Source organism: Coloeus monedula (assembly GCF_965178545.1).
Source record: "Coloeus monedula genome assembly, chromosome: 12".
NCBI classification, from domain to species: Eukaryota; Metazoa; Chordata; class Aves; order Passeriformes; family Corvidae; genus Coloeus; species Coloeus monedula.
In genome coordinates this window covers 2,531,612-2,674,439 of record NC_138792.1, presented here as the reverse complement: position 1 = coordinate 2,674,439, position 142,828 = coordinate 2,531,612, and the positions used below count along the sequence as shown (strand labels likewise).

General features: G+C 44.2%; 3 protein-coding genes across 3 annotated transcripts; 2 read left to right on the top strand and 1 right to left on the bottom strand.

Annotated features, from left to right (window-relative positions):
* Window positions 1-25,306: 25,306 nt before the first annotated feature.
* Window positions 25,307-39,876, top strand: ZDHHC15 (zDHHC palmitoyltransferase 15; the record flags this gene model as incomplete). The annotated part of the gene is made up of 12 exons (XM_082289345.1): window positions 25,307-25,448; window positions 28,383-28,409; window positions 30,561-30,655; window positions 31,330-31,450; window positions 32,462-32,531; window positions 32,882-32,914; window positions 33,985-34,105; window positions 35,281-35,413; window positions 36,588-36,714; window positions 37,284-37,393; window positions 38,507-38,589; window positions 39,572-39,876. 11 exons carry the CDS (start codon window positions 25,307-25,309, stop codon window positions 38,548-38,550), a joined length of 1,023 nt encoding a protein of 340 aa, XP_082145471.1. The 3' UTR covers window positions 38,551-38,589; window positions 39,572-39,876.
* A 7,032-nt stretch (window positions 39,877-46,908) lies between these two features.
* UPRT (uracil phosphoribosyltransferase homolog) lies at window positions 46,909-60,374 on the bottom strand. The gene is made up of 7 exons (XM_082289342.1): window positions 60,070-60,374; window positions 54,379-54,421; window positions 50,616-50,685; window positions 49,516-49,578; window positions 48,667-48,828; window positions 48,021-48,119; window positions 46,909-47,296 (listed from the first exon to the last, which is right to left on the bottom strand). The coding sequence occupies exons 1-7, from the start codon at window positions 60,366-60,368 to the stop codon at window positions 47,190-47,192; spliced, it is 843 nt and encodes a 280-aa protein (XP_082145468.1). The 5' UTR covers window positions 60,369-60,374; the 3' UTR covers window positions 46,909-47,189.
* A 6,427-nt stretch (window positions 60,375-66,801) lies between these two features.
* On the top strand, window positions 66,802-106,427 carry ABCB7 (ATP binding cassette subfamily B member 7). Its single transcript, XM_082289497.1, is given in 17 exon segments — window positions 66,802-66,985; window positions 73,491-73,568; window positions 75,084-75,170; window positions 79,939-80,058; window positions 87,496-87,628; window positions 88,493-88,638; window positions 88,642-88,761; window positions 89,920-90,008; window positions 90,095-90,182; window positions 90,822-90,996; window positions 92,409-92,566; window positions 93,101-93,264; window positions 93,430-93,559; window positions 94,044-94,215; window positions 97,834-97,937; window positions 99,474-99,581; window positions 102,102-106,427. Coding segments are annotated over 17 exon segments (2,265 nt in total). The 5' UTR covers window positions 66,802-66,811; the 3' UTR covers window positions 102,321-106,427.
* The last annotated feature ends 36,401 nt before the right edge of the window (window positions 106,428-142,828 follow it).

Here is a 142,828-nt window from a genome sequence, read left to right as displayed (position 1 = left end):
TCACTGCCACCATTCCCCAGCCCTCCACACCCCACACCATTAAACCTTGGGAGAATTTGGTACTTACGGGTCTAGCACAGGAGTTGAGGATTTTGGCTATGCTTCTGTATGTTTGGGTCTTCAGTTTTGGTTGGAAATCTTTATTCTGCCAATATGCTGCTCACACAGTGTGATACCAAGTGTTCTCACTTTTTGAAGTCTTTGTAGCTGCAGTATGAATTTATTGTCTTGGAAAACAGAGTTGATCTTAAATTAGGATGTTTTCAGCTTTGCCAACCTGCAAAAGCTTATAAAGTAATTAATGCTCTGAGTTAGGGAATCTTTGTTGTCATTATCTGTAGATGGTTCCCAAAATGACTTTACTCCCTACTAGAGCAATAAGTCTTCCCTTGTACTTCTGTGAACATCTGCAGTCCCACAGGAAAATATTCTGCACAATTACAGCGATGCCTTTTTCCAGGAAATATCTGCAAATTGTGTCAGTCAATCAATAAACAAAACTCCCTCTTGTTTTTATCTTTGGTTCTTGTAAATGCTACGGTCAAAGCACTGCCTCTATTGGAAACTTCTTTTACAAGTGCTGTAAGAGTTTGGGAAATCTGTCAAACATCCCGAGCAGCTGCTGAGCAGAGCCCAGCCATCCCTGTGTGCTTTGGCACCGGAGGGATGCACAGGAGCAGCGAGTGAGTGGAGGAGCAGGGCTTTGAAGTCTGCGTGGTGATGTTATATTATTCTTGGCTCTTTGCACTTTGGAAAATACACTGCACCGAGTTCTCAGCGTTGCTGCAGCGCACGGCTTTTCTTGAGGCTGGGGAAGGGTGGTTTTAGCATTACATTTGCCTATGAAACACCTCAGTCATTTTGCTGCAGAGATTATGTTATTTTGTTAAATTCCCATTAGGTTTTTCCTTTTTATGATTGGAGCAGTTGCCCGGTTTGTTTCTTGGGGTGTTTCGTGCTTTCACCACAACGCTGATGAGCCTCCTCTGCATTTGCAATAGGGTTTTGTAATGACTAAATCACAGCTGAATTTTCTGCTTTGTGATTGGATTCACCTGCACCCCACTTTTGAGAAATAGAATTACTCCACCTTCTCTTGCATCTTCCACGTACAGCTGAAAAAGCTCTTTACAACCTGTAATGTGCCCAAGCTCAAAAGACAGAACCACAGTTCTGGGGCACTTAATAATTGGAATATGGGATATTTTCGTGGTTATCTGATTGGTGCCCTCAAAGAGGTGGATGGGAGTCGATGAACTCTGGGTAAGGAAGGTGCTGTGCTGCAGTAGCTCTTTGTGAGGCAGCAGCAACCTGTGTTTTTGGAACAGGAGTGTCTGGAAGGCACTGCTGCTCTGAGTGGCCAAATGGCAACAACTGGGCTAAGCTGTTATCTCGAACTCACCCCAGTGTTCTCCCCTTAGCCAAGAGAAAAATTAGAGTAGGGAAGATTCAGGGACGGGGCAGTGGCAGCAGAGAGGGGACACAAGATGATTTAAGCTACAGGAAAATGCTTTTCTCAAGGCAGACTTGAAAACCCATAGGGCTGCTCAGGAGAGTCTTAGTCTCCCTCCAGCTGCATCCCGAAGAGTCATCCTCCTCTGGTACAAATAGTGTAGTTTGCACTCTTAACTAGAAAAGCATGTTGAGTCCAAAGTGCCAAATTCTGCTTGCCAAATATTGCTACAGATCTAGAGCTTTTTTCTTCTTCTGTTTCAAATTTTGGGTTGCTACTCCATGGCTTGGTAATGTTTTCCTACATGCACATTGGCACTCACTTTTGTGTCCTTGTTGTTATTATTTTTTGTTATTATTAGTGTTCCTGTTGTTATTTCAGTGAATGCCTCACAGCTGCATTTTTCTAAGCTCTAAATTGCAGCACATTTTTAAGCCCATTACATTATCTCCCCTCATGACTTGAATGAAGTATTTTCTTCAGAGCTTTCTTTATACCTCCATGTCTGAAAACAAAATCTCACATGGCTCAAACCCCAAACCAAGCTGCAGATCAACATTTCATCTCAAACTGAGCTTTGATTGTACTTCAAGACAAGTAGAAACAATAAGGGACAAAGGAATTCTCATGGACTTGTAAATCCATGGTGAGCCTTTGGTGTGGGCACGGTGCATGGCTTCGTTCAAAATTTGCAGCAAAACCCCCAAAAATGTTTTGGTTTTGCAGAGATTCAGACTTTTTAAAAGTCTTCACAGCCTGACTGCTTAACCATGTCAAGTATTCTTGCAAATGAGTTTCGTGTCGTGAGCAAAGGGTGTTGAAGCAGGCTCTGAAATACTACTGATCCAAATTGCTGCTTTTGTTTCTCTTATTTTGGATGTTTTTGTCTTGTTGTGAACATCAAAGAGATGAGAGGGTTTTTTTCTGGACTACTGTAAATTAAAAATAAATATTTTATTGATAATATGTACTAAGATTGTAGAAGAGCTCAGTTGTTCTCAGTGTGAGCATTAATCATGGTCAGAGAGGGTTCAGCACCTGCTGCTTTGACTTGTGATCTTCCAGTTGGAGCAGTTGCTGTACTTCTGCCTTTGTATAGCTCAGGGAAGCTTGCTTAGATGAGCTTAAAGAACTGGTACTGGCAGGGTTGTGTGTAGCTCATAGGTGAGGAGTAAGGGAAGGAAAATAGGAACAATAGCATGAATGGATACGTAGGAGAAATTAAAAGCTTCTCCTTGAGTTTCTGAGTAAAGTATTTCTGTAGTTCACCAAAGTCCAGTTTATTATTTTCTTTTCCAGAAGCAGCAGGGGCAGAGCATCACTTAAGAGGGGTTCCTAGGCCTTTAGGGAAAAGGGAATTTAAAAAAAAAAAAAGGAATAGACAGAGGCCAGGGAGGTGCCAATGGCTGCAGATGGGTCTGAGCATCCCAGTGCTGCCATTAGGGACAGTGGGAAGCTGTTTGGGCACTAATTTCATGTACTTGTATACTGTCTCCAGTCACATGTGGCTGGGTTTATTCCCTCTTTTTTCATTCATCACAGTTTTGGGGTCTCAGATACTGAAATTCTACAGAAACAAAAAAAAAAAAGCTCAGTATAGAGACTCACAGAAAATTATTTATTGCCACAGTCCTAGAATGGCTTTATGAGCCTCTGGTTTATTACTTGAAAGACAAAGAGGAGTTTATGAGGAGTTTAAATATACAGCAGATATAAAGTCACGAAGCAGAAAAGAATATATGTTGTTTCACCTTCTTCTACTCATTAATTTGAGAGTTCTCTTCTGTCACCACCTGTTTTCCTTCCTGACACAGAAGTCACCCTGCTGGCCTGCAGGAGATGCTGAGCCATGAGCAGAGGGCACATTTTACTGTCTGAGAGAACAGAAAATCTATGAGCCATCACTTCCACTAAGGAAACAGGACTGTGAGTGTGTCACAAGCATTGACAGGACTGCTCTGGCACTGCAGCATCTGCTCTTGTCCCCTCCTGCACTGATGTTCTGCTGGTTTCACAGCAGGAGGTGATGGCCTGGTGTCCCCAGCACACTCCTGGTGCCAGTCAGCTGCCACCCAGCTCCTCTGGGCTTCACAGCAGCTCCTCATCACATTCTCCCCACTCTCCCTGGAGCTGTGGCTCATGCAGCCAGCTCACGTGTCTGAGTCCTGCTTGGTGTGTGTTAGAGACACCCTCAGTGCATCCTGCCTCTCATCTGGCAGCACTCCCAGGTCCTCTTTCAGAGCAGAGCAGAATGCTCCTGGGAAATGCAGCATCTCCTAAGAGTCTGGGGTTATTTCTGAAGGATCTTTGCAGCTGCTGAATGCACCAAACAGCCCAGAAACTCGGCAGAGGGGTTTAATCGCCCGTGCAGCAGCACCTCTCCAAGCACGTGTTCCAGGCAGCCAAAGCCCCAGAAACTTGATGCTCCATGTGAAGAACACAATGTTCACCTGGTGCTTGCTGCCAAGACTTGAAGGATGATTTTTGAGACCAGGGCAGCCTATAAACTCACACATTAGGCTGAGTCACTGTTCTGGCAGGCTAGGTCTAATTTCTCTTTATATAAACTTATCTCCAAAGTACTTTATCATCCTGCAACTGCTCCAACACAACAGCCTCTGAATGGCTGAGCATTGCAGAAGCAATTATTTACATCATGTAGGGGAAACAACTCTGTGGTAGGTCTTCCAAAGAAATGAAGCAAACCCAGATATTTTATTTTTGTGCTTTGTCTTAATACTCAACTCCCCTTTGGATGTTTCAGATCTCTCAGTTTTCCACACCAATTTGTCTTATCCTTCCCAAGAGCATTGGGGCAGTTCATGCAGCTTTTCATAAAGACTCCATCTCTTCCACAAACACACACACACTGACACCACTCAGAAATGGCCCCTGGTAAACAAGAATGGTAATTGCTGGTAATTGTAGGCTAGGAAGAGTGAGGCATTTAAAAGAAGCTGCAGGCTTTGCAAGACAACAATTTGTAGCTGGATTAAGCTGGAATAAACCCAGGTCCCAGGAGTGAAAAGACAGTGTTTCTAAGCCTAAAGCAACACTTGTCTGCCAGTTAGCTTGGAGTGTGCAGTGCCCAGTTGTAGTTCCAGGCTCTCTGGAAGCATTTAACAACCAAACATTAAGGGGACAGGAGCTTAACCCTTACACGCTGGAGGCCTGAGTTGTTTGGGGTTTTTGACATGTGTCTAGGAGGATATTTAATAATTTTTTAACCTCAGCATAACAAAAATTATTTTTCTGTAGTTTCTCATAAGCATCACTTGTTAAAAAAGCCACTTCAACAGTTAAAACAATTAAGCTGAAATTCTTGGATTTCACTGGAAGGGCATCCTGTCCCTATCCATCAAGGTGTTGTTGCCAACAGTTTTGCCAGAGATTTTGTTCTGAAGAGTGATGGATGGGCAAATGTTTGTAAAACTGTTTATTGTAGACTTTTCTAACTCCAAGAGCACATTGGCCACAGTGCTTATCTTGACAGACGTCGGAGAGCAGCCATACAGGACAGATACATTGTCATTTTGGGGTGTGAATGCTTTGCAGAACTTTTCTCTCCTGGAGTGTTTGTATTTCCAGACCTGAGGGGATTGTCAGAGGTCAGAGTTTTGAAGAAATTAATCCCTGGTTTGGCCTATCCAAGAGTCTTTATGACAAGCAGTTTGTAGCACATGGTTTGTGCTCTTGGGTAGTTTTTCTTTTTCCCCCTTTTCTGGCCACGAATGCAAAGAGCAGATGCAAATCTGAGGTCTTACAGAAAAGTGCTCACAGGAAAAAAATTGTCCTCACAAAACCTGGGCAAACTTTAGAGGGGACTGGAAAATTTTTGGCTTCATCAGTATAACTCGCAACTGTTAGATGAATATACACTGCAGAAGTGTACTTAGAAATTCTTTTTCTCTGTAGATCCTTGTGTAGGACTCCCTTGCAGGAGCTGATGCCATCAGGGATTCTGGAAGGAAAATATTCTGTTCAAGGCTAGGTTTTAGCATAGGTTCAGGGACCTCAGTGCTTCCGAGGTGAACTGCAGGACAAGGGCATGTAGGGTGTGAAGGGGAAGATGGTGTGGAGTCCATCAGGATCTTTTTTAGGTGGCTTTGATGCTACAGAAAATATTCATTGAACTGCATCCTCAGTTTCTAGTTGTAACCTACTTGTGCACTGTTTAGGGCATGCAAACAGATTAAAGACTTGGCAGAGTCTTTATATAATAATCGTTTATCTATAAGGAGTATTCAGGGTCTTTTTTTAAGTATTTGCTTTACGAGAAAATATATGCAACAGAAGAAACAATTTCAGGCTTAACGTAGTTTGGGTGGTTGTTCAGTTGTTGCAATTACATTTTCTGAAGTTTTCCTTTCAAAATGCCGAGCTGATTAGTCTAGCTAGCTGCTTTCCCAGCCTAGCAGCCTCTTGCAGGGTTAAAGTAAAAAAGCAACAATTGCTAGATCTTTTAATTTCTGGGCCTCGCTGAACGTGCTGCCTGTTAACCCCTGAGGACTGCTGAAACATTTGTGCTCTGCAGGCCCGTGGCCAAGCTTAGCATGCCACAGATGAAGTAATGCCATACCTGTCCATCTGTTTGGCCTATTGCTTTACAGTATTTGGAATAAAAATTGAATTTCGTCTCATTTTCTCTGACATTGTTTAGAAATAGACCATTCTGACGTGTCAGAATGAAATGCAAATCACCCCTTTAGCAAACCAAAGTGTGATTTCTGACTGATATTTTGCAAGCCCTGACTGTTATGATTGCTACCCAGTTGTATATCCTCCCCTTCCTCCAGCAGAAAATGTAATGGAAAACGTAACCCTGACAATTACATACAGATGGCACCATCCCATGATTTCAGCTCTGTGTGGTGGCTTATATTTCTGTGCTACAACTGGTGTAAATTAAATTGTAGTCATCCCCAGCACATGGATTATATTGTATCTCCAGCAGCAGTGAGAGCAGGGGCTGCACATCTGCTGGGTGAGAGGCTGTGCTGGCAATATTCACTTTACTTGGCCGGGACACGGTGCCAGTGCCAGTGAGGACCCAGGGATCCAGCTGAATTTGCTGGAGACTGTATGAAATGTCTCGGATCACCCCAGCCAGGATTTATCATCTCTGTGTGGTGACAGAGCAGGCTGGGGTGTAATTTTTTCTTCATCTTCTCACATGCTGGGAACAGCAGCCTTTTCCAATTGGAGTTACGGGATCTGCTGTGGGATCGTTGTGTTCAGGGGGAGAGGGATTGGGTCTGTCAAAGCAGAGCAGGGAGGGGAGGGAAACAAGAGGCTGCACTTTGCCTACCCTTGAAAATCAGTTTTCTCTCTTTTTCTGTCTCACAAATGCTTAATTTCTCTTCTAAAAAGAATCAGAATAAGAAAGGCCCCCAGTGTCCCTGAGCCACCCACGGGACCCGGCTCAGCTCCAGTAACAGCCACCGTGGCCAGCACGGCACTGCCGTCACTTGTCCCTCTTCAAACTGGCACAGTTCTACAGCCTCAGGAGACTTGGTTTTAAGCTGAGCTAGGTGAGAACATCTTTCAGAGGCAAGATGAAATGATTTTGGGGCTTGTCAGAAGAGTCAAAACACCAGCAGCAGAGCTTACCTGCTTTATCCATTGGCGTTCCCAGGGCTCTTGCTGGAGGGATTCAGCTAATTAAAATTCCTTTTACCTACATTTTCCTTTACAGCTTCAGGTGGTTATAAGAACCTTCATTTCATGTCCCCAACTATTCTAATGTGTAAACCAGATGCTCTGTTCCACTCCAAAGTGGCAGCATTTCAACAGTGGATCAAATGATCCTCCTGCATAAGATCTGTTACTGGCTTGTGCCTTCTAAGATTGTGGCAAGAATTTTAATGAAAAGTCTAAGAATAACATGAAATTTTAAGATTATAAGTCTTTGTGCAGTATGAAGTGCTGGTTTTATTTGATTTTACCTTCTTTCCATTCCATGGGTATGTGTGTGTTTATGTGTGTATATATATATATCTCAATAAATTAAATTAGGAGCTCTTTTCAAAGACCTGGCTGTGTGATTCATGCATGGAAAAGGGACAATACCAAACATGTGAGTTGTTACTGTAAGATTATGAGCCCAGTCTTATTCCCAGGGAAGTTGGTTTAAAGCAAGGCCTACATCCTTAATGTTTTCTACAGAAAAGCCTGAGACAGTAACCTTAGGAGAATGAAACGTGAAACCCCCGGGGCAATTTAAGTAGGGCTACAGTTGAAAAGCAGCAAGAACAGGTTCCCTTTGTACTTGTCTGAGCTACACTTGGCATCCCTTGGGGCAAATTGGGAGAATTTCAGCCTTCAGTGTCTACACAATCCCTCATTTTTCAGGAGGGAGGCTCGTTACAGAGGAATGCTCTCTGTTCCTTGTGGGCCTGGAGTGGAAGGTGATCACTGATTAAAGCAGAGGCTTTTGATTAAATGAGGCTACTTTAGTGATTAAACACACAAAAACCCCCTATTTTGGAGGCTGCTTTCTGCAGGAGCTTGGGCTAAAGCAGACAGCCATTGAAAAAAAGCAGGCAGGTCAATGGTGGTTTTGGTGGTTGGGAAGGTGCACAGCTTGGAAGGGGAAATTACAATTTCAGGATTATGCCAGTATTCATCTGTAACTGGATCTCTGTTTATTTTTGTTTCTTGAGATGCTGTCACAGGCATGTATTGTATTTACCTTTCTGACTCCAGACACACAACGCTGTGTCACTCATCACAGATAAAAGGCTTCAGTGTCCTCGGATAATTACGGAAATTTTATTAGCTATGATGAAACAATGATAAAAGGTATCAGGGCTTTGATTCCATCTTTTGGAAGGGAGCCTATTTTTTCGTCCACATTTTCCTTTTATTGAAGCAATTTTTAAAGCACTGGTAATTTTTTAGGAGTCAAACTACCCATTTCCATGAAGCTTTTACCCACATTCTCAAGGCATTAACTTCTCTAATCATCATAATTAGCATTGCACACAGACCCTCTGTTGCAGAATGATTCATCAGTGGGACAGCACTGAAATCTCCTACCCAGTAATCTCAGTCCCCAGAATCCCAGTGGTTTTGTTCACCAGGACAGGAACTCTCTGGTTTATGTGTAACTCTGCTCTGGTTTGCATGTGCAATCCCGGGTCTGTGGGACTCCTATAAAGTCGTGGAAAAAGGCTGTTCTGTTAACATTTGTTTCTATGTATTTTGCTGAGTCGCTGTGCTTGCATTTTTTAGTGTTTACATGCTGCAGGGATGTAAAAAGCATAATGTTATGGGGGAAAGGGCAGGGCTTGCTTCAAATTATCATTGAAAGAAAGAAAAAAAAACGCAGAGAAATGTCAGGAGATCTTGATGAACATGTTTCTGCGGGAACTGGAAAAAGAGACCAAGCCACAAAACTGAGAACTAGATCCAGATTCCATATCCTTCAGCCTCACCCCTAAGGGGATGAGAAATTCAGAGCTGAAATACCACAAGTTTGGATGAAGTTTCTTTACTTCAACCCCTCACTCCACAGCCTGGTTACACTGATAACCTCCTTATAAATGTTAGTAGAGCAACACCTCTATCTGATTGTTATATCTGAGCATAACAAGAGCATCTGCAATCAGATTAGGCATAAATGTAATTTCTTCCTATTTTTTTTTTCCATTACATGAATGCATTGTTTGAAACAAGCAGTTATGCTAAATATTACCGAGTTGCCTACAAAAACATTGTGAGAGGTTTCCTGCTTTTAAATTCAAACTAAAAAAAAAAAATCATTGAACTTGTTTACACTCTGGCCCTTAAACTGATGAAATATAAATTACTGGTTGTAAGAGATGGGCAAAAGTATCAGCTTTTGGACTGAAAGTGAGAGGGTTTTTAAATCTGAAAAACTAATTTGATTCCAAGCCAAACCAATCCACAAGACAATACCAGAAGCTGCATTTAACTAAATAATCCAGCCTTTTCTCCCAGCTATTTAGATAAATGAATATTTATGTCAGAAATTTGTGATACTGTGTTTTATTTCTGCATAGCAACATTTAAGATAAAGCAAAAAGAAAACCTTCCTGTGAATTTTAAGATTCACATGAGTGTTGTTATGATAATTAAATGAAAGTGGGGTTTGGTGGCAGCGTGTCCTGCCTGTATGGGGTTGGCAAAAAGTGCATGCATGAGATAAGAGGATGTGTTGATGGCAGAGGTGCTGGTTCATGATCCAGCTCCAGGTACTTGTTGGGGTCCCCATGCTGTGATTAAAGTACAGAGAGATTGATGCATTTTGTCCTTCAGTGTTGTGGGGAAAATGGTCTGTGCTGAGCCCTTGGTGTTCTGCTGGCTCAGCCCAGCTGAGACTTTTAGGAGCTTTAGTAATTTAATTTATTATGTAAAACTCTGCTAATTATCCTCACAATCAGAATGTTCTCCTTCCTATTTTCTCTCTTCTGGCTGAATTCCTCTGATAAAATAGAAATGAAACTATACAATGGTGGGAAGGAGGAACCACATTTGTTACTAAGAGTAGCCAAGACATAAAAGATAAGATAAAGAGATTCAAGCAGAAGAATACATCACATCAACCTGATCCTGGCTGCCTGCCTTGTGTGTTTTATCCTCTGTCACCGTGGTACCTGCTTGTCTCTCTAAGTCAGAAGCACTGTATCATTGGTCTGCTGCCAGGTCAGCTATGGCAAAAGAGAGTTTACTTTCTGTAAAGAGAAAATAACTGTTGAGCAGGCAAAATTACATATTTAAGAAAAGAAAAGTATTCTATAGGATATTTTGATCAGAATTATATGGTGGTTGCAGCACTGGTTCAGTAGGTTCACCCATACCTGGTCATTAGAACTGGGCCATACTTGGGCAACATAATTGGCTTTCAATAATAATCACCTGTTTACAATTAATCCTAGTTCAATACCTTAACTTAGTTCAACTAGTTTATTGATTAGGACTCAGAATATTATAACCTTTGAGTAAAAGTCTCATTTCTTACAATGTTTTACTCTGTTTCAGTGCTGCAATGCCATTTAAAAACACATCTAGTAGATAAGGGTGATATTTAGGTAAATTTAATCTGATTTGAGTTCTGCAGAACTACCTGGTCTTCACCTGTTGATCTCAAAAGCAGGAACACAAAGCTGTCATTGCACCAGAGCAGCAGCAACTGAGCTCTGAAACATGGGAGGATGGTAATTACCTTCAGCCTCTCTCCATGGATTCTGTCTTTTGACAGGACTCCCAGCAAAGTATAGAAAACATTGTCCTAGTAATAAAAATTACCTGGATTTGTAAAGGGTTTTTTGGTTTTTAGGGCTGTCTCTCCTGGGCTTCTGTTCTGTTCTAGCAGCAGCCCGGGAAGGGGCTGTGGGAGGCCCCAGAGGACCAGGCTGGGTGTAGGCAGGAGGTGGCTGCAGGAGGAAGGAGGTGCTGGAGAAGGTCAGGAGGAGCCAGGTTTGCCTTTCCCAGCTCAGGCAAGAACCAGGGCTGGTTGGTGGGGTACAGGAAAGGAACGGGCTAAAGGTGTTCAAAGACTTAAATCATCACAGCTGCTTTTTTCCACCCGGTTTTCTTCTGCCTCCTCTGAATTCCGACACCTACACAGTGCTCTGTCTTTTCAAAACAATGTTGGAGTTCCTGACATTGAACTCTGCAAACAAGTGTGTTCTCAATTAAGGGAAGAACTTCTCCTGCCCCCCTGCTCCATCCCAGCCTTGGCTCAGATGTGCTGGCCTCCAGAGGAATCACACCAGCACATTTTTCAGAAGGTTTCCCCCTCCCAAAATCCCATTGAATGGCTGTTTCTTATAAACCAATGGAGATAATTTCATGGCTTTTCCCTTTCATGGCCACCCACCTCCTCTTCCCAGCTAGCTTTGATATAAAAAGACAAATCCTTTCCCATTGACATCAAAAGCAGGAGGGTCGCCCTGTGTCACCTACCCTGGGATTTTGACTCAAGTTTTGGAAAAAAAATTAATGGAAAGAGCAACTTGGTTTTAACTCAGCACAGTGTGTGTCACTGAGAGTTTTCAGGGTCATTGACAGATCAGTTTCGTAGACCAAACAGATAAACAGGCACAAGTTATTCCTTATTATTATTGTTCATAATTTGTTCATGCCATAAGTGTGCTGAGTGCACGGCAGGGATAGCAGCCCTTCCTCGGGGAACACAGGGTCTAAGTTGGACATATGTTTTGTATATTTTCAGTGTGTATTCAGGCACCTCCAGCACTGGATAGGCACTTTTAAAAACAAATTTGAAGTAATAACAATAACATGCTGAGTGATAACAACAGGCATGAGGGTGAGAGGAGGACGAGGGTTACAAAAATAAAGATCATGTGAATTGTTTGCTTTATGTCACACATGAGGCTTGGGATCTCTCTGTTTTTCTTTTTCTTTGAATGCTTTTGTCATTCCTTTCTCTTTGGCAAGAAAAGCTGACAGACTTCAGAGGCAGAGGAATTGCTGCTGGAGTGAAGGAGCAATGAGGCAGAGGAAAGGGGCTGCTCCTGCTGATACCTGAGAAACCTCTGGCCTTGCTGCAGGCCGAGGGCTGACTTAAAGAAGGGGAAAGAAAATCTGAACACAATTTCCACCATCTCTGGTGTATGAGGCTGTCCCCAGTACGAGGCTTAACGCTGATTTTCTGAGGGTTGAACTTTGAAACACCTTTCTTTGTTCTTATTTCAGCTGCCTCTAGCAATAGCGAAAGTTTGTGAAAGGAAGAGAAAAACTGAGTGAAGTTCCCAGGACTCAGCACTGATAGTTTAATGCTCATTCTCATGTCAGTACACTTACCTGGTTCTTCACGTACCCGGTGCCTTTCCCTGAATCTGCTCAGTGCCTGGAGCAATCCCTGCATGTGGTGGATGTTTTTAAGACACCTTTAGCTCCAAACAGCTGCTGGAGACCCTGCTCTTCTGAATGGTTTGACCTTTCTCAGATCTATCCTTGAGCATCCTTCCTGGTACACTGAACCTCTGTGTAAGCTCCTGGTTGTTGCTGTTTCCTCCTGTGGGGTCAAGAGGCTCTGGAGAGCTGTTTACACGCTGGAGGATCTCCTGAGGAGCACAGGCAAGTCCCAGCTCCACACCACCCTCCCTGCCCAGGGCAGAGGGGACAGCCCACCCCAGCACAGATTTGTGCCTGTGTTTACACTGCCCTGGTTTCTGGGCCAGCCCTTGGACAGTACCAGGAGTCACCTGGACTCATGGTGGGAGTCACTGGCTCTTACTTTATCTCAAGAAGTGGGGTGTAAATTTACTACTTTCTTTGACAGGGTTGTCATTACACAAATGCCTTCTTGCCTGTGCCTTACATCCTGCAAATCCCTTCTGTTTCAGCATATTCCCACCATTGCATTCCCAGTGCCAAGGTATGTGCCTGCCAGGAGATGTGGTCTGTATGTGCTTTTGTTTCCAGTTAAGTCTATTTTTTTCCCTCATAAGCACTTGAGAAATGCTGTGGCCTGTAGAGATAGAACACATTTTTGCATTTTCTCCATTGTGTGAATGAGTTAGTTGCTAATAAAGCCAATTCCTTTATCAGATGCTGTTTGCAAAAATATTTGTAACACATGCTGGAACTAATTTTTTTATCAGTTATTTGCTTCATGTGGGGATTGCAATGGGCTGTGCTTCATCTGATAACTTTTGCAGCTTATTAGATGTGAATTTACTAGCTGTGAACAGTTGAATAATATAAAACTCACAGAAGAAACAAGCTGCACCATCCGTAGTGTAACGATCTCTCTTAAATTAGCTCTGGCCAAAGTTCATATTTCACAATCCACTAAATAGCTTTCTTATGGATCATAAGATGAACATACACTGAGTGAGGCAACCGAGTTTATAATATCTTTGGTATAAGGTGAACACTTTCTAACAGATCATGACATTATCAAAGTGCTATTTGAAATTGGCTCCATATGCTGCAGCAATGCTGTAAGATTTCACCCAGAATTTCATTTTCAAATGTTTTCCATTCAAGTTCACTGAGGGTAAATTGGAAACACTTGGGTATATCCCACTTACGGACCTGTTAAGACCCACTTAATTTTAACATGTGGATGTGCAGAGAGAGAGGAAGGAGAAGGGGAGCTGCAGGATGGGGTGAGCAGGAATGACTCAATCTACTGATGGCTTTGGAAAATCCGAACAGCGTGTGTTGGGTAGGGCTTGCACAAGCACTGCTGTAAACCCCCACTCCCCAGTGCATGACTTGTGTGAAAGATGGGATTTTGCTGTGGAGGGGGTGAGAGTCAGCCTTTGGCTCTGCCCGTTGCACAGAGGGCTGAGCAAAGGCTCAGCTCTGCGTGGTGATGGGGCCAGCTGGCAGCAGGCACCGAGGAAGAGCCAAGGTAGAGCTGCACTGGAGCTGTGCTGTGGCTGGCAGGCTCTGGGCTGGCTGCAAACCTGCCCTGCCAGAGCAGGATTCTGCTCAGGATGCCTCGGGAGCGGGGCTGGGAGTTGCTCTCTTTGTTTTGTCAGGCTCTGCAAGGCAAACATGGTGATCTCAGTATCATCTTTTTTTGTGATTGTTGGGTAACAGATGCGTCAGAAGTTCCAATTGGGTTTAAATTATTTCCTTTCTTTAAAAGAAACTATACGGGGGGTTGTATTTTGCAAAGAAGAACTCAGGTTTCTTATTTCACTAACATGAGGAGCTGAGGAAGGGACCAAACTGCTTCAGTGGCCACCGGCCTCAGAGATGAGAAGTCCCCAAGAGCTTTGTTACACTTGTAGGCTAATGGCATTCTAATGTGACCATTCTGCATCTGCTGCTAGGAATGGGTATAAAAAACGGGATTTGGTAGCAGTACTAAAGAGTCTTTTTAGCTATTTGTACAAGATATTGTAAAGTACTTAAATTTGGATCCTGGAGGCTGGACTCGATGATCCTTGTGGGCCCCTTCCAACTCAGGATTCTATGGATCAAGATAATTAATTCAATTTAACAGGTTATTTGGAATAATGCCTGAAGGAGAAAAGTGCAATTTCCTTAGTGCTGGTTCAGTTCTGCATTTACATTTATCTGTAATATTTAATTATGGGCAGAAACACTGACTATTATTTGCATTAAGTGTCTCAGACCCGTCTGGTCCTATTAAATATATTCAATTTTTCTAGTGCTGATAGTTGTTTTTATAGGTTAACCACGTTCTCAAAACGTGTGGGTTTTTATCACACTATTTCTAGCAGGTTTTCAGTGCCAGACAGGACATCTTTTCCCTCAGGGGAAAATGCAGAAGAGAGCTAACGGGGAGGTGGGATGCAACAGCTATCGCAGCTCCAGCACATCACCCAGCAGAAACCACGTCAGGGGAGGTGATTGCACAGCTTATCCGTGGCTGGAAGGGTATGGTTCTCATTTTGAAACTGCTATTCATCTAAAATCTCAAATTCTTCTGCCCTCAGCATGAGTGTTTCTGAGTTTTGCATCAGAGCCTGGAGTCGAGCCGCACACGTGCGCACCTTTACATCTGGTGTTTTATGGATCGTTTGGAGGAGCTGTTACTAAGCAGCAGCTATATCAGGGCTCCATTTTATAAAGAGGAAGGGCTGTGTTACTCATTTTGTTTCCAAAAAATTCATTTGTTTTGCGCTCCCAGAAGGTACTTTTATTCTCCCAGAAAGGTCAAGCAGAAACATTGATGTAAGTCCTGTTTATGGCAATTTTGTTAGATTTCCAGCAACTGCAATGGAACATATTTATAACAAGTGTGTTTCTCTCTGGGGTGATACCATTAGTCAAAATATGCTTTCTCATATTTCCTCTACATAAACACAAATATGTTTTAAGATTCAAACTCACTGGTCTTGAGGATTCCCACAGCCACATCTCATTAGAGGTTCAGAAGGCTGCACTAGCCATGGTTTCAATTTGGGATGAAAAGGTTTTGTTAGGAGAAAGAACTTCAACCAAACTAGAAGAGTGAGAAACAGGATAATATTCCATGTGTGTGCTGTGGTCCTGAACAAAACAGCAACCCTGAGAAGTCCAAAGCTTTAAACATACAAGTTGTGATTTGATGTGCTGAGGATCCAGGCAGGTCCCAGGGCTGGGATTTGTTCTGTTTCCATAGCAGTCAGCATCTCACAAGCTTACACTCAGTGTGCTCAGAATCCAGCTGTCATCTGCGGTGCAGCGCAGCCACTGACTCTGGTCTCTCCAGGTATCCCAAAATATCTGGTTTCCTAGCAGAAACTGTAAGGAAGCAAATTGTGCCCTGCTACAAATGCCAGGAACAGACTTGACAAGTAAAACTGATGGCTGGGAAGGAGATCAGAGGTTGAGAAGATCAGAAGTTGTGACTAATATAATCATGGGGATAAAATAAGTTATATATCCCCACTTCCATCGCATTTCTTCACTCACAGGACTTCTCTTTAAATAACCTGAGTGTTAATCTGGAAAGTGTCCAGACAAAGAGGTAAAAATCAGGTGAGCTGAAATGACATTTTAGATTTGAGTGTACTAATGAACTGGTCATGAATTAATTATTGAAAGCAAAGCCCCCTGTGATGCCTTAGGAGGATATGTCTACAGTGTGTGTCAGCTGCTTTCTTCCATGTACATCTCAGTCTGAACAGAGCTTGGTACAGACACAAAAACTGGTCTTATAGGAATTTTAGAACTCTGGTGCCTTGAACTCGACATTTAAATGCAAATCTCACTGATGTACAAGGAACAAAAGTGAATAGAACTGGAAAGTGCAAAACCTCTTTTTTTTTCTCCTCCTGCTCCAGTTGAAGAGCAGCTGTTTGAAATGCAGAGCCCCCCCTTCCTGGGGTCTACCAGCACAAGCATTAACTATTTTTTGGCAGCAATATCTCCAGCTGATCTCCACGTCCTAGGACCTCAGTGAGTTGAAACAGAATTTCAGGCCCAAGTTCCAAGGAACAGCATTAAGGGCGTTGTTATGTATCACTATGTTAAAAACACTAACTACAATTGAGCAGGAAAAAAGCTGGCAAAACCCTGCCTCCTTTGGCCTGCCAATATTTATGAGCACTCTGGGGGCTCATCGGCACTGCGAGGGAAGAGCGAATCGAGTGGTTATATTATGTTCCAAACGTTTGGGGCCAAAACTTGTTTTTTCACACAGCATTTCAAGAAAAGTATTTTGTTTTTCCCACAGATTAGAATGGACAATTGACAATAAATGGCATTTTTCTCAGGGTCATCAGCTATAATTCCCAACACCCATCATATCCCTTGCAGTCACAGTTAGAGGAGTTGGAGCTCGTGTAAGGCAAGAGAAAAGGGACGTGGGCTGTCAAAGGTGGGTTTGACCAGCAGCAGTCACTGGACTATTATTATATCTTTTTGTACATTGAAGGCTAAAAGTGACAATGTCAGGTACGTGAAAGTGTCCTAGTTTTATGTAAAATGGATTTACTGGAGATTCATAACAATGAGAACAAAGCATTCATTGCTGATGGACTCAGTTATATCCCAGTGAGTAGAATTTGCTCTTACTCAGGGCTGAAGCTAAGACAGATCCCATGCCAACTCAGAAGAGAGAAATCGTGTGCTAGGAATAGAGAACAATTTAAATTACACAATGCTCACCAAATCTTCTTTAGTATCTCATTAATGGAATAAGAACAGGGAAAAAAATGATGGAGAAACAGAGGTGAAGAATTAAATAATGGTTTTGGGAATCATCTTCTGTGCAACCAACTTTCACCAACTTTGTGACAGCTAAAAATAAGTTTAGAAATAAAGCCATGTGGATAATGTGGGCTTTTCTTCTGATGGCTTTAGTTGCACCTCATCAGTTGGGGATTCTCTATACCCCCAGTTTCTCTACCCCAAAGTCTCTGTCAGACAATGGATGCAAAGGAAATGTATTGGAACTGAAGGCAAAATAATAATGAAGAAAATGGATGTTATCTCTAAAACATAGTAAAATGAACAATTCATCCATGGGAATACCATGGACAGAGTGATGCAGAGTCTGCTAAAGACAGTTGAGAAGACACATCCTGAGATGATTCCCACCAGAAAATATTTCCCTGTGTGCACCACAATCATGCTGGCGTCTGTCTGTCACTGCTGGGGTGGTTGAACATCGTGAAAAGAAAAACAGAGGGGAAGATTGTCATGATTGACAAGAGATTAAAGGATTAAATAATTATAACTTGGATAAATGACAATTAAGGATGAGAAGACTTTGTGAAAGTAATTGAAGTTGAGTTCTGGAGAGGGAGTAGAACTGTTCAGGGATTTCCATGGGGCCACAGGTAGGAAACTGAGAAAAAGAACCTGGTAAAACTGAGGGTAAACACTGGGCTTTGGCTCAGTTGTTCTGGTTGAGGTGGTACAAGCTCCATCACCAAGTCCTTTATATTTCAGTGTTCATAGGTGTTTTCATGCTGTGGGGGATGATGTGTTACTGTCAGATGTGCAAACTAAACCTAACATTCTTAATAGATGTTAATTGTCTTCTGTGTGTCCTTGCAGCTCTGATAGGGCAGCAGAGGTAAAAGGTCATAGAATCGACAATTCATCAGCTATAATGTGTTTCTCTTCAGGAATTTATCTTATACATGTAGTAGTTTCCATATGCTTTCTGAGTAAGGAGTTATTATATTATAAATGTAAGCACTAAAAATTTGTTCACAGGACCAGCTAAACTCTTGTATGTCTTGGATTCATAGCTTTAGACAGGCAAATATTTGAATAGATCTTTTTTCCAAAAAAATCAACAATTCCAGTGTCCTAGCAACAGTTCCGTAGTTGATTACAAATATCAGACTTCCCAGGGTATTGTGGAATTCATTCTAGCAATCCAATTTAATTAATTCTCTCTTCAAACTAATTACCAGACTGACACAGGTTCTGAAGCTTGGAGGAAACCTCAGATGTAAACGGGAGTGGAGCATCCTCCAGGACATGGGCATGCATGAGTGAAAAAAGGAGTAAGGAAATCCATTGTCAGTAACCATGGCATTGATTTTAAAAAATGCCTAAAGACAAAGCTCATTTTTCTGCTAGTGGAAGAGCAGCAGCATATTTGAGAGATTTCTGCAGCACTTATCATTGTACTAAAGGAATGGACACTGCTGCTCCAGGGGAGACTCTGCCTTGGGAAGTGCAAAACCTGACAAACCAGCTCAGAAGGTTCAGTCTGTGTTTTACTTTCAGAGGCTGAAGACCAGTGAACTGCTGGAGTCACACCAGCTCTGTCCTGTGGGGCATGTAGGGCTTTATCAGTGTGAAACCCTTTAAAGAAAAAAGAAAACTCCAGTAAGATAAGGCAAAACTACATAAATAGAAAAAGACAGTTGCTTTTTCCATATGAGTGGTTCTGTAGGCAAGAGAGCTTGAGTCAAATGCTGAAAATGCCTCCCTTGGTTCATTAAGGACGGCTCCTCCTCGCCCTGATTAGTCCAAATGAGGGTGTTCTGTGCCAGGGATCGTTAGCAGGGGCTCAGCAGCAGGACCATCAGGTTGGATTGCTGGTGTCCTGATCCTGTGCAGGCTCTCCTTCAGTTTCTGCCTGGTAAACACAGCTCGGTAGTGCTCTGCCTCGGGCCTGAGCTTTCAGCCACAGGGCGCAGGTTCTCCTCACTGAAATACATTCGTGTTTCATTATTGTGCAAAGGACAATCCTGCAAGGACCCTGAGCAGCGTGTTCAAGTCTATACTTTGAGTAGGAACTCAGAGCCACGTTGTTCTCCCGATTTCCTTGAGACTTTTCCTCCTCCAGTGCCTGGGGGATACAACCAGTAGTTTGAAATTTGCATCCATATTATCTGCTGCCTTCCCCGTCCATATGCACCGTCTCCAAGAGCCCAGGGCAAAGATGCCATTATGCTCAGTCACTGCCCAACCAGGTGCACTCAGGAGATCTAACAATGTTAATAAAAGGGCTGATGAAGAACAAAAAATAAACAAACCTGCTATTGTGCCTGTAAGAATTGCTGCTACCAGGAAATTAAAAAATTACACGTGGCAGATGCTGCCTGGCTGCACTCAGCACTGCTGTTCAACTCTGAAATCATGGCCACCAGGTACAAAGAAAACCAAGATTTGCAAAATAAAAAAAATCATTTTACAAAACCTGGTGAGGTTACAAAAATGTCATTTTTCTCTCTGCATCTCTGAGACTGCATATATATTTTTATGGCTTAAAACACTGCTCTAAGAAGTCGTAACTGTGTACATCTCATTCTTGAAAGATGGCATAGACTTAAATTGAAAAATCAGTTTTGCTGAAGCTTCACCACAGTCAGAGACTGCAAACTCCACAGTGTGTTGTTTTAAAAGATAAGGAAATAACAAATTGGCTGGAAGTGTGTTTATCTGCTTTCAAAACGCAGTAATGTGAGGGAAAAAGGACACCAGAGAGTGTTTGAAAAAGACACAGATTTAAAAAAACTAATTATAGAAGGCAGCTATTTCAGAAACCAGACACTGGGTATCCAGCTGCAGTGCTCCCAGAAGCGAAAGGACTGGATCCATGGAAGAACTGGGGCAAAAAGATGGTATTTCTGTCATATTTATTCCATCAGACACTGCTCCCACTTCTGTCGTGTGTCAGAGGACAGAATTGGGCTGAGGTGCCAGCCAGGATCCTGTGGGATCTGTTAGTCATGGGATGCTCCTGCAAAACCTCCTGAGCTGATTCAGGGCTTGCAGCAGGGCTCTGGGCTTTCCATTGGGAAATGCTTGTGCTTTGTTTCAGAGAACTGCACTGATTTAACCACAGGAAAGCAGCATTTTCTTATTTGCGTTCCCTTCGTGGGATTTTCTGTGCACAAACATTTCAGGGACAGAGGGAGGTGTAGCTCCAGGGGAGTAGCAGCACACACTCACCTGGGACTGGTGGGACTCAACAACCTTAAAGGTCTTTTCCAACCTAAAATCTGTGATTCCAAGATTGTTTTAACCGCTGTAGCAACCCGGGGTTTGTCCCAGCATCCACCCCAATCCTTCCCATGAGGGAGCCAAGTGGGACAAGGACTCCTTTGGCTGAAAAGACAGAGAATTAAGACATCACAGAGGAATCTCCCTGGATGTAGCATTTCTCTCCACATCTCTCCTTCTCTAAGGGCACTGTGTGAGGAAGGCCTCCTTTTTTCTTCACAAAGTCAAGGGAAAAAGACCCCTCCATCAGGTCAGTAGAGTCAGTTAGTGCCAACTACTGTGGTTAATTCAATGTCAAATAGCAAATGTCAGTGAGAAAAATTCAGGATTCACTTGGTGATCCCAGGAGAAGAGGAGGGATGGGTAAGACAGGTTGGCTGTAGGTCTGTAGAATGGTATTTGTGTTAATGTTTTGCCTTTAAAATATTTGAAAAGATAAATACCAGCTGTGTTATTAGAAGGATGCTATTTAGGGTGCAAAATGAAGAATACAGAAAATAGGAAATATCATATTTATGGTATTTCATGGCACTTTTAACCTAAATCTACCTTTGAAGTGCATTTGATCAGATGCGAATCTTTATGGAATCTGTGAAGATAATACTCGTGGGGAAATATTTCAATCGATATTTGGGCAAGACTTATACACGTGACAAAACAAGGTTATGGTTTTTCATCCCCAGATTTGTCTTTCTGTCGTTACCAGCACTGAAATTCTCCTGGCCCTGTGGGGAACGAGCAGCTCCGGAGCTGGAGGGAGCTGGATGTGGATGGGGATTGTGCGGACTCCAGCACCCTCTAATGGTGCCAGCACTCACTCCTTGTACATCCCTAAATCCTTACAAATCCCTGCAAACAATGTAATAATGAGACCAATTCTGCTGCAAATGGCCAATTTTTCACTCGGTGGCAATTAACAGTTTCGTGCTATTTTAAACAGCTTAATTGCAATCTGTGCTGTCAGACCCTGTTGCACACTCCATACATCCTGCCCGTATTTCCACGTTAAATTAGGATTAAATGTTCCAGTGGGGGATGGGAGAAATAAGAAATCTGAGTGAGCAGATGCAGGTGATGACTAAGAGCAACAACACCCCGTGTGCAGGGCTGCTACTGCCGGGTAGGACAAAAAGAGCTGGGAAACCTGTTGGGAAGAAGTAAATCCACTTTGGGTTTAATATTAGTGGGAGGATAATTGTCTAAATCTAACTTTTGTCTGAGAGCTGAATGTTCAAACTGAATGTTCAAACACAGCTCCACTTGCCTCATTAGAGCTCTGCTGATTTACATCAGTATGTTCTAGCAGTTTCCTTAATTTACTTTCTCCACTGCAAGGCAGTGCATCCACAGGTTGTGTGGATAAAGGAACGGTGGGACCATTGTAGGTGTGCACAAACTCCTGTGAAATGCAGGGGTCCCAGTACAGAGCTGCAAAGTCCTGCAGAAATAACAAAAAATAGCTTTTCCTGGGGTTTCTGGGAAGGTGTTAATGCGTAAATGTGGCAGCTTATCCCACATAGAGGAGAGTTCTTAATGCTTATAACAAAAATACAACTTGCTCGTAGGTTGGTACCAATCCTCACTGCATGTTCTAGGAAAGCTTTGCCTGGCTCCTCTGCACGAGCTGGGGTGCAGCACTTTTGGTAGAAAGCCCAAATCTGATACGATTACATTTAGCAGTTTAGATTAGATTTATCTTCTTACCTACAAGTACAGTATGTGATAGGCCAAGATAGGATTGAGATAGGGAGGGTTGCTGTGTTTTCCTACAATAAAGGATGAAAATGGGCCAGCCTTGAGGCTCACGAGCTTTTTTAGCTCAGCAGGAGCTCAGGAGCCAGTCAGGGTTGGTTTTAGTTCCCATTTTAGCTCATGGATTATCAAATCTTCTTGGATCTCTGTCACTGATAAGCAAAACCACGTGTAACCTACCCAGATATAAATGTGTCTGACAATTAGGTCACACCTTTATTTTACATCCCCTGGCTTCAGAGTAGTTTGAAAAGTTGGCTCTGCCCAAAGTTTGGCTCCCTGCAGTTTGCAGTCAGTTGTTGTAGCTGACTTTCCCCACAGCTCCAAGGCTCACATGTGTTACAAGCTCAAGCAAGATTTGGAAATGAACAGCAGGGAAGTGCAAACTTCCAAACCAAAGTGCAACTTTGGTTTTCTGGGTTAGAATATAATTTCAAAATTCAGACAGTAACCCAGGCTCAGTTTCACATTCAAGACTGGAAAGACAAACTGCATTTTCCAGTTTGGTGTTTTTTTTTTTTTTTACAGGCTGAGACAATTGAGCATTTTCTGCCATGAGTGATTTTTTAGATCATTTTCTCACAGGAAAGAGCATCTCAGTGAAAGTGGTATATGTGGGGTTTTTTCTACAATTGTTGTAAAAACTGTCGTTTCTTTCCTGATTTATACTATTTCTTGCTTTCTTTTAGCTGGTTTTGGACCAATGCCAGAGCCATCTTAGCTGCTGTCACCCCTGCTCTGGTCTGCAGACTGCCCAGGGTGTCTCTGCCACTGGTGAGTCATCACCATCTTCCTTTCTTTAAGCATCCAACAATTTGTTTTTTGAGAAGAACCAGTGATGATGAGCCTTATTTAAATTACCCTAAAGCTGCTGGTACTTGGGTGTTTTTCTGCAGTCTGTGCCAGTAGTTTTGAACAGTGGAGTTACACTATGGATGCAATCACAGCTTCCTGAACTCTGCACAAGTTTAAAGTTGTGTGAGCTGTGTCTTAGCAGGAAACTGCTCACGGTCAGGGTTAAATTTAAAGATTTGGATGTTATTTAGGATAATTCCATACCTTCCTTGCAGCTGTTGCAGTTTCTCTGAAGCCCAGTGAGGCTGCACACCCAGAGAGGACTTCCTTTACTTTGTGCAATTGGCTGAAGGTAAGCTTTAGATTTCATTTTTATTTTGAATAACACCTGCAGTGTTGGTTTCTGGAAAGGGCACGAGGTGCCTTATCCCACTTCTATCTTGCTCCAGCTATTTCAAATGGGGAGCTACCAGCTGAACCACAAGTGCAAGAATACATTCTAAGAATCACAAGATTTAAGGTCACCTGATTGTTTTTGTTTTAAAGAGCTGTATTTGGGAATCTCTTACCTCAGATGAGCTCATGTTTCTATAACTAAGTCTCCCCTGGAAGCCCATGAAACCAAAGAATTTTGAAGATAATCCTTAGAGCACTTAGAAAAACTGGCTGTTGAACAAAAGAAAAAGTCTTAACTTTATTTGCAGAGGCTTTATCTGATGAGGTCTGCTCACTTTTAGCGTGTTCCTTTGCTGTCTGTTGGGAAGGTGCCTTCCTGCCTTACGTGAACACGCAGGAAAAATGTCCCATGGATGTGCTCTTCATCCCACCTATCCCAGGAGAGGAGATTCTGTGAGTTGCTTCAGGGAGTGACTTAACTCACAAGAGTTATTTTTAAATCTTACTGATTGTAAAATGTATTGCTGGCAAAAATATTGGTTCTCAGCACTTATGCAGTGGGGAAAGGAGAGAAAGCAAAGGGGCACTCACATCTTGCTCTCCTAAATCCTCAAAACTTTGAGTGTATGTGTTCTAAATCACTTTCCTGAACGTCCTGGGATCATTTCCATCTTAAAATATTGAGAGAACTAAATATGGAGTTACAGGTGTGGTCTGAGGATTTGTGGGTGATGTCTTAATTCAGGGAGCTGGGCAGAAGAATGGCAAATATGGTGCCTGTACCCAAAAGGAGAGGGTAGAGGGAGCACAGCTCCAAATGTGATCCCAACAAGGGAAGTTTTAGAACAAATTCTGAGGAGAAAAAAACCTTGCTGAACAAAGAGGTGACCAGAAAGTATTATAAATTACACCAGGGGTTTGTCAGAAGAACATTCTGTCAGATAAGTCATTCTCTTGAGGAGAAAACTAATTTCCTTACCAGACGTGATAGAGTGGAGTTAATTACCTGGAGCTGTAACTCAAATCACTGAGAGTGGGAATGAGGAGGTTCCTACAGGAATTCAGAGGGGCTTGTGGAGCAGTCTGGGGCAGTGTTGGGGGGTCTTTTTGTTTTCTTTCTTGTACATTAAATGCCATGTTCCCAGGCTGCTGGAGGGAACACTCATTTTGTTCCATGAATTGTCTGGAATCTGATCCTCCCATGGATATTCCGTAGTAATAAGTGATTACGTACATATTCACTTGTGTGTGTATATATTTACATAATCCTAGGTGTGCACTTAGGGATTTGGAGAGCAATGCAAAGCTGTTGTTGGTGCAGAGGACAGGACAGTGCTACCAGATCACAGAATCCCAGGATAGATCAGGATGGGAGGGACCACAGTGGGTCCATCTGGGGCCACCTCCCTGCTCCAGCAGGGCATCCCCGAGCACAGGCCACAGGATTGTGTCCAAACAGCTCTGGAATATCCCCAGGGAGGAGACTCCACAGCCTCTCTGGTTTCTGTTCAGGGCTGGGCACTGCTCAGGGCAGAAGTTCTGCCCCGTGTGCAGGGGGAGCTCCCTGGGATCGGTTCTGCCCGTTCCTCTGGTCCATTGCTGGGCTCCACGGAGCAGAGCCTGGTCCATCCTCTGACACCTCCTTTTAGACTTTAATTAACGAGCCGTCTCCTCCCAAGGCTGCTCAGCCCCAGCTCCCTCAGCCTTCCCCCTCAGAGACGCTGCGGCCCCTCCATCATCGCGGCAGCCGCGGCTGGACCCGCGCGGGTGCTGCACTGTGGGGAGCCCGGAACTACACACAGCGCCGCAGGTGTGCCCCACAGGGCTGAGCAGAGCGGGCAGCATCACCTCCCTCCTCTGGCCGACAGCACAAAGCCCAGAACCGGGCGGGTTTTGAGGGAAAAGCGTGTTTGGAGAAAAGCTCCCTCCGGAGCGGCACCGCCCGCCCGCCCGCCTCGCCAGGGGGCGCCGCTGCACGCAGGCCGCTCAGCCGAGCGCCGAGCGCGCCGGCTCCGGCCCAGCCCGCGCAGCCGCGCGCCGATGCGCGGCGCTGAGGGCGGCGGGATGGCGCTGTGGCGGGGGCTGCGCTGCTGCCGCCGCGCCTTCGCCTGGCTGCCCGTGCTGCTCATCGCGCTGCTCCTGCTCTGGTCCTACTACGGATACGTCTGCGAGCTCTGCCTCGGTGAGCGCCCGCCCGCGCCCAGCGGGACCCGCCCGCCCCGGGCCGCGCCTCGGCACCGCCGGGGCCCCCGCGGGGTTGCGGGCGGGGGGCGAGGCGGGCCGGGGGCTTCGGGCCATTCCCCGTCTCCTTCTCCTCTTCCCCTCCTCCTCCTCCTCTTTCTCTCCTTTTCCTCTCCTTCTCCCCTTCCTTTCCGTTCTCCTTATCCTCTCCTCCTCCTCCTCCCGTCTCGCCGGTGTGAGCGGGGCCCCGCGCTCGCCCGGGTGCAGCGCGGTGTCCCGGGGCTCCCATCCCGGCAGTGATGCGTGCAGAGGGACAAACACTTTATTTCGAGTCGAGCCATTACGGGATTAATGAGGGGGTTTAGGGCGTGCTGCCCTGCTTTCCACAGGGTTTGTAACCCGGCCGGGCTGGGTGCGGGTTGTGGGTGCTGTTTGTTAGTCATGAGCCCTTGTTTTGTGTGTTCCTGTCAGCAGGGAGGTGACGCTTGGGAGGGCTGGGAGAGTGATCCCGCAGTGAAAGCCAGTGTTGTTGTGATTTGATAACGTCCAGATGTGATTTATGAGCTAAGCGGTAACAAACGTCAGTCTGTGCCCTGCATTACAATGGTTTTATATTTATATTCTGTAAAGGAAAGAAATAGGTTACGTGAAATCCCATTCAGGAGTGGAATTATTACAGTAGCACTGAAAACACTACCTTTTAGAAAAGGAAGTTTTATGCTGCCTAGTAATTGTACATTTAATGTAGCAATTTAACTCTATAGTAAGTTATAAACTTTCTTCTGTTTGTTATTTCTGGTTGAGTGTGCTACTAGAAAAAAAGGGTTGGCAGGTCTGGTGGAGAGAAGAGCTGGAAGCTTGGATTTGTGAAATTGTGAGGAGATGTGGCTCCTCAGGACAGAGTAAGGCAGATAAAGGAAACCAGAGGTCCCAGAAAGGACAGTCTGAGATGTTCCTGGGGCAGGAGCTGCCTTCTGGTGCTGCACAAACATAAATCAGGTGTGTGTTAGGATTGGCAATGCAGTGAGACCTGTTGTTTTCTCTTGATGGGAACTAGAATGAAATGCAGCTTCTGTGGTCTGTTTTAATCAGCAGCTTGGCAAAGCCCCCAAACACTCCATCACATTTATCCCATCTCTGAGACTTGTGGGCTGTTTCTTTCAAGAATTCACATAGAATGATATCTCTGAGGTGCATGTAACTGTCATTAGAACATCCAAGTTTAAGAACAATGGCATTGGAACATCCAAGACAAAAAATGTAGAGTGTTTTCCTGAATGCTGTCAGTCTTCTGAAATGTGCTGTGTAAATTCAGTGATACTGAACACGGGCTGATCCCAGGTCTCAGTGCAGCTGTTAGAGGAGACTCAGGTGATTTGAGTGAGGTTTGGATTGGGGCTGTGCTGCTCTGCAAATGCTGGGTCAGCTGGCAGGAGCTCAGCTTGCTGCCTGGAATCACTGCTTAAAATCATTCACTTGCCCACACCTGCCTATCTTTTTTTTTGCCCCGTTTCTCTCTCATCTCTTTTATTTGTGTGTGGAGGAGTTTACCGCTGCAGAAGCTGAAATGACTGAATTATTTCAGGATTTAAGCATGAACTGTTGGCCTGTGCTGTTTCTTGCCAACCATCTCCCAGGACATTGTGTCTCTCCACATTTCTAACACAGCAAGGCTTGCTGAGCTGGCTGCCTCTTCTCAGCTGCTGGGAGCATGTAAATAGTGAATGCTTTGTCTGGAACCTTGGTTTGCATCTTCAGTTGTGCCGAGCACTGAAAGTGCTGTGGGGGTGATGTCTGGGAGGCACCTCCTGATGCTGGGTTTGAGCTCTCAGTGGCTGGGGTGGCCAGTGAGTCATAGGAGGAGGCCTCAGTTTTCATTTGGCTGGTGGTTGCTGCCACAGTGACAACAGTGATCCTGCCATAGAACCTTTTATATCATCTGTCTTTATGGTCTTTTCTCAAGTAAAACCCTTTGCGAGGCCCTGCTGCAGGTGTGGTCAGGAGGGAGCTGGGCAGTGTTTGTGAAAAGCTCGTCATTGCTTGACTGGCAGCAAAGCAAAGGAAAAACTAAAGATTTCCTAACAGTCTTGTTTACCTGAAATTGAGTGGGCAGAGACACAGCAAAGATGCAGTTTATTTTTTCATCTACGCTTCTGTGTGTCACAGAGCTTTGTCTTCCAAGCAGTGCTGTGTCAAAATATCACAGAACTCTCTGTTTTCAGTTCAAGAAAGCTGTCCTTGTCTCTTCTGTTAAACTTGGATGCTGGCTTTTAAAATAATGGATGGATTTTCAAATAGTCATTACAAGCAGACATTGAACAATGTACCTTTTGCTGGTTGCTCAAAGGGCTTCTGTTAGTAGGGGCTTTTCTCTCATTTTGGTGAAGCAAGAAGGGGTTGTAAAATTTCTGCTGGTAGGAAGTGTAAAAACAATGGAGTCATTGCAGTTGCTGACTTGGCCAAAGCTGAGAAATTTATGACTTCTTAATTATTCTGATGCAGAAATGCTTTGGGACAGTGCTTACAGTGGAGGGTCAAGACAACCTGGAGTAGAAAGCAGCTATGAGTATGTGGTAAATGCAGAGAGATAAATCTTGGACAGGTGCTAGAGGATCCCTGGTGATCTTATCACTGTCACCAGAGGATTGGCTGTGTCGTATTTCTAATGCAAAATATACAGAATATATAGAAATACAGCAGAAAATACAGCACAAGCAACAGTTACTGAACATCTTGCTGTGGGGGTGTGCGTGAGTGAAGAAGAGTTGTTACGGATGCTTTTGGTTTGATGCTGAACTGTGGGTTCTCTCTTTGCCTCTTGAATTTGAAGGTTTTTTCCTAAAATGGCTGTATTTCACATAGAAATGTTATTTGTCACAAACTTCTCTGGGTTTCCTATTTGCTTTCTGGACACATGTTTTTTTTTCTTTTCCAGTGACTGTGAGCAACCCTGTGGAAAAAGGTACGTGTGATAATTTATTATTTGACATTCAATCCTTGTGTAAAAGGATTCAAAAATGTTCTGGGTGAAATACCAGAAATATTTGCTGTTAATTTTTTAAAGGTGCATCCTCTTTCATTGTTTTTTTCCTGTAATTGCACCCTCCTGAGGATACACAGCATGCTGCACCTTCTGGGTGCATCGAGAAATGCCCTGTTTAGTCACAGTATGGGCAGAACATGGAAAAGCTTTGATCCTCTGAGTCTTCAGGAAAAGCTCTGGGTGTCTGTGCACACCCACACGCCTCTTCTCCCTTTCCCTTACACAGTTCCAGAGCTGATTTTACAAGCCAAACAGAAAATACTAGTTCCCATCTGCAGCCCACTTGGTTTTTTTCGCTGTTCCATTTGATCTTTCAGTGAAAGCTATTTTTGATAAAGTTTTTTTCTCAGTTCTGGTGCCCACTAACAGAAGTTGAGTCATAACACAGTAGGATTGCTCAATGACCGGTGTGTTGGTGAAGACAATGGCCATGTTGGAGGAATAAGGAGTCAGTGGCTGTTGTAACGTTCTTCCCCTTCTTTCCTGGAGGAGCTTTGGATGCTTTTGGCTGATCCAAGTGTTCTCTCGGTGACTTTCTTCTTCTGGGGTTATGAAGGACAGAAGTAGGTGTAGTGTAAGTTGTTCCATGAAGAGCAGTGCCAGCTGACATTTACAGATCCTTCAGATTGCTGTATCCAGTAAATTCTCTTTCCCCTATAGAGCACTTCTAATGTTTGAAATTGCTACAGAGAAACTACAGAAAGCAGGATGTTAATGACTACTCAGCAGAAGAAAGTTAATAGTTGCCTAATCTATTAGTGCATCTCCAGGTCAGCTTCCTCTAACTTGCTGCTGGGCTGCTTGATGAACAAAATTAAACCTGTTGCAAGATTTATCTCCTTCCATATTAATTAAAAATGGCTGAGTTCCACCTGCATGTAGTGTAGGGATAACATCTCCAACCAGCTTGGAGCATGAGAATGACTTAGCTGTGATTCACAGCTCCTTCCCACAGTCCATCACATCCTTGTGAGATGTGTTCCATCATTTGCCATCTCATTAGAAAATCTCACTGATGAATTTGGCCTTTTTTACCAATTTTCACACAGGAAAAGAAGTGTTTTGACATAGTTAAGAAGTGTTTGGATTTTAGATTTCTCTTTCCAAGTAGTTATTTTAATCTTAGTTTCTAGAATTTGAAGCTTAAATGGGAGAAATGAGATTGTTATTGCAATTAAATGATGTGTTTAGATAAAACTATCTTGTAACTGTTTGATAATGTCTTCATGAGCTGAGTGTTAAAGAAATGGTAGATAGTCTGTGGAGCTGAAGGACAGCTCCTTTGGCTCCCTGTCCATGGAATGCCTGCTAATGCCAAAGGCTCTGGTGTAAGGTTTGCATGTAGAACTAAGACTGCTCTGACATGTGCTGGTTTCACATGATAAGGTTGTGTCTGCTAGTTTACAGTTCTTCCCCAGTAATCACAAGACCTATTTTGCTCAATATGAGGGCGTTTTTCCTGATTTATTTTATTGCATCAACCGTGGCAAATGTAAAAGATGTTTAATAAGAGATCTGGCTTTTTCTGGTGACATAAAGCTCATGTTATTTCTCTCTGCTCTCAGAAGAAGAACGTGCAGAAGTGGGCAGTGCACACTCTGTTTCCCAGCTGCATTTAGTCGCCACTGAAGCCCAATATTGGGAGGTGCTGGAGCATTGCAAAATTAACCTTTACACTGCTCAGCACCAGGCAGTTCTGCTGGGCCTGTGCCTGGGACATGGGGAAGAGGCAGCAATCCTGTCATTCCCAGTGATACAGGGTTGTTACCTGCCCTGTGGGACAATTCTCTTACAGCTGCATCTTTCTCACCCACAGAATGGGATCAGGTGGAGCAGGGGAGGCTCTGAGATTGGTCACCCCTGAGCTCTGGGATGCTGCTGACCCTGAGCCATAAGGTTTAGCTGGACTGCAATAATGGGTGGCACTGGATGGCCATCTGTCTTTTCCTTTCTTTTTTTTTTTTTTTAACATTGCTGTGAAAAATTGGAATAATGGCCATCATGGATGAAACCTTTGCTTAAGAAGTCATTGCTCTGTTTCTGTTTTTTCTTTTCTTGTTTTGTTTTTAGTGGCCTATCTTGTAGTATTCCATATTCTCTTTGTGCTCTTTGTGTGGACATATTGGAAGTCTGTTTTCACTCTCCCAATACAACCAGGCAAAAAGGTAAGAGACCCAACACCTTTCATTCCTTGCAAACTAAAAGCAGAGATGTTAAAGAGAACTCAAAAATCCTTCAGTCTAGTTGATCTGGAGAACAGAGTCAGAGGCAAATGTGTTTTAATTCTTCCCTACCAATTATTCGTTATGTTGTTTGGATTGGTAGATTTAATTTTTTTAATTGCATTTTGTTTTATCTCTCTATGAAATACTAATAAAACACTATATTTGAAGCAACAGAATGAGGCTGATATTTGTGTGGCACTTCAAATATACACAGCCTTGCTCTGATCCTGATTACAGGAATGTAAATTTATAAATAACAACTAATGCCAGTTTTAAAAATATAAAACTGTGGCTTGGAGACAGGTTCTTGCTCACTAGAGATGTGCTGAATGTGTTATAAAGGTGAGTAATGATCTTCATCTAAGGCAGCAATAGGAACAATTCTAATAAGTTGTTTTATGAGCCTTAATTTCACTTTTTCATTTCTTATTGATGTCTCACAGTATTCTGGCTCTCCAGCACACACTATCTCCCTGTGTCTTCTTAACAACCACATTTTCCCACCAGATTAATCTCAGGAACAGGAGGTAAAAATGTTTCCAAACTCACCTGTGTTTGAAATGCTCCCTCTGCTCCCCATGGGTAACTGCTCCTCTCGTGGCCTCTGCTTGCAGTTCCACATGTCCTACGCTGACCAGGAGCGCTACGAGAACGAGGAGAGGCCCGAGGTGCAGAGGCAGATCCTCGCCGAGATCGCCAGGAAGCTGCCCGTGTACACGAGGACAGGGAATGGAGGTCAGCTCAGCACGGAGCTCGTGGCCCCAAATCCACCCTCACACACTCCAGCAGCACAGGCTGGCACTCAGAGGATCCTGCTGACCAACAGCATTCCCCGTGCCACTGCAGGCACCCACTAACTCCTGTGCAAAGGATTGGAATGCCTTTGCTCTCAGGGAAAACAAAAAAAGCCTTGAACCTTCCCGTGCAGTGCAGTGCCAGGTGCTACCTTTGAGAAGCAAGATGTTATCACATGTGCTGTCTGTGTTTAGAAATAGCAATAGAATAACCAAATCTGTCATAATTTTTACTTAAAATGCAATCTGGCTTAGAGATGCAGGACATCTGTGACCAGTTTTCTGGACTGTGTTCAGTGATTAAATGACTGCTGCACTCCCTTCACAGCTTAAAGAAATCTGGGTTCATACTGGAGGCTCTGACCTGCTCATTTCTGTCAGGCAGGCTGAAGAATTTTGAAGTAGAGAACTGGAATAAATAGAGAATTATCAAAATGAAGAGTAGGTAGTCTGAGTAAATGTGGTAGCAAATGTGCAGTTTTGGTTTGTCACTCTCGAGCTGTATGGTTTCGAGTAAATTTAGGTTAGAGGTTAGGAAGAAACCCTTCCCTGTGAGGGTGGGGAGGCCCTGGCACAGGTTGCCCAGAGAAGCTGTGACTGCCCCTGGAAGTGTCCAAGGTGAGGTTGGACGGGGCTTGGAGCACCCTGGGATAGTGGAAGGCGTCCCTGCCCATGGCAGGGAGGTGGAAAAAGATGAACTTGAGAGTCCCTGCCAACCCAAACCATGATTTTGTGCTTTCTCCGTTGTTGCCCCATCTGCAAGTATCCATCAGAATTCTGAGTGTTGCTTACCTGATTGTGACCTGGCAGCAAACACCAGCTGCAAACCCAGTCACCTGCTGCAGCGATAGAGGAAGGAAAAAGAATAGTTAGGAAATGAGCACAGGATCAACTAACCCATGAAAAAAGAGCACTTTTCCATTATTTGGTGTTAATTTGTCTCTAATTCCAGGGATTCGGTTCTGTGACAGATGCCAGCTGATCAAACCTGATCGTTGTCACCATTGCTCTGTTTGTGCCATGTAAGTTATGGGTTGTCCTTCACCCAAGTGCAGTCACCACAAGGTTCTGTGAGTGGGCTGCTCCTTCATGTGCCTTTTTACACAAAGGTGCCCCAGGGTCTCTGCTCCTGCTGCAGCCAGCAGTGCTCTAGGGCAGGAATCATGTTCATGTCTCTTTATCTAACACAAGAAGCAAGGACATTAGTTGGTCTTCAAACTCTAAGAAATGTTCCATCTTAAAATTTTATGTACCTTAAAAAACTTCTATCATGTAGAAATCTCTCAAAAAATCGAAGGTTTTACTACTGATCTGCAGTTGGTAATGAAGTACCAATAAAAATTTTCCATTTTTCTTTTTTGTCCTTTTGCAGGTGTGTGCTAAAAATGGATCATCACTGTCCATGGTATGTCCTAGATACTGGTTTGTGGTTTTCTGAAAGGGAAAGCTACTTACATATATTTCTGTATGCCTCTCATGTCTGTATGTCTCTCACATTTTAGGCCATTCATCTCTTTAGTTTGGGAAATTTATAAAATAATTGCACTTTGAAATTGCCTGAAACGATATTTTAACAAGTCATTCATGATTGCTCCATAACCCATGTGTAAAATTGCTATTATATTGATAAAATTTATACCCCAACTGCTGATTCACTCATTAACTATTATTAAAATTTGAAAGGAACTCCAGCTTAGCCTTTTCTTTGGGCTCTCTGAGAGTTTCAGCTGCACTTGGGATGCTTTCAGTAACATTTGCACGTGGATTGTTTCTGAACAATCTGGTCAGAGACAGTCTGTGCAGAAAGGTGCATGGATTAATTGAGCTTTACACTTTTGAGAATTGCTGCCACTAAGTTTCTTAAACTCCTCCTTTTTTAAGAAAAAAAAAGGAAGATTTAAGAAATCAGAAGCAACACAAACATTTCCCTACCTGAACCTCCCCAGTGATCAAAACTGTAGAAGATTTTTCAAACCTGAGTTCTGACACAAACAGCCACTAGGGGCTTTTTGTACATCCCCTTGTTCCTTTCTAGAGTTGTCCTGTGCATGGCAAATTCTAACCAAAGGTGGGGTTAACTGGGCTGTGTGTAAACAAACAGGCAGTGGTGAGGTGGCTCCTGAGGTCTGCAAATGAATAAAGCAGCACAGAAGTCCCAGATCTGATTGCCTTGGCAGACAAGACCCAGACAGGAGGAACGAGTTCCTGCCTCTGTGCCCCATTTACCTGTGGTAGCAACCTTAAAACAATTCCAAAAATCGGAACTGTGCTTCTCCTTGGCCCACAGGAAGGGCTTGAGTGAAAAGCAGAGCCTTCAGTTCTGTTCCCTGTTGGCCACTAAGGGGAGCTGCTTATTGGCAAATTCGGTTGTGTGATCAAGGCGTTTAAACCCCCCCCCGAACTGGTCGTGCTCATTGTGTTACAACCACTGTGTGCTGCACAAATCCTGATTTCAACTTTGCTTTTGTCCTCCAGGGTGAATAACTGCATTGGATTTTCTAACTACAAATTCTTTCTACTGTTCTTAGCCTATTCTTTGTTGTATTGCTTGTATATTGCTGCAACAGTCTTCAAGTATTTCATTAAGTATTGGACAGTAAGTCATGAAATCCGGTTCCTTTTTCATCTGCTGTGAGTCTCGTGGGCTTTAGTGACTCTCGGTGCTTTGCTGCTGCCAGGCAGTGGAGGGGCTGCATTTTCCTGGGAGGCGTTTCCCTGGGCCCTTTGGGAATCCAGCTGCTGTTAGATGTCCAAAATGCACAAAGCAAGAAGCAAGTAGCCTTCAGGAATTTCAGACTGCAGATTAGCTTCTGGCAGAGAGGGTATATCCCTTCCCTGTCCTTGTGTTTGCACGGGTGTCTCTTGCAATGTTTGGCATTGATTTAAGATGTAAGATCCCAGCGTTGATTTGTACATATTTACTGAGAAGAAAAAACCAAAAAAGGTCAAAAAACCTTGTTCATTTTCTAGTCCACACAGGCCTCCTTCCTCAATTTAAAAACAGAGTGAACCAAAGCAGGCTTTTATTCAGTTACTGCTGATCGTTTGTATGCAAGTAAGGGCAGCTGACAGCTCCAGTAAGACACTGGCCCTCGGCCTCTAGTTTCTGTCCCCTCTGCTCAATAAGTCTGTATGTTTGTGTTTAAGTAATTTTGCTGTGCACTAATTGTTCCCCACACTAAACAAGCTCAAGCTACAGCCCTGAGCCCTGGAGGTCCCCAGAGCCTGCCTGTGTTGCTGCTGGGCACCTCTGGCACTTGACTATTCTGCTGTAGAGGGAAAGGAGCCTTTCTTCTGCTTGGGAGTTCCCACTTGGCTTTTAAACTTTCCCCACCCCTCTGTGCTCAGTTCTAACACTCCCCGATAGCTGCAGAGGTCAGGTTCTCTGGGCTTACCTTGAGCAAGCTGCAGAATTTTAATGTATGCACAGGAAACTCAGCAGAACTTAAACAGGGCTTCAAGAGCTGCTGCCTGCTTATTTCCCATGGGGACAGGGTGTTCCTCCTGCCCACCTGGGCAGCTGTGGTGGGCTGGCTCTGAGCCATACAAAGAGTTAATAACACCCCCCGCTCTTTGTGCTGTGGTACAGGAGGGGAAATGAACCACATTCATTCCTTTGTCTCTTTTTGCTTTTTATAGTAAGGTTGACTTTTGTCTATAAAAGTTTGAGAACTCCCAATAGGAGTTTTAGAAATTATCTTTCTTTAAGTACAAGGAATTTCCATCTTTAATTTGTTCCTATCACTTGTTCTGTGTTGCTTTCCTTTCCAGGGTGAGCTGACCAATGGACGTTCCAAATTTCACATCCTTTTCCTTCTCTTCGTGGCCATCATGTTCTTTGTAAGCCTCATGTTTCTGTTTGGCTACCACTGCTGGCTCGTCAGCAGGAACAGATCCACTCTAGGTGAGGCTCTTATGTCTGTCTCCTTCCAGTAAGACACACCAAAGATGCTGTAAGAAGAAAAAAAGAAAAGGAAAAAGGCATTTGTTCTATTTTTGTATGTTCCTGCTGCTTTATGAGGGGAGGAAGATTTAAGATCTTGGTACAAGCTGCAGAAATTTGTCACTGCAAATGAGCTGCATTTATTAGCTGGTGTGACAAAAGCTTTGTTAGGGAAACCAGAGCCTCAAAGTGTAGAAGTCCAATTATAAAAATGTTATGCATATGTAAAACTACATTTGCTGTGTAATGAGTGCAGCTTTTCAGGAAAAATGGTTTGTTATGCTCCTATGCTGTATCCCAATCCAGCTTAGTGAGCTTGGGAAACACCATGTCCACCTTCTCTGATAAAGGCAAAGAAATTGGGACTGTAAAACCAGAGACATTATCATCTAAAATAATATCATTTTCCCAAGAAGTTTCTTTGCCTTTCCTCAGATAAATGTTCACTTTCAAAGCTTTTTGGATAAAGTTTTATAAGAAAACAGAAACTATCAAGAGTGAGCAAATATTCTGATTTTATCAAGTTATTTACTTCAAAAGTCATTTCATGGGGCACTGAAGCTCAACTCTCCCAAAATATCAGACCTGTGCAGCAGCTGAGAAGGGAGATCAAATTGTTCCTAAGACACTCAAGGTTTTTTTCCTCTCTCTTAATTTTATGCCTCGCCACAACCCAGAGTTTATTTGCATTTGTTTGTCCCTAGTGCTTGGTCATTGTAACATTAACAAATGAGGTGATTTAAACCCGCAGTGCCACTTCTAGAATGTGCATTGAAGACCAACCTACTTCATTCTGCAGAGTTTTTTACCTAGAAACTTTTACCCTCTGAATTTCATCAAGTCTCACAGAGTGAAAGATCTTTTAACTCCGTTCTCTGGATGAAACAACCCATTGTGGGTTGGTTTGACTGTTCTCTAGGTTCAGTTGCACGACCAAATTCCTGCCTTTGGTTGGAAAGTCTTTAGAGGCTTTGCAAAATGGGAAAAACTATTGTTTTGAAACTTTGTAGTGCTGTATCTCTAGAATCTGGTAAATCACGTTGTCTTGAGATGGCTACAAGATGCACAGCCCTGTTTCAGAGTGTTTGCCATTGATTTTTTTTTTTTTTTCCACTGAAATTGTCTCTGTTTGCAGAGGCTTTCTCAGCTCCAGTGTTTCAAAATGGCCCAGATAAAAATGGATTCAATCTTGGCTTTGTGAAGAATCTCCAGCAAGTGTTTGGAGAAGAAAAAAAGCTCTGGTTGCTCCCTATTGCCTCTAGGTAAGTAATAATCAAGTCAGTGCTAAAAGCTGATAAAATTACAGTTTATCCCATTTTGTGCACAGGTTTAGGTCACAGGAACGTGGGATTTTTATGTGTCTGTTGGTAAGAGTGGGGGCATTTTCTTTTGGGTGTCATTCAAACACAGAAGTGTGATTTCTGCCCTGAAGAATCTGTGGGATAAATTGATAAACTATATACCTATTAATGGGTCCTTTTTCATAAATGTTTTCCTTAGTTTCCCCCTTACTTCTAGCTGTCCACAAGTTAATTTTTCCAGGTTTTTTTTCTGTATTCAAATTACTTGACCCAATTAGCACATTTACCTTCTGCTAAAAGTTACTTGATTCCAGGCCGTAAGTTCCAACTTCTGTATTCCAGAGACCTTGAAGAAATTGAGAACTGAAATGAAAGATAAACATGGTACTTTTCAAAGCTTAAAGATGATTTTAAGTAAACATGGGAAATCGTGGCAACAGAAAACTTTGCAGAAAAAATGCAGAGAAATTGTCATCCTTTAGAGTAACTTGCTGTTTTTGCAGTGTCCCTCTCTGCTTTTTTCCATGCAGCCAGGGGGATGGACATTTTTTCCCAATGAGAGCCTTGAGTGAAGCTCGGAACCCTCTCCTGACAAATGAGGAGCAGTGGGAGGAGGATGGAATAGATGAAGAGCCTCAGGGTAAGGAAATTAGTTGTCCTGACCTACAGTGGCCAACAGATGAATTATAAGAGCTAATCAAATAAAAAAACTGTGTTGGTTAAGTCCCTGGGCAGCTCTGACTTGATTAATGAGCACAGACTGAAAATAAGCTCTACTTTGGAATCAGTTCTTTCTTTTTTTTTTAGCAGCTTTCTACTTGTAACTGAGAGGGTGTTTCAAGGGTTAGAGAAATTGAAATTGCCTCGAACTGAGAATATTTGCATGTAAGTGTTGCTGCATGCAGCACAGTTACTTGGGCCATAAAGTGGTGCCTGCAAAAAGGAGAATATTTAGATTTTTTAAGTATATTTGTCCTCTGGAAGTGGATGAAAACAGACATGCAAACACCTGAGTGCAGGGATACATTCAGGAAGCTACTTTATACTTTGTCCAGCTTCATTACCAGAGTAAATTCACCTGCTCTCCCTGGTTGGTTCCAAACATATCGGTAGTTACAAGGTAACACAAATGAGTTTTACAAACAACAAATTTGGCTTTAAAAATAGCAAACTATGGCATTCCTGTGAATTTTTAATGATGCTTAAAATAAGAATGAGTCAGAGCTTCTTCCAATTTTTATGAACTTTAAATTCTCTGAAGAAATAATTAATTCTTCCATATGAAAACACTGACAGTGAGGTGATTTTTGGCTACATCAGACCCAAGATAATGGTCTGGAGCTTATATGAAGTCTCTCAGTTCATAGTGCCTATAAAATAATTGACATTTCCAGGCAGTTGAACTGGATGATCCCTGTGGGTCCTTTCAACTGAAATATTCAGATTCTCTCTTACACAACAGAAGTAAATCAGTAAAAATGTCAAACCAGAAAGACCTGAAATATTCCTTTAAAACTGCAAGACCTTTATTTGTCTTTGTGGCTTTAAAGCTTGTGACTTGGTTATGAAATAAATAAAGCCAATAATAGAGTAATCTCAGTTTAAAAACAGCTGCTCCGTTCTCTCTCAAGTGGTTGTCTATTTTTGTTTGTAATGATCCTTAACAATGCAGTCCCATGCTTAGTCAAAAATATATTCTCAGTGAGAAACCCAAATTTATTTACCTCTAACTGCTTTGTTTTTCATTGGGCAGGTTCTGGTGAAGCCTCATCCCTTGCCATAGAAAGGGAGACATAGCAGTGTGAAAACACAGTGGTGTAAAGCTGGATCAGAAAGGTGAGTGCTTCTTTCTCTACTTGCCTCAAAACCACTGCTCTGCAGGGAGTGGGGGTGGTTTTGGACAGGTTTGGGCTTTAGCAGAACAATATTTCTCCAGCTTGCCCAAAAATCCCTTGTTCAAGGGGCCCTAAAAGGAAGCAGAGGCTCTCAGTGGCCCTCAGCTGCTGCTGGCACAGGTCACACCAGAGCCACCAGCTCTGTGTGGAGGGGAGGACACACACCCTGCAGCTCCTCTGGAAAACATGGCAGGAACGACTGCTGCACTGACTTGTGCAGTGACAAGAAGGGAAATCTGTGCAGGGATCCATGGGAGGTGTGGGACGGTGCAGGTGCAGTCTTAAACTGAAGCTGAGAGCAGCCAAGCTGCAGCTGGGAATACAAGGAAGTGCCTTGTAATGCCACATCAGCTGTCACTCTCTTCTCCAGGCTTTCACTCCCCCTGGAAAAGGTGGGTCCCACAACAGCTGACACTGGCTGGGGCAGGTGCTGCTTCCAGAACATTCCCTGCTCTGCCACCTGTTCTGACTTGGAGAACAGGGGACACGTCCTGCCACAGGAACTGCAGGCAGTGAGGAGGACACAGTGTCCTGTTTTCCCAGGGGAATGTAACTGACCGAGATTCCAGGAGCATCCTCTGCTCTCCCACTTGCAGGAGGTGGAATTGTCAGATGGAATTTGCCCCTCTCTGTTCCAAGGCAGTCAGTAACTGTGGTGTGGCAGAGCACTGCAATCCATGCCTGGCTCCCCTGGCAGACAGGGCCCCTCCACACTGCTGTCAATGGGCTTCTGGCACGTTGCAGGAGCCCATTTTGTTCCCCAGAGTGTTTTTCTGTCAGTGGTGAGGGCTGCATCCTGCATTCCACCAGGCCAGGCAAGTCATTCTTCATGGCTTTAAAACCACTCCCAAAGCCCAGATCAGCCCTTGATCGCTCATCACAGCAGTGCTATAGTTGCACTTTTTTATTTCTTTAAATTTCAGCTTCCCTCTCAGGAGCCAACATCCCTTCTCTTGGCAAGCACTTCAGTTTCGAGGGGCAGAAAACAGGTGGATCTTCAAGATGAGAAAACATCCTGAAGTATTGTCTGATGGGAATCTGCATTCTAGAGTGCTTCTCCAGAAATCCTGCTGTCCAGATGTCCCAAGGCTTTATAAGTTTAAGTTACAGAGTTAACAGAACAATTTTACAGAGTGATTCTGGCCAATCTTCTTTGGCCTCCTCTCTTTATTTTATAAATACTATATATTTTTTATTCAAAATGGGTAAAAATGTTGATGCTAGTGCACTTCCAAAGGCCTTTTTATTTTGCAAACATCAGGGACTTCGAGTTCATGAAATTCTTCCAAGCCATAATATTCTTGGGAATGGTTATTTATTTTGAGGCTGATTCTCCAACCTTCTCTGACAAGTGGTATTTTCTGTGTTCAAATTCTGAGTCAGTTCAGCTCAATGCAAGACAGACCCAGTTAAATCTGGCACTAAATTGGTAGTTGAATGTAAGAGTGTTGAAAGCAAAAGTGCTGAACATGCACATGTACATGTGCAGCTGTGAAGGAAAATAAAATACTCACATTGCCAGTATCAAGATTCAAGAATATTGTGGCCATAGATTTTTTTAAAAAACTTTTTTTAGGAGGGTGTTATTGTCTCAGAGTTTGGATTATCATGCTCTTTGCCCAATCCTACTTTCAGGTACCTAAAATGCAAAAGGGAACTTCACACAGTCCAGTTTGCATTAATTCCTAGGGCTAAAATACCCACTCATTCCTGGATCAGTGTTTGATGGAGCTTTGTGTGTTCATGGAGTCAGAAAGGAAGATGAGAATTCGAAATGTGCACTGGAACTCCACCAGTTGTGTTTGGAGTTTACACTCCATAGGGGTGGGGTGAACCCCAAAATGCTGAAGACACAATGATATATTGAATTTGTTCAGACTTCTTCCCAGCTCAGTGCACTGACTGGTTTCAGGGCTTTCTGCACTAAGAGGTGATCAGATTTGTTTCTGCGTTTTGCTGCATTTACAGTCAAAGAGGTGTATCCCTGGTTTTGTTCTGGGGAGTGGAACTGAGATTTGGCTGGCTGGATTAGGGACATTTTTCTAGACCTGAGTCCTTTTATTTAATCTGCATGATTCAGCCCAGTCCATCATTCTTGTTTGAATTAGGTGCATGCTAAAAGTATTGGTGTACTGCCTCTAAGATCATTTAGTACCATTTTCTATCCCATTTTTGTGTTTGTTTATCAGCCCACTGGTGCTGGCAGTGACTACAGGAGCAGCTGTGCGTGTCAGAAGAAAGGACCTGATGAGTGAGTTTGGTGATGAGGGCTTTGCCTACAGGCCAAACTCCTTTTTCCCCTGTTCCTCTGCTGCTGCTGCCACGGGGAATCTGTGAGACAGGAGAGCCTTGCAGAGATTCCTTCCCTAAGAGTAGGTGTTTAACTCCTGGTAGATCTGTGCCCTGTGGGCAGGAATTTTGTCTCTCAGCCTCTGCAGTTTGTGTGGAGCAGGCAGTGCTGACCTCTCTGCAATGCCTCACTGCTGAATTTGGTTGTGAGGGGCCAAGGTGGGCTGGCCCAGGTTTGTGTGGGTTTGTCTCTCCCCTCAGGGTGGCCCTGAACACTGAAAATGTTCCTGCTTCAGCCACCTGAGCCCCATCTGTTGAGTGGCTCTGTCACCAAATGGCTGCTGAGTGCTGGAAGTGTTTTTCCTGTCAATCTAAAGCTGCATTTCTAATGTAAATCTGGTGTTGGGCCTTGTGCTGTGTGTGATGAAAGGTGGCAGCTGAATTAATCACCTCATTCCTTGCAAAATGTGCTCCAGAGGGGGAGCTTGAGAGGATGATGGCAGCTAAACACAACGGGAATTTAGCACCTACAGAGGTGCTATTTGTGCCTTTAAAAACTTCAAATTCCTTGTATATAAAACCAGGAAGATGATTTGGTGACTTTCTGTTTCATTCTGTTAGCTGAAGTGTATTTTTCCAGAGCTGTGTGGATTTACAGGAGTTTTCTGAGCAGGTTCTTGTGCCCTTCCTGGGTTTGGTTCTGGTTACAGCCCTGCCATTATTTGAGTTGCTCCTGTGCAAGGCAGCAGCAGCAGAGCTGCCCATGAGCTGTGCAGGAGCTCCCCTGCCTGCTGCTGCACTGCTCATTAGGGAGTACAGAAAATCAGTTTTGTCTTCTGATACCAAGCCAGATACCTTTATGATAGCACAGGTACCCAGCTGAGATTGAGAAACAGTTTTAAATGTTTCCAAGTAACTTTTATTCAGTCACTTTCCTTGTAATTAGTTATGGTCAACTCTTTCCTTTCCTTTAAAGCAGCTCAGCGTCCCGTGGTTTTAACAAACTCTTGTCCAGGTAGAAACAATACAGTGTTTATCACTTCAGAGCCACTTCCCATCAATATCCATACATCAAATGCTGGAAAGCTTCTTGAAATGTGAAACAAACCCAAAAGTTGTGTAAAATGAGGCAGAACGAAATGGGAAAAACCCACTTGTCTGAGTGAGCAGCTCCATTTTGTTCCCTTCTGCTCACGTAAGGTGATATCCTTATGTTACCCCGGCCTTTGTCCTGTTTATGCTGAGTAAATGCACTGGAGAACAGAAGTTTCTCAGGCTGCTGTGGTCACTGCTGCAGGTGACAAAAGAGAGAATATTCAGCCCAGTGCGTGGTAGTTTTTTTTAACCTGCACATGGCTCTTTCAGGGGTACAACCCACTGCAGCACCTCCTTTGTTTTCCATGCCTTGATCCTCATCCAGAGGCTCTCCGCCATCAGCACTGACCGTAAGGGCTGTTGTATCAAACCTCTCCCCTACCTGCACCCTCCATCCCAGCATTTCAGGAGTGGCACTCATCCCACCATCACCAAGGATACTGCAGCTCTGGGAGCTGGCCTGTGATTCCAGTTCATCCTGTGTGTATCTCACACTGCCGGTGCTGCTGTCCCAGCATTCCAGGTACACTCTGAGCCCTTCGTGTGCCAGGAGCAGCCAAAGTGTTCCCACTGGGATTGGCACCATGTGGTGCTCACTGCCAGTGTCTGGGTGTGTGCTGTAAATGCAGTTACAGTCAAAGAACCTGGAGAATTGTTAAGGTTTGAGTCTCGGTTCCGATGCTGTGATGTCAGTTGTGTGACTGGGGGGGTTCTGAAGGTGTTGAACTCCAGCTTGGAGCAGTGTGGAGGCAGCAAGGGAACTGTCTTGACCCCATCCAGGGGCTGTTTTCTCTGCTTAGCACTGGATCTACACTAAGCTTTCTCAGCTAGGAGCAACCTTCCCAAGTGATGTCACCACTGGAAAGGAGGGAACACTTTTGTTGGACTTTACTGTGATGCCTCCAGTGTTATTGCTCTACTCCTGCATTCATCCTCTAAAATAACTGACCACTAACAGCCACCCCCTCATCTCTCCCCCTTCTCTCCCACTTACATTCAGGTACAAAAACCCAGACAGAACATCATATTGATGTTCCTCTGTGTGGAATTAGGAGTCCTAAGTCCAGTCCTGGCCAAGGAACCAGGGCTTGTGCAACCCTCGCTGCACTGCCAGGTTTCTCTTGCTGAGTTGGAACAGTTTTCAGAGTAGGATAATGTTGTTTTCCTTTAGGCAGGGAGCAGTACTGTACGTCTGAGGAGGCTGTACCCAGTGTGTGTGGGGTGCAGTCACTGGTGAGTGACTGGTGAGAATCAGGAAGCTTCCTAATCGCACTATGCAATGAATGTTTGCTTCCTGGGACAAACAGGAATGGGATTCAGCAAAATCCACACCAGCTGCAGCTCTGTAGCTCTATATGCTGGTCTGGACTGAAAGCACAACTTGATGCATAAAGTCTGTAATGTGATATGAATGTAAAATGTCAAGGGGAAAAAATTTTAAAATTACTATTTTTTCCCTGAATTTAGCTAAGAAGAGTGATGTGCTGAGCTGTTCTCAGGGCCCCTGCATCCTACAGAGCAGTGACTGTGTGCTGAGCAGTTACTCTGCAGAGTTGGTGCACTTGTGGAAGGGTTTAATTAGCAGGTGAAGGAGGCTCTGCTGACCTTGTGTATTAAGCCAGAATTAATTAACTCAAAAGGGTCACACTTTCATTTCAGTGACTCCTGTGGTACAGATTTTTGAAATGGATCCATAGTACTTGAAAATACCTCAATTTTATTGACATTTTTTCCAATTCTATCAGCTTCTGCTTTGTTCCAGAACACTTGCAAACCTAAACTCGTTCTGAACAGATCAGTGAAGGCATTTGCATGGCAGAGGGGCTGTTTTCATTCCCAGCCTGGTCTGTCAGACCCTGCACTGGCTCTGCCATGGGCTCTTCCTGCCTAGTGCTGCATACCCTACCCTGGTCACAAACACTGAGCTCACACCCACTGCTGCAGGGTTTTAGTCTCTTGTCCTTTTTCCATCCCACTTTGAGTCTTCCCTCTTCCTCCTGAACATACAGTTAAATATTTTGAGCTTTGAGCTGCTTGTGCTGGTTTTTTGGATACTGTGAAGGTGAGTAGGTGTCATTTTATGCAGCTGTGCCACGTATTTTATTTGTAATTAATCTCGCTGTTTGTCAGGTATTGGTTTGTGGTTCCCATAATCAGCCCAGCTGGCCTTGCTTTTAGAGCAGGATCCCACTTCCTGCATTTTCTCTTTCCTAAAAGCCTCATTTCTTCATTCTCCAGCTTCCATTTGGGATGTAAACCTTGTGAAATAAAATGTAAGTTTACATTTTAAATACAAGCCTGTAAGTTGCTCATGCCTGCATGCTCTTTCAAATACTATTTTTTTCTGTATGAGATTTTAGGATTTACAGCAGCATTTGTAAAACTTTAGTGGGTAACAGCCACTCTTAGAAAAAAAATGAAGTTATATTAAGGAGAGGGGAAAAAATCCACAACCAAAAAAAGAAATCCAACAGAAAGGACAAAGGGATCATCTCTGCTTCTTATTCCAGCTGTGCTTGAAAAGCAATGCCTGCTTGCATCTAGTGCTGGTGTCAAACAGCCCATGGAACACACAGGTATCTGACCTGAAGGCTTCCCTGCTGTTCCAGTACTTCCTGAAGCACTTCCTTGAATTAAACCTTGGACTAAATCCCACGGGAAGCCTGGAACCCAATGAAATTGGCCCCCCCCCTCTCCTTTCTAACCTGGGGAAGGTGTGTGCTGCCCATCTCAGCACTTCCCTCTGTAAAAGAAACAGAAGCCCAAAGGATTCTTGAAAATGTTGGTGTATTATTCCCCTCCCCTGTCTTTTCTGAAGGATCTGGGAGCCTCCAGGATGTGTCCAGGAGAGAACTCCCTCAGCATCTGGAATGCTGCTGATGTAAGGAACTGCTGGGCTGATGCAGGTGACCTTCCCTGGGAGGAAGGAGGGACAAGGTTGTAACTAAGGGCTGCTGTGAGGAGCTGGAACCTCTTGTTCCACTGTTCTGATTTAGCTCCATCCTTCTTTGGAATTAACTACAGTATGGAGGAGCTTCCTGCTGTAGTCACTGCCTGACTAAACAGAGCTACCCCAGAGTGATTCCACATCTATTGTTGGAGCAGGGAGCTTTGGGTTAGGAACACAGGAAGTAGAAAAGCTCTTTGTTATTTTATAAATTTATAATCTGCCTGCTCAGATGGCTGGTCCTCATCTGAAAATGTTCTTTGTGGTGCAAGTGGGTCCCTCAAAGATAGAAGTGACCTAAATCTCAGGATCAGAGAATGGCAGAGCTGTGGTGTTGTCAATGTCAGGAGGAGGGTTTAACTTCCTCCCAGAAAAGCCAGGGGGTTTCATGTGCTGGAGCTTTTCCTGGCAGGAAACTGGGGCTGGAGCAGAACACCCACTGCAGGGGCTGCTGTGGGTCAGAGGGCTCCCTTTGGGAGCTCCCTCTGGGGCGGGATCAGTGCTCCCATTGCATCCCGATGGAGCTGACAGAATTGGGAAACAGCAGCAATCCCACTGGAGTGGTTTGTAACTGCATCCAGCTGCTTTTTAGGAACCCAGTGTGGCATGGGGCTGCCAGTTGCTCCAGCCAGCACTGCTCTGTGCAGCCACTCAGCTGGGTGGCTTAACACACATCCCTCACCCCCAATTCAATAGGAAGTGATTATTTTCCAAGGAATGTCACACAGGGATTGCTGCCCACCTTTGGGGTGTTGTGTTCAGGAGTTTAATGCTGCTGCTGCTGGCATTGAGACTTTTGATATCAAATCGGTTTTTACAAAAGCTTTGGATACTTGTTTTTACTGTCAGACCAGTGTTCTGACTATGCTGATGCTCTGTGCAGTTTCACTGGCATTTTCCAAGTGTTTGTACGGTTTCTACAGCTGAATATCCTGTATGTTCTGCTTTGTTGTTTTTTATTATGGTTTATACTGTACTGCAGGCAAGGACTGCATTAAAACCATTTTTGGCTAATTCATTAGATTTGTGAATGGTTATTTCCTGTGCTCAGGCTAAACATTCCCTCTCTGGAAGTGTTACACAACTTTAATTAATTGGAATTACTGCTTGGAACAGGGAAGGTTCTTTATCTGTGACAAAAAGATTCACTAAATGCTGGCATTGGTGGGGGCAGCCCAGATCTCAGCACTCCACTCACCTGATGAGAGGTAAGAAGGGACTTGAGAGAACATTCCTTAATCCTGCAATTGTAAAATACGGATATATTTTAAAATAATAATGGTCTATATTGTATTTATGGATTTTCCCAAAGTTACAGTAAGGGGAGGTACTGACCAGCTGGATATGGTGTACTTGGTGCCAGGGGATTTCAAGCCAAAGCAGGAAGGGATTTGGCTGCAGATTGATGTTTAATGGGACCCATACAATGAGTGCCTTGAGGCTTTGGAAAGGCTGCTGAGCCCTGAGGGCCACACTTGTCTCCTGGCCCTGGTGCTCTGTGAACAGCACTAGAAATCAAGTTCAGCTTTTTGCTGCAGTTTTCCTCTCATTAAAAGAGTTGGTGAGACTGATCCAGCCACAAGTTTTGTCTCTTAGAACTCCCAAGTTCTGTATGTATAGAATTTCCACAGGCAGGGCTGCTCCCACCCCCAATTCCCACCCAGTCTGCACCTGTGCTGCAACAGGAATCTTCTTGATTCAGGACCCTTGAGCAAGAGAACCTTCACTATTTGAGAATAATGTTTGCAGAGCAAAATTCCAAGAGTTGTATCATTGGTTCTTGGCCACCAGCCAAAGACCAAAATGCCCTGTGGCTGCTCAGGAGGACATTGAGATCCAAGGGCACCCCTAGATTTGGAAGCACTGGGAGTGGCTGTAGATGGAGTGATGCCAAGTGACCCCAGAAATGAAGGACACTCCCTTGGGGTTTAGTTGGGTTTATTTTGCTCTTGCAGGCGGCCATGGACAGGCTGGAGAAGAATAAATAAGTTAAAGCAGAGTGTGGTAATTATAGAGCCCCAACATGGAGATGCTTGACTGTGTAGCCAGAGTGCTCTGTCACTGTACCTGATCCCTGTTCAGGCCAGCACTAACCTAAGTTAGTTGGCCGAAAATGTTTTTAAACATGCCCTCGACCAACTCAAAAGTAATAAAACGTAGAAAAAACCTCTTGTAATGCCATAGAGTCATATCCAGTTGTTCCAAGAGTGTCAGTCTGTCCCAAAATACTTCTGTCCAAAGTGTGTTGGTGCAACAGGATGCACTTCTGTAGTTAAAATGGTGATTTCTGGGAATTCCTGGATGATGGATTTGGCACCTTTGAAGAGACAGCAAAGGCAATAACGATTACAGTGCTTCAGCCCATGTCAAATTTTGATCAGCAGCATTCCAAAGGTAAGCCAGGCTCTGTGCTTCTGTCTCCAGTTCCTGTTCCTGCCTTTGCTAACCATCTATGAGTAAAACTTCCTGACTTTACGGGATTGCTTTTTCAGGTTTTCTTTGGATTTTCCTTTCCCATACACACATACTCCAAATGAAGTGGTTACAGGCTGCTCTGCAGTTCAGCTGAGCTTTCTGATAGCGATTTCTGCCATGGCCACTTTCTAATACAACACACAAGATCCTCTTTCCTCCTCCAGAGAAGCAGATGTTCCCCATTTAGATCCCCTTTAACCTGCAGCCAGGCCTGTTCTGTTGCTCCATTCAGCTCCCACTCCTGGTTGTTCTGGTGCTGGACCAACCCCCACATTCCACGGCCCAGAACAGCAGCTGGCCTGGCATTGCTCTGTGAGCCATGGACCTGGCAGTGCTGCAAACTCCTGCTTTTAGGAATTCTCTCCCATTTGCAGTTTTGCCATTCAGTCCCCTCCTCACTGCCCACACCAAACATGGTGCTGTTTGCTCAGTTTTACAATTCAGCCAAAAAACCCCAAACCTGCTCTGAGCAACGGCACAGCTCTGCCTTGCCTGTGCTATGTGTGACTGATGTCACTGTCCCCACCAGACACTCCTGTGCTCACTCCTGTGCCCCTCACACTCACCGTGAGGTGTGGAGAAGAGGCTGAGCAGGATGATGACGCTGGGCTGGACCCCATGTTCCACAAGCACTTTGACAGCCTCAATGACCGTGTTCCCAGTACCTGAGAGGGCAAAGAGGGAGAGGGTTTAGGGGCTTGTTCCCTGGTTGATGAATTGTCCTAAGCTGTCCAAGAATACCCGTGGTAACTTTGGTGTGACTGATTGGTGATTCAGTCCTTTCCCACTGGAAAGGCATCACCTCTGCATGTACTCCATGTAGAAAATGTTGTTCTCCTAATGGCAGAACTTGGACTAGAAAAGTAACCTCCTCCCAACAAACTCCTTTTAATATTAATCTAGAAATGTCTCAGACTAAGAAAACATAGTTTGAGTCTTTTCCCATGGTAAAATTCATGTAATTCAATTTATATCCAGTCTTAATCTCAGCCTTTCTCCCAAACACAGCCATGCCCAAAGGATTTGCTCTGCATTCACACTGGTGCAGCTGAGTAATGTGTGTCCTGGCACAGCCTGATAAATTCCCTCCTCTGTCACCTAAACCAAGCAGAAAACCCAATCAAAGCCCCTGAAATGTGGACATTTTCCTTTCAATGCGGGCACTCGGCGTTCAGAGGAGGCTGGCTGTCCGTGCTGGTGGCAGACACTCACTCAGGATTGGGTACATGAGCAGCACTTTCCTCCTGTAGATGTCTGGGGGGAACTTGGCGTAGTACACTTTGGCTCGCTGGGTCTCCTCGTCGCTCTGGATCAGGATTTTCCCGATGCGGATGGATCTGCAGCAGTCCCGCAGGCCCTGTTCCATCGCCTCCCCTCCAAGGAGCAGCACAAACACAGCACCAGGTGGTGACACACTGACAAAGGGCTCAGGGGCGAGGGGCTGCAGTGGAAGGGACAGTCCCAAAGGGACAGTCCCAAAGGGACAGGCCCACCCCCGTGCAGGTGAACACTTGTAAGCACTAAAACACTTGAAGCTCTTTCCCTTTTCCCTCTGTTCACAGCAAACCGAGTCTCCTCGGTGTTGCCGAGCCCCTGGGTTTGGTGTTCCCACCCAGCTGTGCTGAGCTCTCACAGGAGAGAGCTGGAAATCAGAACGGGCGGGTGGGGTTTGGGGACATCCCGGTGACAGAGTGTGGGGCCGCTGGATTTGACACCACAGATCCAAAGGTTTGCCCAGCCCTGGACAATAACAGGGACTCTGCCCCCACGGAGCGTGGCTGGGGTGCAGCCCTGGGCACAGCCAGGAAACAGGAGAGGGCACTTGGCCCCTCACAGGGGACAGCTGCCAGGGAAGAGGCCACAGGAAATCTGTTCCAGCCGTTTGTCTCCTAAAAGGTTAATGGCAGATATTCCTGGACATTCTGTTATCGAGGACACCTAAAAAAAGAGTAACAACTGGCAGGTCTGGGTTAACCTGTTTTTGCACATTTTTGAAAGGAAGCTGTTTACAGGTTTCCAAAGCATTTCATGTGTGCTCCTTCAGCAGCCAACACCACCTACCACTTCTCATGATGCTGACCCCGCAGTTTCCCTTTTCGAATCGGACTCCTTCATACTTGTGTCCTGTGAGGAAAGAAACCAGGGGTCAGTGGTAGTGGCTGCTCCCTCCTCCCCTCTCTGAATGGAGAGGAGATGGTCCTGGTCCCACTGACTGATGGGAACAGATGCAACACCAGTGCTCAAGAGATGAAGCAGCTGCTGTTTAATGTAAAAAGGAGCACAGGAAAGTGAGGCTGCCTGAACTCTGTCTGGTTTCACAGCTGAGGGTTTGCAGTCCATCTTCCCTCTAAGTGTAAGTAAAGACACACCAATGCTTTACTGCAGAGTGGGAATGGCACCCTGCAGAAATGTAAGTGGAGTTCTCAGGCGAACAGGACTCAGCTGGTGCATGTCTCACAGGTGTGCTGTGGGTCACACCACTGAGCTGAGGAGTTCCCCCTAACCTGCTGCTGCACTCAGCAGCTGCCTCTGAGTACTGCACACAACCTTACAGATCTTTACAGCTGATAGGAGGAACCACAACTCCTGCACAGGTTTTCTCTAGTGCCACCACAGCCACTTTTCATTTCCTGCTCATCCTCACTCCCAGCTGGCCCCAGTTGTTGGGCCAGACTTAGGCAAAACAATACAGCTTGTGCCAAGTACTTATTCCTTAAAGGGCACGTGAAACGTCATCAGTTTTAATTCAAGGCTGTGGTGTGGGCAGGTGAACAGACCTTGCACATACACTGGTACATTTTCATCATGGTTTTGCAAGACCAGTTTAATTCTTAGTGAAATGACAATGTTGAATGTGTTGCTGAGTTCTGTTCTTATGAACCATGTAGCTTTTTAAACCAGAAGGGACCCTTACTCTGTGCTCTGCCCTGCTCAGAGCTCCCCAGGGAACTCATGGCACCAAGTCTGTCAGAGTTCAAGGACCATCTGGATGTTGCTGGGTTCAGTTTTAGGCAGTTCTGTGAGGAGCAGGGAGTTAGACTCAATGATCCTCTGAGTCCCTTCCACCTTGAGATATTCTGTAACTCTAGTAATAATTCCATGTATTTTTATGTCAGTTCCACTTCCAGTCCTACCCAGGCCAGGGGTGATTTCCCACATACCTGTTGGAGTGGTCACGGTACACTCTGTGTAGGGCAGTTGATTCAGTCCCTCTTCAACCACAAGTCTGATCTGTGGAACCAAAGAGAAGGCTCAGCTTAAAGGGATTGTTATCTCTGGAGATAAGGCACTACATGGCAGTAGTAGTTACAAAGACTGGGTGAGCCCAAAGGGTCTAAAAGGGTCTCTTTAATAGCAGTTAGGGACTGAATTTAGAGACCTTTTGGGGGTGAAGCCTATGATTTGGCCACAAATCAAACAAAGGCATTGCAGAACAAAATTGGGAGAAGAGGGGGTTCATAAGCAATCATAAAACTGCCTTTATTTACATCTGGCAGGCAGAGACATCACAATTTTTTTTCAACAGATGAGTGAGGCACCAATGCAACTTCATTTGCTGACAGGAAATATTGGTGAGGGAAAGGGAAAGTTCCCCATCAGCCAGGCTCTATTTTCACATCCTTGTTTCTAGGGCTAAACTGCAGCTGGGCTGCCAGAACAGCCACAGAAGCTGCAGCAATGCAAACACACCACCAGTGCCCAAAGACAACTCAACAAGTCTAGGAATCTCTCTATTACCGTCACCTCCCAGCACCTGCCAGCTCTGCTTTCCCTGGGCTGCTCTGCCAATCCCTGCACTTCTGGATGGTCCAGCTGGAGGAGCAGCTCGTGAGCCCCCCAGCTCTCCCCTGGTGCTGCCCTGCAAAGTACAAAGTACATCCACCTGCAGCCAGGATGATTGTCCTGAAGGATGCTCTGGGTACTAAAGATGTGCAAATTCTCGTGGTTGGTGAGCCAAAGATTCACAGGCCAAAACTGCTCAAGGAAAGCTACTGCCAAGCAAGAGCTTAAACCAAAACCATCACTGACTATTCAAAATTTGCTGTGGGATGGCAGAAGTGAGGCAATGCTCCTGGGATGGAGCAGGTGTACTGCTCACCTCAGGCAGTTCTTATTCCAGAAAAAGGGCAGCCTGGGAGGTTTTTCCTGTCCTATTCTGCCCCAGTTCCTGGCACACAGGCAGCCTCTGCTAGAAATGGTCCCTTACATTTATAATGTCTCTTTGGAGATATTCTTAGTCATTTTAGTACAATTTTTTCTTCCTAGGGTTGGATTTGTGGCAGCCATACTCAGAGGCTGTGGTCAGTTTCTGGGACATTTGTACCCAATTTTATTTTTTTTGGAGTTAATTCACCAAAAAAAGCTAATCTCTTTGTCAGGTTTGGAAGGAAAGCTTTTTTTCGTCCTGCTGTAGTGCTGTCAGGGTTGGAATTGCTCCACATAATCTGCCAAAAGTTTAGAGTAATCCAGTGAAGGTCTTACGGTCAAACAATCTCTGTGATCTTCCTACACTTTATCAGTGTTTTACACAGACTGGGAGGATTCTTTGTAAACTTGTCACTGTTGATAAAACATTTATTTTTGCACTGTGCTTTCTGCCACCTCCACACTCAGGGATTAATTTCCTCCTCTTTTCTCTCGTGCCCCAAGAACCAGCTGCTCCTCTCCCAGAGAGGTGGCTGCCATTGCTTAGAAGATAAAACCAATATTATTACAGCCCCACATGAAACAGGAAGTAAAGGTTTGGTCCCAAGGTAGAAGAGTCTGAGCAGAAAATCCTCTAACCCCATTTTTGTGTGGCTTTTCTTGGAAGCTCAAGGGAAGGCAGAACATCCTCTTTGTATCTTTGCAGCTCAGCATTTCAAACCACTTTGGAATGCTCACCCCCTGAAAGAGGCAGGTGGTGAGAAGGGTGAAGTGAGCTGGTCAGTGTTACACAGGGAGCTGCTGGTAGAGCTGAAAAATTAATTCATGGTTCCACCTCAGGCCTCCAGTCACCCCCCCCAAATGTGCTTCTGCTGCAAAGCACCAGCACCTGGGAGCTGAGGTGACACCAGTCCAGTGTCACCTCACAACAGTGAGTGGGTGCTGGGATCAGGGAGAGCATCCTGCCCCGAGAGGAGCTCTGTGCCCTTCCCAGCACCCGCCCTGAGTTCCAGATGTCCCGAGTTCCACCACCACCAGCAGCCATAAGCACTGATTGTTTCCCATGCCAGGGACTGCTTCCCTCAGCTGCTTCTCCTCCTTCACAAACACCAAACAGGTTTATCTTCATCCTTCATCCTTGACTTTAACCTCAGTTCTCTCAGCTTCAGGATCACAGCCCTGGCAGTGACTTTCAGACACTCCCTGCCAACCTCCACCACCCATTAACTCCTTTTTCTCACAAGTACCTTCAAACATTTCCTTTGTGCCATCCCCTTATGTGTGAAACAAACTGCCAGAAGAAGAAATTGTGCCACCAGAAATCCATCACCTTTAGAATCCCTCCATAAGACTTCTCCCTCTGGTGACCTTAGGAGACACTGCCTCTAACAGCTGCCAAGGTGCAAGCTTAACTTTATTCTCATTTTCTTATTTCAACAAGGTGTATTTTCTTCCCCTATAATCCCCCACTTTTCATGTATTGCCTCTTGCCATTAAACTCTGCTCACTGGGTGGAAAACGTGGCAAGTCATAACTGTTTGCACCTTGCCAAGTTTAGTAGAGACCACGTCCCACATGAAATTATAACTGTTCTTTGTCACACCCAGGAAAAATATTCAGAAAATGAGAGTCCTACATATTCTTTCGTGCAAAATTCCTCCTACAAAATGGAAAACAGAGCAGCAGGTTCTGTGGCAAAGAGCTGCAGGACCAGCACACGGAGGCTCTCTAGCTCTGCTGGCCAGCCCATAGAGGACACTGGTGTAAGGGCCTGAACTAATGTCTGGATCTGCAGCTTCCAGCAATGGGGGGGGGGGGGGGGGGAAATCAGTGTTTGCCTCAGAACAGGGGCAGGACAGCCAAGAAAGGTGAGAAGGTACATGGAAAAAAGGTCCTTCACACTAATTACTGTCAATAAGGTATTGGAATGCAGGAAACATCCTCAAGAAGGGGAAAGCAGGAGGGAAAGTGCAAAGCCATGAAAATAAAAAGCACTGCAGTCACAATCTTAGGTTGTGGTCATATCTAAACCTGAGCAAGCTTGGATCAGGCCTGGATTAAGATTGTGCTCATCACAGGAAACCTGCCTGCTGTGGCTGTAATTGTGAATGGACTCTGCTGGAAGGGGAAGAACTCTTCCCTCTGTTAATGAGAGTGGATTTGCAAAAAGCAAACACCCTTGTGGACACAAGGAAACGTGTGTGTGGTAGCAAGTGCTGGGGTTTTCTTTAAGCTTATAGTTTAAATGAGATAAAAGCTGCACTCCCTACAGTTTTTGTGCTGACTTACTACAACATGTGAAAACTTCAAACTGCTTTGTCCCTGCCAGTAACTACCATATGGCTAAAGACAAATTCTCCATGTGGATGCACCCAGAGCTACTAATCTAATACACAACAAGTGCCAGGAGGCACTTCTGCACGCAAGCAATTGCTAACATCCAGGCAGTAAGAAATTGTACTGCTCTGTTCAAAAGATCAAAAGTGCTGTTTCAAAATAAAACTCAATTACCTCCAGCCTCTGTGCATCTGTTTTTGAACAGAATTTTCTAATTACTACAGGTCTCTGTCCTCAAGTAGCTGTGTCTGGTAATAAGATGGTTTCTGGAACCCGTTGAGATGAAACAGTGAACAGAAGTCTCTACACAGAAAGTTGCTGTCACACAGCAATTTCCTTTGGGTAGAAAAGTTGTTCTCACACCACCATTCTTCTGTTCTGAAAGACTCATTTTATGGAAGAGTTGCAAAGTACAATATCAAGAAGAAATTCTCCACCTACCAGACGATCAGCAGAAAATACGAAGTCTCCTCTACTGGATTTCCTGAAAAAGGCAATAAATTACATTTTAAGTTGGGGAACAACTTTAAGAACATTGCTTAAATACAATATTAAATACTATATTCTAAGGCAGTTCAGCGAGAAGTCTCCTATCATGTACTGAATTTATCCCAGAGGTCCTGCATCATGGGTTTCCTGGTTGGTGGCACAGACTGGGATGCAGTGACCCAGCACTGGGGTTTGGCTCTTGCTGCTGGCAATGTTGCTGCTCTGCACCAGTAGCAATTAAACACTAAAGAAGGATGTTCTGTAGGTTTCCCATGGGGACTGCTGTTCCAGCTCAGTTCCAAAACACCTCCTAAGCTCAGATATTCCTGCATTCCCTGCAGCTCTGAGTAAGGGAGCTTTGCTTGCCTGTCCTCCAGTCAGTCAGAAACTGTGGGACAATGATAGTGCAGATCCTTAACCCCAGGGCTGACAACACATCTGATAAGCAGGAGATACATCCTATCTTATCTGGAATTCACTGAGTGTGACTAGATCAGTGAATGTGAGGTTAAACTGAGCAGGGATTAATGAGCATTCCCATGAAAACACCTCTCTGCCTCTTATTAGTTTTGCTCATGCGCCTGTGTGGCTTTTGGCCCCTGCAGAAGGCAAAATGAAAGGTTAAAAGCCTGAATTTTAGAAGCAGCTTTAACACCTTGCTTCCCACGCCAAGAGCAACTCTCACTACACCAGAATAGGACACATTTCCAATCAAGGAGCCAACACTCACAGGACAGTGGCCTTGAAAACGCTCAGACACAGCACCAACACGGCAAGTGGTACTTTTAAATGAAATCTATTAATCTCTCTTGTGTTTTCAAACCCTGATACTCTGCATGTCTCCTTAAATACCATTTTGTATTTAATCCCCGAGAATCTGAGACACCTCATGCTTACATGAATGAAAGTCAAAAGGTTTGCCTGCTCATTGTCTGGGAACCAGTCACTTATTCCCACTTTAAAAAAGAGGTTTTAGAAGAGCATCAGCTTAATCTAGTTTCTTTCCTTGTGCTAGTAACACACTGTTAAAAATATCATTTACTTTTATTTTTTCCTTCTTTCTGGTAATGACAGGATATTCCTAACTTTCTGCTCTTTTGACACTAACCAGACAGACAAAGCTCAAAAAGACCCCAAAACTGGGGAAAAAAAAAATAAATAAACCCAACCCCAAACTCCTACAATTATATGACTCGATTCTATTAAGATTTTTGGAAAGTTTCATACTTCCATCAATGGTGTAGATCGGTATTTTTTAAAGAGGGAAGTAGCAAAGTGGCACATCTAGGTTCTTTCAGACTGTGGCATTTCAGAAAATTTAGCCGAATTTCACAAATGGGCGTAAGACAGACCCAACAATGTCAAGACCACAGTTTTGACCGCAAAGTGATACATGTTTAGAGTGACTATTCTGAGATATTAATGCAGATTGAGGCCTTAAACCAACCCCCCTGTCCTTGCAGAGACACAGATGTTCCTATGCACAGTTCACTGAACACCCTTAATTGGTCATACCTGCTTTTTGAGGGGGGGGAGGGCAACAGAAAACCACAGTGCATTCAAATAACAGTAATACAGAAAATGTCAGACCTGGCGTACAGGGGCAGCTGGAAAGCTGTGGCCACACCTCAAACCCCACATCCTGTGAGAATTGCCACGAGGAAGAAAAAAGAAGGAGCTTATGTGAAAACACTGTAACTGCTCTCCTTAAATACCAGATAGGAATACATAAAGTAACAATTCATGTCAGACTAGAAACTGTTTCAGATGCTTAATCAAGAACAAGACAACATCTAAAAATATGAGGCATTAAAACCTAACTTGTAGCATGAATATTGTGTTACACAATATAAATGAGTTTCAGTTTGTTTTTGCAGGCAGTGCAGCGTGGCTGATGGATGTCACAGTGTCTGCCTTAGGAGGTGAGAAGAAATGGGTTTTGGGGACTGTATTGTAATATAAAGCAGCTGCAGGGTTCCTTCCTGCTTTAGCACCTGGTACTAGTGACAAGCACAAACAGGTCTGCAGGTGATGTGGCTTCAGTAATTCCTGTTTCCCTCATTGCCTCCCAGAACTTGTTGAGACACACCCAGGGTGAGGGCCAGGCTGGAAAAAGGCCACTTCCCAGGATTTGTACAAGGTTTTAAACAAAACTGAAGGCACTGGACAAGCTGTTGGCATTCAGGGAGACGATACAGCTGGGCAACAGGTCCATGTTCTACCTGCAGCACTTCCGCACCTAATGGACTGCAGTCCTTAATTTGTTCCATGCCAAGGCTGGGATGTAGAGGGATCCCCCCTCTCCCTGCCTGCAGCAGTTGTCCTTACCCAGCACAGGTGAGTTACACACTCCTGAATCCCCCTGCTCTGTGCCCAGCCAGGACTGCACATCCAACCACTTTGCCATCTGTGTTTCTACCTTATCACTCTGCTCCTTAGGGAATAAGAAGCTTTACCAGAACACCACAGAATGATCTCACCCAACAGACACAAGAACCTTTAAGGATCTGGATTTAAATCATATCTATTGTTAAATCAGTAATTAAAATGACACTACCAACCTGACCTAATGACCACATCACTGCTCTACTCATTTCAGCTTCCAGATCCCTGCTTCACATCTGTGAGGCCAGAAATGACTTTGAGATCATTCCCTCGTTGTACAGAGACAAACTGTTCCAGAATGTTCAGTACTTCAGTGCATCAGTTCACATCCCATTAGAGCACTCAAGGTTCATATCCTACTCAGTATAAAAGGCACCTGCCCCCATTAAGTATTTGCTGGACAGAAAAGTGACAAACCTGAGGGAAAATGAGGAAACCCAAGCACAGTTGAGGTGATCTATCCATCTCCCCGACTCTGGCACACAAATCAGATTCTTGTTAATTTTAAGGAAGCAAAAGTGTCATGTTAATCCACCAGGACATCCCTGACCCAGCCAGCCACCTCTGAATCCCACAAGACACCATGACCAGCCACATGAAGGTGGGTTTTTCTTTGCAGTAATTCCAATTGAAAGGCTGTGATTTCTTTCCCTGAATCCTCTCAGGAACAAGAAAAGAGCTTGCCACTTCTCTGAACAGACCATGCTATGGACAAAAGAGAGTCCCTGAGGTCTTCTGCATCTGGCCTGACCATACTTAGCTCCATGTAGGCACAGCAGGTTCTACCTTGTAGTTCACTGGGATTAGCTATCTGAGTATTTATCCCTTCCACATTTACAGTAAGAGACCCAATTTGCCTGGTTTTATCCCTACTTTTGTTCCACTTCTCACCCCCAGTCCCTTATCTTTTAATGTCTGTCCTTTTCAGGTATTGCTGTACTTGGAACATCCATCCTCTACAGCGTTAAGTAACCTAAATATTCTCCTTGAGTTAAGGTGTTACCTGCTCTTTTTTAATCCAGAAAGATTTCGTGACAGGGCTCTAACTGCCTGTAGATGACACAGCTTCTCCCTCTTCCCAAGCACTGTATGTGAACATACCCCTCTATCAGCTTAAACTGGATTTTTTGACCAGTAGCTGCTCTGAGCCACAGTGCTGCCAGTTCACAAACACGGTTCTTTTGAGGAGGAGTTTCTTTTAGCACCTGGTCTGAATGCTACAGTGGCTACAGAGTTGTCTCAGGGCAGCTGCCATGGCAAAGGTTAATGAACGGTGCCTAAAAAATCCTCTTCTTTCAGCATCTTTCTAAATGACAGGCACTAAAATAGGCCAGTCTGAGGTCTCTTATTTAATGAGACACAGCTGAATTCCTGGGACAGAATACAAAAACGATGTTTCCCTACTGTCCTTACCTACAAAGCCTACCTTTCTGAGCAGGCTGCTGCCTGATTTTCCTCATGGTTGGGAAGGGAGCTTGGAAGTGACAGTTCCATCCCCACTGCCAGGGCAACATCACACTCAAAATAAAGTACAATCTGTGATTGCTGCAGCTGCTCTGAGTAACTCATTGTTTACAAGTCCTATTCTAGACTTCCTCTTACCAAAGTCTTGTGCAATGAAGCTGATGTAACTCTAAAAAACATCCTTCAAGTTAAAATCGCAGCTGCTGCTTTCTGGATAAGCTCACTGTAACCAGAAACCTCTTAAATGTATTTCAAAGAGGTCAAAACCTGTGTACAGCAAAATAATAATAAAACCTTGAGTGCAGTAATTACATTGCTAGTATTTGCCTAGATAGCAAAACTATACGGTTTTCACTAACCCCAAAACCTTTCACAGCCCACCACCAAGCCTAGTTTGGATTTCCTCTCTCTCTCTCTGCTTAGCCCACTCCCAGCTCCCCTTTCTGCTCCACAGAGAAGCTGCCAGGAAGGTGTTCTCACATGCAGGGATCTTCTGTGTGGTCTTGCCACAAGTGCCCTCCTGACATCAAGACTCACTGCCTCTGGTGCTCCTGCTGCCAGGCTTTGAAAATTAAGGAAAATCCTCTACAAACTAGTTTAAGGTAAGAAGGCTCCGCTAAGTTAATAAAATTGATGGAGGTATCGTCTTTGAGAAATGGTGATCAGTTTTGCATTAAAAAATGTATTGCTGTTAGCTACAAAGTCAAGCCTCAAGAGTCAGAAAATAGCAAAATGTGGACTATGCAGATGGACAGATGTGAAACACAGCAAAGAACAGTGTCTTTGGAATGACTTACTGCAGATGTCACAAAGCCACTGTGTCACAGGAAGAGAGGGTTTTATTCAGAACCTGATCACTCTATTGATAGGCTTAATTTCACACCTCTTAGCTGGTGGTCCTTGCAAACTAGTAGTTTTTAATAAACAGATGGATGCTAGTGAAGTTTGTCTTATGTTGCATGCTATATTTAATACCTTACCCTATCACCTTCCAAGTGCTGAACAAGCACAGCTGCAGACATGATCAGTGGGAGGGACGTGCTCGACACCTGAACTGCCTTGTTGAACATAGTGCTCACAGCTGTCTCCAGTTAGAGCCTGGGAATGGCTCCCTGCCCCATCCTGCCTGCAGGATACGATCTCCAGAGAGCGGTAACGAGCCCCAGCTGCTGCCGGGCCCGCCCGCGTGACCATAAGGTACAGCCTCCTTTCTCAAGGGCTTTACACACACATGGCACTGCACGCTCCTTGCGCTGATGATGTGGCACGCAAGCTCCGAGCCGCCCGCGGGGCGGAGGTGAGCAAAACCCCCCCTCCCCCCCCATCAGGGACCGTCCAAGTCTGTGAAGGATTTTAAGACCCCTCGAGCCGCCGTGTCAGGCCCTGACAGCCCCGAGGCGGGGGTGGGCAGGGAGCCCCCGGGAGCGCTGCCCACCCTGGGGCGCGGGGCGAGCGCTGCCCTGCCCTGGGGCCCCGCGTCACCAGACATGGCCGCGCAGCCGGCCCGGGCGTTCAACCCGGCACACGCGGCACAGCAGCGCGTACTGCCGGCCTCGGGCTCGGCCCCCGGGCCCGGCGGGGACCGCGCATCCCTCCGGCGGCAGCGCAGAGCCGGCACCGGGGGCCGGCCGAGAGCGGCTCGGCGGGGCTGCGGTTCCCTGGAGGAGGCAGGGATGGGGTGAGCGACAGGCGACGACCCCCTCCGTCTCCCCAGCCTCCCGCGGCTCCTCCCCAGCCCACGCTGCCCGTCCCCGCGCGGCCTCCGCCCGGCCCAGCCCGGCCCGGCGCGCTCACTTGTCCCTGATGATGGTCTGCAGCTCCCGCAGCTGGTCGTTCATGGGCAGCAGCTTCAGCTGCGGCCCGATGGCCGGCGCGCCGTCCTCCCCCGCGGGGACCGGTGCCGCCGGCACCACCACCACCCCGTTGCTGCTGCTGCTGCTGCTGCTGTCCGGGCTGGGGCAGCCGCTGTCCTCGCTGGGCTCGGCGAAGCGGATCAGCCGGGAGCCGCCACTCGCCGTAGCCGTAGCGGCCGCCGACGGTTCATCCTGCGGCCGCGGGCCGAGGCGCTGATTCTGGCAGGGCATCGCCTCCATGCGCCGGGGCCGCGCCCCCGTGCGCGCCGCCGGGGAGGGGGAAGCGCGCCCGCCGCCCGCGCTTCATTGGCGGCCGGAGCCGCCGCTCAGGCCCGCGGCGGGAGCGCGGCGCGGGGCGGGACCGGCACCGGGCGGGCACGTCCTGCCCCGGCCCCGCCCAGGCCATGCCACGGCCGTGCCTGCACTGCGCGCTCCACGACAGCGCCCCGGGACAGCCCGCGGGAGCTGAATTAAAGCCTGGTTTGGTTCACTCTGTTTTTAAATTGAGGAAGGAGGCCTGTGTGGACTAGAAAATGAACAAGGTTTTTTGACCCGTTTTTTTCTTCTCAGTAAATATGTACAAATCAACACTGGGATCTTACATCTTAAATCAATGCCAAACATTGCAAGAGACACCCGTGCAAACACAAGGACAGGGAAGGGATATACCCTCTCTGCCAGAAGCTAATCTGCAGTCTGAAATTCCTGAAGGCTACTTGCTTCTTGCTTTGTGCATTTTGGACATCTAACAGCAGCTGGATTCCCAAAGGGCCCAGGGAAACACCTCCCAGGAAAATGCAGCCCCTCCACTGCCTGGCAGCAGCAAAGCACCGAGAGTCACTAAAGCCCACGAGACTCACAGCAGATGAAAAAGGAACCGGATTTCATGACTTACTGTCCAATACTTAATGAAATACTTGAAGACTGTTGCAGCAATATACAAGCAATACAACAAAGAATAGGCTAAGAACAGTAGAAAGAATTTGTAGTTAGAAAATCCAATGCAGTTATTCACCCTGGAGGACAAAAGCAAAGTTGAAATCAGGATTTGTGCAGCACACAGTGGTTGTAACACAATGAGCACGACCAGTTCTGGGGGGGTTTAAACGCCTTGATCACACAACCGAATTTGCCAATAAGCAGCTCCCCTTAGTGGCCAACAGGGAACAGAACTGAAGGCTCTGCTTTTCACTCAAGCCCTTCCTGTGGGCCAAGGAGAAGCACAGTTCCGATTTTTGGAATTGTTTTAAGGTTGCTACCACAGGTAAATGGGGCACAGAGGCAGGAACTCGTTCCTCCTGTCTGGGTCTTGTCTGCCAAGGCAATCAGATCTGGGACTTCTGTGCTGCTTTATTCATTTGCAGACCTCAGGAGCCACCTCACCACTGCCTGTTTGTTTACACACAGCCCAGTTAACCCCACCTTTGGTTAGAATTTGCCATGCACAGGACAACTCTAGAAAGGAACAAGGGGATGTACAAAAAGCCCCTAGTGGCTGTTTGTGTCAGAACTCAGGTTTGAAAAATCTTCTACAATTTTGATCACTGGGGAGGTTCAGGTAGGGAAATGTTTGTGTTGCTTCTGATTTCTTAAATCTTCCTTTTTTTTTCTTAAAAAAAGAGGAGTTTAAGAAACTTAGTGGCAGCAATTCTCAAAAGTGTAAAGCTCAATTAATCCATGCACCTTTCTGCACAGACTGTCTAAAATGAGAGGCATATAGACGTGTGGCACAAATATATATAAAAAGCCTTTTTTTTCCAGAAAAATTACTTTAAAAAAGGAAACTGAATGAGAAAGATAGGGACTCACCTTCTCTCCTCCTCTTTCCTTCCCAGATCCTGGTGTGTGATTCAAAACCAGCCGTGTGCTGTGGGAAATAACGCTGAGCCTGCAAACAGTGAGTCCTTCTTGCAGAAGCTGAAGCGGTTCCTGAAGAAGAAACAAAGCTGGAATCGTGAACTGCCACACACTGAATTTCTCCTTTCCTCTCTGGCACACCTGGCAAGCCTTACAGCTGTGTCAGAAAACCATCCCAACCCACCCAAACCAGCAGTGCAGGCCGAGCCCCTGGCTGCAGACAGACTCCCCCAGCGTTCCTGGCTGTTTGCGTCCCCTCCCGGAGCACTGGCTCAGAGCAGCTGCAGGAGCAGAGCTGATGGTTAGCCCACACCTTCTCTTTGCCCCGCTCTTCCAGACACACCCAGAAGATGCTCAAGGCTGATGCTGACCTTGCTGGGAAAGACAAATTTCCAATGGGCCTGACAGAGCTGTGGAAGCACCGAAGGTGAGGAGGGTCCCAGAGGAGTTTCCAGGCTTCTCCATTCCTTGACAGGCTCCTTGCTCCACCAAACACCAAAAGACACCCAACCCTGCCTGCCAAGGCTGAAAACCTCCTGATTCAAGTCAGACACTTCCAGCACAGTCACAGTCTCTGAGGCTCTCCTGGCCCCATTAAACTGTGCTGCTAGCGGGCTCTCAGCCCCCCAGATCAGTCCCTGCCTATTCCTCCATTTCTCCCCCCACCTTCCTCCCAACATTTCAACTTCATATTGTAAATCTTCCTTTAAATTGTGCATTTCTCTTACCAGTTTCCATGGCCAAGCACCTCATTATTGGTGCCTTCTGAACAGGAGGAAAGAAAAGCTCCCATTTGTGCCTGGGCCAAGGCGAGCGCTCTGTGCACAGAAGGCTCTGTGTGCCCTCCTTCCCTTGGCAGGAGTAACAACCTCGGCCACTTCAGGGAAGTGACTGCATTAGCAGGAGAGAAAGGGGAAAAAAAAGGGAAGAAGAAAGCAGAAGCAACCAGTAACAACCAAAAAGTCTCAGGTGTGGCCTGGTGTATTTGCAGTGAGCCAGAGCACAGGCTGGAACAAAACCCGGAGAAGGCAAAGGGATCAGGACATGAGGAACTCAAAAGCTGCTGTGGATTCACTGGAGGTTTGATCTTCTCACTGGCAGTAAATCCATGACCCGGGCAAGGCTGGATGCCTCTGCTCTGCTGGCCTGACATGCCACATCCAGTTGTTTCTTGGACACTTCCAGGGATGGTAACTCCACCACTGCCCTGGGTGAGCCCTTCCAATGCCTGACCACCTTTTCAGTGAAAACAACTGGACATGTCATTTTTGTACGACAATCAAACACACTCTAAAATACAGCTCTTTTATGCTACTTATTTATTTAACTGTGAGATATAATTCACACTGCACTTCCAAAGTGTGTGCAGCTGCTCAGCTCTTAAATGCAGGGTTTGAGAATTAATGGTTCATATTTTTCTAGAAATAAGTGCAACAGTTGCTATCTCCAAAAGAGCACTGTGCCTTTCAGCAGACATTCTGCTTGCCAAAATTATTTTACACCTCTGAACAAGGCCTTCTATCTGCCCCCAACCTTGTCCCATTTTCCTATTTTTATTTTCTTCACATTACTTTCTTCTCATTAATTTTCTCTCTTGCTTCATACACTTTCTTGAAGCATTCCCCTCCTTGTGTTCATACCCTTCCAATACTATTGATTCTAAACGATGTTTGAATATTAACACTTTTCTTTTTCCTTTAGCCTGACTCCTGAATTGATTTTGATTCCCACAGCTCTGGGGGAGCTTTCTTTTAGGATGATGCCTATTATAACTGGAATTGTCAATGTTACCATGCACAGTAGAGGGTTCAGTCTCCCTTTGGCATACTGATTATCTGGAATTCAGTGTTGATTCTTCCCATTTTATAGGAATGTTATTAATTATAAATCTTACTTCTATAAGTAGACTTTATGAAATTGTACTCTGTTTTTTTACACCTGGAGTAATAAGTACTTGTTGGTAGAAGTGAAATTCATTACAGTGCTAGAATCATATTAAGCACCTTTAATGAGAAAGAAGTTAAGAACTTTAAGCAACTCTAAATAAGGTGTTATTTCACCTCCACAAGATGGGTGTTGTATTTCTTTTGCTGAGCTGCTTCTGTAAACTTTTCTAACCAAAAAAATAATGTGTTTTCATTCAGTACACTGACCTTGTTCGCAAGCCCTGGTTTGTTGTCTACACAGCTCCTGGAAAAATTAAGTATCTTTTAGGATTCTATTCACAAATCTCCTTTGTGGTGAGTTATTTCCATTCCCAGAGCTTCTATTACTTCAACTGAGCTGCTTCTGTCATCTTTCCAGAGTGCCAGCTCCAGAGCAGGCATTGATTTGTCTGTCTCCAAGGAGATCTCTGCTTCCACAGTTAAATCTGCAGAGAAATAGATATTTATTTTGTGGCAAGCTACTTTAAACAGTGTAAGTTCATAAAACTCCTCTGTTGGCTTTCTGTGTCTCTATCATGAGCTCTGTTCTCCTGGTTCAGTCACTCTGGGATAGAGGTTGTAACTACTACAGGAATATGGGCTCTTTTCACCCTGGGTGTCTCTCAGGGTTTGTGCAGTGCCTCATACAGGTGTCAGTAATCTGGGATCACATAAATGAAGTGGAGAAAGAGAAGATCAGGACTGGAAACAAGACTGAAACATTAGCAGGAGGAAATAAAGCCAGTAGCATGGGAAAGTTATTAAAGAAGGAAGAGCAGCTAAAGTAAAATTTGCGAGAATACTCATATCAAATATATGAAGCACCTTATTAGCCTGAAAAGTGTAGAAAAAATAACAATGACAAGGCTGAGATGATGCAGGCGTTGTGAAGTTTGACAATAAACATTTGCCAAGTGATTTGTATGTCTCCATTAGAGGCATTAGAACTGTGAGATCCTGTGATACCACAGCACAGGGTTCTGTTATCCACATGCAGGATGTTCCATGTTGTGTCCGAAGAGCTTGACTTGGTTGAAACACTGGATACATTTCATAGGGCTGAGAGCCTGTGCTGCACATTGGATCGACCCATAAAGCACCGTGTGTGCACACAAACGCTGTGCACGAAGGCATCTCAGCAGTGCATGCGGAAAAATTGCAGAAACATTTGAAATCACTCAAAAGATGCTGCCATGGTGGCCAGCCTGTCTGTCCAGGCTACCCCAGACAGAGTCATGATTAGCCCGTTTTGCCTGGTCAAACTTCCATGCTGAGCAGAGCATAAGGGAGGAGGCGGATGTATGGAAGCCAGAAGCCCAGAATTCCTGTTTATCCCTCTGAACGATGCCACGGGGCGGCACTGTTCAGACCCAGCTCTGCCAAATGCAATTATGATGAAGAATTAGATTAGTGCCAGAGAAATGTCACCTCTGTCGTTTGAAGTGGATCCCGGTCAGGAGCAAAGTTGCGTATCAAAGCACAGACTAGAGAAATCCTGCCTCATTAAAAATCGACTTTAAGCCAATTGTCCTCTTCCTTTCTGTCTGTCTGTCTGTCTTTCTCCGCTGCAAATGAGCTTACAACTCTCCCTCAAGGCAAGAGCACCAGCAGTCAAGCTCTGGTAGCTTTTAAGAAATCTTTGTGTGATTAGAAATGCCACACAGAGTTACAGCCTTCTGACAGCTCTGCATGCCGATCACATGGGAGTATATAGGGCACCGGAAACGTCATCCATGGCATAGCTCTATCTTCCTAAATGGGTGTTTAATTAGGAACCATACTACTGCTGCATTATTCTGGCTCAGAGGAACTACGGCTGAGTTGTGTGGGGTGGAGGAAGCCTCTGAGGTAGCTCAGAATTTAACACTGGGAAGGGTGGGGAATACAGGATTAGGTCTGTGCGGAGATGTACCAGCCCACGTGCCATCCACACATTCCCCTCCGGCCCTTGCTCCCTCATGGTGCTGCAGGCCAGGGCTTGTCTGCACCCCAGGCAAGGAAACTGCAGCTGCTCAGTGGGGAACCCAAAATCCAGAGGGACTATGTGCCAGCTCGAGCACCTTTTTCTGTCTGCAGTACTGTCGGTGTCCAGCTGCATGTGTACAAAGCATGGGAATGTGCAGAATGCCATGGTGGGTCTGAGGGCTGCCTCCCTCTGGGCTCCATGGAGGATGGCAGCTCCCCACAGGGCACTGTGGCAGGTTGTGGCCTGCCCCTCTCAGACTGCCATGCTGGGGTCAGGGCAGCCCCTCTCTTGGCACCATGGCAGGGTTGAAGGCGGCCCTTCTCTGGGCACCACAGTGAGGCTGAGGGCTGCCCCTTTCTGGGTGCCATGGTGGGGCTGAGAGCTGCCCCTCTTTGGGTGCCATGGTGAGACTTAGGGCTGCACCTCTGGGTGCCGTGGTGGTGGCACTGCAGGCTGCTCCCTCAGGGCACCATGGTTGAGGACACCCCCTTTCGTGGCACCATGGGGAATGAGGGCAGCTCCTCTCAGGGTGCCATGGCGGGGCTTAGGGCAGTCCCTACCAGAGTGGGGCTCAAGGCTGTCCATCTTGGGCCACCATGGTGGAGGGCAGCCCTTCTCACAGAATGCCAGGGGGAGCTCAGAGCAGCCCCTCTCTGCCCGCCACGACAGGTCTGAGAACAACCCCTCTCGGGCTCCCGCCATGGCGGCTGTGAGGGCGGCGGCTGTGAGGGCGGCGGCTGTGAGGGCGGCGGCTGTGAGGGCGGCGGCTGTGAGGGCGGCGGCTGTGAGGGCGGCGGCTGTGAGGGCAACTGCGCTCAGCTTCCCGCCACGGCACCCTGAGGGAGGCACACCCGCCCCGCCCTGCCCCGCCCCGCCCCGCCCCTCCCGCGGGTCCGCCGCCGTCCCACAATCCCGTTCGCCCCGGCCCTCGCAAGATGGCGGTGCTGGGGGCACCGCGGGGCCTGGTGGCTGCCGCCTGCCCTAAGCGGCGGCTACTGCTCGCCCTGGCCCTGCTGCGCCCGCCGCCCGCCGCCGCCGTCGCCTGCTTCTCCGTGGGGACGGTGGGGAGCGGGCGGCGACGGGCCCGAGCTGCTCCGGGGGGCGAACAGGTGCGTGGGGGCGCCGGGGCGGGCAGGCGGTGAGGGGCTGAGGGGGCGCCAGGAGCTGAGAGGGTTGAGGGGTGGTCGGTGAGGGGCTGAGAGGCTCCGGTGCCCGCAAAGCTGTTCCGCCGGCTCTGCGAGCGCCGCCCGGTTCGTCCTTGCCGTGCCGGTCCCCGGGGGACGCAGGGGGGGCCGGGGGCTCCCGGAGGCCGGTCAGCCCTGCGGGGGCTCCCGTGCGGAGGGACCGGGGGTGTCGTGGGGTCTCTTTGGGCACAAACGTTAAACCCCTCAGTGTCTTTGAACATGATGTGTGGTGAGTGTATGTATAGAGAGTAACTTGTGCTGACAGCTAGTTCTGCCGCTTTGTGCGGAACTGGAGTTGGAGTGCTTTCTGTCAGCTATGGAAGGCTGTAATGTTTCAGTGAATTACTTTTTATTGCAAGTTAAGTATTGAGTACATTATCTCAAACTAAGTCCAGCTTTCAGTAGTTCATGTGCATTTTTCAAAGTCGCTGAAGGAAGTGTATCCCAAAGACTGAGGGAATGAACTTTCATAAACTCTCAGCTTGTAATTCTGTTTGATAATAAACTTTTTTATCCCCCCAGATCACTGCTGTTTATGAGTAACTTTTTTTTGTCACCCGCCTTGATTAGTTTTTCCTGACAGGCAGAATTCTCTCAGGGACTGCAGTCAATTTTATTACTGGCTAGATGAGATGAGCAGGACTGAAAGGGTAAATTTTGGGGGGTTTTAATTTTGAAACTTGTGCAAGAGGCTGAGTGCTAAAGTCGATGCAGATCAAATCTTTTACCCAAGTATTTGCATACATTAAAATATACCTGAATACTCAGTATTGTTTGGTGTTCCTGGAGATGTATTTCAGCTGTTAGGGAACAAACAGTAATGTTATCATGGTGATGAATAGAAGTATTAATTATATTCCGGTTTTCCTTTTGAATGATTTTATTTTCATGTGAGAAATGCCAGTCCCTGCTGATCAGTTTTAATTGCCACGTGTCACTAAATGTGGATTTGGACTAGATTTTCTGAACTAGAAAGCTAATACTAAGTCTGTGGATTATATATATGTGTGTTCATCTCTTTGACTTTTTAGTTTCTAGGCATTTTTGTGTTAGGAAGTGGTCAATGAATGCATTTTTTAATGGTCTGGTAATGAATTTTCACTTTTGCATCAAGCTCTATTTGATGGAAAACTAGAATTCATGAAATGAATGAGCATTTATTTTATTAAGCAAAAACTCAAGAGGCTCAAACTTAAATGTTCTGGACTTGCTGGTTTTAATGCCCTTCAAAATTTTAGGACACGATTTTTCAAACATTTAATTAAATTTGCTGATAGAGGAAGATGTTGTCCTGAAATTTCAGTTTCCTCTTTTTTCTCCTTCCCATTTTTCAGTCAGTTCAAGAAACACTGTGCCTGCACTAATGGAAGTGACTGTCAGAAGCTGGCTAGGCACTTCAGCAGGTTATATTCCAGAGTGATTAGCCATTGATGATTATAAATTAGGTAGTCCAGCAATTAAAAAAATCTTCTGGGAGCAAATATGTGCATCCTGGTTTAGTTCAGTTATTTAATTATTTTTGCTATGCTCATACGCTAATGAGGACTGTCGATATTTTTAATGGGCTCATTCTGGAAGCTGTTCTGTAGATTAAAAAATTGAAGAAACACCTGAGTTTGCATTTAAAACAACTTAATCTTGATTGCCATGGTCCATTTCACAGTCATGTGGGAATAAGGTGTGGTGAAAGCCCCCAGGCTCCTGCACAGTGGCACATCTTGGTGTTTAGATTGGAGTGTGGGGGAAAGCTCTTCTGTTTCCTTCATTGCTGGGTTCTAGGTGTCACATGGGGGTTAGCTTTTGCGCTGGTTTGTTGAATATAACCAAGGGCTGTAAATGTGAAATAAATGCTCATGATCCAGCCTCTTAGTCCCACACGGCATGGGAGACTGGCAGGACACAACCAGGCTTTAATGGCCTGTCTTCCCCAAAGTGTTCCTAACTAGTAGGGACTTTCCAGGAGGACACACCTACTGTGACATGGTTGCACCAGTGCTCCTCAGTGCTGGGGTAAAACCCCATTTGGGAGTAAACTCCACAGCCACAGTTCTGCTTTAACTGATGTAACTACACAAATAGCAGAGGTTTGTGACAGCATAACTTGAGTCAGTCAAGAGCTGTGCCTGTTACACCTCAAGCTGGTGAACAGTACAGCCATAGCTTAACTCCTGAGAAAAAATGGGATTGAAGGAAGGAATAAGCTCCGATAAAATGAGCACAAGAGCAAAGTTACCAACCATTCTTTTTGCAAAAGTTAATTTCAAAGACTTGCATTTCATCCTGCTCTGCTTTGCATCCGTGTGGTACTTGGTCCCCCGTCTTCATAGTTTCACATCGATTTTAAGGTTTTCTAAGCTTACAATTGTAAGCTTAATTGTGTTAGAATAGATATGTATTTTCTATGGCACTTAGTACCACAAGAGTCAAGTAAAGTAGAGTTGTTTGGGTGTTATTGCATTACAGATTCAAATCTCTTTTTCCCCCTCACACTTCTATTTTTCAGTAGTTTTGATTAGAGTCTTGCTTTTCTGAATACTAACTCATGTAACATTTGTATCCTGGAGAGGAAAACAGCTAAATTTATGGAGGGGAAAAACAGGTACCATAAATATTGTGGAACTGTCATCAGGCTTCATTTTTTGATATTGAGATCAGTTTTTATTTCCATAACCACAGCTCCTTCAGTTCACTCTCCTGTGGTTGGAGTAGGCAGGGGTTCATCATGTCAAAACTTGTGTTTGGAATTTAGGATCTCTGCTGAGTGGAGAACTGGCACACTGGCTTGATAAACTTTCATGAGTAACTGAACAATTGCTTTTGGTTTTTTTTTTTTTTCTAGGAAGCTTGTGGGTTTGGGTTGGTTTTTTTTCTTTTTTTTGTTTTGTTTTGGTTTTTAGAAGCTTGTCTGTATCCAAAATAAAAGCAATGGCAAATTCTATCCAATCTAAATATGGAAATTAAATTAATCTAAAAATTAGTTAAATGAATTTAAATGAGCTAAACGGAAAGAAAATAGCATTTGACTGGAAGGGTTGATCAGCCTTTAACTAAGGATATTTATTTTGCTAGGAATCTTTATAAGCAAAGAAATACACTGAGGAGTTTCTTTCAGGGAGAACTTTGGCAGTTGTAGAAAGCTGGGCTGTGTACATTATTGTAACTGTAACGGTACAAAATAGAGACTTTTTCCTTCCATTATCATGCCCTTCCAGCTGCCAGTGATAAAGAGCTTGTCCTTCTGCATAACTTAATAATATCCCTTGCTCTGGAAGGGGTTGCAAGAGAAGTTTCAGGTATTTTTTATTAAATTTATTTATATTTTACTTTGGTTTTTTTATTTATTTATTTTCACCTGAAGCCTGGTCTGTTCTTTAAAATTGCACTGATGTTTATTGTCCAGACATTTCATGTGTTTGTGTGCATTGCTGAATTCTCTTCTCTAGACTCTGAAGGTGCAGTTGGACACCTTGCTGCCCAGGAGCTGTTAATCAGCAGTCTCAGGCAGTCAGCAGTCCTCACTGGCAAATACCTGCTTTGTAATGGGGTATTTGAAATTCCTTGAATTTTCAAAATCCCTTTAGAAAGGGGGTATTGCTGCTGAGCAGAGTAGTAATCCCATATGTCTGCCTAGAAAAATGGACATCTAAAATTGCTGTGAGGAGGGATGCCCCATTCCTTTGCAGTGTCCAGTGCCAGGTTGGATGGGACTTGGAGCAGCCTGGTGTAGTGGAAGGTGTTCCTGCCCATGGCAGGGGTTGGCACTGGATGGACTTTAAGGTCCCTTCCTTTGCTCTGTACACATCCACCCAAGTGTCCAGAGAAATTACACATTGGCCACTGTTAAATATGACTCCACTTAAGTTTATATTGTTCACACTGGTGACAGTTTAGCCTATTTTTATACCAGAAAATTTTCACCTTTTTCTCTCGTTTTCCTCCGTTCTTTCCTATTCATCATTTATTTTCTTGCCTTGTAAACTCAGCAGGATTAACTGTGGGACTTAAATGCTGCACAGGTACTTGAATGCCACCTTCAGTTATCTTTTCTGTTACAGATAGTTTAAAAAAAAATTCCCATGAGATGAGTGCTGCATGTCTGAAACACTACATATCATATTTCAGAGAGAAGCTTCTAAAGTGTGGGTTTGACCTTGCACAAATGTGTTTAATCCCTGTTGTTTGTTTGCATTTGTAGTATTTAAACTACTACCCACAGTCATGACACTTCAGCAACATGACTTTTATGTGCAATCAGTACTAGACATCTGTTTCATCCTTTAGAGTTTATAGAATCATATCCAAAAATACATTAAAAGAACATAATGGTGCAGAGTCAGGCATTCAGGAGTTATGAAACGCCAGAATTCTAGTTCCCTGCATTATTTCTTAAATTCTGAAATAAGCAGGACTTGCTCCTGGTTCTTTAAAGCAATAACCTGCTTCTTTTATGTTTTGTGATTAGATTCAAGTATGGCTTTTCTTTGTAGTCTTAAAGCTCTTGGGAGCCCTAGTGAGGGAAAGTGGAGTCCTAAGTCTTCCTGCAGCATGTGTGGAGAGTGGCAGGGAAAGCTTCAGCCCATCTCATTTGGGCAATTTTGCTGTCAATACTGTGATGGTCAGAGGAATTATCAGTGAAGTAAGCTGTTCACCTTGTTTAACTGTTTGTTTCTTTGCTCAGATTTGTTTTTTAGCAGGAGCTTGAGAGAGGATTGAGTCTTCCAGGCTCAAGACTGAAAATAAGAACAAGTTTTTCTGTGTATCTTGTGCAAAACCTTTAAATCTTTTTGCTGTCTTAACCCCATGACAGTTCATAGCTTCAGTCGAGAGATCAGGCTATCTATCTAATGCAGTAATTGAGACCAAATCTGCTGGTGTTTCAGTAGAAGTTGTTTCTGTGATCTTGCCTGCCTCATATTTCAGTCAGAAGTGAGCTCTGAGATCTTTGAGGTCAAAAGAGATGAATTTTCAAGAAAATGTTTTTATGACGTCCTGTGGGTACACTGCAGAAAACAGTAATTAGCTACTTCCCACTAACTGGTGAAGCATCGTAATTTTTCCATTATATTTTCTGTTTATGACACTCTCATCATTCCTGTGGAGAGTGTCTTGCTTTAGCTGGAATCCTCTGTGCTGACACAAAGCTGTCGAGTCATGAGTGCATCTACAAGGAAGTGCTTTAGAAATGCAGCTCCTTTGTTTAACCCAGGTGTTGGAGGTATCAGGATGGTTCACTGAGGCCAGTTAGCTCTACTAAATGCAAAATCTAAAATTGTGATGTTCACTCTTTCTCTGTTTATAATGTCATATAATGGAAATGTTTGGAATAGCAGGTCCATGTGATGACTTGTGGAGAAATGGTTTTAATTTTCTTTGAAATGACTCATGAAATTATTACTTGGGATATGTGTCTTAGGAGCAAAAGGATGTTTAAGGCAAGGTAAAAAATATATGATGGTGCTGCTGTTTGTCAAGGTTAAAATTACCCTTTTTTATGGTCAAGTTCTTTTTTTTTTTCCTTTTTTTTTTGCTGTTTGTCCTTTGCCGTGGGCTGGTGAGCAGCTCTTTGGCTCTTTTCACTCTTGGTGGTGATTGTTGTAGAGTGTGAGGTGTATGGGTAATATTGTAACAGAGCAGTGAAAGATTGAGTATTGCATGTGTCAGAGCTGATGTGGCACCATCACTGCTGACCAGGAGAGGTCCCTGTGTTTTGCCATGGGGAAGCACTGCCAGCCAGTCCATCTGAGGAAAAGAAATGGTCCTTGGAAACTTAGGAATATGGATTGCTTTGCAGGGTAACGTGTAGAGCGTGGTACAGTTGGTGCCAGCTGTGTATTACAGGTTAAGGTGCACGGAGGGATCTGTGAATATTGCATATATTGTGTCCTGATAACCTAAAACTTGTTGTCAGCCCTGCTCCACTTCCTCAAAGTCCCAGTGCTTCCCAGGCAAAAACTGTAGCTTTGATTTGCCTTCTGGAGACAAGCATGGCATGAGCTGAGCTAAGAGGAATTGGGAATGGCAGAACCTATAAGCATAAAAATAACATTTCATAATGAAAAACAGGACAAAAGACTATTTGAAAGAATTCAGAAGACAACCTGGGAGAAAATTAAAATGAGAGGAAAGGGAAAACTGGGCTTTTGTTGTACAGAAGAAACAAAGTCTGATGAGAGTGGGGATTCAGGGAAGGGAAAGGTTCATTGTCACTGAGCATTTCTGATGTGTGAATGTAATTTATTTTACAGCTGCTCCCCACCAATTTTCTTTTTCTGTGGTCAGTTGTTAAAAAACAAAGCCATCTGCCTTCTTTTCATGTTCTGCTTGTTTACATAAACTAGATGAATATTCTCTGAATGTGAAGTGCATGTTCTGCATGACTCTGTTTTCATTTCTCTCTTTTTTTTTTTTTCCCTCCTGTTCTATTCTGTAGATTCCACCAATCTGCAGGCAAAGATCATGGCACAGTCTGGGAGGGAATTATTCAAGGCCCTTATTGGAGCATTCAGAGGTTGGTATAAATTGTTGTTCTTCCAACTTGCAGGTCAGAAAAAACTTAAGCCCGTGGAGCATCTTTCTGTTTAGACTGCTGTTACTTTTTTTTTTTTTTTTTTTTTTTTAATTTCACTAGTCACAATTCTGGAGTTAAATGGCAGCTTATGTTTCTGCCCCTAGAATTCTTTTGGAATCTCTGCAAACTAATGATAATACAATAACTTCAAAAAAGAGTTCTTAAAAGTGTAGTATTTGTGTGGTGGTATTTAGATTCATTTGTTAGGGACAGGAAATACCCAGGTAAGGAATAGCCAGGTAGGAAACTGTGAGTTTTCCTTCAATATGTAGGGCTTTATTCCTTCAAAATTCTGCTTAGGTTGTAGAATATTTTCATCATTGGGTGCCAGCATGTCAGGCTCTTATTCCTATGAGGTCTGCTTGCCTTAAACCAGTGCAAACATAGGGAAGATGCAATTTTTCCTGTTCATGGAATAATTATGACAGATTTCTGAGTAACACACTTGTTTGAATGAAGCTAAGAAATGTATTTGTCTTGCTTTTCTTTTTTGTTTTTAATTATAAAATAATAACCACTCATAACTGACTTAAGTAGCTAAAATCTTTTGAGGGTCATTGTGACTTCAAAGCATGAAATCTACTTAGATTGGTTTTTTTATAATGTTTTTCTTTAAAATGTGAAAAGTGACATTTTGATTTGGGAAACCCTGGGGTCTGCTATCAACCAACATACATAAAATAAGATTGCTAATGAGCTTTTACATGACTTGAACCTGGAAATTGTCAACATGTAGCAAATCTTTTAAACAAAAAGCAGATTCTTTTTTGAAAAGCTTTAACAGGTCCATTGTTTGTGGCAGGCACTTTGAACTTGGAAAAATGCCTGGTGGTAGTGAGTTGTTATTTTTTAATACATCTACATGCATAAATAAATTCAGAAATCTTCTCAGGGAATCTTGGCCACATGCTAAGAGAAGCGAGCGTTTGTTTTTAACAAGCAGGTTCTTTTCCAAGCTGCCCCTGTACATGGATTGCAGCCGGGCCTCTGGAATGGGATGACTTGTGGCCATTCCCATCCTGGTAGGAAAGACAAATGTGAAGCAGATTTATCTATTTATTTTGCCCTCAAGTGAAGTTACTCTTACATACAGGGAGAGAGTATTACTGCTTAGATGTGTTTCACTTCACATATTAATGTGCCTGAGTATGGTTATCCTCCAAAACATCAAGTTTTTTCTGTGTTCTTCGGTTCAGTTTCAATATTTAACGATGTGTTATCTTTACCTCCTGGCTGCTTGGAATATGCTCTTTGCTGCTAGGATTATATCCCTTTTTTATTATTGTTTTCTTAAGCAAGGCAAGGTTTTTAGAGGGAGGTAAGATCTTTTATTAAAACAAGTTTAAACTGTTGGACGATGAGGGAGGCAAAACAGGCCGGTAGTTCTTCTTTCTGCTGGCTTTTACGTGCCTGTTTCCTGAGGTTCTTGCAAATTGACTTTTCATTTTCACACAGATCCTGCCGAGGTGGCAACTGATAGAGAAGAGGATGTGTTGGCACGGCCATGCTGGTGGAGGGCTTCACACGGATCCAAAGGAAGGGGTAAAACTTGCTCAATTAATGTTGCTTTTTAAATAAAAAATATTGTCAGCTTCCCCAAAGAAACTAAACCTAAAAACTGAAGACCTCAAGCAACAATTTGTCCAAAATTCTCTTGGTAGATATATGAGTATTGTAGTAGAGTAGATACTGTTTAATTGTCAGTGTAGACTTGGTAGCTCTTAAATCACCAAATGTTTGTAATAATGGTGTTGAAGGGCTCTATTTATTTTACTAAAAATACTTTTACTGTTTTACTGTTACATGCTCCTTTGAAATTGGCCTGTGTGAGATTCTTTTGATGGAAAATATGTTCTCTTGTAATTCACTGATTTGTTGATCTTGTGACTGATACTTCTCTGTGACTTGACAGACAGGATAGTAGAAATCAGCTCTTGGGTTCTTGCATCAGTTGGTAAAATCACACTTGAAATGGGAGGGGAGAAAGCAGTTAAACTGTGTGTATTTTTATGTGGAATTAGTGGTAATGCAGCTGGTATATTCTGGCTGTATTTCTATTCAGGAAGCACATTAAATTAATGAAGGAGAAGCAGTATCTTTTATTAGACCAAATGATTACAATCAGAAAATGAGGCAAACTTTTGGTTAAAACAGGACAGTATCAACTGTGTGATTAAAATTGCCAAATCAAAGCTCTTGAGTTTACAGAACTTCCATCTTCTCATTTCCTGGGCACACTTATTTCTGATGCTTTGTATATTTGCAGAATCATTCTGTGTGAATGGTTATAACTTGTTCAAACTTGGGTGGGATCTTCCCTAAAATGAGTCAAGACCACATTGATGACAAACTGAACTTTCAGAATCCAGGTCTTTCAGGGCTGCTTTGCTGATTTAACTGTTCTGAGGGTATCTCTCCTACAGCCTCAATTGTAAAGAAATCAAAGAGTTAAATTTAAGATTTTCTTTCAAGTTTTCATCTGAGAGTTGTCCCTTCATTGAATCCAAACCTGTTTGTGCTATGGGCAGAAATGAGGAGAGGTGTATGTTTTATAGTAAGAGGGAATTTCATAAGCTGAGGTGTAGCCAGCTTGTTTTAGCAAACATCTGTGATCTTTTCTGCATGAGGCACAGGGGGAAACAAAATAATTGGCCATCTCCAGTCAGTGGTACCACTGGCTCTGCATGTAACATTAACTTCAGACTCATTTTAAGACCCTCCTTGCAATAGGTGTGAGCTCTTTTCAGGGATTTTCTAGGTGAAACAGACTTCAAACCTAACTGACTCTGCTTCTCTGTTTCACATATTTAGATTCCAGGGTTTTCCCTGGTCGGAAAGGAAATGGAAGGTTCTGTTTACCAAAACACAAGTAGCCTTAAGGGATGTTGGATGTTTCTTAATGCTGAAACTCACTAGCAATATGTTATCCAAAAATTTTCATGCCAGATGATATTTTTTTCAGTTTGCTGGCACTGTAAAATTTCATTGGCATTCTCTCTTCAGCCACTACTTGCAGCTATTCCTGTATAAATCAATCCCTTAACTTCTTTATTCCAATAAATGCAACTATAACGTGGTTAATACAGGACATGGTCAGTTAAGTCTGTTGTCTAACTAAACAAATACCAGCTGTCCAGGAGAAAGCAGCAAGAACCAGCTGTGGACGAGGTGAAGCGTGTGAAGAGTGGAAGAAAACAGGGTAACATTGGGTTTGCCAGGAATTTCTCAGCAAAACTGAAGGAAATATTCTGTTCCAAGTGCGGTTCCTGTATCTCATGTAGCATGCACTTGTATTCAGTGTGTAAAAATAAAAATACTGGCACCCCATTTACCACATTTTTTTCCTCCTAGGATTATACTTTTAGGAGAACTGCAGGTGAGATACCTGTCAGCTCTATTACACCTCTCTCTCTTCCAGATTTTTTTTGACAAACCAGCCTGTTCATTCTGACTTTGGGAGTGACATTTTAAATTGCCCCTTTTATAGCAGCTTCAGCAGGTACAGAACTGAATACTTAGGATGAACACAGAATGAAGGGCACATTACCTTCATCTCACATGTAACTGCTAGAGAAACTTAAGACTTTTTTAAAATTCCAAAGTAACTTGTGCTTACAGCAGTGGCTGCTGTGCTGAGTACTGAAATCAGTACTGGTCTTTACCAGCTTTGGGGGTGTTTTTGGTGGTGGTTGGGAGAATAACCTCGTGCAGGGGTAAAAAGCTTGTGCTGGTAAAATAAAGAGGCTGATAGAGCTTCCTGAGGGTAGCTCCTGAGGCAGCACACAGGGAGCCAGAGCTGGGTCTTTCTTCATCAGCAGTGACAGCTTAAATGCAAGTCAAACTACCACTTTTCTTGCATCCCTCTTCTAACAGCTCATCATCCCGGCATAGGCTTTATCCACCAAGTGACAGGGTCAGCCCAATGAATGCCTTGAAGTGCTCAATAACCATGGAGATTGTGAAGAGGAATGATGGCTTTCTTTTTTTCCCCCCTCTTTAGGTATTTTAAAAGGTTCAGAACCTGGATGGGATGGGTAGAAGGGACAGAAAGTTGGTCAATGGTCATTCTTTTCCAAATAATCTTCAGTATTGCATAATGTGTTTTAAAAACATGCTGCATTCAAAAAGAGGAAAAGGCTTTCTTTCTTTGCTCCCTGCTGTATTAGATTTATAATATTTTTCCTTCCATTCCTCACATTTCTGTAGAAACAGACCTTGAAAGAAAATGTTAAACATTCCTGCCATTTAAAAGGAGGTAAAATAAATTAATCTCTTAACCTTTTTATGTACCTCAGAGAATCAAAAAAGGGCCTGAGTCCATTGAACAGATTGCTCATTTTAATTCTTAATGTTGCCGCTTGCATATTTAAACAATTTTTAACTCATGTTTCAGTACAACAGTAACATTTATTTCATGGTAAACTTTGATGTAATATGTGTGCATTTTGCATCCTTTGATATTTCTTCTTGTTCCTTTGCAAGGCCTTTGGCAAATGAGTGGCTGCCTTCTGACTTTTTTCTAAATGGATTTACTTCTGTCACTGTTCAGAGCCATGAAAAAAGGAAATAGATTCCTTGTTTGGAGCCAGTATATTTTGTTCCTTTTAATAGCTTTTCTGTGCAAAGTCTGCCTAGCCAATAGCAACATATAATTAGAACTCCTCTGATTGCACTTTTGTATCTTTTGTGTTAATGTGGTACCAATTTTTTTTAACTTCCTTTTAACCTGTAAGTGGTGATCAAAGATATTTTTCCATGTGTTTGAACTGCTTTTTATGCATATCCTTGGCTCAAATGGAAAGATTAATGTATATGCTGCAGCAGATAGCTCATCTCTCAAGTGGGTAGGACATAACAGAGACACCTTTGCATCCTCTCTCCACTTACAGATCTTCCATATATCCATTTTTTAAAAGTAATTTGAAATGTGCTTATCCTGTGTGATGTTCCAATACATCTGCAGCTGGTGACAAAATGCCTTGGTTTTGCTTGAAGCTGTGACTAGAAAAACTGAGATGAATTTCCCGGTGCTTTTAAAAGCTTACATTTATAGGATTGGCTTCCCTGGTTGCCTCAGTAATTTTGCCTTTTAGCAGACCTCTCCTTTATTGCTTATTCACCCCAGACCTTAACAGAGAATTTCTTTTCTAATTTGATTTATCCTCAAACAGTAAGATTTATTATAATACTCCCTCTTTCTACTGACTTCTGTCATAAGAGTCATCTTTGAAAGGTGTGCATTAACTTCTTGTTTCCCTCCCTCCTCCCCACTACAAAATACTGCCTGAAATGGAGAGATTAGCTGTCCTTGCTGCCCTCCTTTCTGTCTTAGATAACCCTCGTGTCTTTCAAGTTAATCCCCAGTGTAGCCAACATAGAGAAATGAGTTGTTGATACTTGTGCTCTGTGTTACTGCACATCCACTTGTTCTCCGTTAGAAAACGTGGCCTAGGCTGCAGATAATTTAGCTTGGGAGTTCAGTGGGATGTATCAGAAGTGTCAGTGATAGACATCTGTCCAGCTGGAAAATATAACCTGCACTGTTGTAAAAAAATACAGCAACCAAACACAACAGCAACAGAAAAAGAATCCCGAAACAAAACTTTAAATAAACCCAAACAGAAAAAGTAATGCTTTTCAAGATGTGTCTCTCGTTAACTGGATTGTGCTCTTACTTAGAGCACATGAGATTTGGAGGAGAACCTATTTTAAGAATTCAGTTAAAACTGATATAATCAGTTAAGCCAGCATGTAGCCATGTACCTCTTCTGCCTTGTGAAGCCTGATAATCTAACATCAGGGAATGTTCTCCAAGCTGTTAAGGTTTATTGTGGACCTTTCAGATTTCCTTCTTGCCTTAGTTTTTTTGTTAGTTTGGCGTGGTTTTTTTTGCTTTTCTCTCTTGTTGTTTCTAGGCTATTTTAAAACATCTTCCAAAAAGGAAGTACCAAGCCATTGAATTTTGTACAGCAATCTTGAGGAGATAAAAAAGAAGGGTCAGTTTATTTGTTCTGTGAAGTATGTCAAGGTGGGGAGTTGTGGCTTTCTCTATGTTCCAGTTGCAGCCAGCCGAACTTGCGCTCTGGAGAACATGGAACAGCTTTAACAGCATGTCATGGATATAAACCTAAAAACTTACAGCTTGAAATGTTAATGGCAGTCCTAGTCTCAGACATTGTCAAGTGTCTGTTTCCTATCAAAGAAAATACAGAAGTGATCCAAATGTATAAAATTCATTCTTACTTATACAGTTATTTTACTTGCCAAGGTCTCTTTATAAAGCAGTGCCTTTGTTTGCTCTTTCCAACAGCTGAAGGAGATTGATGCCAAGAAGATCATCCGGGCAATGCTGTCCTATGTGTGGCCCAAAGACAGGCCAGACCTGCGGGCCAGGGTTGCCATATCCCTGGGCTTTCTGGCAAGTGCCAAGGTAAGAACAGACACCTCGTTGTAGTGTCACAGTTACTGTTCATCTGTACAAGGAATAATTTTCTTTTCTAGTGTTCAAGGGCTTTTACGCTCTTAAGATGTCTGGGTTTTGTACCAGGGGCATGTATCAGAAATAAGAGCTTGGATTTTGGAACAGGGTGTATCTGCAGGTAGTACACGTGTGCATGTTTAGGGAGATAATGATGACAACCAGAATTTTTATTTCCCTTGCTCCCATTAGTTTAGCCCAGGATTTTCCATTGCTGGTTAATTATTTACCTTAGAAATTACAGGAAATGGGAGTTAAAGGTTGTTCTCTTCTTCTGTGGTGCTGTCAGATAGGATTTCTTCAAGGCTCTGTGTCCATTCTCAACCCTGAACTTGAGCAATGTGGTGGTGCCTACTCACAGCTCTTGCTGTGCTGTGGAAAGGATTTGAGCTCCAGTCTGTTGATAATTTCTCTGTGAGGTGACAGAGGAATTCATTGATTCAGGGACTTCTCTGGTGTCCTAATATGAGAGAAGCTGTATAACTTTTTGTATTTAAGAACCCTGCTTTCATTCAAATGATTTTTCCTATAGTCTTTGTGAAATGGAGGATTGCTCTTTACTTCATTGTGTAAAAGGATCTTCTTTATTCTTACCTGCAATGAAATTAGTGTTTGTTTGTTCTTTCAAAGAATTTAGCATGCAAAAGTGTTCTTCAGATTAATGGGGGATATAATTCAAATCCTGTGCAAACCTTGTAGAAATAGTTCAGAAGAGCAAATGTTAACTTCCTTGTGCTTTAAAAAAAAAAAAAAATTTTGATTGCAAAATACTGGGAGGAAGTTTTGTGAATTCCATTGAGACATACAGCTCAACTGGGTTGCTTTTAAGTACAGCAATTTTTACCAAACATAAAGCTAATATTAGCACTCAGCACCATTGCCATGATATGAAAAGAGAGAAGAGACAAATTTCAGCTGTGTAGGTGTTAAAAGAGGAGTGCTTGGGAGAGAAATGTGCTCATTTATGTGAGCTGAAGAGGAATTGCTGGTCTACAGTGCTTTCTCAAGAGCTTTTTATCTTTCAGGTACTCGTGGGTACTGTCTCCAGTAGATATTTGGGTTGTGCTGCAGTTCAGGATGTTGCTGATAATGCAGGTGATGACATGCAGAATATGGCTGGACTGTGCAAGCGAGCTTCCCCCCCTTTTTGTGTGCCTGGGCAAAATGTACAGCAATGCTTTCCACTGCATTTTAAAACTCTGGGGGAAGCTCTGCTCAAAATGCAGATGCCTTGAGGTTTTGTGATGTAGATCTACCAGGTAGATATGAAAATTATTCTAACTCACTTCCTTTTTAAAGACTCTTAATAGTAATGTTAATCATAATAATCTGAGGACAATATTTAAATGTGTGAAGTATTTTTTTCTTCTCCCCACTTCTCTATTCCCTAATTTGCAGTGTTATATGAATATGATGGAGAATGTGAATCCAGCCTCTAATCCTGCATGTGGCAGCACTGTACCTTGCCTTTAGGAAGTCTTATTAATGTTTCAAGCAGCTTTCTGGGATGTTAGAAAAACAAAATTGATGACCAGGATGCCTGACTCTTGCAAACAGCTCTGTATTTGGTGTAAAAAAGAGCTATTGTATTTCTACTGGGAGAGAGAGATGTTTTCCCCATCAGAAAATCATTTAACTGCTCTTTGGGGAGCTGACTGAGTGTTTGGATCTCTTAAGTGTTCTCTTAAGTTTCCCACTTCAGATTTGTACAAGGCAGCCCAGAAGCCCTGATGTCCTAAGCAGACTCCCAGAAGAAAAGCAGAAAACCTGTTGAGCTTTGCCCAAGTTTTAGGAGATGCTTGTTAAAGCAGAAGTGTTTTGTGAGAATGTTTGCTTTGGCAAACAAGGATTTCATTGGAAAAACACACAGCAGGCTCTCTATGGGAAATACATATTATAACTGGCAGGCGTGAAAAATTTCATGGCTGTCTCCTAGCTGTCCTTTGCTACTGTTCTTTGTTTTGTTCTGTCATTACAAAGCTGTGTTGGATAACTGCAAATTAAGGAGTTTCCCCTCATCTCAAGAACTGTGCTCACTCTTCCTTTGTGGGAAGAACTTTTCTTGAATTGCTTCATACTTTACATATACTAAGTGTGTGTGTGTCATTGTGACATAACCGATGTGCAATAGTTTATTCCAGAGCTGTAGTAAGTCTGTCATATCTTTGAGCCCTGAATATCTGCTTCTCTTCCAGAGCAAACAAAGGTCACTTTGTCCTGGAGAAAATGAAGTACAAAGTAGTTTACCTGTATCTTTCCTGGACCATGTGTAATTCTGTGTGGTTTCCTCATTATCCCATTTGGGAACCCTTTGTTCTAGCTGCTTGTGAGGTTAATTACAATGTACTCCAGACCACACAAGCTGTTTGTTAAAGTTTTCCTGCTATATGATTGTGTCAGCACAGGAACACCAGCATGTTTTTCTCCTCACTGCAGACCTGGTGTAGTGGTTTGGTCCAAAATACTCATTACTGTTTATCTGCTGTGAGATAAGAATTAGGAGAACCTATGACCTATGAACCTATAACCTATGACACCTGGCCTGATTTCTTTGTACACTATGGAACAAAGGGAATTCTGTCTGAAGGATTTACATCCTTATTGTGGATTTTGTCTGAAGGCCCCTCGTTCTGAGGGGGTTTGCCCAGAGAACTGTATGGTCATGATGGCTGCTACAAGTCACCTTCCCCCAAAAGAAACACTTCTGTAAGACTTTTGGCCAACTTCTTCTGAGTTTGACAAAAAAATTTCAGGTTTTATACCTCTGAATTTACAAAGTTAGGTTTCCAGTTAAAATACAGAGGCTGTAGGGTGGCTTCAGTTTTATTCTGTGAAAACTCCAAGGAATCACAGAGGACATATAGGTTATGAAATTCTCAGCCACAGGGGATAAATATAAGGAACACACCCCCAGTTTTTGGTTACCTACCCACAAAACAGCTGGAGATCATTTCTCCTTGTCCTGCTTGAGAAATAATTTGTCTCTTTAAATCTTCCAGTTCAGTAAAATTCACTTTCAAAACAAAAGCCAGTTTGTGTGCAGATACTGAAGAGCCTGCAGTTACAATCTGTCTTGACTCCTTTTGTGGGGCCCAGTTGCCTGTCATTGAACAAATTATTGTGATTTTTGGTTCCTTTTTGTCTCCACATAACTGCCAGTGGTATTGTGAGCCTTCAAAGCGAGCTGTTAGTATGGCTTTTTATGACAGGATGGAGTCTGCTCCGGGGCTAGTAAGGTCTTTTCTTCCTTGCAAGATTTGTTGTATTATTATGGCACACTTTAAATTTTTACCTTAAATATTTATAGCCCATCTAGACGTGTGTACACGATCTGAAAGATGCAAGAGGAAGGCAGGTGAGAGGAGTACCCAGAGCATTATCTGTGTTTTCAGACACATAGATCAGCGTGCTCAGGTTCTGCATATCTGGTTTTTCTTTTTCCATGTTCTCCCCACATTTTTTGGCTTCTCTATTGGTGTATGTATAGCAAATGCTTCCTTACTTTTCTCTTTCTTCCCTTTTTCTTCTGTGGCACAAGGAAAAAAGTGCTCAGGCTTCTGAGGAGCTGGATTAAATACATGAATATGACAAAATCACTTGTCACCTCTGTCAGCCTGGAATTGGTTTTGGCCTCCTGGTCAGAGACCAGGCATGTGTTATTCATGAGCCAAAGAATTCTTTCAGACTCTCTGCATTTCTACTGACTGCTAATTCCCTAAGTTTCAGAGCAGGAATGGTTTGGCTAAGGAGGCAGGACACAAGGGTTGAATTGCAAATTCCGCCTGCATGCAAAGATAACGACATCTATCTGATCACTGAAGCATGTACCTGTGATCATGGTGTTTGAGCTCTTTCTGGGGGCTCAGATGGAGTTAGTTAATTGCAATAAACCTTTAGAAATTGTTAGCTTTTCGAGGAGTTTCAGGTGAAAAGTATTTAAAATCGGTTTGGGTTTTTTTCTTACTGGAAAAAGTGTAGTTCAGGTCATCATTAAATTTGAAGAAGGCATGAAGCCAGGTGCTTCTTCCCTCATCTGGACCACATTTTGGAGCTTCTTTAGCAGTCTTGCCTCCACAAGGGATGGGGATTTCTGTGTGTAACTCCACAAATGGAGCTGTTGGATGTGTATGTTTATATTGGTCTGGAGATAAATTCAGTCATCTTCATGCCAACGTTTCTCAGTGAATTATTGGCAAAAGAACAGTTCACTGTGGACTAGTTTTATCTTGTTGGGGCTCAGCCTGTCATTAATCCATCATCTTTATTAAACAAAAAATGCTGGGAAGAGCAAAATGAAAGATAAGGCTGTTTGCCTTACAAGTGATGTAGTCCCATGGGGGAATAAAGATGATGTTGCACTGTCAGCTTAAAACAGTGCAGTCATTAAAAAAAAAGTTTAAACTCATTTAATCATGATTCATTCCAGGGCAACCTGCTGTTAAATGTGAGCAATTGAGTTGGGATGACTTCATGGGTGCTGTGTTTGCTTTCCAATAAATCCAGGCAAGGATAAGCTATTAATTCAAACCCAGAAATAGAAAATGTACAAATTCATATTAAAAGAGTCTTTTTAATGGGAATTGTTATCAAGCTTTCAGGCATTAGGCAGAGGAGGGAAGCCTGTATAGATATATTGTGTAAGACAATTGTGTTTCATGGTAGATTTTCATGGTCTACCTAGGTGTGCTTAAAGCTTTTTGTTCTGTGCCAGCAAATACGATGAGAGAACTGAATTTATGCAGAAGGGTGAAATTTTGTTTCCATTACTATGAGCGTGATCTCATTGATTTAACAAATTGAGTAGGAAAGGCCTGTTTCTAGTAATGGCCTCTCATCTCTTGCTATAAACTTTGTAAGATTAACTTTTTTCTTTTTAAATTACTGGAAAGCAGACTGTCTTGATTGCTAATGAAATGCAATACCATGCTGCCTTGTTCTTATTCAAGCTTTACCCTCAAGGAGTCAGAACAACTATAACCTAAGACCAGGCTTTAAATTTCATTTAAAACTCTATTGGGAAGAATTATATTGATGTAAAAGAAGACATTTCTGCAAAATTGTAGGCTGTTACCAGTTAAATTAATTGTGAGTGGAGAACAGCAATTTAAAGAATCCATCTCTTTTCTTTAAATGGACTTTAAATATATCTGTAGTTCTATTTCAAAACTACCTGTAGTGTAGCACAGTCTAGTGAGGAATAAAATCCCTGCAGAGAGATTTGTGAGAATCTGCAGCAAATCAAGACCATCTGCATTACAATATTCTTATTTTCCCCTGAGAGGTCTCTCCCAGGAAAACCTGCACTTTGTCATGTTGGTTGTCACTGGAACACACATGGCAGTAGATTCATCTTTTTTAAGAACAAAATGCCACCCCAAAATCGAGTTTCAGTAACTCTGAAGGCAAAGTGGGGTTGTTTGGTTGTACTGGGGAAGGGAGAGGGATTTGAGATTTCCACAATTCCCATCTGTTAAAAGGGGAGCTGTGGCTGAGGGACTCTCAGGCTGCGCTGGACAAGTTCCAGAGGAATGTGTTTGAAGTAGGACCTGATCTTCAGCTGTTTTCTCAGTCACTAACAAACCAGCACTAACCTCACCCAGGTGCCTTCAGATCTCATGTATCTCCTCTCAGGAGTTATTTAAATTAGGCTGTGTTGAGAATTTTGAGGTGTTTTTTATAATGTATTTCACAGGGGAGACATGGGAGGAGAAAATGGATCCCTTCCTCATTTGCATTTAAATCTTTAGCCTAAAACACTGTCTGAAAAAATTAACAGCACAGATTCAAAAAATTAATTTACATTTCTTTCTTTAAATCTATAGTTTACAAAAATATTTTTAAAGCTCCAGTTACTCTGCTTGGTGAAGTTCGTACCTTCCACTATTTGCCATAATTTGTAAAACTGGGAATATTGGATATTGGGACAGTCATTAGAATTTCTGGAAGTCTGTCTTCCCCCTTGAATTTGAACTTAAGAATGAATTTATCACTTTTTGCTCTCAAAATCTAGTTTTATCCAGTTAATTTACAGTTTTTTCCCTGGGCTTTCAGCTCTGACAGATGTCCCTAAATACAATTGAGATCTAAGTGGGTATCCAAAACATTTGGTGGTGAGAGCTGAAATATCTGTATCAATCTGGTTTCTGTTTTTTGTTTCTTCTCATGTGCAATAATTTGTCATCTACCCACAAGTTTTTTCCAAATTCTTTAAAAAAATGAGGCCAACTTTAAGCAAAGTCAACTCGCTGTGAAGTATTTTAACATCTGCTGTGAATGTAAGATTATAGGTCATCACATATTTGTTCAGCTGCTAAAAAAGTTGTGTCCATATTTTCAAATCTTAACAGTTAAGAGCAGTTTGAATTAAGAAATTCTATTAATTATATGAAGTTTGTCTGTAAATTGCCTTTCTTGTTGGTATAAATGAGCAATGTAACAAAGGCACATTAACAAGACTTAGGAATGTTATGTTTTCTGTAAGATTTTCGGTATTTTCTTGTGCTATGGTTGTGCAAATAAAAAACTGCTGAAGCTGGTGTGTTTACATCTCCATTTGTTTGGGGTTTCTCATCCTGAGGGGCCACCACTGTTAGAGGAGATGGATCTGGGGTTTGCTGCTCTTAGAGGAGTGGGCAGTGACCCACTGGGTGGTAGGTGGTGGATGTGACTTTTTTGTTTGAAAACTCGTATTTTTAAAGTCCATTTGTAGTGTCTTGTAGACTGTACAGAAAGTCTTTTGTGCTGTTGTGCCAAACCCCAGGGTTAATAGATACCAAGTTAAAGTTTAGAGTGATGTTGCAAATGGGAAGCATTATTTAAATTTTAGGGGAGTATTAACAGAGACAAAGGAGGGGTCAGCTTATTTTCTTTGACTTCCCAGGAGCTTTGGTTTAATCCATCCCAGTGACGCCGTGTTAGCCATGTGTGGGTGAGGGGTTTCCTGTGTAACAGTGCTGCTTCACACTGAATATTGTCAGCATCACAAAGAGCAAGCAGCTCCAAATGAGGACATAATTTAGTAGCACTGTGTGTGTCGTGCAGTGGCTGCTGCTTGATTCATTTCCTGGGCTCTCATGCTGTCCTGAGAGCTCAGCCTCACTTCCAGGGCCTTTGCAGTGTGCAGTTTGTTGAGGATAGAAATCCGTATTTAAGAGGAGACATATTTAATCCATATTTAAAATGAGAGAGACAAAGTAACCCTGCAGTCCCAGCAGCGAAGATTTAATAGTGGAGAACATTGTGCTTGAAATAAAGAGCCAACTCACCTGCACTAAGTACTTAAGGACTAAATATAACACTAGAGCAATCTCAGAAAAAATAGTATGCTCCATAGAAGGCATAAATAGTTGTTTTAATGCAAGTGGTCTAATTGGTGTACTCTGCTTTCAGGCCATGAATATACTGGTTCCCTTCATGTTTAAATATGCAGTGGACAACCTCAACCAGGTGTCTGGGAACGTGCTCAACCTCGGCGATGCCCCAAGCACTGTGGCTACCCTGGCAACTGCTGTTCTCGTGGGCTGTGAGTGTATTCCCAAACTGGGGATGGGAGTTAAGGGTCTGCAGTGAGGGAGGGGCTCAGCAGAGCTCCTGACCATTGCACTGCTGAGCATCACAGCTGCTTGTGAATCACAGAATTATGGAGTGGTTTGGGGGCTGGAAGGGACCTCAAAGGTCATCCATGGGCAGGGACACCTTCCACTTTCCCAGGGAGCTCCAAGCCCTGTCCAGCCTGGCCTTGGGCACTGCCAGGGATCCAGGTGCAACCACAGCTTCTCTGGGCACCCTGTGCCAGGGCCTGCCCACCCTCCCAGGGAACAATTCCTTCCCAATCTCCCATCCAGCCCTGCCCTCTGGCAGTGGGAAGCCATTCCCTGTGTCCTGTCCCTCCATCCCTTCTCCCCAGTCCCTCTCCAGCTCTCCTGGAGCCCCTTTAGGCACTGGAAGGGGCTCTAAGGTTTGCCTGGAGCCTTCTCTTCTCCAGGTGAACACCCCCAGCTCTCCCAGCCTGTCCCCAGAGCAGAGGGGCTCCAGCCCTCAGAGTGTTGTAACTATTTCACAGTTACTGTGTTGATGTCTGTTCCCAATATTCTCTGACCTTGCTTCTGGTATTCCAATTAAAAAATGAAATAATGCTTATAGAAATTATTCTTGATTATAAATCCTGCCCTTTCTTATAACCAGCTGCAAAAGAAACTGATTTAAATGCATGCACAATGGTTTATAAATGAAAAATTGCATAAAGCTTGGGCCAATTAAGTATAAATTACCTTTGAACTAAAATTGTTGAAAATATATAAAGAATGAGTCTAGTGTAATTTCATGCATGAGGGGAAGTTGAAAATATAATTATTTTCATTTTGTAAACTTTTTCATCCCTTTTTAGATGGTATCTCAAGAGCTGGGGCAGCGTTATTTAACGAAGCGAGAAATGCAGTATTTGGGAAAGTAGCTCAAAATTCAATCAGGAGGATAGCCAAGAATGTTTTCCTGCACCTTCACAACCTCGATCTGGCCTTCCATCTAAGCAGGTAAACAGGAGCACTGTCAAAAACCATTGACAGAGGCACAAGGGGCATCAGTTTTGTTCTTAGTGCTTTGGTGTTTAATCTGGGACCTACAATGTTTGAAGTGGCTCTGGTCAGTGGAATTCTGGTAAGTGTGGTTTAGTCATCGTTGGAATTGTCTCACTTAGGAATAATGCTCTTACCAAAGTCTACAGAGTATTAATAACAATAATTGAATGTACAGGGTGAAAGCAACTACTGTAAAAGAGAGGAATCCCTAATTTTCAAATATCAGTTGCTTTAAATCAGCTTATTTGAAATTATTTGCACATTTAAAACCTCTCTTCAGCCAGTTGTATTCATGTGGACAGTTTCTAATGTTTTTCTTCAGAATTGTTGGAAAAATGAAATTAGAAAAGTAAACTGTGTCAAATGCTGTATGGAAACAGAATATAAATGTCCAGGAATGTTGTTGTTTAGTGTATTCAGGGTAGAGAAGGGAGTGATTATTGGCTCTTTCCTGAATACTGATCTGAACTTATCCAGAACTTAAAAGTGAATGTTAGCTTTTGGAAAATAGGCTTCTTCTGGCAAGTTTTAAGCTTAGTACCCTGAAATTTGAACTTCTATAAAATAAATCACACTTCCTGTCTTTGAAGTCAGGATCTTTGGGTATTATTTGGGTGCAGAAATCTAAATCTTGATTACGTATCTTAGACTAAATTAAAAACAAGAACCTTGTTTTGTTTACTGGCCTTTTTAGAAGGACTTAAGTTTGAATGGAACAGTGAAATGCCTGTTGATGTTAGGTTACATTTTCTAAGCAGTGGAAGTTGCAGACCAGGCTGGCTGTCAGCCAACCCTCCTTAGGGCTCTCCTCTCCTGATGTGCCCTGAAATACAGAAAACTCTTCCTAAGTTGTTTTGTGAGGCCATTTATTTCTTCTTCCACAGTCTTCGGCTTTCTTTCAAAATCCACTCAAAAAGCATGGAAACAAATGCTTATTTGTGAAAACGGCACAAGCATCAGCAGCATTTATGTTTTATAATGTGAAAAATAACTTTGTAGTATTATACACACCAGCTCTTGGCTATTGCCTCCAATCTTTTTATCTAAATCCTTCTTGCTGCTTTCTTTTTGAGTTTAAGCCTTTATTTAGCCTTAAGCTGTTCAGAGCAGGGATTGTGTTGGGAAGGACCATCATTTCTTGCCTTAAAATTAGGATAGCTTAGCTGGAGACAACAGCAAAATTTTGAAAATGATGATGATGATTCTTTTTTTTTCCATTTGATTTTAAATCTTCCAGTATTACAAATGCGGTGCTGAGTTTGCTTTGGTCACTCTGGGGACGCTGGGAGCCTATGCAGCATTCACGATAGGAATTACACAGTGGAGGTAAGGCAGGCCCTGCCCTCACATTCATCAGGGTGCTCTGATGCCTCAGCTTGAACTCGTGACTGGATCAAACCTTCCTTTCCCAGGACTAAGTTTCGGATAGAAATGAACAAAGCTGATAACGATGCCGGTAACGCTGCCATTGACTCGCTCCTGAATTATGAGACTGTGAAGGTAAGGCCAGTCTTTACTACCAGGCTCTTTGTCTTGCTTCTGTCAGCCTTAGGGAAGTGAGTCATAAGATTCATCTTTTATAGGACTGCATATTTGGAAAAATAGCGTATTTTTAAGCATTATTCATTTGAAGAGTACTGCGTGGCATTGACAGAGTAGCAGGAAGGTTGTTAGGGGGGCTGACAAGAATCTCTTTGCTAATAAAGAGTGAGAAGTTTCTTTCATGGCTGAATCACCTTGACCATCAATTTCTGCAAAGAGTAAACTTGGTCTTGAAGAGGAGGTTTAGGTTGGATATTGGGGAAAGGTTCCTCACCCAGAGGGTAGTGGGGCACTGAGCAGGCTCCCAGGGAATGGGCACAACCCCAAGGCTGCCAGAGCTCCAGGAGTGTTTGGACAACGCTCTCAGGCACAGGGTGGGATTGTTGGGGTGTCCTGGGCAGGAGTTAGACTTGGATGATCCTTGTGGGTCCCTTCCAAGTCAGGATATTCTGTGATTTCTTTCCTTTAGTCCCTAGAACTGTTGGAGAGGAGCTGTGTGTGTCAGTGCACGTAGTCTGTTCATACTGGATTTTATAGCCACTTAAACAGTCTAACATCCTTGACACTGTCACATTACCATTTGTGTTTGTTTTGTAGTATTTCAATAATGAAAAATACGAAGCCCAACGGTATGATGAGTTCCTGAAGATCTATGAAAAAGCCTCCCTGAAGACTACCTCTACTTTAGCTCTCCTCAACTTTGGCCAGAGCGCTATATTTAGCGTCGGTTTAACAGCCATCATGGTGCTCGCCAGCCAGGGCATTCTTGCAGGTAACTCATCTGTCTGTAAGCCTAAAATGAGTGTCCTTTACCTCAGTCATCCACAGCAGAGGTGTTAGTTTTAATTAACTGAGGGTTGATGTGATAGTTCATTTTGAGAGGTTTTGCTTGAGAGTTTCTTGCTTAGGTTTTGTCTATTTCTACCTCTTGGAGTATTATTAATTCCATTATCTCTCTCTCTCTCTCGATGACTCTCTCAATCATACTGTGATTTTATCAAAAACATTTTAAAAGTTTAACAGTTAAAGAAAGATCCCAAGAAAATGTCACTTCAGGAAGTTTTTCTTGAAGGTTTTTGAAAGGCACTTCTATAATACAAATATTTCTGTGGATCTTCTCCACAGATCCTTTCTTTTTGCTGTTCTCCCTTCCCATGTTGGCAAGACTCAGTGTGTATATATACCCCTGTGCTTTGTCTCCAGTAGTTTTTTACCAATAATTCACTTTCCTTACATTAATAATGGCACATTATTAAAAGAATTGCTTCTCTATGCTCTATACTTGTCTAATTTACTGCATAAAGTAAAGCCTGCTTGATTAGGAAGACACAGTACAAGCTTCAAATACAGTATTGGGATAAAGCTCTGCTAAAGCAAGGTGGTTTTAGAGTAAAAATAATGATGCTTTAAAGCCTGTTAACATCCAGAAGTGTTTGAAGGGCAGACCTTTATACCATGTGCTCTTTCTTGCATCTGCTTTGCCCTTTTTAAAGATGCCAGGGCAGGGAAGGGTTACACTGAACAGATCAGTCAGTAGGTGCAGTTTATGGCTGTTCTTAGGAAGATTTAGAATAGCTTTAAGCAGGATGGTCAAAATATGGCTTTAAATCATCTTTCTGGGCCTGTTTCAGCTGAACTGACCTGGCACTTACCTTTAGCTGGTGTGTCATCCTGAGTTTTCCCTTGATCAGCCTGTTTGATACTGAGCTGCCCAGAGGTTCTCAGTGTGTTTTAGCAGCTCTGTGGTATATACAGCATGAAAGCTCTCTCTTGATCATGACAAATTCTATCATTTGGATTTGTCTGTAATTGTACTTAAGATTGTCTTTCCTGATTTGTGCTTCCATATATTATTTCCTCCCCTTTTAACTTCCTTAGGCCTCTCTGTGGATTTTACAGCTGTACAATCTGATGTTGTATATGCTGCTTGCCTTATTTGCCAGTGCTATTATATCTTTTAAAAAGTGAAATCCACAGAAACATTGCCATTAGTTTCAGGCACACCTGTATAAAATCTGGGAGTGGGTTCTGGGGTTTCGTTTGCTATTTAAACATCTGGGTTTAGAAATGGGATAAAAGAAATTAGACTTGATTGACTTGATCATTTCTTTTAAGTCTTTTGGTGCATCCTAACAAGACAACCCTTCAAGTCTCCTTATTCTCTCACACCCCTTTTGTCTTAAGGCAGCCTTTCTGTTGGAGATCTGGTAATGGTGAATGGATTGCTGTTCCAGCTTTCTCTGCCCCTAAACTTCCTGGGAACAGTGTACAGAGAGACAAGACAAGCTCTTATAGACATGAATACCTTGTTTACACTTCTCAGTGTAGATACCAAAATTAAAGTAAGTAGTAGCTTATTTTCCTGAAGTATCTGGGTATTTAATAGGGCTGTTTGTGGCAATGCCATCATTTCACCCTGTCCTGATCTTCCAGGTTTAATTTTTATTCACAAAAGAGTTGTGTATAATATTGCTGTTCTGCCTCTTCTTTAAGTGCAGTTACTGCAATAGCAGTTGATTTTTTTGTTGTTGTTGCAGAGAAGCAAAAATTCCTTCACGGAAGCTGTGTTGGTGCTGAGATTTTTTTATTTAAGTATTCATGCCTCGTGGTTGAATTTTTATTGGTAATTAATGATGCAGACTATATTGCAAAAGAAGTTATGAGGCTGAGTGTTTACAGCAGGAATTTTTACCTCCTTTGGGGAAAAGGAAGAGCAAACCAATGTCACTTGTGCAGCAAATTATGATTATTTTCCACATATCTGAGCTGGAGTGTCTGTTTGCCTTTTTCTGAGGTGGGAAAGGGACTGTTCAGCTTGTTGAAGTGTTGGAGGTAACTTCTGGGCAGCAGATAAAGTGGAGCTCTTCTTTTTATAGGACAAAGAGCTGGCTCCACCCCTGCAGATCACCCCCCAGACTGCTTCCATCGCCTTTGACAATGTGCATTTTGAATACCTGGAGGGGCAGAAAGTCCTTGCTGGAGTGTCCTTTGAAGTCCCTGCAGGAAAGAAAGTGGCCATTGTAGGAGGTAGTGGGTCAGGGTGGGTAAATGGACTAAATATGCCAATCAATGCAGAATTTAGTTTCTTAAATGTGGTGCTGCTTGTGTTTGCTTTTTATTATTTCTGTTTGTACATCAATTCCGATTGGAGATTGTAAATGGCAAACCAGGATGTAACATTAACTTCAATTCTTTTCAATTCCAGGAAAAGCACCATTGTGAGGTTATTATTTCGTTTCTATGAACCTCAGAAAGGAAATATTTATGTTGCTGGACAGAACATCCAAGATGTCAGTTTGGAAAGTCTGAGAAAGGCAATAGGAGTTGTGCCTCAGGTATTCCATGTTTCCTTCTCCCCAGATAGTCCATTGTAACAGTAAATCTCAGTATCTGGCACTGTGGTTCAGTGAAGGCCAGTCCTAAAGCAGTGGTGTTGCATGGTGACTTTCAAAGGAACTAGACTTTTTCCCCCCCAGGAAATATTAGGTTTTTATATGCATCATCATATAGATCCAATTTTGAAATGTGTTTAAGCCTCCCCATGAGAAACTGCCTGCAGCTTTAAGTGATTTAGCTTTATAGTTGATTACCACCCGTAATGAGTTAGCAAAGTGGTGAAAGTACACATGACATACATATTTAGGACACAAAATATATTAATCCCTTTTTTGGGGAAAGAAATTTCCCCAAACACTTTTACCTTCAGGCTTTGTAAAGAAAAATATAAGCTGTTCTGTATTGATTGTTTCACGGGCTGGGGACAGTTTTGAAGCTGTTGTTCATGGTTTCTTATTTAAAATGTGCTTCCCACAAATGCAGGATGCTGTTCTCTTCCATAACACCATCTACTACAACCTGCTCTATGGCAAAACAGGGGCCACAGCAGAGGAGGTGTATGCAGTGGCCAAGCTGGCAGGGATCCACGAGGCCATCCTGAGGATGCCCAATGGCTACAACACCCAGGTCGGGGAGCGAGGACTCAAGCTCTCAGGTTGGCTCACACCTTTTATATCCCTTTTGCTGCCTCAAAGTTCCGTGCAGAGTTTAGTCCTCAGGCTTGCTTTTAGCTTATTTAGCTTGTAGCACAGAATCATTAAGGCTGGAGAAGCTCTCCAAGATCAAGTCCAACTTTAGCCTAAATCCCACCATGCCCACTAAACCACATCACCAAGTGCCACATCCACCCCTTTTTGGAACACTTCCAGGGATGGTGATTCCACCACTGTCCTGGGCAGCCTGTTCCAGTGCATGACCTTTCAGTGAAGAAATCCTTCCTATCATCCAACCTGAACTTCCCCTGGAACAGACTGAGGCTGTTCCCTCTCCTCCTGTCCCTGTTCCCTGGGAGCAGAGCCCGACCCCCCCGGCTGCCCCCTCCTGTCAGGGACTTGTGCAGAGCCACAAGGTCCCCCCTGAGCCTCCTTTGCTCCAGGCTGAGCCCCTTTCCCAGCTCCCTCAGCTGCTCCTCATAGGATTTAAATTCCAGACCCTTCCCCAGCTCCGTGTCCCTTCTCTGGACACCCTCCAGCACCTCAATGTCCTTGTAGAGAGGAGCCCAAAATACCTACCTATAAAGGCTACATATTAATATGAAGGTCTGCAGTTTAAGGCAGCTGTAGTCTGCAAGATATTCAAAGGAATGTATTTTCAGGGATAGTGTTAAATGAGATTATAAGTGAGGCTGGAGGTGCATCTAAGTAAAAATTATTTTTCTCATGATCTTTTTGGGTAGTGGACTAGAATTGGGAGCTTTATGTGTGCTTTGGGCCCTCTCATGCAGGAGCAGAGGGATGCAGTGGGTGCAGAGAGGTCCTGCCAGAGACCTCCTGTCTCTTGCAGAGACAGCTCTGAGGGGTGGTTCTTTCTCTGCAGCTGCTGCAGTAAGGAGTCCTGGTCCCTTTGAAACAGGGGATGGGAGGATACAGCCTGTACCCAGAATGTGTGTGCAGGAGAAAGTGTACACGGTGCAGAATGGGATTATGGAGAAACTTAGAAGGGAAATAAAATATGTGAAGCACAGATCTGGGTGAGGGAATAGAAGGTGCTAAATAGGTACTGGCAGAACTGAACTGAAGAGAATCGTGCTAACAATGAAAGATTTGTCTTGTGCTGCCTGTCTCCCCACACTCATAATTGCTAGAAAGAGGATTTGACTGACAATAGGTTTGAAATGTCTTGGTGTTTATAGAAGAATATAATGGTTTCAGTTGGAGGGAACCTTCTGAAAATCATCTAGACCAACCCTTCTGCTGTGAGCAGGGGCATCTTTCACTAGATCAGTTTGCTCGAAGCCTTAACCTTATGTTGAGGTTTAGATTGGATTTTAGGAAAAATTTCTTCACCCAAATGTTTGACCAGGCTGCTCAGGGCAGTGGTGGAGTCCTCAGGCCTGCAGGGATTTAACAGCCATGTGGATGTGGCACTTGGGGACATGGATTAGTGGTGGCCTTGGCAGTGCTGGGGGAACAGTTGGACTCCATGGTTTTGTGGGGCTTTTCCAGCCTGAATGATTCCATGTCCCTTTTCTAAGTCTGGACCAATGTGTGGGGTTATATTGAGTTTCCCTCTGCCCTCGAGACTCCTGTAATGGAGCCTTTCTGAAAATGGGTTCTGCCTTTCCTCCATCCTTCAGTTTGTGCTGCCACTGGGATGGTCAGAAGCGCCCACCGGCCAGTGCTTCCACAAAGGTGGTGTTTAGAAAGGGAAGGGAGTTGTGTTTTCCTGCTTTGTTTGTATTTAAAGAGGAAAGAGTATGTAAAATACTCAGGAGAAAGACAGTGGAATTCTTTTGAGCTCTGAGTGGGCATCTGCCACTGAAATAAAAGCTTCAGTTTCCTCTTTTCAACAACTAGATGAATATTGACAAGTACCGGTAGTAGATAAGCTTCAGGAATGTGTGGAGCCAAGGTACAGGAGTCTCAGGCCAATGCTTTCAGAACTGGTGTCATTGTTCAAAGAATTGGAGATATCAAATGGAAAGCTCTGAGTTCCTTTAGTTGCTCTGTAAAAAAGTTACTGCTAATTGGAATCTATAGTTTTCTCAATAGTAGGTTGGCTCCCTAAATTCTTACAAAGATTAATGTCAGAATCAGTTTGTTGGGCTTTTTTTCGGTTGGGTGAGGCTTCTTTAAGTCTAAGGAGAACACAAAGTCCTGATTTGTTCTGTTATTTTGTGGCAGAAATAGGGGGAGTAAAAGCTGTGTGAATTGAAGTGGTTCTCTTTAAAATCCAGGGGTTTATGTGCACGGTGGAAAAACAAGGTTTTAGCTGTAATGATGCAGCTAAATGCAGCTTTACCAATTTAAATGGTGAAGTAGAATTTTGTGCAGTTCTCACTGTTCTCAAGGATTGATTCATCAAGAATAAAGAATGAAAAACAAGTTGTTTGGGTTATTCCAAGTAGAACCCACATCAGTGTTGGCTGATAGATGTGTAATAGGCAGAGCTGCAACAGCCCCAAATCCCTGACTTTGTGAATGGAACAGTTACTGTGCTGCTGCCCTGAATGTGAATGGGGAACAACATGAGACAAATGGATCTGCTGCAAATATAAAGGATGTGGTTACAGAAATCTGTCTTTCAAACATGGATATTGTCAAGCTGTGAGTTTTGAAGATGCTGTGTAGGGGAGGGAGGGAGAGAACACTAAAATAGACTGAGTAAATCGTACAGTTCTAATTGCTACTGAGTTCTGCCAAGGACAGTTTAAAATGTGAACTGCAGCATTACCACCAGCCTTTTAAATGGTTTGTGAAAGCATGTTGCCTCCTGATAGCAATGGAACATTAACAAGAATAAAATGGTATTAAATGGAATGTTTTGAAGTCTTGAGTAAAACAAAGGAGGACAAGTGCACAAATGTGACGTGTTTGCGTCGCGTACCAAATGTTTAGCAGATTTTAAGTTCTCAAGTGCACCTGTTTTCCTGTCTGTAAAAGTTGCCCTGAGTTATTCTTGAGTAGATGTTGGCTGTAAGAATTGTTAAGGAAGGAAACTAGTCTGAAACTGGGTTATATCAGAAACCACCAGGCTGTAGATTGCAGGCTGAAGATTGCAGGCTGAAGGTGGTTTTCAGTACCATATTAACTGTTCTTGAGTGAAATTTGCCATTATGGGGTGGGAAGTTGGATGAATATCAAGGAGAGACCTGAAAGACACAATGTGTGAGCAAAATGCCTGAAATCCAATACAGCAGGCATGGACAGAGCACTGGTGAGAGAAAACGAGATTTGTGAGTGCAGAGTTGCTGGATGGGGCAGAGCTTAGGCCAGGAAAATGGGCTCCTACTGCCAGGTGTACAGAGTGAGGAACTGTACAGCGTTGTTACTCACCTGTGTGAGACTCTTGCCTTGCAGCAGATACAAAATAGTTCTCTGTCCTTTTCCAAAAGGATGAGCAATCGTGAATCACTAAATTTACCAGGGAGCAGGAACTTGTGTGCTATCTTATGTAACATGTCAGACATTTGTCAGCAGTAACTACGATGTCTATTAGAAAAAGGAAATAAACCAAAAACCAGCCCTCAAAAATCATGTCTGCTGTTGAATTTAGACTATCACAATTGTAACTTAATCCTGTTTCTTTTCTTTCCTCTTTCCCCCTCATCCAGGAGGAGAAAAGCAAAGAGTTGCAATTGCTAGAGCTATGTTAAAGGAGCCACATATTTTTCTCTATGATGAAGCCACATCATCTTTAGATTCAATTACGGAAGAGGTAAATTGGGATAAAAAATTCCAAAATTTAAGTGGTGCAATGATGTCTGATTCTGATGCTTTTCCATGTTCTTTTCCTCTGAGAAAGAATTCTGTACAAGTGTTTTCTCAGCGTTATTAAGAGATGCTGTGTCTAAGCTGTTGTCCTTAAGAGCAGAGCAGAGATGCTCAGTCCATCTACCTGGAGGGAGACAGTGAGGGATATCAGCTGTCTCTGGGCTATTTTCTGTTTCCACTCTGGAAGTCCCATTCACCTTGACACATTCATCCCTTGAAACTGGTGCAAATACCTCAGGTGGCCATGAAGTGTGAAGCTTTCCAATCCACTTCAGAAGGTGTTTAGATGCAATCCAGCATCCATCAAAACAGCTTTCTAAATATTTGGGACATAATGCAGGACAAAACCCCCCCTTGTTCGTTGTGCAGCAGATGCAGATGAGGTAGGTGTGACCTGCAGTGCTGGTATTCATTTGTGTTCATTCCACAGGAAGGGCTGTGACATGGATATGGTGACACTGTGACAGGAACTGCATCAGGCTTCATAACAACATCTTTGCTTAAGCACAAAACTCTCAGCACCAGCAGTAATTTCCCAAACTAATGTCATCAAAAATGAGCTAAGCTACAGCTCTGTTCACTTATGCAGATTATTGAGTGAATTTATTGACCTGTAATCACTAAATTACTTTCATTTTCCAGATGCAAAGCATCCAGGATACGAGCTATACATCCATACAGCACAGCACTGAAATGTAGCACAGCTTCCTCATGGACCAGAAATGTCCACATCACACTCAGTTCTTGGATTCTTCCTCTCTTGTTTTGCTGTATCTATGCCAGAGTTATAAGCAAAGCTGAAAGTTTTGAAATGCACATGGATGACAGCAATGAAAATGAGGCTTTTCCACAAGAGTATGCCTGGGAATGGAAATGTTTTGTGACAAAAATTTTCAGGGAAATAAAGTGGACACTTCACGTAGGGTAGTGAGGGCACAAATTCCCAGTCAGTGCTCCTTGCAGAGGGATGTGGTTTGGAAGATGGCATAGAGCTCACAAAGGAAACACTGGATAGATAGATAATTCCCAGAATTGTTCTTTGTTCCACATTGGCATAATACTGAGAGGGATTTTTTTCTTTAACTTTCATTGGAAAGCATTATTATTACCACCATGAGGAGTTCTTATTTTCAGATGCTTTTACTGCTGTTTGCTGCTTGTGCAGCATGGCTCCGTGGGGAAGTTTTCCCTGAAATGAAGTGACACTTCTCTTCCTTTGTCCCTGGGGATAGCTGTGTTTTTCTGTGAATACAAGCTTTTTTTCAGTTTGAGGCTTTGCAAAACCACAGATATTTCATGTTTGGAACTCTTCTGTTTCTCCTGTACGTACTCGTGGCTGTTTGTTATTGGGAAGCTGTAGCAGTACCAGAGATGTTTCTCAAAACTTATTTACAGTAATTTGCATATTTCCAGCAGCATTTTATTTCTCCTCATCCCACTCAGGAGCGTGTAAGAGTCTGTGTCTATTCCAATCTTGCAGAACATTCTCAAAGCCATGAGGGACATGGTGAAGCACCGGACATCGATTTTCATTGCCCACAGGTTGTCCACAGTGGTGGATGCAGATGAGATCATCGTGCTGGATCAGGTGAGGGCTCACCTGGTGCTGTGTGACTTTCACATCACGGCAGGGTTTGGTTTAGGGACTCTGTGTGTCCAGTTTGAGTTATTACACACCCACCAAGCTGCTGGAAATTTTTTGTTTAGAAATAAACCACGTTTGAAAATTCCAGCCCAAACTTGGCCTGTGTGACTCTCTTGTACATTGTTATTTTTATGCCTTACTGTTGCATGTTTTTAATCTAATTTTTTGCCTGTTTCTGTCAGATGAAGTTTTCTAATGTGTTCCCCCAATTTATGCTTCGCTCTCATGGCTCAGTGAGTGTCTGTTTTTCACATACATCCATTTTTTCCTCTCAGTGGAAAGAGAGAGGACAGCATGTTCTGTTTCTGTGCAGATACAACGATTGCAGGATTGTTCAACCTAATTATGTTAAAAATCTGAGCACCATTCTCTGTTGTACCTGTAGAAAAGTGTGATTATTCCCTTTCTGTAGGCTTCTCTTCTAAGAAAAAACCAACACGTTTCAACATTTGGTTCCCTAATGTCAGCGTTGAGCTGTTACCTCACACTCATCCAAAGTCCAGTTTTTTCTTTATTACCCATGTCTGGCAAGAGATTTAAAATAAACAAATGTCCTTATCATAACGTCATAATTATTCTTTCAACTGATAATGCTGAAAGTACAGTGCTCTAATCTGCTGATAATAGATGTTAAATTTATCTCTGCATTCATTTTTATCGGTTGCTATTTATAAGCTTGTGCTCATAGGTGTATTTAGGGACTTAAAATACACATCTAAAAGCAAATAAATTATTCTTACACTACATTCAATGATTTCATGGACAACTAGAACAATATCTTATGAAATGGTGACATTTGCTACACAAAACTCAGCTTTATATGAATCTCAGGATGAAGTAGTGGAATAAATCACTTGCAATGCTCCATGGAGTTTTTATTTGGTTTTGATCTGCTTTGTTTTTTCAGCTTTTGCTGAACAATCCTTTCCTAAGGTGTATCCTTTCTACAAGTGCACGTTAAAACATCTCACAAGCATTTTGTAGCATGTCACAAGGCAATCAGCAGCTTTTTGTTTTCCATGCAAGTTTTCACAGCTTCCTAAGAGTGTGTTTTGTGTTGTAGTGTAACTGTTAAATTAAAAATAAAAGCACAGCCTCGAACTGTGAAGGAGCCAGGGTGCTCCCTTTCCTGAAGGATGGGCTTGAGGATGAGGGAGGCAGCGCATCCCCGCCGGCTTCCCGAGGCAGCGCTGACGTGTGCCGCTCTCATCCCAGCAGGATTGATGTGTTAGCAGCTGGGTAAATAAGGCTCAGGAGCAGGGATGAGCCAGGATGACTGTGGCTGGTTCTGCTTAGCAGTGGTAATCACGGAATCACAATTCCAGCACCTTTGCCGAGGTAAAATCAGAATCATTCCTGAGTGACTAAATGTTGGAGTAATGATACAGATCCTGAGGCTGTGGAGCTGAGCAGAGAAGTTCCATTTTTGAGGATTGGTCAAGAGTTACTAAAAAAAAGCCATAATTCAAGAGCCTGGTCTCTACTCCAAATTAATCACTTAAAGGATTTAAATAAATTCTGCAGTTCTGTTGATCAAGTGTATGTTTGTTCAGATTCCACTGGCATAACTACTAATAGAAGTGCCAAGACCCAAATTTTTTCCCAGCATGTCCATCAGCAGATGTCACAAGGAGGTAGATTTAATTGTAGATCAGAATTTAGAACTAATATCAAAGCCGTGTGGTTGTATAATGCTGTCCTTTCCCAGAAGGAAGAGTGGCTGGAGAATGAATATATTTGTTTAATTGGAAGTCAGTGAATGTGTCTCTTGAAGTAGGAAGATGAGTTTGGTTTTTTGAAGAGTGGTGGTGTTTCTCTCTCTGAGTTCTCATGGAATTCTCCTCTCCAACTCTTCCTTTCCATGCTGATAGTCAATAAATCCTGTCTGCTCCTGAGAACAGCCCAGAGAACTGAACCACTCACACAATTTTTGTGGTGGTGATTGCAGTGACACAAGCTACAGAGCACCTATAAAAGCACAGTTTACACTAATTGTTTTCAGGATTTGATCTTAGGTGTGCTTTGCTTGTCTCTCTGTTTGCTCTTCTCTTTTAGCTCCTTCATGTGTGTTTGTTACCAAGCAAAGACAGATATGTGTTTGTTTTGATACATTCATGTGATCTTTGCAGGAGTAGTTGAACACCTTGCTCCTCATACAGAGGTCCACATTTACTTTAAATAACTCCTCCAGTTTAAATAGTAAAACTTTCCATGCTGGTGGACTTTAGATTTTGTCCAGGTTGACAAAAGGCACCTGCAGGCAGAGACGAGCGCGGCTCCTTGTTTTCTGCTGGCAGTGCCCACACAAGTGAGTGCACTGTGCATTCAGTTTTTCCTTGCTGTCTCAAGCTCCTTCTCATTAATAACTGCTCTAATCCATACCATGAACCTGTGCTCCATAGGCTGGCATATTCCTAAGGATCTGGTGATGTGGATTCCTGACTTACTGCCCTTGTTTTGCAGGGTAAAGTTGCAGAACGTGGCAGGCACGCAGAGCTCCTGGCAAATCCCAGCAATCTCTACTATGAAATGTGGCACACACAGAGCAGCAAAGTGCTCCACAGTCACAACCATCCAAACTGGGAGGAGAGAAATAACCGGACATCCAAAGAGGAGGAAAGGAAGAAGCTAGAAGAAGAAATTATCAACAGTGTGAAAGGCTGTGGGAACTGTTCATGCTGAGTATGATCCTGGATCTTGTATAGCAGGTTAAAAATTCACAAGAATATGGTGATACGCAGCTCTTGTTTTTAAGTCAGCATTCAAAAACTTCTGGGTTTTGCATTTTTTGGATTTTACAGTTTCACAGAGGGACATAATTTCAACCAAAGGAGTTCTATTTTTGCATCTTTAGGAATCTCTAATATTCAGTGGCATCTGCAAGAGCTGAGCTTTTTCAAAAACTTTAAACTTCCCAACCAAGAGTGTAATTTATGGCAATTTTTTAGGCATCGGTAAATTCTCCTGGTAGTCGCTTGATGTGGATTATTAAATTGTAAACAGACTTGTCCTTGATTTACATTATTTCTCATCACTGATGGTTGATAAATACGTCATGTTTTAATTGTAATTGGGCTAATATGAACTCATTTGCTAGTGAGGAAGATGTCTTTTAAATTCTTCAGTGGCGTTCTGGTTTAAAATCATCTTCCTTGCAGAGAGTAAGAACAGCCTCAACAAAATATCAGGCTTCTAGTAGCAAACTAAATACTGGAATTACCCCAGTCACCTTTCAGAAGCACCTTTCATACAGCACTATCAGGAAATGGATTGGTATCATTCCAAAGGAAAACTAACAGTATTTTTAAGTGAAAAATGAACAAATCCAAGTTCAGGATTCTGTATCCTCAACATCTGCTGTAGTAGTCAAAGCAGAATGCAGTCACTCTTTCTAGTTCAGTCATGGTCTTAGGGAGCAATTAAGATTCAATAAAGACTTCCATAAATTTCTCCTATCTCATTAATGTATGAGAAAATGACCTGGATAATGCTGAAAGCATTGCTATAATAATCTCCTCCTTTCAACAGCCAAAACTTCTCCAGTGGGAGGAAACCTCAGTCTTTGGGATCTGCAGGACACTGCAGGTGTGTTGGGGGGGTGGGGGGTGCTGCAGGGGTCACTGCTGTGAGAAGGTGCCAGAAACTTCCTGTGTCCAACAGAGCCAAGGCCAAGCACATCAGCAACAGGGCATTGCACTGCTGGGATCATGGACTTAGGAAGGGAGGAAAAGCCTTGTAAGTGTAAGAGCAACTGCAGCCAGAGAGAGGAGTGGGAACATGGGAGAGCAGCAGCCCTGCAGACACGAGGGCAGGGAAGAAGGAGAGGCAGGAGGAGCTCCAGGTGCCAGAGCTGAGATTCCCTGCAGCCCATGGGGGTCCACGGAGGAGCAGAGATCTGCCTGCAGCCTGGGAAGGAGCCCGTGATGGAGCAGGAGGAAGTTCCCAGAGGAGGCTCTGACCCTGGGGGAAGCCCACACTGGATCAGGCTCTTGCCAGGACCCCTGGAGAGACTGGAGACTGGGGACCCATGCTGGAGCAGCCTTTTCCTGAAGGACTGCACCCTGTGGCAAGAGGACACGTGGAAAAGACACGCTGGGGCAGGGGAAGAGAATGAGGAGGAAGGAGCAGCAGGGACAAGGTGATGAACTGACCACAGCCTCCATTCCCAGCCCCCTGCACTGCTTCAAAGGAGGTGGAGAATTCTGAAGTGAAGTTGAGCCTGGGAAGAAGGCAGGGATGGGAGGAAGGTGTTTTAAGATTTTGTTTCATTTTCTCATTACCCAACTCACGCTTCTAATTCACAGTAAATGAAGTTAATTTCCCCAACTGGAGTCTGTTTTGCCCATGACAGTAATTGCTGAGTGATGATCAGTCCCCACCTCATCCCAGGAGCCTTTCAATGTGTCCTCTCCCCTGCCCAGCTGAGGAGGGCAGGGATGGAGAGGCTGGGTGGGCACCCAGCATCCAGCCCAGGTCATCCCACCACCACAGGATTGTATTTTTAGGCCTTGTCTCTCCAGGGAAATTCAGAGTCTCTTTAGCATGACCTATCCTGGTGTAATGCTTCATGTTGAATTTAAGAATTAAAATCTTTCTCTTGGATGCTGAAAAATAACTTTGTTATTTCTGGGGAATTACACCGGTATAATTACACTGATATAATTACGTTTGTAAATCAGATGCAAGATTTCTCAGTGTGGGCACTAGGGAAGGGCTGAATTTGGTGCTTCTGGAAATGTAATTGCAAATAGTATTTATTTTTTTGTGTTATACCCTCCCCTACAACTAAAAATAGGAACATAACTTAAAAGGAGTGAAACCTTGCTAGTTACTTATTTTCTCTCTCTTAAAATGATAGGTGAAGAGACAACCTGGCATCAATCTCCAGTTAAAAATTATTTTAAAAGCACTTTAATTTTCATCCTTGGAGTGCAGAAGCAAAGTGAAGTCCAGTTAATGTAGTGGCAGTGCAGAATTCCAGCTTACAACCTTCCTGTTATTTTCCGTAATTGTCTCCTGATTTAGCTGCTGACAGCAGTGAGGGGACTGTAATGGTGCAGTTATCTCCCAACTGCCAGAAAAAGCAAAGGTTTATTGAAAATCGTATTTATGAGGAATCTCCCTTCCTGCATTGTGACAAACCCCAAACTATGGCTCTTCCCTCCCTGTTCTGCAAGAGCTCATTTTTGGAATTAATCTGTGCTGTTCATGCAGCAGGTAATAGGCAAAGGCTGTAAATAGTAGTATTTCAATCCTGTGATAGTTTTCCTTTTGGCATAAGGATTAGAAATGTCTCTGGTCTGAATGTGGAGGGAAAGGGGTTTTCTCAATGAAAAGTTTTCCATGTCACAGGGCTTGGACATCCCAGAAGGTCCCTACAGGGTGCACAGAATCGGGAATTGTCTGTGAAATGTCTGGAATCAAAAGCCACTTTAATGCCAAGTCTGACTGTGTTTATGAGGGGACAATTTCAGATGAAAGCTGATGGATTTTATCACTGGGGATGGACTTTGCAAGGACTGAGAGTCTTGGGCGTTACAGTTTTGGGATGAGGACGGTTTTCAGGTGGTAAATGCCAGGAATGATCAATAATTGTTTAAATCTGTAGGGTTTGATGCAGCTCTAAGGCCATTACTTGTCTATGCCATCCTTTTGGTGCCAGTGGATGTGCTGCAGCTCTGTCCAGCTTTAAATGGAATGACAGGAAGCAACTCTGGACAAAGGCAATTCCTAAAACAAGAGGCCAGTCATACAGTAGAATATGTGTTTTAAAGAACTGCAGCGAGTTTCTGGAGATGACTGAAAACTTTCCCATGTCATGGAGTTGCTGGATAAACATTCCTGGCTTGGTGGTGGCTGTGTTGGAGTGAATTGCTGTGGAGAGCAGCAGCAATACTGGGTGAGTCTCCTGTCTGCTGCAAAGCCAAACTTGTGCTGGTTTTTTTTTTTTTTTAATTTTATCTGGAGTTTTTATTCCTGTACTGTGACTCCAGAGTGTCACTATTGAAGCAGATGCTTAAAGTAGTGAATGGGAGAGTGATGGCTTTGGAGAGACTCAGTGTAGCACACTGACCCTTAGGACAGTCAGCCTGGCATCTCTCAGAAAAGCCTTACAATTCTCATGGAGACAGATTGATTTGGGGGCTCTCTCCCAGCCTCAGTAATTCTGCTCTGCTGCAAACTGAAACATCCCTTTTCTAAACAGCTTTTCATATTCTGGACTCGTAGCTGGTTGTTTTTCAAAATTCAAGTTATCTACTCCCATTATAAAACCTTTGCCTGCAATTTTAGAGTAGAAAAAGCCATTTAATTTTTTTTCTTCATTTTCTGTTTTTAGAGGAAATGTGTTTGAAGAAAATGGACATTTAAAAGGGGCTGCTACTTGTAGTGTGTAGTGAGCTGTTAACTGTGAACTTACAGAAATCAATCCTAATTCCCATGTAAAAACTTTTTATGCACAGGGTATCAAGTCACAACACACAAAATTTGGGCTGTTTTAACCTCCAGGTTAGGAAACTTAGTGAGTGATTGGCAGGGAGGTTGTGCTTTTTCCGGGTGCATGTTCAAAGCTTACTCCTTGCAGACGATCCCTCAGGTTATCTCAGGTCTTCTGTTCCATGGAGTAATAGTTACCTACATCTCTCAACACTGAGATTTTGTTCAAGTTTCTTTTCAGAATGGAAATGTAAAACTGACATTGTAAAGGAAGGTGACGTGTTCCAGAACAACACAGGCAGCTCGGTTGAGATGAGATTGTGTAACCCTTCTGCTGGAAGACTCCTTACCCTGACTCCTGTCCTTCATCTGTGTGTAGATAATTCTTACTAAATAAAGGATTTATCTTTGTGAATAGAAATGGCTGTGCTGTCACAACGGCTCTTCCAGCTTTGCAGAAATTCCCAGAGGAAACGGGCACTGGTATGGAATGTGAGTCTTACTTCAGCAATTGTTTGTGGTGCTTGGTCGTGCCAGTGGAGCAGGTAACCAATCCCAGGGTGCAGGTTGGCAGAAGGTGACTGAATTCCAGGTGATCCATCAGAGAGGAAAGTTCATGGATCACACCTGGGTTCTGCCCCCACTCAGCTTTCACAGCCCCTGCATTTGTGTGTGGAGCTGCAAAACCAGGTGAGGAGCTCGTGCTGGCTGCATCCCCCTGATGGGAATGAACATGCTTGTGAGAAGCCTGACTGTTTCTTGCTTTAAAACACTGTATTTTTATAAATGTAAACTCTTAACACGTGATCAGTCAAAGCAGAGCAGTTTTAAGAATCTGCTTGAGCCCTTGACATGACATTGTAATCACTGACTGGATTTCTGCTTGCAGCTGCAGCTCATTATCAAAGCAGAATGCAGGAAATACTTTTTTGTTGTTATTAACTGCACTGCACTGCATTGATCTGGGCTACAACAGCCACTGTCCTGCTGTCACTGAGCTCTGTGTGGTTGTGCACCATGGATGGATGGATGGATGGATGGGAGGGAGGGAGGGAGGGAGATCCTGGAGCAGCCTGGGGTGTTCCCAGTCTGACTGGATGAGCTTCCAGCTGCTGTTTCTAAGGGTTTATTTGGTCTGCCTTTAAATCCTGTAATGGACTGTGCAGGAGTGCTCTGTAGGTGTTGCTGATGTTAATGGAATGGCCACGTCATGGATGGAAGGGCAAAAGAGATAAATTGTAGATAGATATATAATAATGTATAGAGCAGATAGAATTCAGCTACTTCTTGACTTTAGTGGATAAATCTGATGTCTTTATAAGAAAATCCTTAAATGGTTAGTTCTTGAAAACTATCTTTTAAATTCCTCCCAGGTGACTTTTGACCAGCTTCTGCAGATGTTGGGACTAAACTCAGGGAATAGCCATGAGCCTTATCCAGCCTGGAAAACCAGCAGAGACCTTGAGAGAGGACTTCTCCAGAGGCAGGTCTGCAGGCTGGGGTTGGGATCTCCCTCAGATGAGAAGTGTCAGTTGTACTAAGTTGCACAGTGGATTTATTAGTTGAAAGAAAAAGAACCAAAATGCTTTACTGGTGTCTTTGGACAGAATTTAAAACGGCACCCCCAAAGCTGAAAGAGTCATGTAACAGCTCCCCCACATTCATTTCCAGTTTCTAATGTCCTTTATAAAATTGTCAAGTAAAACATTTTAAGTCACACCAATGTAAACTGGTAAAGTCTCAGCCTTGTGCTGGAGAGGGAGAAGGAAACAAGTTCTTCCCCTCAATTATGGAGAGGAATGAAGAGCCTGGAGCAGAATACATCAGGTGGTGGGGTGTCTTTGAGTGCCTTGTGCAGTGCTCTGCAAGTGTCAGCTGAAGATTTTCCCCACATGCACACACCAACAAATATTTAGAAAAGTGGAGGTTGAACAGATGAAAAGTTTCCATTTTAGACTCGTTAGAGAAAATGGAACATGAAGGTCAGTGTGTATTGGGAGAGAACCATTCAAGAACAGCAATGGAGGAATTACAGAATGGGCTGTGAGCTTCTAAAACATGGAAATACATGTTCATGTGTTTTCACACAGAGTTGTAAAAATCTTTATTTCTTCAGTGAATTGAAAATCTTCCTGGCTTTTGAAGAAAGCAGATAAAAGATTCAGCTTATTTACAATTAAAACCAGGGAATGTTCTCTGGGGAAAACAGTGTTTGCAGAATCTGTAAAAGGTGATGAGTGATATCGCGTGTCGATGCCGCTACTTGTGATTGCAGGAACGTAGGATATTTGGCAGGATACAAGGGAGGGGGAAGAGCACAAGGCACAAGTATTTTAGGCTGGAGTTGTTCCTTCTGCCTTGTGGAAATTGCTTCACTTCAAAAAGCCCACACAAGGACTGTGCTGGTAACACACACACACAGTGTTTCCGAAGTCTACGGGGTAAAAATTAATGACCTGATGTTGTACAATACAGAGACTTACTTTTTAAAAAAGTGATGTTTTATTTTACAGTAGTTAAATGTCAGAGGAAGAGAAATTCAGTGGTGATCTTGGGTTAGTGGTGAAGGAAGATTTTCTCCATTCAATCCCTTCACTCCAATCTGAGTGCTAATCTGGGCCCTGCATTACAGCAGCTGCATGCAGGGGCCCCTTGGGCTTTGTGTGTGAGCTGATCTCTCCTCCTTAGACATGACCTTTGTGCCTCTTCTTCCTCCCTCTCCCCTTATTGGGGCTGTAATTCTGTAATTCTCCCTAAAATGTTTCCTGTCTATAAACTGGAGGAAGCATTAGCAGCTTCTCTCTTAGGGCCGGGCTTTATCCCACATGCTCTGTGGAGAGGTGCTGCCTCCAAAGGTCACCTTGGTGGGATGGGACACTGTGAAGGCTCCTGTGCTGTCTTGGGACCTCTGTAGCCACAACCTTGCAGGGAGAGGTTTGTTCAGTGAAATGCTGATTGGGGAGCTCTGGGACAGCCTCTGCATATTCCAGTTTGGGCTTCAGGTCACCTGAAACAGCAGTGTGCTCTGACAGCCTGCTCCAGGTGGTTCTTGTCTGCTGAGGCTCAGGTGTTACTGGGGTTCTCCAGGTGTCTCATTTTCAGCAGCATATCTGGGTGAGGTAGCTGTACTTCCAAAAATGCTCAGGGAGCTTTGCAGACAGCAGCCCATGCACATGATTCCCACAGTGTGGAAAGATCCATTTGAATGCCATGTCCACTAAAAAGCAGTGTTTAGCAGAACCCTGCTTAGTGCTGCTGCAGAGAGCAAACCTGGCTGCTGAAGGTGTGTTTGGGTGCTGTACTGCTGCAATACATCGAGCAATTGCATTCAGTCTTCTGCTTCCTTATCAGTCCCTACAATTTTTGATGTTAGAAATCTCCAGCTGACCACAGAAACCTTCTGTCACCAAATGTAGAACTCCATGGCTAAAATGTTACCTCCTAAAGAGCAGCATGAGCACGATTTAGCCCATTAGGTGGGTTTTTTAATAGTTGCTGTTGCCTATGTTCCCAGCAAAACTGGTAGTTGGAATTTCCAGCAGGTATTGAATTATCGAATCACAAAATATGTTGTACCAAAAAGTGGCAGAAAGTTGCTTAAATATTCTTAAGATTTTGTGCAACTCATGTGCTAGGTTTGTACACAAATTACTTTAATTCTTCCAGATTTAGCTGGATATTTCCACGATGCAATGGCATCATGCTGGGAAGAATTTATTGGCACAACAGCCATGTGTCCAGCATGTGCTGCTGGTGTGGGGTGTTTAAAACACTTTGTATCTTCTCTTAGGAGATGTGATTCACAGGTGAGTAACGCTCTCAACTCCTAATTCATACAGGAAATGCCACACCATCGAGCCCTGGTATGCATAAATGTACTAAGTATGTCCAGTGAAAACGGAACAACAGAAGTTGGGCTGCAGCACTGAAATGACTTCCTGATGGAAATGGTCCAAGAATCATTGATAGCAAGTCAAATGCAAATAGCACTTGTGAAAACAAAAGGGAAACACAGAAAACTACTTTTTACTGGATGATCAGCTCTGGAAGCTGAAAAAATGTGGGGTTTGTCAATTATTATAAATTATTATTTGTTTTATTTTAATTGAAGGCCCTAAGCTTTCTAACTCTTATTCAGCCTGCTGGGAAGCAGTCAAGCCCCAGCAAATAAATGTCCGTGTGATTCCAATAGGTATCTAGAAAAGCAGATCCTCCAAATGGCTGTTTTCAGACTTGATATCAGAATCTCTGTGAAAATTCCTTCCGTGGGATATAAGCTCACATCTAATGGCAGTCTCTGATTTAGGCCAAAGCTGCTTTACTGACACTCGAGCCATCCTATGGAGATCCTGCTCTAGCTAAAAACCACACAGACTTTCACAGCCCATAAATCCCATGGAATACATCTCTTAAGTACTTTACTCAAAGGAATGTTAAGCTCTTTTACTAAATCTGCAAATTACAGCTATTTGACAACTCTGAGTTTACAGTCTGACAGCTCACGTCATCAGTCGGAACGGGATGAACGGAGTCAGAGGCGGCATCGCTTGCTGCTGACTTGCAGGGATCTGGTAATAACAATCCACTGGAAAATGTTGGAAAGCTGTGACAGCCTGGGAATGGTTTGTGACATCTGTTAAACACACTTGTTTTTACTCCCACTGACTGCAGCGAGATGGGAGTGGTATTTCATGGAAGAGGAGTGGTTGTGTTCCAAAGCAGGAGCCAACAGTCTCCCTTGAGGACTTGTGCCACCATCCAGGTGAATTTCTATACAAATTACCACATCCCAATACTTGAGCCAGATTAAAAAGAAGTTTCTCAACATATTGTTTCTCCCTGACTGGTAATGAAGTGAAAGCAGTGGCCTGTGAACTCTGCAGGAGCAGGAGAGATGGGGGAGGCTGGTGAAGCCCTGGCTGCTGAGTGCTTTGGGGTGCCCAGTGCTGGCAGCGTGGGGAGTGAACACTCACTAATGGCTTCATGGTTCAGAGCAACTCAGCCCTGACTTAAACTGAAATGGGCAGTGGCAGGAGAGCTGTAAACTCACAGGTGCACCGGTGTCATCTGAGCACAGGCAGCCTGCAGGAGGCAGAAGTGTGAGCAGCCAAAGAGAAGAGCTCTGTCTTTCTAAAGACTCCCTGGATGAGTTGTGCCCCGTGACTGAATATAGGGTTCCTTGAAGTGCAACAAAGTTTATGATGTTTTGTAGGCACCATCTACTTGTTTGAATACACACTTGGCCTGAAGTTCTCCCTGAACCTGCTGTAAGACCTGTGGGAGTGGTGGCAGCAGGAACTGAAGGAAACACTGGTTTACCAGGTAACGGCAGCGCAGCCAATTCAATTCAGCCAGTGCTGCTCTTTAAAATAGGTGCAGAAAAGAACATGGCTGTAGAAAAACTGTTCTTGCTGAATCACCCAACTGTTGCCAACATAGTTTTTGCATCACAGACTGTACAGCAGAGGTGGGCAGTGGCTGGGAGTGTGGTAATGAGTACAAAGGGAAGCCCTTGGCATTGTCTGAGTTCTGAGTTGCTGTTCAGCCACAGGTTTATCTGGAACCAACGACAGTCTGGGATCAGCCTGGCTGAGGCTGATTGAAGTGTTTGGTTACCCACTGACTATCCATAAACAGAGGAAATTAAATAATGGTTATTTAAAAAATCCAAACCCACGTAGAGGAAAAAGCTTAACATTTCCATTCTTTCCAAAGGCTTCTCCAGCAGTCTTTGTTTTTCTCCAGGGACTCCATACCTTCCCACCAGCCTTGGGGCTGATAAGGTATGAGAACAATATAGTCTGTGAATTCTCCATCTTGAAGATCTTTTCCCACCTAAACAATTCCATGATTTTGTAATCCATAAACAAGCTAGGACAAATGAGGGACAAGTTTGATGCAAGCAGGGTATGGTTACCTAAACCCTGGTGTTTTCATCCACTGAAAACTGAGTGGTTTATGCCTGGGAAGTGCAGAAGTGAATCTTTTCAATGTCTGTGACCTTTTCTGTGGGAGTTGCCTCAAGTCCAACGTGAACACCTGCAGCCAAGTCCATTGGTCACACACACCTTGACAGCATCTTCTTAGTGAGGAGCAGGAACAATGTAAGGAAATGCTCACACAACTGAGAATATCTGTTTGTCCTATAAGGAAGATATCTAAAAATGTCCAGACTTCAGCCTAGATGAATGTCTGTGGATCTCAAAATCTTGGGACTGCCATCACAAAGGACACTATAAAAAGGTTGGAAATGGAGAGGCTGCTGCATGTCCTGTGGATAATTGCCTGGCTCCGTGTGCCGTGTGTGGGAAGGTCACTTCACACAGGCAGTGCAATTACCTCCTGGACAAATGGAAAATGAAATTGCAACTTTGTGTGTGATTGTCAAGAACACAACCCAAAGTACTGGCTATGAGCAGAACCTCTGCCCTCTGCAGCGCAGGGAAGCTGGCACTGTTCTCCCTGGAAACAATGGATTTGAAAACGTCCCTCTTAAAATGTGCCCTTTCAAGGTGTCCAGTGAAAGATGATGAGCTGCTAAGTGTTTACAGTGGTTTCTGCAGCTCTCAGTCTAACAGAGAAATCTCATCACCTGAGACCTCCCAGGGTGCTGGTGGGAAGCTAAAATTCAGACTGAGTTTAAGCAGAGCCCAAGCTGACAGCAGATACAGGGCTTAACTACAGGGGATGTGATGCATTGGAGAGGGATTGAATGGTCCTATGCTGTCAGGATGGACTAATCACTGAGTTAGTGCGTTTTTGTTTTTTTTTTTTTTCCTCTTTATTATTCTTATTCAAATTAAGGGCAAGAAGGAAAAAAAAAAATCAGTATACCAGCACTGTGTTGCCCGGAGTGGGTGGGTTTCAGAGGACACAGAGGTGCAAGTCCTGTCCTGTTGCAGGTGGAGGCAGATGAGGTCTTCTGAAAAGCAACCAAAAAAAAAAAATTCACGGAGAGATTATGAATTACAAATTTTTTAAAAAGCCTTGGTTGTAATCACTCAGCATATAAAAAAACTCCTTTTGTTTTAACTTTACTCTTAATTCTGGGGAAGGTAGTGAGGGATGCAGGAAGTACCTTTAATTTGTATTTCCTGTCGTGTTTCTTTGTGTTGTTGAAAGCAAACATTTGGCTTAAGGAAGATTTGCACAGGTGTAAAGCTTTCCTTGTATGAATACTCAAACAAATGGGGGTCTGTCACTGAACTGCAATTTAATAATTTTTTTAACAGGCTTTATTGGGTTGGAAAGCATTTATTCTGTTAGGCTATAAAATAAAAGGATTTATCCTTAAAATAAGTTGATCAAAAATCTCTTGTGGAAATGCTGAAGCTAAGTGGAAGGTTTCCAGAAAAATCGAGCATTATTATGATTTTTTGAAAGTGTGTGTAAAATAATCCAGTCTTCCAAAAAGATGCTTGAAGTTGTTTGGATAGAGTTGGCATCTGCCAGAGTGGAGTCACACATAAGATAACATGATTGACCATTTTTGGCATGGGATGGGCTAAATTGGCTCATCTGTTGGCTGTCAGTCTCTTCTGAATTAGATCCAACGCTTTGTAGGCACGTTTCCATCTGGTTAAGTTTAGGACTCAAGCTGTTTATATATTAAAAAAAAAAAGTATTTTGTACCAATAACAATTTCTAGAAAAAGGTTTTTGCTTATGTTCCATTTTGAAACTATTTGGTTTTCTTTCCTGGTTAAAATAACCTCCTGAAGAGTGAAAGAAGATGTGCCCATGTATTATGTTAAGACCCTTGAAACATGCAAATAAAATGGAAATAAATTAAAATTTTTATATGTGCATATTTAAATATATGTATATATGCATGCATATCATTCTGTAATATGTGACTCCTCTAAATTGGAAACCAGATTTTAAGTCTGCTAATATTTTAACCATGTGCATTAGGAAAGGAGGATGAATACATGCTGTTACACTCACATTGAGTCTTTCTAAGATTGGCCTTGCATTATTTTTATTCTGAATATTCGCCATCTGGCACCGGGAGCTGCAGTATTTAGTGCCACAAATAATAATGAAAAATATGGTAATAGCTTGTGATACTTTAACGTAAAAATATAAGACAGAGGGTATAAAGCTCTGGGCGTATGATCTTACAGCTGCCAAAGCATGTTGTTCCCTCTGCCCTTGTTTTCCATAAATGAGTCTTTGATTGGAGACAGCAGCAGTAATGGGAAAGTCATTGGTTAACGCACATTAATGAAACTGCGTTACTGGAGTTAATGAACTACAGTCCTGAAGAAAAATGAGCAGGAAAAACGCCACGGTTTGTGCCATTGTGTTCAGGTAGCTGTGGATGCATCCGAGACACACCAGGAAAGTGTCTTTAACTCCAGATTCACCTGAGACAGAGGGGCCTCTGTCTTTTTCACATCAGACAAGCCCCATAGACATGCCTGAACTTTAAATGAAATTGCCTTTTCCTTTTCTCTCCCCCCATCAAAATACAATGAGGAGACTGTTGCATATTCAGCAAAGCTGTTGTTCTTGCTGCAGTTAAATTGCATAATTAGATGGGGCTTAAAGAGAGCTGAACCTCGGTGATTGTGCAGGCTGAGGCAGAGGTGAATTGCAGACCAACTCTTGGAATTTACCCAGGTGAATTGCAAATCAGCTCATGGAATATATCCAGGTGGATTGCAAACCAACTCAGGGAACTTACTGAGGTGTTGGTGCTTCAGGAAAATAGTTCCAGGATGTTTGGGTTCAAAGGCCACGGGCATTTCCTGAACATTCCTTTCAAGAGAACAGAGGAATTTACCTTTATGATTTCTGTAAGACTGGGTTTATTTTTGAAGACTGGCCAAGCAGCTCTGGGGATGGCAAGAGCTCTGTGGCCATGTTTTGTGGCTGCTCTGTTGGCATTAAAATCAACCACTTCAACCAGCTCTGCTCTGTGGGATCTCTGCTCACCACTGCAGCATCCTCTGCACTTGAAACAAGAGTGTAAAGCACAAGGTGCCTCTGGGCACAAAGAGTTTCATGTTTCCTGTAGAAAGGAAATAATTTATAGAACACTACAAGTAACAGCTCCATCCACACCAAACTGGACTTGGCTCTGCTGGTCTGTGCAGCTGCCCCAGAAGAGCCACAGTGCAATGGGAAGGATGGAAATGTGGAAGAGAATTTGAGTTTCCAGCTGTTACCAAAGAGTCCTGGCCAGCCCTTTGAGCTCTGCCATCTTCACCCAGCAGTTCCAGGTGCTAGCAGCAACTGGCTTTGAACTCTGGGATGCCCAGAAACTGCTCCTGCCCCTCTGCAGTTCATCCTTGCCCGTCATGGATTTACTGCCAGTGAGAAGATCAAACCTCCAGTGAATCCACAGCAGCTTTTGAGTTCCTCATGTCCTGATCCCTTTGCCTTCTCCAGGTTTTGTTCCAGCCTGTGCTCTGGCTCACTGCAAATACACCAGGCCACACCTGAGACTTTTTGGTTGTTACTGGTTGCTTCTGCTTTCTTCTTCCCTTTTTTTTCCCTTTCTCTCCTGCTAATGCAGTCACTTCCCTGAAGTGGCCGAGGTTGTTACTCCTGCCAAGGGAAGGAGGGCACACAGAGCCTTCTGTGCACAGAGCGCTCGCCTTGGCCCAGGCACAAATGGGAGCTTTTCTTTCCTCCTGTTCAGAAGGCACCAATAATGAGGTGCTTGGCCATGGAAACTGGTAAGAGAAATGCACAATTTAAAGGAAGATTTACAATATGAAGTTGAAATGTTGGGAGGAAGGTGGGGGGAGAAATGGAGGAATAGGCAGGGACTGATCTGGGGGGCTGAGAGCCCGCTAGCAGCACAGTTTAATGGGGCCAGGAGAGCCTCAGAGACTGTGACTGTGCTGGAAGTGTCTGACTTGAATCAGGAGGTTTTCAGCCTTGGCAGGCAGGGTTGGGTGTCTTTTGGTGTTTGGTGGAGCAAGGAGCCTGTCAAGGAATGGAGAAGCCTGGAAACTCCTCTGGGACCCTCCTCACCTTCGGTGCTTCCACAGCTCTGTCAGGCCCATTGGAAATTTGTCTTTCCCAGCAAGGTCAGCGTCAGCCTTGAGCATCTTCTGGGTGTGTCTGGAAGAGCGGGGCAAAGAGAAGGTGTGGGCTAACCATCAGCTCTGCTCCTGCAGCTGCTCTGAGCCAGCGCTCCGGGAGGGGACGCAAACAGCCGGGAACGCTGGGGGAGTCTGTCTGCAGCCAGGGGCTCGGCCTGCACTGCTGGTTTGGGTGGGTTGGGATGGTTTTCTGACACAGCTGTAAGGCTTGCCAGGTGTGCCAGAGAGGAAAGGAGAAATTCAGTGTGTGGCAGTTCACGATTCCAGCTTTGTTTCTTCTTCAGGAACCGCTTCAGCTTCTGCAAGAAGGACTCACTGTTTGCAGGCTCAGCGTTATTTCCCACAGCACACGGCTGGTTTTGAATCACACACCAGGATCTGGGAAGGAAAGAGGAAGAGAGAGGGGGAGTCCTTCACCAAAACCCCATTCTGCCTCCTGGAGTGCTTCTCATTCTGGCAGTGTTCTATGTTAGACTGGTCTTGTTCAGAAGTTGGTCCTGGAAGTCTGAGAGAGTGGAGAAGAAATCCTCTCCAGCTCATCATGGTAGAGTGGGATAGGAGGGTGATGTCTCCTGCTACCCTGCTGCCTTTCCCTCTGGCTTTTTAAGGTTCATAGTATCTGGGCAGCTTTCTGCTTGAACCATGCTTTTACAGGCTCACCCAAGAATGTAGGATCTAAGATATTCTGAAAATCCCACTTGTGTTCTACTTGCCATGGGCAAACCAGAATGCTGTGGTGAACCTCTGCCTCTGGTATGGCTTAGCAGAGGGCCATGTATCCAGAAATGAGTTGGGCCACAGAAAATAAGGGATTTAACTCTTGCTGGGTGTGTTACAGTGAGGGTCCCCTGAATCTGGAAAAGAAGGAATGATGAAGAGAAGAAGGAATGATCAAAACATGGGCACTTGGAGACCTGGAAACCACCATGGCACTGGCCTCTTGTCATAACCCAGGTTCTTTTCTTTTAGACTGACTCCTGCTTCCTAGAGAGACTAGCAGGCAGAGGCTTCTAGCATATATCCATGTCTGGGCACATGGATTGTGTGTGAAGACAGCTGGAAGGCTGGGACAGATGTAAATGTCTGATCTGCTCCGTGGTACAGGCTGCAGTGAATGATCACGCTGCTGGCTGCAGCAGTGGAGCTGCATGGGGGGGTCGGGAGAACAGTGGGACTGTGGGGCAGGGCTGGGCTGGCATCACAATCACCCCTCGCTCAGGGGCTGTCCATCCCTTCCTGCCAAAAGGAGCTTTCTTAGCACCTTGTTCTCACACCTGTGAGCCTCTATTCGACAGCCTGGAAAATTAATACCCTGCCAAGGTGGGTGGCTGCGCTTCCATCACGTCAGAGCACCTTCCACAGCTGTTTGTGACAGTACATGAAAAGATCACAGTGCACAGACTGTTAATTTTTCAGATTGCCTGAGATGCTGTGCAGAACTTTATGCTGCCTATCGATCAGTATTGTGGTGGTTCTGTAATTGAAGGGCCTTAAATGAATAGTGTGGATAAGTGGAACTAAAGGCATTATATTGTTTCACAGCCCCAAGGAAAATCTTCGAGCCTTATGTTTGTGTTCCCTGTATAATACAGCACTTAAATAAATACTTGGGTTGTCTTTCTAAACTGGATCCAGGTGCAAGGCTCACTTAATTGAATGTGTCTTTTCATCTCCACCAAGGCTCTCCCCAGGTTTACCTCTAATCTTATCTTGGTGATTATACTCAGGTGATTGCCATCACCTCCAGCACACAGCTCCAGTGTGGCACCTTGCCAAAGGCATCGGCAGCAGCTGGGTGGGTCTGACCAGGTGTTGATGTCCCTGTGCTTCTGGCCACGTTATTCCTGCCCTGGGAGCTGCCTCAGCAGAGGAGCTGCCAAATTTGCTTGTGTGCCTTTGGTGGCACTTTTGAAGGGCACAGCCCTTATGTGAGGGTGCTGAGGGCAAAACTTGCCCCCAGCTCATTTTGAAAGCAGTTCATGACCACCATCCACCTGTGTGTTTATTTTAGTGAGCACTGCCAGGTGTGCTGTCACCATCTCACCTGACCCTGATTAATTACTTATTTATATTACTTGAATTCTTCTGCCAAGAAAATAATGGGGGAGTGAAAAAAAATGCAGCATTACAAACATGCAAAGGTACAGGGAGTGAAGTGTGTGATTCCCACAGCAATGGGGTGAGGCTGGAGAGGAAAACCATCACTGAGGATAGGACTGGGAATTGCTACTTCCCAGTAACTATGACACTGCCTCACTCCATGCCCTTGGTCAAATCACTTACTGCTGGTCTCTGTTTCTACACCCCTTCAAATGTGTGCCCTGACACAGTGGGAATGAATAATTTATTCACACGTGATATATGACATATCCTGGTCCTGGGTGCTGCTGTTAATGAAGAACAAATGAGATTAATTCCTTATTTTGCAGTGCTGAAGTTTCATGTGTAAAGTGTTCTGAATTCTGAGAGTATTCCATATGTTATCATATGTTCCTGTTTTATTACTGCATGTATGGAGGTCTCTGATGCTGTGGCAACAAGGACTAAAGTGCTTGACACTTTAATATTTTAGTCATGGAATTAGCTAATCAATTTTTAGACTGTATGTGTTGTTTAAGATGAAAAGGCAGCAAACTCAAGTGATAACTGAAGACTAGAAACCTCTTTGAAATATCACAGTGAACTTAAATGAACCTAAAGGCTAATACTCAACTTGCTTTACTCCAACTGCAGTCAAAATAGGTGTGTCTGGTTTGCCTTCTATTTGCTAAACCATTCTGTTGATTCAGCAGATGAAATAACAGAAGTTTCCTCCAGTGCCCAGTGCAGTAACTCCAGCCACGGTGCACAAGTGAGGGTGTCACAGACACAGGGCTGCAAGAGGACGAGCTGGGGTGGGGGTCCTGCGAGAAGGGGTGGATATTATCAGCTCACAGACTCTGGAGATGTTGGCTCCTGCCTTGCCTGTTTGTCGCCCTCCTGCTCGGCAAAAGGCAGCGCCTGGTGCGTCCCTGGCATCCTCGGCAAGTCCTCAGCCATCCTGAGATGAGGCAGCTTCCTCCCGTTACTGGGCATCTGAAGGTAAACCATAGTTTTAGACGCTGTTATTAATAACGTGATCATGATAAGGTAGTTCCCATACCCACTATGGAGAATTAAGCCGGATGGACAGCTCTGGGAGCGAGTTCCACTCCCGGACTCCGGCCGAGCCGTGCGCGGGGGGTGGCACCCGACCGGCCCCGTCCCCATTGTCCCCTCCCCGCCGGCCCGGCCTGTCCTGTCCTGTCCTTCCTTCCCCCCGACCCTTCCCGGCGCCCATGTTCCCTTTCCCCGCGGCGGTGCCGCAGCCCCGGCGGAGGGTTCGGCACCTGCCCGGGCCCGGCGGCAGCGGCCACGCGCCCTTTATGGCCGGAGCGGGCGCGGTGCGCGCTCCCGCCGGGCCGGGCCGGGTGCGTGTGCGGGGTGTGCGGTGCGGGCAGCGGGCGGGCGCCGGTCCCGCTCCCAGCGAACAATGGCAGCGGCGGCGCTGCCCGGCACCTCCTGAATGGGCGCAGGCCCTGGGGGGGGGCGGCGGCGAGGAGGAGGAGGTGGTGGAGGAGGAGGAGGAGGAGGCAGCGGCGGCGGGGCGAGGCGAGGCGAGGCGGCAGCCGCCGCCCCCCATCCTCCCTCCCGCCCTCCGCCCGTCCCTGCGCAGGGAGCGCGGGGCCGGGGGGCCCGTCCGTGGGGCGGCGGCGGCGGCGGCGGCGGGGGAAGGGGCGGGGGCCGGCGGCGGGAGGCGGGGGCCGGGGGCGGGCGCGTCCACCTGCGCGCGCCGGGCCCCGGGCGCATGGAGCAGCGCTGAGCCGCAGCACCGGCAGCGCCCGGCGGGCGGGGGACCCCCGCTCCATCGCGGGCCCCGCGCGGAGGTGAGTCCCGCTGCGGCGGAGCTTCATCCACACACACACCCCCCTCCCGCGCCAGCTACACCGCGGGGGCAGCGGGGGGGGGAGGAGGAGGAGGAGGAGGAGGGGATGCTGATGGCAGAGCCGGCCTGCGCGGAGGCCTGCGGGGAAGTTGCGGGGTGTGTGTGTGTGTGCGAGGGTGGTCTGAGGTGACGGGGGGGCGGCAACTTGGCGCCGTGTCCCCCCCACCCCCTCGGGCAGGTGCAGCGCGGGGCGGGGGCGCCGCCCCGCCGGGCCCGGGGGCAGCGGGACCGCCGGGCCCCCCCGGCGGCCGCGGGGGCCGCGCTTACTTCAGCCTCGGCCAGAACAAAAACATAATGAAGGAGGGGGGATGGGATTTTTATTTTTACTTAAGGGGAAAAAAAAAAAAAAACCAGCCCCAGCCTTGGGAGTAGCTGTCACCGCGCGCATTAAACTAGAGAACTGGCTAATCAAATAAAACTGGCTCATTGTCTGAAACTCTATCCCAGCGCAAAATGCGGCTGTGAATGTAATTAACCATCTGTCTGGCGGGCGGCGGAGCGCCGGGTCCGCGCGGTCGGCACCCGGGCGCTGCCATCCCTGAGCCCCGGGATGTGCCCGGTGTGTGTGTGCGAGGAGGATGCTGGAGCGAGGCGGGGGGGGGATGAAATCCTTCCTCGGCTCCGAGACGAGCGAGCGATGCACGGTGTGATAGATGAACCCAAACAAGCCGTGAGGGACCGGCGATGAACGCCGAGACGATCGGTTTGCTCTGGGTGATGCTCCGCCGTGTTCCGCCTCCCACTGGGAACCCGCGCAGGATGGGTGCGTATTTGGGGGATTCGCGGCCGGGAGCCGTGGGTGGATGCGTGAGGCCGGAGGGAGCGGTGCGCCTGTGCGAGCCGAGGCCTCAATGAGCCTCTTGCGGGAAAACAAAACGGCTCCGTGCTCCTTAAATCCTCCCGGAGGTTTCCCCCCGTTTCCGCCCGGCGCTTTGCTCGTCCCCCCTGCCCCGCGCCGGCCCCGAAACCTCTGTGCAGCCATCAACATCCTGGTACTCGGCTGTGCCGCGCCGGAGGTACCTGCTGGCATCGCTGGAGCGGCGTGGTACTGCGGTAACACCGAGCCCACGGCACACGCTGCTGCCGGCGGGGCTCGGTGTGCCTCTACACACGCTCCTGCCTCTTGCTTTTCTGTTTTTAATTTTTTTTTTTTTTTCCGTGTGTGTGTGCGTGTGCTTTAGTAAAGGAATAATACAGAGGCTAAAAAAATAGCGGCAGCGCTCAAGCAGGTAGGATGCAATTTAAAGTCACTCCAGCTAATACCCCATGCAAGACTGCATTTGTTAAGGTATGTGAGCTGTGCAGAAGGCAGCAGTCTTTAGTGAATCACTTTTGAAAAACAAATACTTGACAAAAGAACCAGACCTGCTAAATGGATAACAATTATGTAAGCCTATAGTAGGTTTTGATGTATGTCAAGTCTGTTAAATAAATCAACCTGTTCAGTGAATAAATCTGCTCTGCACCAATGCTTTATTATAATTTTTTTTTTAAGGAGAATAAATCTGTGTATTTAAGATGTTTTTACTGATGTGAATCTCATGGCCAAGCCCCATAGCTGCCAGTGACACAAGACAAATCCGTGGGGAGGGTGGGGTGCAGGAGCATGGGGAGGGAGGGGGCAGGCCAAGCAATAAGGTGGGTATTAAAAATACACAAAGATGTACATAAGGATTCCTAGTGATAAAATTCTCACTGATCCATGTCTTGATGGAGTATTTGCTTTGCAGTGGCAATGGCCCATACAAAGCTACATTGATTTAGCTTGCTCTGTTCACGATGGCAGTTCTGGTGAATAATTATTTTCCCAAAAGCCCTAACCAAGGGAAGAAAGAGAGTCCCTGCTTGGCCTACACAGTAGTACAGTATCTTTGAAAGCGCGTATCCGGCTGCAAATAAAGAGAGCCAGTTCAAGTGTTACTACACTCAGCAGGAATAAAAGGGAGGCAGAAAAGGGGAGCACCCGGCCGCCTTCCCCGTGTGCCTCATCCCCCTTTCCCTCTCTGCTCCTCGCTCTCCACTCAGCTTTGGGGGCGGGGAGGGGGGATTTTTGTGCGTTTGTTTTTCCTTTTTTTTGTGTGTTTGCTGTTGCCTTTTGGAGGCGAGGCTCCAGCAGCCCACTTAAACGTTAAGTTCTGAATGCTGAGGAGTCTCTTTCAGATAGAAAAAAAGAGAAGAGGCTGTGGCCAGTGGGTTTTAACTTCCGTAGCTGGGACACCGAGTACGTCTGTGTGGGGCAGTGCCTTGGTGGTGTCCTTCTCTTTTGAGGTGGTGAGGCCTCGTGGATGTTTTTGTGATGGGTCACGTGTGTATCCTTTTCCTGGCTCTGCAAAGAAACATGAAAAGACTCAAATGTGCTTGCAGGACCAAGAAGGCCCCAGGCTTCGGGAGAAAGTGTTCCCAAACAAAGGGGTCTGGCTCATGTTGTGTCCTGGGTGTGGGACACAGCCATCTATACGAGGTGCATTTTTTGGATATTAAGGCTTTTCCGTGGTAGCAACAGCCCAACCGTGCTGCTTTCCCCAAGCACAGCAGTGAACCGTCCCCTTGAAGTTCATGCCCCGTTGCAAGCAAAAAGCAGCATTAAGAAATAATCTTTTCCTTGGGCAGAATCCAGGGAGGAGTGCCATGGATGCTCCAGGCCTTGCCCTGGTCCTTGTGTGGGGGCTCTTTGATGCTGCTGTGGCTGAATTTGTGTTTGGCCCTGAGAGAGATGGGTAGCCTGACTGTTTAACAGAGTAAAATTGCTATTGCTTCTCAGTAATGACAGTTTTTGGTCTGTGAGGGTATTTAAAAAAAATATTTTGAGAATTGGGAGCAAAATAATGGTTATATAATCCACCTGTTACGTTCAAAGTCCTGTTTTCCACCTGGGAGAGGATTGCACTTTTTTATTTTCATGCTAGATCTTTGTGTACTTTTAGCCCCGCTTGAGTTGGCTTTATAATCATTACCTGTGTATACAGTCAGGTGCTTGACGAGCCTGATTTTGTGGAAGCTGCCAGCAGTGAGTAAATGAGCCATGTGGCATAAAACTGAGCAAACCGTGTTTTGTTGGTACCTTGCTCTTCCCTCTTTTCTCTGAGCTGGTCGTACACACCCATAGTGTCACTTGGCACCTGTGCAGGGGTCTGGGCCCTTCCAGCACAGGGACCCACCTGATTTGTGACCTGTATATGGTGTGACAGGCGTGGTGGGATCTCAGCCTTTTGGTTTTTTGATTTTAGGGCTCCTGGGTGCCGTTACAAGCAAAGATTAAATAATTACTGTGTGTTGTGTTGTGTAGAAAGCAGTGACGTTACAGGTGCTGAAGATGGTGAACTGGTTTGAGCATCCAGGCGTGGGGGTTTGCCTGAAAGGATGCACAAATTGAGGATAAAGCCTGTCCTGCTGCCAGTGCCAAAGGGTTGGTAGCACTGCTTACCTGCCTGCAGACACGAGAGAAAATGGGGAGTGTTTGGGAAAGCTGAGCCAGAGCGAAGTTTGCGGGAGGAGCCGTCAGTGCTGCAAATGAATGCTGAACCCTTATCCTTAGCAAAGTCCTCTTAGGAACAGCCAGGAGAAGTGGCTTTGGTGCAGTGGTGCTTTGGGCTGTGGGGGTAGTGCTGGGTGGATTTTGTTTGCAGTTCAGGGGAGTAGCATGTAATCTGTGTAATGCTGCTTTTGTGTGCCTCTATTGCAAATTGATGTCTGGGGAATGACATGAAGCAAAGGCTCTAGACCAGCAGGTCTGTGATATTTTTGTAGCAATGTCTTTTTATTCAAAGCAGGTGTCATGGAGATCTTTCATCCCAGGATTTCTTTCATCCCTGGCATTTGTTAGCTTGTGTTAAAACTTTAAATCTTGAGAATTTCTTCTGTACAGAAGGTGTTCCTCATGTTGCTCTGGCATGGGCTGAGCTATGATTATGCAGTCTCCAAACAGTGACACGGATGAGGTGGATCTGTGTCTGCATTGCTACGTCAGCCCTGTGAATAATCCAGGCATGTGGCCCAGTGCCCTCCAGTCACAGGCAGGGTCTGTGCTGGCTCAGTTGGAGGAACTGCACAGAGATCTGGTAGTGGGCAGTGATGGGGCTGTTGTCCCTGGGCAGAGTTTTCTTCTAACCCTTAAGCATTCAGAAGGTGATTTATGCCCAGCAATCTGAGCTCGTATTTGCGGCCCTGTTTGTTTTTAAAAAAGCTTTTGACTACGAGATGCCTGATTTGCTTAATTTATCTAAGCTCTTGTCTCGATAGTCTCCCACGATCGAAAATTCTGCTGGCTAATTGTTGCCCTTCACTGATCTTCTCTGTCTTTGTTTTGTGCTGCATCTTCAGAATCTGGGTGGATGTGTCACTAGAAGTTTCTGATCAATCTCCTTGTCTTGATTTACTGGTGTTGCCCCGTGGGAAGGTGGAACCACAGTGTGCTGGGCCAACAGAATTGCTTCTGCTTGGACCCCAGCTAATTAGTTTACCCCCTTTCTGAATTGTCACTATCATGACTGTGATCTCTCTCTCTGCCAGTAGCTGTTGTTTTCCTCAGGCATCAGCCCTCGAGTGCCTCTGTCTTAAGAGGGAGCTTGAGGTCTGACTTCTGGTGTCGCCTTGCGTGGTGTTGCGGTGCCAGTCTCCAGTGTGTCACTGAGGCTGGCAGGAGCAGCAGAGGTTGTAGGCCTGGCCTTGACACCAGTTAGGGGTTTTTTACCAATTTATCAGCTTCCTCCCCTTGCTTCTGTGGGGCTTCTGTTGTGCAGAAGGGCTCCACGTGGTGGGTTTGGCAGTGCATGGTGTGAAGGTCCCTCCCTGCTTTGTGGTGTCTGGAGCTGTTTCACGCTGCTCCGCTGAGGCCCTTGGAGAGAGGAGTGTCAGGGTTTCTACAATAACACCAAACAGATGAGGCATTTTCTACCTCTGCTCTTCCCCAGGGCAAGGAGCTCCTCACCTACTAAAACCCATCATTGTCACTGTCCTTTTCCTGATTTGCTGAAACCGGTGAGAAGGTGGCTGATGCTATGAGACTGTTACATTTTTGAAGGTATTTGGACACTCAGGTGGAGTTTATCAGGAAAATCAGCTCTTGTGGATCTTGCAGAACATGGTCAGACTCTCAGGAGAGCCAGGACGTGGCTTGGTGGAGTGTGTAGTGCTCGGAGCACTCCTGAGAAACTTCTTGGTTGTTTCATTCCCAGCGTGTGACCTGGGCCCTTGGGAGGGCTGGTGCACAAACTCCCAGCTCTTTCCCAGTTCTGTTCCAGGTGAGGTCTCTGCCATGCTCTGGAACTGCTTTAGGAGCTGTGTCCTTATAAAAAAAAAAATCCGATTCTTTTCCTCGCACTCGGGAGGATTTTAATTGTGAGTTACAGCACAGAGGCACCAAATGTAGAAAAGACAAGTTGTGTGGGTGAATTTTGTTTCCTGTACAGTGTCCCAATGAATGAGTTGAGTCTTTGATGGAGGAGAGAAGCTGAAGCCGTATGAAGGGCCTGTTTATTGGCATTAATTATTTTTTATTAGTTACAGCATCCATAGTCCGTTGGCAGTAGAAGAGCCCAAAGTAAGAATATTAATTCTTCAGAAGTTTTTCAAAGCTTGCATTTTTCATAAGAAGCTTGTGAAGCTTCAAATCTAAAGCTTCCAAGGCCTTTTTTTTTTTTTTTATTCTTCAGAAGTGCCACTGAAGCTCTTTTCTTAATTTTTCGTATTTTAGCTGAAACTATGAGTTTTACACATGAAAGAAAAAAAGTTCTTTCCCATCCACTGTATTGGCCCCAATTTTCAGATCTCTGGCTGGGTCAGCTAAACCCTCTGCAAGAATTGCCTGTGCTGTTGAGAGCAGGTGTGGGCCCTTTGCTACTAATTTCCTGTCCTTTCCCCCCACCTCTGGTTGGGGTTTTACTCTGTGGCTGAAGCACCCACGAGAGGTGGGTTTGTTTGTGACTGGCCAGTCAGGACAATACTTGACCTTCAGAGTTGTTGAATAACTTCAGAGAAATGCTGAACTGCTTCATGGGAACGAGGAGGGTGGCTGGGAATTTACCCAGTAAAGGGTGAATCTGGTGTCTGTTTGGCCAGCAAGCAGCATTTTTTTCTGGTAGCCTCGCAAGGTCATGTTTTAATACTCTGAATATGAATTGAGGGGTCATGCTGGTATTTCAGTGGTAATACAGATGGATGCTGGGTCTTATTTCATATTGCTCCAGGGAATGGAGCAATTAGTAATCTTGGCTCTCTCTGAACCTCGAGGGGGAAAATGAAAATTGCCTTTTTCAGGGTGGTCAGTGTTCTCATCTGCATGAAGAAAACTGTTGGGGAATGGGATGATTTTAGCTACAAAAAGTTGTGATGTGGGTTTTTTGTTTAATGATTTTGCTAACGTTACACGGGCAGGTGAACTTCATTGACAGCTATGCCTTTCATGTGGAAAGATGGGTAGAGTTTTTGGGAAGATCAGAAGGGAAAGTGCTGCTGACCACAATTTTTCAGCTCGTGTTAAAGCAACCAAGCAAACCCCTATCTCCCTGGCACCACTGGTGCTGTAGGGAGCAGCACACAATAATTTCCCATGGTTTGTTTATGCCTGCCTCTAAGAAAATCTACTATCTCAAAATCACCTGTCCATGTAGTGACTTGTGTGTGAGATAGATTCATTCTGAAGTACATGGAGCATTCATTGCCAGCTCGTGCAGGAATTCAGCTGGCTGTGACACAAGCAGCATGGCTAATGCATAACAGTGGAATTTAGGACCATTTCTAGCCCATGGTGCTCATGAGTTGATGTGAAGCAGAGGAGCCACGTGGTGTTAGCCCAGCCAGGCGTGGAGGAACCTGTCAGCTGAAACCTCCCACAGAACAAATAATTTCTCCTAACCTGGTAACCTTCACTTACTTGTCTTATTTGCCTGATTAGCTTATCATTTGATGGGGAGAGTTTGTACTGCAGGAAAAAAGAGTTTTGTTTATTGTGACTGTTTCTTTGGTCAGTTTGTACGCATTCCTTGCCTGCTGCTTTCTGGGTTTGAATGGTCCCTCCTCAGCAGTTACAAACAGCAGCCTTTTGGGAGGTGAATGGGAGGTTGGGCAGGCCACTGTGTTTCCAAGGAGTCTCTGCTTTGAAAGAGTGAATTTTTGATTGGCTTGATGGCTCAGTAGTGTCACAACTTACGGCTGTTTCAGGCAGCACAAAGTTGTGTTTCAGGATTTACCTTCAGGTTATGGTTTATGTCCCTGTACAGTGTTGAGCTGAGAACCACGTGCTGCTTACAGTTCTTTTCCCTTCTGCAAAGGGGTGTTTAAAACCTGGTGCTTAATCATCAGCAGGGTCTAGTGCTGATTCCACCCTTTGGAAGCATTTCTGGCTTTGCAGGAAGGATGGGCATTGGTTGTGATGCAGAGCTGGAGCTGGTTAGGAACCGATGTGTTGGCTGTGACATGGTTGCTTTTGTGTGGAATTAATTACTGGTTCTGATTGCTGGTGTATGGAATTACAGGTTCCAGTTCATGTGGTAAGCACACCCTGGTATCTCAGGCCTCTTCTGGATTTTTTCCCCCTGTAAACTACATCCCCCCTTTCTCCCTTGTTTATGGTGTTCACCTCTCTGTGCAGTCTGTGTGCTGGATTCCTCACTAGGACCAGTTCAAGACTTGCTAAAGGTTAGTTCAGGGTGAGTTTGGAAGTATCTTGGATTAACTTTTCAACCACTGCATGTGGTCTGGAGGGGATGTTGGGCAAAATGAGTGGCTTGAGACTAAAAACAGCCCAAGCCTCCCAATGCCAGCAAAGAGCCAAGAGCAGGAGTGGAGGGAGGTGGCTCCTGGAGGGGTTGCTGGTGGGACATTTCAGTGAAAATGATGGAGAGAAGAGGCAAATGCTGCTTAAATTGTGTTCTGAAGCTTTTTGGCCTGGTGTGGTATGGAAAAGTCTTCATCTGCATTGTGATCAGTGAGCTTGTGCATGGTGGAATCCAAATATTGTATCAGAAGTGCTTAATGACTGCCTTGTGCCCTAAACCTCCTGCGAAAGCATAAGGGTTCTGTTCCCCATTGCAACATGCAGTAAACATAAAATACCTGAAATCTGCAGCTGAGAATAGAATTTATGAGTTCTCACCCTGCATTCCTGGGCTGATGTTAAACAAAAGGCAGTTTAAGGGTATTGCTGTATTTACATTATATATATATAAATATATATATATATAAATATATTGTGTTTATATAATACATGGTTATATTTAAGGGTATTATTATATATTATATTCTGTTATTCAGTTAGGCCTGGGCATTTGCTGAAGGGGCTCTATTAAATCACACCTACATTTGCAAGGGTCAGGTTGAAAACTTGATGTGTAGCTCAGAGTTTAATCAATATTTTTAAATTTTTGTTAATACCTTCCCTCTCCATGCATTTATGGGTACAGCCATACCCTGTGGTGGTGGCTGCTGCTAAACTTGTTATCTGTGGCTGTTTGAATGATTTCTTTTTGGGGCAATATAAGGCTGCCTAAATTTAAATAATGAGGGGAGCAGAGGGGTTGGAAGGAGCATTTCCAGGTCTGATGGGGGCTCTGCAGGGTCCTCCTCAGAGTCCCCAAATGCTTTGTCCCCACTCTGCCCTGTCTATCCTTGAACAGTTTCTGTGCATTGCATGGTAATGGAAGTCAAAATAATTTGTTTGATGTTATTTATTCAAATCTGGAAAGGATGGCTGTGCAAAGACCAAAGAAAAATGGTTTTAGTCTGACAAATGCCAAGGGTTTTTGTTTTGTTTTTAAAGCCTAAACAAACCCTTTGGGATCCTTGGCTGGGTATATAATAGCATGAAATACACCATTCCTTTCATTCTGCTCCCTAAAAGTCTAATTTTTTATGCATTTAAAGTGGGAGTTGAGGCAAAAACAGAGTTTAGCTCTGTTGACCTATATTTATGAAAAGAGAAAGCTTGCTAAATGTTGCAAGAAAAGAATATATAGTGCTATTGGTATACTCTGACAAAATGTACACACATACTAAAACCACTTTTGGGATTCATCATCTTCTTACTGCATGTTTAAGCCCCTTCCAGCCAGGTTCAATCCATTTTTGCAGTTCATGGCGTGTATATTCAGGCTTCCATTAATAGCCACGAGGCATCAGTGAGGACGGGCAGCAAAACTGGGCATCTGGAATAAGCAAGGGAGAGCTGTGGTGCTGAAACCATCCCTGATCCCAAGGTTTAAAGGTGAACTTTTAAACTTTTTCCCCCGTTTCCTTTTTGTTGTTTTATTTTTTAATTCAGCCCACTCTCTATAAAGCGCAGTTTAATGGTTATCATGCTGCTTATTGCATAACTGTGGCACAGATGTTATTTTTTTGTAATGTTGCCTGACATATTTAAAAGGGAAAGAGAGGAAGGGAATTTATACCCTTTGGAGATGAATATGTGGAGCCTATTAGTCTTAAAAAAAGTGTGAAGAGCTAGTTAGAGCTGGAGCTGGCACATCTCTGAAAGGCTGATCTGGGGAGTGGAGCTCTTCAGATAAAGAATGAGTGTGTTTTATCTTCTGGAGTTTGTTGTGTGTGTTACCAGACAGCCTAAAATCCAAACTTGGTGGGGTACTTAATGTTTAGGCACATGATTAAATATTTTATGGGACTGAGACCAAATCCCAATGCATATTTAATAAAATGCTCTCCAGAATTAAGTTTTACGGGATAATCGTATGCTCGGAGTTAAAGGATGTGAGGATGAAATACCTCGCTCAGCATGGGTAGTACTGAATGTGTAAGTGTTTATTTCACTGCAGCTGCAAACAACACCTTTAAAGTTGCTTTCTTATGAAGGTTTGACAGAGAAAATACAGTTAGAAGTACAGTTTTAGCAGAAGGAAAAAATTGCATTCAGGCCTAGCATTTCCTGGTGGAATAGGCATGAGAACATGAAATCGTCTCCTTTTGGCATTTCTAACAACATTAGAAGTTTTAAAATAGTAGAAATGCAAATAAGTAGAGTGAAAATGGTAGATGCTGTATTTATATTTATTTATGTATTGTAACAGAATGCCTGGTGTTTCAGATCAGCACAGCGTGCCTGGATTCTCAGAGTATTTGTTTTATAAACAGGGATAAAGCTGCACAACTCACCTCTCCCTGCTGTACAGAGGAGCAAACCAGCTCCCAGGGAAATTGATGACCTGCTGGAAATGCAGTTGGGAAATGAATCCAAGAATCTTGGCTTCCCAGCCCTTGTTTGAGCCTGTGTGCTGCGCAGTGGGATAACTGGGATAGATTGGTAAGGGGGAAAGAGGAGAGAAAAGGGAGAAATGACACCCACTGCCATGGAGCATCATTTTGAAGTTGAGGAGTAAAGATAATTCAAATGATTCTTCTAAAAGAACTTGCGGGGAAAAAAAAAAAAAACAACAAACCAGAAAAAAAGACCAGGTGAACAGTTATAAAAACAAACAGAAGGAAACCTGAGAGTGTTTTTGACTTGTTTCCACCTAGGGCAAGATTTTTTGCTTTGGTTTTTATTTTGCTTTTGTTCTGCCCTTTGCCCCTCCCCCCCCCCCCCACCCTCTCTTGCTGGATTACCTACTACAGGAAATAACAAATTAGGCAAAATAAATCCTAAATTACAGTTGGAGGAGGCAGGCAGGAGTGCTGTGTGAGGGTAGGATTGCAGAGGCTCAGGTGTAAATTTTAGGGCAGTCCTTGTGCCTTGTGGGATTTTCTTCACCAAGAGACAGGTGGGCTGTGAGTTCATTCCTCAGCTCTGGTGGTCGCGGGTGGGACAGGAGATGTCTCACCTGCCTCCCTTGCTCCATCAGAGGCAAGGCTTCCTCACCTGGCAGGCAGACACAGCTCCAGGGGCTGGGAATTTTCTCCCTTTCCAGTCCAGTGACACCCATGCAGTGTTTAGTGCGTGGTGCTCTGAGAACATCCTCTTCTGGCTAAGCAGGGAAAGGATGGAAAATACTAGGCTAAAACAGAAGGTTCGTGCTGATGCAAGCTGTGTTTACTTTTGAAAATTCAGTTTATTAAACTCAAGGCTGCAGAACTCCAGGGATCAGTGATGCTGTCTGAACATCACCTTCTGCACCGCACAAGCAATTTTTCAAAATTACTTTTTTAATTAAAAGTTGTATCGGTTTAATGCGAGTTAAAGGAAAGTTCACATGCTTAGCGTTGTCTGAAACATGCTGCAGATTTGGGAAAGAACCTTTTCCTGCCTTTTAGAAGTTTATCCAAAATAGTGAATAATAGGCTTGGGAAGAGAGGGAAATCTCCTCCCAGACTCGGCCTCTGAGGGATTGCAGGGTGAAGGTATTTATTGATTATCAGTCCAGCTCCGCTTCCATTACCTTCGGAAGGAGCTGCACAGCAGCAGAGTTGGAATATGAACATAAGGAAAACAAGGAGGACTTGAGGTACAGCAGAGGAAAGTCAATACAGAGCTTATTTAAATGTCAGCTGCCTGGAAGAGCTGTGCTCAAAAGCTGTGAGGAGAGATTAGGTCTGGGACACGACGCTGGAGTGTGGGAGGGAGGGAGGGAGGTTGCTGAGCAAGGGCAACGCCTGCAAAAGGAATATGTTAAGGGGGGAGAAGAAACTGCTGGCTGAAAATTGCATCTGACAATTAGTTCTGAGCAACTAATTGGAGAAGTTATGTGGCTCTTGGACAGGGGAAGCCTGTGATTGTAGTTGGTGGGCGATCTGATCCATGTTAACAGTGTTATTCATCAGCGCAGCTGACAGGGATAAGTGACACCCATTACAAATCTGTTTACTACCTCTATGTAATGTATTTAGTTTCTGAATGTATGTGCAGGGTTGAGAGTCTCTGTGAGCATTGGATTTCTGGAATTTTATAGAACCAGAGAATATCCTGTGTTGGAAGGGACCCACAAGGATCATTGAGTCCAACTCCCAGCCCTTTGAATCATTTTAAATCACATTGACTTTATTTACCCAATAGGTCAGAGTCGTAATTCTGTGGCATTTGTCAATGTAAGTGGGTTTTTTTATATTTGGGAAGGGCTTGAGGAAAAAAATTACTGGTTTGTAGATGAATAGCCTGATTCTGAATTTCACGGCCATTTTTATTTTGGAAAGTTAACCACTAATTACGTGTTGTAATAAGAAGTAGTTTTATTACGGTTGTGCCTGAAATAAAATCCGGTTGAGCACTCTCATGCAGGAAACATTATTGGAGTCAACCTCCAAAAAGTTCCACTTGGGGATGTGGTTTAGTGGTGGACTTGGCAGTGCTGGATTAATGGTTGGACTTGATGATCTGGGAGGTCTTCTCCAACCTAAATGATTCTGCAAAGTCCTCAGCGTTTTAGGCAGGAGTGGGGGTGAGAAGGATGGGGTGCTGTAGCTCACTGCAACCAAGCCAAATTTTCCTTTATTTTGTCAGCCTCCTGCTTAATTCTGAATGGAGTTCAGTGTTTTTGTCGTCAGGGAGGTGAGCGCCTTGTGCATGTGCTAGCCAGAAGACCTCAAGGCTTTACCATCCAGCCTCTGGCAGTGTTGCTTCCTCAGCACGGCCAAACTTTGTCTTAACCCACTCTTAAAAACCTGTGTGGTGTAACAAGTGCTCACTGAGGTCAGTGGGGCCATGAACATGGGAGCAAAGGACAAAACAAAGGCTGGTTTGGATGTGAGGGGTGTTTGTTTGCCTTTGCCATCTACACAAACACAGCAACACGTGTTTGTGTTCTCACCAGCCATCCCTTACGGTCTCGTTTGTGCAAACGTGCATTTAGTAAAGAACATCACAACTGTTGCACGTGATCCTCTCCTGCACAGAGGATGGGAGAGCAAACACCACAGGACGAGCTCTGTTTGCACTGTGCGATGGCCTTCGGAGCAGAAGGACTCCCACTAGAAGACACTTTATTGTCCAGAAGGGCAAGTGACCAAGCTGGGCAGGGCAGGGATTTAACAAGTAGGGGGGATGTGAAGCAGTGGGCTGAAGTTGCTGTGCCCCTCTCTGGCATCGGCTTTTATTTTCCAAAATGTGTGATAACAGTAGAACAGGGGACAGGGGAAGTAGTTTTAAAATACACAGGAGGTATCACTGAGCCAACACTGACTTCTCTCTTGGCCCTACAGCAGTGCCATCACTTTTCTGTCCTGTTCACTTGTTTAATGGGATTATTAATATGGATGTGTTTGCTTCCCAGGAGCTTTGAGAAAATCAGTTGAAGTTTGAAAAGTGTGTTGAAGAAGTCTCTCAGTGCTGCTTTAAGAATACTTCTTGATTTCTTTCAGTAGAAAGAAGTTTAGTTCCTCCTCTGCTGGAGTTTCCTCCTTGCATTTTTCCTGTTGCTTGTGTGTGGTATCCCATGGCTCTCCCAGTATGCATCCTGCTTTGGAAAACGTTTCATTTTATCTCATCTTGGAGAATCACGTTTTCAGTATGTATCCTATTATACAGGATGGGAACAGGAGGCAACATTCAAAGTTTGGGCTGTGAAACTACTTCTCCTTTAGATGGCATAGAGGAGTTCTCATGCTTAATTGAAAGGTTCAGGATTCTATTTTCAAGGCTTCTATTCTAGTGACAGGTGGAGAGTTCTTTTTGTAGGTTACCTATGGCCAGAACTGATTTCTTGTCCAAAAATTAACCTCTTTTAGCAGTTTCTTCAAAAGGCAACTGGGGAGCGAGTTTCAAGAACGGGTAAAGAGGAACACTTTCTGTAGCATTTAAACAAGACATTTCTTGGAGGGGATCCTTCCAAGGGGTTGACTGTAGGTGGTATTAAAATCCTTGGATGTTACTGGAAGTTGGATTGAAGATGAAGGGAGGGAACAAGGACATGAATGCTGGGAGGAGTGAAGAATTTGCTCTTTCAGGGCAAGGAAGCACGGTACCTTCTCCCTTACAGCTCTCACCTGAAGTGCTCATGTTTCTTTCCCCTTGTGGACTTCTTTGGTTCTCCTTTGCTTGTCCTTCCCTTCAGTATCAAAGCTGCATCCCCTGAAGGTTTTCTTGGCATGTGGTAGCTGAGTTCACACAGGGAATGAGAAGAAACAAGGCAAATTTGGTTCTAATCGCTCTCGTCTTATTCTGCTGCATAATGGAGATGAGCAGTACTTACATAACAATATCCTGGGATGTTAATAGATTTAATAACCCAGAAAGGTGGGAAGAGGTTCTGAATTACCTATAAAATGGCATCTAACTAATGAAGTTTACGGGAAGCTCATCTCTTTGAAGGATAGTCAGATGGTAGGAGCGAGACTTCTGCATATGCTCAGAAGAAGAAACAAAATGAAGCTGCCTGTCCTAGTCAGAATAAAACTCCCATTAAAAATAAGTTCTGAGGTGCTGTTGGATTATGCCAGGGCTTCTAGTTCAAGTCTTGCAAAAATGTAAACAGCACAGACTCCTTTAGATTTAATTTTTTTTTTTTTTCAAGTGTAGATGTGTTCCAGTTTTGGGGATTAGAACTCTGTATGTGCCCAGCGAAAACAATCGGTTCATTAATGGTGTTTTGTTAGACCTTGCCCCCCTCTTGCCATGGTGATAAGGGACCTTAATTAGATCCCAGAACAAATGCTGGAGAGCTTGACAAAAAGGAGAAACATGGGGAGGGGGTGGAGAAATACTGAGATGTTGTTAGCAGATACATGCAGAGAGCTGTATCCTGCAGAGGAGAGACTGTGTTTTATTGAAAAGACTGGTTTTCTTTCCCAGGAACACAGCCTGTGCTGCTAGGCTGGGAACATCCATGGACAGTGTGTAGGATTGGCACTGGCAGCTTCCTGCACATCAGATCCTGCTCCCAGGTGTGGGCACCTGTCCGTGGGCCTGGGAGACCGGACAAGGAACGTGCTGCTGGTGGAGTGGTGGCTGTGGATTAAAAATGTGTGTTCCTAAATCTCTGCTGGATGCTGCTGATGTTCCCCCATGGGAAGTGGCCAAATCATTGGGTTGATTCATATGTTTGTGTGTGAACAAAAATGTCTGTGTGGGGAGGGTTGGAAAGGGAGGAGGAGAAGAATTCAGAGGATTTTTATGAATACCTCGGCAGAGAGGGCATAAGTGAGAGAGGGGGAATTATGGTGCTAAACAATGAAAAGGAAGGTTGGCAAATAATGTTAGCTGGGAAAAGGAAGAGAGCTTTCTCTGAGGAGCAGATCTCCATGTGATTTCAAAAGAGCAAGCACACAGAAACACAGGTGTTAAAAATTAGGAAACGCTGGGTTCTTCTGTTTGTTTTCTATTGTTGGGTGCTCAGGTTACACCTTCAAAACTTCCTGTGCCATCGTTCGAGGTAGAACATTAACTTCAGGTTAAAATCTTCGCTTTTCATTAACTGCATTTCCAGTCTGAAATCGGAGGACTGTGGCCATCAACTCTCATACTTCAGTCTCCAGTCTTAAATTACGTGCTGCCTGATTAGTTGTACTTCATAATTATTCCTTACTTAAATTACCTTTCAGTAAACTAAAATAAGATTATCTCTTTGAGTCTCTCATATGAAGTGTGTTTTTCTGGCCATAAGACAGTTGTTCTCTGAGCAACTAATTTATTAATTTATTTTTATTTTCGTGTCAGGTTTTCTGTATCACAGTGACATGTCTTGGTGCACAGGTGAAGATGTTTCAAGTGAAATTTATTGCATTACAAGATGATGCATAAAAGCCAGCCCTGTTGTTAAGGTCTATCAAGCAGTTTAAAGCCTGGAATTGGATCTCTGTCTAGCCTAATATTTTAGAAACTTTTAAGTAAGAACAAGGTGTAATTCCTCTATTTTAAAAAATAGGCCTCTGCAAAACATGCATCAAACCTGCCAGCATTTTAGTAAATATATCAAAAAGCAAATTCAGGTGCCTGTAGACCTACTTATCATTTAAACACATTATAGTAGGTGCTAAAGTAATCTTGTGAGAGGCAGGTGTTATCTCTGAGCAAATACAGAACTGTCCATCAGCCCTGATGATGTGAGAGTGCCTCCGTATGATCTCGAGGTGCACTGAGCTCAGTGTGCCTGGGGAAGCAACAGGAGCAAGTTGTGTGGAAGTAAAAGGTTCTGGGTTTGGTGGTTTGTGCCAGTTCCTTCTGAGCTGGTTGGATTTGGATGGGGCTTTGGTTTTCAGGAGTACAACAGCTCCAGGTATCATTGTTTACCTGCCCTGCCCACGCTGGCTGTGACAGTGTTGCAATAGGCTCATTTTAACAAAGGTAGCTTTGTTTGTCCTGAAGTGGGTTCAGGAAAGAGGAACTATTTGGAGTTTGCTAAGTATGAGATGTCTTGCAATTTCTTACTCATCCACCATTTCTGTGTGTCTCCAATACCCTTCTTCAGGACATTTATTCAGGGTTAACAGAACCTTCTTTACAATTCTTGCTGTTCTATCAAAACCCTAGATTTCATTATTTTTTAATTTATCTAGAGGACATGGTGGCCTTAAACATCCAGGACTACCCAGTATTAGTTTCTGTTTCGCAAGAACAGAAAAGAGGTTTCTCTTTGGAACCGAGGTGGTTCCGTTTAGGTTTTCCAGTTTTCCTTCACGGACTGAGAATGACTGTTTAAGCTTAAACAATTTGTAAGACAGGGTTATAAAGACAATTTCATGGACCCTCAATGGAAGGGGATTTTAGATAAATACATACAAGATGACAGTAGTTTTAGTAACATTAATAAAATAAGATCTAAAGGTAAAGCAGGGGGAGGAGATTTGAATTTTCAGGTGGCTGAGATGGAGGAGTGAGGAGGGTGAGCAGCGGTACCTCTTCCTGCCACCTAATTGGACCTCAGTATAAACTGGAGACCAGGTGTCCCTGCTGTGTAAACCTGTGGTCTGCAACATTATTGTCAGATAAACATTACTGCAGGAAAGAAACCTATAAACTCAGGCTTTTATGGCTTATAACATTGTTAGTTGTAAATAACACCATTAAAATCCAATGCTTTTCAGACAGATGCTTCAGGAAAAGTGAGTGTGAGCTCCTGCCCATTTTTAGGAGTCTGGTTGCTGCAGAATTCAGGGAAGGTCTCAGTGGGCCTGGAGCTGTTCTAGAAGTGGCTGCTGGTGTGGTGTGAGCGAGGTGAAACCAGAGCAGCACGTTTGGAGGCTGCCTGCTTTGCTTTTAAAGCTGCAGGGGTTGCTTCCATGTTGTACCTGGCTGAACATCTTGGAGTTCTGGGGGAAAAAGGCAGGCAGAGGATAAACCAACTACATCACTTAATATTAAGTTGAACTTGTTTTTGGTTTGAAAAAAATGAATAAAATGAATATTTCCATCTTCATTGTTGGTCCACCCCATGGCAGACTCAATGTGTGTGCTGGTGATGGGACTGTCTGACTTGGGTTGGAGTTGCTTCTGTCAGAGCAGGAAATGCACAGTCAAGGTATTAAATAATGTGGCTAGATGATCTAGAGGATTTAGTCCTAAATCATTATTTATTTTTTTTAAGCTGTTGTTCCCAGTGGTTGTACATCTTATATAATAAGTCCTGTTTGGCTTTTACTAAGTCAAAACATTGCAGGAGAGTTTTTAAAGTCACTATTTAAAGCTCAGATTTTGAGTTAAAACTCAGACCTTTGCTAATTCCCACCAGTGGCTCTCTGCTCTGCGTGCAGACGAATACAGAGAGCAAAGTGGAAGTGCCAAAATGCCAAGTGCTCCCTTTTCCCCATGGCTGCAGGTTTGCAGACAGGGCAGCAGCAGCACATGGAGGGTGTGTGACTTCAGGAAGACACCTCAGAGTTAAGCTGATAAAACCTCTCTTTAATCCTTACTCTGGTTTCCACCTACTTCAATTAATTATGGAGATGAGTTGTTAGTGGTGAGTTTTATGAAACCGTGTGTAAACAGCACGTATAATGAAAACAATAAAGACCTCATTTGTAGATCAGACATTAGGGAGATAGGATTATTTCCTGGCTCAAAGCAGGTGTCAGTTATGCAGATAGTTCCCTTTGTGTGCAAGTTTCATGGCAGGGCAGTGTTTTGCAGGGAACAGTGCACTTCAGAGGGTGTCTGGATTTTGCAGGCTGGATTTGTACAAGTGCTGTCCAACTGGTGCCTCCACATCCGTGCTGGGTTGCAGGAGCTGTGTAATAATGGTGCAGCCACACCAGTGGAGAGATGTGTGTGGGAGAAGTCCTTGGTGGCCTGGCTTCTGCTTTTACAGTTTCTCCTGAGCTAATTGTTGAAGGCTTGCATTAAAAAATGAAACCTAATTAAGGATTAAGTGAGTTGAACAGTGTATTTGCAGCGAGTCTATTCTAAGTCTTGATTCGACAACTTGAGTGTGCTCTCTTGAGAGTTTCAAAATGTATCTGAAGTATGTCCAGGAACAGGACTGTAAGAGCAGGAATCAAGGTCATATGGAAATGATGCACAACTTGTTTAATACCAGATCAGCAGTCCCAGTCAGGGGTGAGGAGTCTCTTGCCAGATGGGCGTGCTTGACCCGGATAGTCGGGTCTGGGGGAGAGCCCTGGGACTCGCTGGCCTGCTTTGAGGTGGCAGCTAATGCTTGTCTTGGGGCATGAGGAATGACCGCTCATCTTCTGCAGCTGGGCTGCTGTTCCTGTCTTCTTTCCAGCCCTCCTGGGCAGCAAAGCAGTCCAGCAAAAAAACTGGGGATGATAGCCATGGCTAAGGGAGAGCTGGAGCTGCAGGGAGCATCCCACCGCCATCTCCAAAAAATACAGCTCTGCTCTGGGACACACTTTGGCCGTGGTTTCTCTTGAGTGCTGTGGAACAGGTTTCAGCATCTGGAAGGTCAAGTGGTGCCCAGGCAGCAGAGGTGCTCTCAGCAGTGATGGTGCTGGGGTTGCAGAGCTGCGGCTCCAGCGGTTGTGCCGGTAGCGGAGGAGCCTGGAGCCTGCGCGGGGTTGGATGATCACGCTGGCCTGAAATGGTGCTGGCAGGAAAGCTTGGGCACTGCCTGGCTGTTTGATTTGTCTCCCTGGCTTCCCCTGCCTCGTCTCCTTTGTGCTCCTGGCAGGGAGGCCGCGTCTCAAGCTGCAGATGGTCACAGGGAGCAGGGAGGCGTGAGCTGGCGAGGGCTTGGAAGTGACCGGGCGCTGGCAGCCACCAGGCAGGAGGAGCCAAGCAGTCGCTCACACAGAGCTCTTGCAGGACTGATTTACTGCTTGCAGGACCCTTCTACAGAATACAGTAGCCTGTAATGTTGGTCTGTATGTGTATAAAATATAAAATTTATTACGGTCTTTCATCTCGCAACTACCTGGAGTTTGTCGTTGGTTTAAGCAAGTAATGCAGTCAAACTCATAAGTGCAGAAATGTCCAAGAAATTAAATTAGCAAGCCAAAAGTGATGGCATGGAAGGGGGCAGGAGGTAATTAAAAGATAAGGCTTTATAAAAAGCTTGATTCTAAGATTTCTAAGCAGATGTTCGGAGTGTAATTTTTTCTTTGTGTTCACTGGGAAGTTTCTATTTTATTCTTGCTTCTCAGTTGATAGCAGAATAACAGTGCAGCTTCCAAGTCTGTTGTGAACAAACTCCTGTGCACTCTTTTTCATAAAAATTCTTTTTGCAATATGTGGAAGTTTACCACGGACACATCATGGCCGTGTAATTGCGTACAGGTGCTAAACACTCTTGGTATCCATCAAATTCAGTTCTGCTGCAAAAGCAGCACTGTGGCCCTGCTGCTTACTGGTGATGTTCATTAGCAAGTCTTTGTAATCCTTTTTTCACAGAAGGTTGAACTGAAAGGAGGAAGTTTATGGTCCAGTTGTGTAAAGGTGCTGTAGGCTCCCAGTTCCCAAGGATGTCGATGATGAGAATCAGGCTGCAGAGCAAAAAAACTCCTGTGCTCCTATCAAGTCAAGCAGTGCAGGGTTCCCTGTACCTAACAGGACCTGGTGGATGCTCATCCACTGAATTGTCCTGAAGTGATTTTATTTATTGAACTTTTTATGTTCTAGGAAGATCTGAAGCAGTGGCAGCTACAAGAGCCACTGCAAACTGGCCTGCTCCATCCCTGGAAGTGTCCAAGGCCAGGTTTGAGGAGCTCTGAGCAACCTGGGATAGTGGAAGGTGTCCCTGCCCATTGGGGTGGAAGGAGATGAGCTTTAATGTCCCTTCCAGCCCAGGCCATTGTGATTCTCTGATTGTCTGGTCCATGTAAAATTCCACATGTACTTGAAACTTAATATTTTCGGCAGTTGCACACCGACTTCTCATCTCCAGTGGTGGGTGCAGGCAGCGATCACCGGGCTCTGCAGGGGTGTCTCAGAGTAAATGAGGTTGTTAATCAAGGCTGGGGCTTCCTCTACTTGCTGAAAGCTAATTGGGACTTGCCCAAAAATATGCATTTTAAATGGTGTAGTCAAACTGTTCAGCAGTTTAATTTAGCTGTAATGGAGGCCTAAAGTTTTGGTTGTTATTGTCAGAGTGGGAGAAGCCATTTACGGTTTGTGGTGTCAGTGTGTAACAGTGTAGTTACACTGCAGCTCCATCTTCCAGTGGCATAAACCCCATGAACCAGTGGAATAAAAAAGAATCAGAATCCCGCTTTTGCTGGCTTGGATGCAACAGAGAGCAACCTTATCTCCAAACTCACTGGCTAAATTTGACTGGAGCTTTTCCCTGCTTCCTAAACTCCCCATTAGTGTTTTAAGTACATGTATTCAGTATTCTTGATGCCTGTCCTAAAGCTGCATGGCATTTCTGTGAAATACAAAATACCTTGTGACACTTGCCATTTCTTACTACATGTATGACCTCTGGAATATCTCCAAAGCTCTGGAAAAGAATGAGATTTTCAGTAATGGCTAAAGGCATTAAGGGCACAAATACTGTTGAGTATCAGTGGGATTTATGCTCCTAAGTTGCTGTAAGTGCTTTTGAAAGTCACATCCAAAATGTATCATTAAGAACAAGGTTTTCTGCTAATGTTTTTTAAAGAAGATGTGTGATATAAATGAACAGCAAAATGAAAGGTGCTTTATAATGTTATTCTTGTGGAAGAATTGTTAAATACATAATTATTACAAACAGCTGAATTTTGGAGAGCTTTCTTGTCAGGATTGGAGTTTGATATGTTGAAATTCATCCAGCTCCTGAGAGAAACCAAGGGACTGAGATTTCAGGGCAAAACTCCTTTAGTCTGTTGTTAATCAAGAAGAAATTTCTATATATTCCTACTGAGACAAAAAAATATCCCCAGTTCCCAAGAAATGTTCTAGTACACTGATTGTTAAATGTAAATGAGACCCTGTCATTAAAATCCATAGATTCACAGTGCTAAATGACAAATTGCAGTTACCACATCGCTTAATACACCATTCTTTTATTTTAATATCTTGCAGGTTTGTTACTGCTCAGCGGTGTCTGGGAGGTTTTCCGGGGGTTTGGGCTGGTGGCTGTTGTGTCTGGGAGGTTTTCAGAGGTTCCACTAGTGGCTGTTGTGTCTCCAGTGGGATTTTGTTTTCCACTGACCCTTGAATTTCCTGAAGACGGGAAATGTTCCGTTGCTCCACGAGCAGATTCCTCCTGCCTTTCTTCTCACAAACTATCTCGTTCCCGATGTTCCATGTGCTCTAAAGATGGACCATTCCCCCCTCCTTCCTTACTGATTGCAGCACTGTGTGTCATTATTTAGATTCGTAATTTCTGAGTTCTCTTCCTGAAGAGGTGGCAATTCCTCTGGGAACGTCTCCGGTGTTTTGCCTGTGCCCAGCTGCTCTCCCATCATATCCCTGCGTATTTATGGGGCTGGGCACTCCTATTAGCAGTCGTAGTTACATATTTAAACATACTTCACATAACTAATTATGTTCATGGCCTGTAGCCAAATTGACTAATTCTGCCTCCTTGAAGCTCCAGAAAAATACACATGTTTAGAACGTGGCTAAAACTTCCCTTTAGCGACTCAGTGTGATGTTTCCCTGAGGCTGGGCTGTTCTAAGTGGGCAAATAAAGGTGTTTCAACGTGAGAAAATTTTGAACCAGTTTTCCCATCTGTCTCCTCCTTTTTTTTTTTTTTTTTTGGAGCCTGTCTTTGGTGGCAGCTGCTCCCTCTTCCAGCCGAGGGGGCTTGTTCTGTGTGGATGTGCTGGTTGGGCTCCTTCACATCATCAAATGCAAAAGATTTGTATTAAATAAACTCCTGAGGTCTCTATTTTTTAAAAAAATCATCACACAGAGCAAGAGGCTGGGCCAGCTGGTTGCATTATTGCCCCAGAGAGGAAATACAGACCAGCTGGGCTCGGTCACTGTGCTGGAAATGAAGTGGTTGGACTTAGAAAGGGCTTCATTTGGAGTTGATGGTTTTTATTTGTAAAGCTGATTGCAGACTTTTACAGGCAATTATGAAAAATAAGAAAACTCGGGGAACTTTTTTTCCTTAGTGTTACTCTGCAGGTTGTGTGTTCCCTCTGAAATGCTCATTCCTGACCTGCTGCAGGCCAGGGCTGGGCACTTCTGCCTGGTGTCTGCCTGTAATTCCATTTTGGAGCCCCAGCATCCCACCTGACAGCTCTCACATCCCGCTGCCATCGTGCTAATTGCTTGGCATTCCCAGGATTTTAGTGCAAGGTGTTCCTGTGCAGAGCTCTCCCTCTCACAGGTGGGTTTAACACATGCACCAGGTTGGAGGGGGGATTTTTAAAATTTATTTGGTTTTGCTAGCCTAAGTTAGGTTTGGAATGGGAAGCCATTAAAGGATAAAAACAACAGACATGCCTGTAGAGGTCAATTTAACTGGTACAGCAGCACAAAAACACACAAAGGACCCATGTAACAAAACCTAATCGGCTTTAGCTTGAGGGTT

Bases quoted from the DNA above. Each gene is read 5' to 3' on its own strand.
- UPRT (XM_082289342.1), bottom strand. From the start codon at position 60,368: ATGGAGGCGATGCCCTGCCAGAATCAGCGCCTCGGCCCGCGGCCGCAG. The intron at 50,686-54,378 runs GTAGGTGGAGAA...TTGGTTCCACAG, and splicing joins TATTTTCTGCTGATCGTCTG to ATCAGACTTGTGGTTGAAGA. The intron at 48,120-48,666 runs GTGAGTGTCTGC...TTGCCCTCTCAG, and splicing joins GCTCATGTACCCAATCCTGA to GTACTGGGAACACGGTCATT.